At 39.3% G+C, this 112,008-nt stretch overlaps 5 protein-coding genes, 6 long non-coding RNA genes and 1 pseudogene across 20 annotated transcripts; 10 read left to right on the top strand and 2 right to left on the bottom strand.

Moving 5' to 3' along the window:
- Positions 1 to 4,103: 4,103 nt before the first annotated feature.
- LOC146502015 (uncharacterized) lies at positions 4,104 to 9,019 on the top strand. The gene is made up of 4 exons (XR_014869480.1): positions 4,104 to 4,300; positions 5,629 to 5,725; positions 6,844 to 6,888; positions 7,447 to 9,019. It is a non-coding gene; the product is annotated as an uncharacterized LOC146502015 (long non-coding RNA).
- A 2,062-nt stretch (positions 9,020 to 11,081) lies between these two features.
- Positions 11,082 to 19,734, top strand: LOC146502014 (uncharacterized). The gene is made up of 4 exons (XR_014869479.1): positions 11,082 to 13,170; positions 14,499 to 14,595; positions 15,714 to 15,758; positions 16,317 to 19,734. It is a non-coding gene; the product is annotated as an uncharacterized LOC146502014 (long non-coding RNA).
- A 2,463-nt stretch (positions 19,735 to 22,197) lies between these two features.
- On the top strand, positions 22,198 to 27,771 carry LOC146502013 (uncharacterized). The gene is made up of 2 exons (XR_014869602.1): positions 22,198 to 23,678; positions 25,247 to 27,771. It is a non-coding gene; the product is annotated as an uncharacterized LOC146502013 (long non-coding RNA).
- A 2,977-nt stretch (positions 27,772 to 30,748) lies between these two features.
- Positions 30,749 to 36,200, top strand: LOC146502012 (uncharacterized). Its single transcript, XR_014869402.1, has 4 exons — positions 30,749 to 30,891; positions 30,966 to 30,994; positions 31,152 to 31,196; positions 34,620 to 36,200. It is a non-coding gene; the product is annotated as an uncharacterized LOC146502012 (long non-coding RNA).
- Positions 36,201 to 36,207: 7 nt separating this feature from the next.
- Positions 36,208 to 40,495, top strand: LOC146502011 (uncharacterized). The gene is made up of 4 exons (XM_085133306.1): positions 36,208 to 39,193; positions 39,388 to 39,700; positions 39,898 to 40,151; positions 40,302 to 40,495. The coding sequence occupies exons 1-3, from the start codon at positions 39,133 to 39,135 to the stop codon at positions 40,043 to 40,045; spliced, it is 522 nt and encodes a 173-aa protein (XP_084989432.1). The 5' UTR covers positions 36,208 to 39,132; the 3' UTR covers positions 40,046 to 40,151; positions 40,302 to 40,495.
- Positions 40,496 to 42,394: 1,899 nt separating this feature from the next.
- LOC146502010 (uncharacterized) lies at positions 42,395 to 46,055 on the top strand. Of its 5 annotated transcripts, none has more exons than XM_085132033.1 (6): positions 42,405 to 43,358; positions 44,129 to 44,215; positions 45,101 to 45,125; positions 45,216 to 45,242; positions 45,334 to 45,500; positions 45,725 to 46,055. In XM_085132033.1, exons 1-5 carry the CDS (start codon positions 43,316 to 43,318, stop codon positions 45,458 to 45,460), a joined length of 309 nt encoding a protein of 102 aa, XP_084988159.1. In that variant the 5' UTR covers positions 42,405 to 43,315; the 3' UTR covers positions 45,461 to 45,500; positions 45,725 to 46,055. The 5 variants fall into 5 exon arrangements, with proteins under 5 accessions (XP_084988156.1, XP_084988157.1, XP_084988155.1 ...); XM_085132032.1 differs by having other exon boundaries at positions 44,129 to 44,224; XM_085132030.1 differs by lacking the exon at positions 45,725 to 46,055 and having other exon boundaries at positions 42,395 to 42,570; positions 43,304 to 43,358; positions 44,129 to 45,242; positions 45,334 to 45,431.
- Positions 46,056 to 48,618: 2,563 nt separating this feature from the next.
- LOC146502009 (uncharacterized) lies at positions 48,619 to 53,135 on the bottom strand. Its single transcript, XR_014869433.1, has 5 exons — positions 52,182 to 53,135; positions 50,432 to 50,513; positions 50,274 to 50,334; positions 49,949 to 50,136; positions 48,619 to 49,817 (listed from the first exon to the last, which is right to left on the bottom strand). It is a non-coding gene; the product is annotated as an uncharacterized LOC146502009 (long non-coding RNA).
- Positions 53,136 to 71,572: 18,437 nt separating this feature from the next.
- LOC146502008 (uncharacterized) lies at positions 71,573 to 76,319 on the top strand (annotated as a pseudogene). Its single transcript, XR_014869431.1, has 7 exons — positions 71,573 to 72,450; positions 72,646 to 72,984; positions 73,123 to 73,407; positions 73,558 to 73,650; positions 73,897 to 73,992; positions 74,062 to 74,090; positions 74,332 to 76,319. The product of XR_014869431.1 is annotated as an uncharacterized LOC146502008 (transcript).
- Positions 76,320 to 76,367: 48 nt separating this feature from the next.
- LOC146502007 (uncharacterized) lies at positions 76,368 to 79,926 on the top strand. Of its 5 annotated transcripts, none has more exons than XM_085133332.1 (6): positions 76,379 to 77,231; positions 78,000 to 78,086; positions 78,972 to 78,996; positions 79,087 to 79,113; positions 79,205 to 79,371; positions 79,596 to 79,926. In XM_085133332.1, exons 1-5 carry the CDS (start codon positions 77,189 to 77,191, stop codon positions 79,329 to 79,331), a joined length of 309 nt encoding a protein of 102 aa, XP_084989458.1. In that variant the 5' UTR covers positions 76,379 to 77,188; the 3' UTR covers positions 79,332 to 79,371; positions 79,596 to 79,926. The 5 variants fall into 5 exon arrangements, with proteins under 5 accessions (XP_084989456.1, XP_084989454.1, XP_084989458.1 ...); XM_085133331.1 differs by having other exon boundaries at positions 78,000 to 78,095; XM_085133330.1 differs by lacking the exon at positions 79,596 to 79,926 and having other exon boundaries at positions 76,368 to 77,231; positions 78,000 to 78,996; positions 79,205 to 79,277.
- Positions 79,927 to 83,969: 4,043 nt separating this feature from the next.
- On the bottom strand, positions 83,970 to 88,067 carry LOC146502006 (uncharacterized). The gene is made up of 5 exons (XR_014869432.1): positions 86,727 to 88,067; positions 84,972 to 85,053; positions 84,814 to 84,874; positions 84,489 to 84,676; positions 83,970 to 84,357 (listed from the first exon to the last, which is right to left on the bottom strand). It is a non-coding gene; the product is annotated as an uncharacterized LOC146502006 (long non-coding RNA).
- Positions 88,068 to 94,593: 6,526 nt separating this feature from the next.
- LOC146502005 (uncharacterized) lies at positions 94,594 to 100,457 on the top strand. Its single transcript, XM_085133327.1, has 9 exons — positions 94,594 to 94,890; positions 95,085 to 95,423; positions 95,562 to 95,834; positions 95,998 to 96,090; positions 96,308 to 96,394; positions 96,469 to 96,497; positions 96,667 to 96,723; positions 97,044 to 97,106; positions 98,561 to 100,457. The coding sequence occupies exons 1-9, from the start codon at positions 94,830 to 94,832 to the stop codon at positions 98,678 to 98,680; spliced, it is 1,122 nt and encodes a 373-aa protein (XP_084989453.1). The 5' UTR covers positions 94,594 to 94,829; the 3' UTR covers positions 98,681 to 100,457.
- Positions 100,458 to 102,665: 2,208 nt separating this feature from the next.
- LOC146502004 (uncharacterized) lies at positions 102,666 to 108,956 on the top strand. The gene is made up of 6 exons (XM_085133333.1): positions 102,666 to 104,973; positions 105,169 to 105,510; positions 105,670 to 105,954; positions 106,730 to 106,822; positions 106,899 to 106,927; positions 108,532 to 108,956. The coding sequence occupies exons 1-6, from the start codon at positions 104,913 to 104,915 to the stop codon at positions 108,610 to 108,612; spliced, it is 891 nt and encodes a 296-aa protein (XP_084989459.1). The 5' UTR covers positions 102,666 to 104,912; the 3' UTR covers positions 108,613 to 108,956.
- The last annotated feature ends 3,052 nt before the right edge of the window (positions 108,957 to 112,008 follow it).

Raw genomic sequence — 112,008 nt, 5'->3', positions numbered from 1 at the left:
CCCTCATTCATATCTGCCGTTTGGAAGTATATTGGTTTTCATGTGAAGTATGACCCTGATGGTAAGCGTGTCATGGACAAAAGTGAAACAGTATGTTGGATGTGCCACGCAATGCTCAATTGGTGGAAACTATTGCGTTAGCGCAGTTAGCTTGTTAACGTGTTGACGCCATCCAGCCCCACACACGGGGCGATCCGCAGTAACTTATTAACGGAGATTTGCCGCGTTATGACGTTTATGCCATTTTAACGAGATTAACGCAAAAACAACAAGTACGCATGCTACAAACTTTACCCGAGTCATTTAGACAGCCGTTAGCACATGATTCTCCTTATGGGGACCTGATATGTTTAATATGCTGCTGAGAATATAGCCCAGAAGAAGCGTATAGTATAACTTTTATTTTGGAAAGAGCCATTTCTCTGTAATAAACTCTCTTTTCCAAAGAGAGTTAAAAAAACCCAAATCAGATAGATTTGGGTTTTTTTTATTATTATTTTGTTGTTTCAGCAACATTAAATTTAAAAACTGTACTTTTGAGTTCAAATATATATTTATAATTTTAATAAATGACAAATTAAAAAGGCATGAACTTTTTTTTTGTATCGAAAAAATATCGAACCGTGACACCAAAGTATCGAACCGAACCGTGAATTTTGTGTATCGTTGCACACCTAGTTACTAGCTATAGTTTTCAACTGCAGGCACAATCTATGTAAGATTCTGGTTTCCTTATTTGGTAAGGAATGTTCACTTCCTGCCCTTTATGGGCTCACCATGTAGATGGTGGACTGTTAAAGGGGTTAAGCCATATACGAGGTTGAGGGGAGATGACCCTTTTATGACTAGAGATGCGGTTAAAACGTTTGTAACCAGGAAGTCACGTATACAGACACACATACACTCTCACACACACCCACACATTCACTCACATGCTTGCACTTGCGCACACACACACACACACACACATACACACACACACACACACAGTGCCTTAGCTTTTACCACACAACATATGGGGTTTACAATGAGCGGTTGTGTAACTGTTTTCATTCAATCAAAGGCTGCGAGTGGAGGCCAGAGTTGGAGTTGTCTGAGTTCGGGTGTAGAGCTTGCAACTCTGAGAATCCGACCAGGCTTCCCCTGCACAAGTAAAAACCAATCGAGCTCTGATTGTCTTACGGCCTGCGAGCGTAAACCTAACTGTGTGGTTAAGGTGTTTTAATGTATATAGAAGAGACTGAAGTTTATATGTTATGGAGTTATTTATAGGACTTGTTACAAATCTGAATATGTCTATGATGTGTTATATTGTAGTTGTTTTCTTATGGGGAGGGTTATGTTTTCCTTTGGTTTGCTGACCCCCAGACTTGGTCTATTCCAGATGCTCACCTGAATCAGGTAGAGTATAACAGGAAGCCATTTGCTTTTCAGAAGGGTTGGATTCTTCGCTGTATCGCCATGTGTTCTCATTAATAAAGTACATATTACTCCAGTCTCGTGCTATTTTAGTGGAAGTGACCCATGACCGCCGGCCAAAACTGACAATATGACTATTAAAGTCTGAGTAATACTGTAATTTTCTGCTGCTCATTCCTGTGCAATATCCCATCTGCCCTCCCATCATATTTCTTTTCAAGATTTTCTTATTTAATCACTAGTGTACATATATTTATATTTATAGATACATATATATTTAGTCATCTTTTCTCTTTTACCACATCTCTCTAATATTTTGCTCTTTACTATTTTTCTATTTTTTTATTTTTTTATTTTATTTTATTATATTTTCTTCTACTGTATCATGCTGCTGAGTGACTGCTGCTCGTCAAACACATTTCATTGCAATGTTGACCCTGTGCTAACTTGCATATGACAAATAAAACTGAAAACTGATAAAACTGAAAACAGTAAAGGCAAAGGGAACACATCAAGTAAGGATTTCACGCTCCCACTCACAACGGCACTTTCAAAGCATAAAGCCAAATATTTCAAAATTTCATTTTGAGGCATTTTAAAAATGAATGTGTTTGAGTTTCATTGCTGCAATGAAACTCAAACACATTGCAGCAATGAAAGACAGTGAGATTCTACTTTCTGAAGTCGTAACACTTATTATAGTTCTCAGAAATGGCTCACAGGTGTTGAGAATGGTCTTCCAGCATTGGCACATCCATCTGTTTTCCTATCCTACAGTCACACTCTGGCACAACAGTGGTTGGAGGCCACTGCATGATCACAACCCCCATCGTGCACATTGAACTTGTGATCTTATTGCCTGTGAAATGGCTGCTTTGAAGACGGGGACCAGGTCTGGCACCATTCAGATAATACAGTCTGATAATACGGCCTTTAACCGTGATACATGGGAGAAAATGTGTATTCTCTTACCGTCTACATACACAGACATTCAGATCAACTGCTGGGAAATTCAGAAATTCCTCCACAGGCAATTTTCATATAAGCATGATAACAACCAGTTTGCAACCATGTAAGTACAGTCCTCTATTGTAAACAGACGTGTTGGCAATCTGTCTGCGTTTATAAATTAGACAACAGTTATTTGCAGATCTTCCAGCTTAGTTATGTTGTCAGTGCAAGTCACTTCAATCTGTATAGCACCAAAGGAAACATTGGTGTTTTCAAGGTGCTTCACACTGTAAGGTAACAACTTACAGTACTGAAAAGAAAACCCAACAGACAAACCCCTCTGAGCAAGCACGAGGCGACAGTGGGAAGGAAAAACTCCCTTTTAAGAGGAAGACACCTTCGACAGAACCAGGCTCAGGGCGGGGTGGCCATCTGCCGCGACCATTCCTGGGGATTTCAAAAATGACTTGATCTGATCTAAATTTAAAACTAGCTAATTTAAAGTGTCCAGTGAGTTTTAGAAAATAGTTTGCTGTTGATATCACGATGTCACTATAAAGGGGAAACTTTGTTTCTTCCCTTACACCTCCCAAAAAATTCACACACCGATGATATGCACTTAGATATGCAACTTGGTTCTGTGAATATCTTTCTTTTGAAAGTTTTAGTAATATCTTGATCAAGTTCTCGGGAGTTTAATAACCAGAATGTCACAATAACCGCTGCACACTTCCATCTTTTACAGAGGGATTTGAAAACCCTCTCGATGAGTTTCTTGAACTTCTCTGGGGGGATTTTGTCGTATTCGGACCTGATTTCAGCCCAGATTTTCATGGTAAGTCGGTTGGAGATAGCTTCAGCATTTTCAATACTGAAGACTGTGCCTGAATTTTTTGCAACCTGGGAAATCAGTCCTTCCACAAAGCTTTCCACTGAAAGTCTGCATCTTTCTTTCTTTTCATGTGATTCCAGCCGATCGATAACTGTTACTGCCAACAGGTGTTCTTGGAATACTGAAGTAGTTATGATATTAAATATTGGTTGTTCCATTAGATTCATTGAATCCTCCTCCCCACTCCTCCCCACTTTCACTGATATTTGTGACAAATTACGTAATTTGTCACAAATATCAGTGAAAATGGCATTAGCAATGCAGTGAAAATATTTCTGCACTCTTCGGTCTAAATGCAAATCCATCCCCAGCACTGTGTTGGTCAGCATTTTGACAGCTTTCTTCTGTGTTAGCTATTTTATCAGAATTGTCCAAAAATTTCACAGATGGCAATAACGTTTTGCCAGTGGTGGCGTGAACAGAACGGTTTTCATGTACAGTGGAGTTCTGGGAAGACCTCAGTGGTGATACTGCTACTGACTGTTCACACAGGTCCATTACGTCCTCTACAAAACTTACAAGCCGCTTAGCGGTGAACCAATCGGGATAGCCTGTGACAAGGTATGCCCACTGCATGTTCGAAAAACTACTTAACAAGTTATTCAAGAGGGATACCAAAGCATGTACTGTAGAATTATCCCGATTGGTCAGAACTGTTTTATCATTTGTCATTGTGTTACAGTTTGAGCTTGCCATTTCACTTTTTTGTTTTTTAATGTTAAATTTATGTCTAAAATGTTGTTTTGTGTTAAATTACGTGTTTGAACGTTTAGAAGCGCTGCTAATGTCTCGCTGTATAAATGCGTTTCAACTGAACAGCCAGGTCTGTATATAAGGTCTATTTAACGTTTCTTTGCAACGTCACCAGTCCTTTGAAGATTGCCCCGCCCGTCATAACGAAAGGGGCGGGGCAAATCTGTTGCTTAGCAACTGAAAAAAGGCACACCGCGCTGAATGCTACATCTGTCCTGCGACGGTACACCGCCTCCGCACCACCGTTTAAACATGAAGTGTGGGTGTTAGAAGATCCCAAATATGGTGAGCTACTGGAAAATTAAACAGAGCGATAATAAGCGATATTTTATTGAGAAATTACAGTAGTCTGGCTGTTTCTCTTCACAGCTCTTTTCAAAACACGGTTACCTTTGGTGTGTTTGGCTCGCAGCTTAAAACGTAGTTTCAGTGTTTTTTCGCCTTCTGTGATTAATTCTGGTTTGCCTGCTTTATGGAGCTCAAACCAAGGCAAAATTGAAGTATCAGTATTTAAATGTAAATAGACTCAAACTAGGAGTGGATCAAAGGGGGTCCTTTCAGGTGCCAAATCTCCACTGCTAACATTTTGTGCATGTTTAGCTTAATTGTAGAAAAGGTGTGTCACAAAAAGAACCTTACAGGTGCTTGTAATAATGTTTGGGTGAATAGGTGAATGAGGCATGTTGTATAAAGCGCTTTTAGTGCAAGAGCAAAATACAAAAACCCTATATAAAAAGCAGTCAGTTTACCATTTATGTATTTGATCCATTGAACGCTTCTGTGAAAACCAGTTTGATATCTGTTCAAATAAAAAAATTGAATCCATTAGTTGTTTTCTCATACATTTATTAATCGACTATATGTAGAAAACTGTGACACTGTGGAACCCTTATTGCTTGTTGCCCTGAGGCAACAAACTAATGTCAACAGCATCAATAGAGGGTTAAAATAATTTTAGGAAAAATGAATTCAAATGATTTTCTGTAACTACAAAAATGACCTAAATAAGACAGAAGTACACATTCAACGTTTTTATCGTTTTGTCAACAACAGGGCGCATGAGGTTTGTTCAATATTTGTTGTGTCTACAAGGGTCAGGTGCTCTCATGAAGTGTCTTATTTGTATAGTTGAAAGCATTATAAAGGAACGCAAAACTAAATTACATATAATTATAATTCTTGGCACTTTCTGGTGTGTGTGAGTTAGTGTGTCTCTTTTATGATTTGTGGGTCCAGCATCAAATTCAGAATCCTTCCCATCACACATGAGGTCTTGAATATTCATCTTATTCTAAAGACCTCGTCGTTTGATAGTTTGCTCTCAGACTGTGGGCTTACTTGTGGTTTTTAGGATATTTAGAAGTAGAAGGGGATCATCCTTCTGTGGAACCAGCTCCCAGTTTGAATGCAGGAGACAGACACTATCTCCACTTTTAAGATTAAGTTTCAAAGTTTCCTTTTTGCTAACACATATAGCTAGGGCTGAATCAGGTGACCATGAATCCTCCCTTAGTTACCCTGGGACTACCCTGCTGGGGGATTCCCACCATGTGTTTATACACCTCTCTGCATTCAATAATTAGTTCTTGTTCATCTCTGGCTCTCGTCCACAGTGTCTTTTGTCCCGTCTTCCTCTCCTCATCCCCAACGGGTCGCAGAGGGCCGCCCCTCCCTGACCGTGGTTCTGCCAGAGGGTGCTTCCTGTTAAAAGTGAGTTGTTCCTTCCCACTGTATTGAGGTTTTTTCTTTTTAATTGTAGACTTTCTACCTTACAATCTATACCACCTCGAGGAGAATGTTGTTGTGATTCAGCTATAAATACAATTAAATCGAATTAAGTGGTTCAGCTGTTTTGTGAAATAAATGTGAGTGGTAAGTAATAGCCTGCATGTAACTCATGGTAAGAAGAGCAATATCGCCCCTCCTGGTTCAACTTTTTTTTTCTTTGCAGTAATCTTTCCAATAATAATACATATGCACTAACCTCATGCTTGCTGTTAACAATAGCCTAAAGACACAAAATCAAGTTTTGTTTTTTCCTTAAGTTTATGGGTTTTTTTATATGGTTGGCATTTATTTTGTTTCTTTTTAATAATTATATTGATTCTATTGATTGTTTGCCAAGCACTGAGGTCTCTGCTTAGACTGTGCTACTGGGATCACTGATTTAAAAATGAGGCAAAAGCACCAAAGTTGTGCTCAAAAATAGTACAGTGAGCTACAACCTGTTGCTGTAGTAATTCTAACACACTTATTGTTTTTAAATACATACATGTTTAGTTTTTTAAACCTAATTATATAATTTTTTTTTTTCGCAAAAGTGTCACCTTAACACCCAAATATACGTAATTCAAAACTTACTTACTTACATGGACCCAGTCTGATGGATAGTTACTGAATTGCTGCTGGAGTCTCAGCCATTGACTGTATGCAAGTTATATAGAGATACAGTCTTTTCTTTAAATGGTAAATGGACTGATTCTTCTATAGCGCTTTTCTACTCTCACGGAGTACTCAAAGCGCTCTATACAACATTTGTATTCACCCAATCACACCCATTATCTACACTTAGCACTTTCTAACGACATTCATACTCCGATGGATGCATCGGAATTTAAAAAGACATTACAAGGGTACTAGTTTCATTTTCATCTAAACATAATCAAATTTGACCTAAATTAGCTTACATATTACAGCTGAAGATGATTTTAATAAATGTACTGCTGCTTGACTTTGTTTTACTACTGCAGTAATAGTTATCATGTACAAAAGCTCCAAGTGTTGTTTCTCTGACTTAATGTTCTGATGACGTTTGTGTTACTTTGCAGGAAATAGTCAGGACCCAGATGAACCTGTGCTGGAATTCAATGTGGGTGAGTAATATGAGCATTTATGAAGGCTGTCCATGACCCGTAATTAAATTTAGTGTCATTAGTGCCACTCACTGCAAGTGACAGTGCACATGCTTTCAGCATGGAGTCTGTTCTTATGGTAGCAAAATAAATTCAGAAAATCTCCATAAAACAGCAGCTCAGCAGCAGCAATATATATGGTCAGCTGGTTGTGAGTTAATGAGCATGTGAAATCAGTGTGAACATTTTGAAACAACAACTCTCCAACCTCGTAATTGTAAGACTGCCTGTGCAGCCACAGGAGCCTTCAGAGAGTCTTCCTGCTTGTCTCTTGGGTTGATTTGCTCGTGTTTTCTCACCCAGTCAATGACTGTAAAAGGGCTGGACTAATTGGAGGCAGGTGTAATTGATTGCACTGATATGCTAGTCTACTTATAGCCCACATTACAAACACTGCTGTGTTATTTTGTCTCTCGGTGCAGGTATGTAATGTAACAAAACCTCTAATGATCTGATATGTTTGGGATGGATGGGCTGTGAATTATATAGTGAATTGTCTTATTTTGTCGCTCTGTGCAGGCTAGGGCCTATTATATGCTGCAGCCTAAAGGCAGCTGAGTTGCAGAGGATGGAGTGATCACTGGCTTCCTACTTACAGGGTGGTGGGTCTCAGAGGACAACTGCTACCCCTGTTGAAGTGAACAACGTGTGGAGTGCAACTGGCTTTGTGGCATAGCTGGCTCTGGCCTTGGACTGTGTGTTTTTACTTTGTACCTAAACGGGACACTGGACTTTTTTAACTATTATTCATTGTGTGAGTTGATTGCATCAGTCACCCGGTTTCCTACTTCTCAGCTAAGTTCAAGCCTCATCAACTCAACTATTCCACCATTGAGAAGGAAACCCTGGCCATGTTGCTTGCTCTGCAGCATTTCGACGTGTACGTGGGGTCAACCACCACCCCTGTTATGGTTTATACTGACCATAACCCTCTGGTATTCCTAAAACACATGTACAATCACAACCAAAGATTGATGAGATGGGCGTTGCTTGCTCAGGAGTACAACATAGACATCTGACATCAGAGAGGCATGGACAACGTGGTGGCTGATGCACTGTCCAGGACCCAGTATTAACTCCAGTAACGGACTTGGTGACAGTTGTTAAAAGTGTCTGTTTACTGTATGTGATATTTAATGTGGGGGGGTGTTACGGTCGCTGACGTCTAGTGGCTCTCCCTCTGTAGAAGAGGTTTTTTTTTTTTTCTCCTTTTCTTGTGTTGCAGGTCTGCCTCATGAGCCACAGCTGAGGTGTGTTCCAGCTCGTCAGCCACGGCATATAGTCTGCCATCCTAAACTGCCACACCCCTGCCACTTCCCCCATTTTTGCCAGAGCTGTAGTGTTTTGGGCAGCGGGCCTTAGTGTGTGTGTGTGTGTGTGTGTGTGTGTGTGTGAGAGAACTTAAACTCTGTGAAACTTTGGTTTTCTTTCTTTTATTGTAAGCAAAGGTGTGCCCTTACTGTGTGAATTAGTTCATCGTTGTGGAAGCAGGTAGGGGTTCTCTGCCATTTTTGTTTCAACTGTTTTCTCCTGTTTTTGGTTAGACAGGGAGCTCAGCCATTGTATTTTGTTTTGGTTAGAGAGTACTTTGTTGTTTTGGCTTTGGAGACCTTGAAGAAAAGAGCTTCCCTGTGATTCTTCGCTGTATCGCCATGTGTTCTCATTAATAAAGTACATATTACTCCAGTCTTGTGCTATTTTAGTGGAAGTGACCCATGACCGCCGGCCAAAACTGACAATATGACTATTAAAGTCTGAGTAATACTGTAATTTTCTGCTGCTCATTCCTGTGCAATATCCCATCTGCCCTCCTGTCATATTTCTTTTCAAGATTTTCTTATTTAATCACTAGTGTACATATATTTATATTTATAGATACATATATATTTAGTCATCTTTTCTCTTTTACCACATCTCTCTAATATTTTGCTCTTTACTATTTTTTTATTTTTTTATTTTATTATATTTTCTTCTACTGTATCATGCTGCTGAGTGACTGCTGCTCATCAAACACATTTCATTGCAATGTTGACCCTGTGCTAACTTGCATATGACAAATAAAACTGAAAACTGATAAAACTGAAAACGGCAAAGGGAACACATCAAGTAAGGATTTGTAAGGATTTCACGCTCCCACTCACAACGGCACTTTCAAAGCATAAAGCCAAATATTTCAAAATTTCATTTTGAGGCATTTTAAAAATGAATGTGTTTGAGTTTCATTGCTGCAATGAAACTCAAACACATTGCAGCAATGAAAGACAGTGAGATTCTACTTTCTGAAGTCGTAACACTTATTATAGTTCTCAGAAATGGCTCACAGGTGTCGAGAATGGTCTTCCAGCATTGGCACATCCATCTGTTTTCCTATCCTACAGTCACACTCTGGCACAACAGTGTTTGGAGGCCACTGCATGATCACAACCCCCATCGTGCACATTGAACTTGTGATCGTATTGCCTGTGAAATGGCTGCTTTGAAGACGGGGACCAGGTCTGGCACCATTCAGATAATACAGTCTGATAATACAGCCTTTAACCGTGATACATGGGAGAAAATGTGTATTCTCTTACCGTCTACATACACAGACATTCAGATCAACTGCTGGGAAATTCAGAAATTCCTCCACAGGCAATTTTCATATAAGCATGATAACAACCAGTTTCACAGCAAAGTCAAAAGTGTTAAATGTTTTGGTGTTAGTAGTCTTAGAGTTAATTTTACTCTAAGTAGAGTCACATTCTTTTAATGTAACTCTGAGGTGTAAAATGATAGTAGTTAAAATCGAGTGTTAAAAATGAGTGTTTCTATTTCAAATCTGGAGGTGTTACAATGGAAACATTAACTCTTGACCTCTTAACTCTGAACTCCTACAGGGGCTATGACACTAATAGAGTAAATTCACAGACTCCGCCCCCAGCACGGCTCCAATCGAAGCTGAAGTGAAGCCGTTTCAGAACATTTTGCTCTACATATTTGAGTTGTTTGCCATGCTTGGTAAGTCATTTTTTCAAAGATTGTTTCAATTATTATTATTATTAGCTTTTACTTCTGTGGCTCTTTGGAGTTGAGACAAAGCTGTGTGAAAGGCATTAGCCATGTTGCTCGCTGATAGCATAATATTCTGTTTTAGCTAGCTGAAAGGCATCGTTTGCGGGCAAATACCACAGCCTTGAAAAAAATCTTGCATGTGAATTTTCAGTCAAATTTTTTGGTTAAATACACCTAAAACAATGTCTAGAATGTGAAATGTTGGTATAATGGTGCTACTTGAAGCCTGAAAACGATCTCCCATAAAAAAAAACGAGCAAACAGCAGTAGCAGACGTCCTGACTGGGTTCTACGTTAGCATTTAGATCCCTCCAGAGTTTTGTGCACACGGTTTAGGTAAAAATGAAAAAGGTTGAGGTTTTACATTTAGTTCAGTATTACCTGTTGCCTGTGTCCTTGTCTTTTGGGAAAATACTTTACACAAGTAATGTCTCAAAAAGGATTCCTTTTTTTTCTGTGCTGCAATTGATTTGTGCCATTAATTAGTGTCAACTAATTTTTATTCAATCTCCACATAGGATATACTTGTGAAGATGGAATATGGGGGAGAGCAGAAGTGCGTTGAAGTTCCACAAAGTGATGAATGAAGGACATGCATATTGTATATTGTATTTATTGAAATAAGTGATGAGAATGCTGTTATTTGCATTTACCAGCTCACCTATGTCAGACCTTTTGATAAACGAAATTGAAAGTGAGAACATGTACACTGTTACATCTTTAGAAAATGTTTTGAAATTGTGGTGCACAGTTCAGAATAAATGTTTTTCAAAAACCATTGCATCTTTTTAGTAAATGTTTATTTCCAAAATAAATTTCTAGAAGTTCAGAACAGTAAAATTCCCGCTTTTTAGAATTAATTAGAAGATAACTCTTACGTAGTTAAACTAAAATACTCTTTGAGAGTTAATATATAAAATCTTAACACCAAGTGTTAAATTATCAACTCCAGACATATTTGGTGTTTAACACTAAATCAGAGTTAACGTACCAACTCTCCAAAAAGAGTTAAATTAACACTCTCTGGTGTGGACCCATATAGACACTTTAATAGTGTTGAAATCAAATCTGACAGTGTTAATTTGGATATGCTGGATTTGCTGTATACAGTCCTCTATTGTAAACAGACGTGTTGGCAATCTGTCTGCGTTTATAAATTAGACAACAGTTATTTGCAGATCTTCCAGCTTAGTTATGTTGTCAGTGCAAGTCACTTCAATCTGTATAGCACCAAAGGAAACATTGGTGTTTTCAAGGTGCTTCACACTGTAAGGTAACAACTTACAGTATTGAAAAGAAAACCCAACAGACAAACCCCTCTGAGCAAGCACGAAGCGACAGTGGGAAGGAAAAACTCCCTTTTAAGAGGAAGACACCTTCGACAGAACCAGGCTCAGGGCGGGGTGGCCATCTGCCGCGACCATTCCTGGGGATTTCAAAAATGACTTGATCTGATCTAAATTTAAAACTAGCTAATTTAAAGTGTCCAGTGAGTTTTAGAAAATAGTTTGCTGTTGATATCACGATGTCACTATAAAGGGGAAACTTTGTTTCTTCCCTTACACCTCCCAAAAAATTCACACACCGATGATATGCACTTAGATATGCAACTTGGTTCTGTGAATATCTTTTTTTTGAAAGTTTTAGTAATATCTTGATCAAGTTCTTGGGAGTTTAATAACCAGAATGTCACAATAACCGCTGCACACTTCCATCTTTTACAGAGGGATTTGAAAACCCTCTCGATGAGTTTCTTGAACTTCTCTGGGGGGATTTTGTCGTATTCGGACCTGATTTCAGCCCAGATTTTCATGGTAAGTCGGTTGGAGATAGCTTCAGCATTTTCAATACTGAAGACTGTGCCTGAATTTTTTGCAACCTGGGAAATCAGTCCTTCCACAAAGCTTTCCACTGAAAGTCTGCATCTTTCTTTCTTTTCATATGATTCCAGCCGATCGATAACTGTTACTGCCAACAGGTGTTCTTGGAATACTGAAGTAGTTATGATATTAAATATTGGTTGTTCCATTAAATTCATTGAATCCTCCTCCCCACTCCTCCCCACTTTCACTGATATTTGTGACAAATTACGTAATTTGTCACAAATATCAGTGAAAATGGCATTAGCAATGCAGTGAAAATATTTCTGCACTCTTCGGTCTAAATGCAAATCCATCCCCTTGAATTTGTCCAAGATTAGATCCAACAAAAGTTTTTGGTGAGAATGAGGGCACTTTAAACGTTTACCAAGCTTTGAAAGCACAGCCTGAATTAATGTCTCTAACCATCTTTCAAAGTCTGGGATTTTTTCAGGTGGCTCACAGTCTGAAGAAGATCTGTGATTCTGTATCTTTTTATATGACTCCGTTTGACTTATGTTTGTTAACGGTGGGATGCTGGCTTCATGTTCAACACAGGATTTCTGCTGCTGGGGATCTGGAATTGGATTGTTTTCTGCTTTTGCAGCACTGTGTTGGTCAGCATTTTGACAGCTTTCTTCTGTGTTAGCTATTTTATCAGAATTGTCCAAAAATTTCACAGATGGCAATAACGTTTTGCCAGTGGTGGCGTGAACAGAACGGTTTTCATGTACAGTGGAGTTCTGGGAAGACCTCAGTGGTGATACTGCTACTGACTGTTCACACAGGTCCATTACGTCCTCTACAAAACTTACAAGCCGCTTAGCGGTGAACCAATCGGGATAGCCTGTGACAAGGTATGCCCACTGCATGTTCGAAAAACTACTTAACAAGTTATTCAAGAGGGATACCAAAGCATGTACTGTAGAATTATCCCGATTGGTCAGAACTGTTTTATCATTTGTCATTGTGTTACAGTTTGAGCTTGCCATTTCACTTTTTTGTTTTTTAATGTTAAATTTATGTCTAAAATGTTGTTTTGTGTTAAATTACGTGTTTGAACGTTTAGAAGCGCTGCTAATGTCTCGCTGTATAAATGCGTTTCAACTGAACAGCCAGGTCTATATATAAGGTCTATTTAACGTTTCTTTGCAACGTCACCAGTCCTTTGAAGATTGCCCCCCCGTCATAACGAAAGGGGCGGGGCAAATCTGTTGCTTAGCAACTGAAAAAAGGCACACCGCGCTGAATGCTACATCCGTCCTGCGACGGTACACCGCCTCCGCACCACCGTTTAAACATGAAGTGTGGGTGTTAGAAGATCCCAAATATGGTGAGCTACTGGAAAATTAAACAGAGCGATAATAAGCGATATTTTATTGAGAAATTACAGTAGTCTGGCTGTTTCTCTTCACAGCTCTTTTCAAAACACGGTTACCTTTGGTGTGTTTGGCTCGCAGCTTAAAACGTAGTTTCAGTGTTTTTTCGCCTTCTGTGATTAATTCTGGTTTGCCTGCTTTATGGAGCTCAAACCAAGGCAAAATTGAAGTATCAGTATTTAAATGTAAATAGACTCAAACTAGGAGTGGATCAAAGGGGGTCCTTTCAGGTGCCAAATCTCCACTGCTAACATTTTGTGCATGTTTAGCTTAATTGTAGAAAAGGTGTGTCACAAAAAGAACCTTACAGGTGCTTGTAATAATGTTTGGGTGAATAGGTGAATGAGGCATGTTGTATAAAGCGCTTTTAGTGCAAGAGCAAAATACAAAAACCCTATATAAAAAGCAGTCAGTTTACCATTTATGTATTTGATCCATTGAACGCTTCTGTGAAAACCAGTTTGATATCTGTTCAAATAAAAAAATTGAATCCATTAGTTGTTTTCTCATACATTTATTAATCGACTATATGTAGAAAACTGTGACACTGTGGAACCCTTATTGCTTGTTGCCCTGAGGCAACAAACTAATGTCAACAGCATCAATAGAGGGTTAAAATAATTTTAGGAAAAATGAATTCAAATGATTTTCTGTAACTACAAAAATGACCTAAATAAGACAGAAGTACACATTCAACGTTTTTATCGTTTTGTCAACAACAGGGCGCATGAGGTTTGTTCAATATTTGTTGTGTCTACAAGGGTCAGGTGCCCTCATGAAGTGTCTTATTTGTATAGTTGAAAGCATTATAAAGGAACGCAAAACTAAATTACATATAATTATAATTCTTGGCACTTTCTGGTGTGTGTGAGTTAGTGTGTCTCTTTTATGATTTGTGGGTCCAGCATCAAATTCAGAATCCTTCCCATCACACATGAGGTCTTGAATATTCATCTTATTCTAAAGACCTCGTCGTTTGATAGTTTGCTCTCAGACTGTGGGCTTACTTGTGGTTTTTAGGATATTTAGAAGTAGAAGGGGATCATCCTTCTGTGGAACCAGCTCCCAGTTTGAATGCAGGAGACAGACACTATCTCCACTTTTAAGATTAAGTTTCAAAGTTTCCTTTTTGCTAACACATATAGCTAGGGCTGAATCAGGTGACCATGAATCCTCCCTTAGTTACCCTGGGACTACCCTGCTGGGGGATTCCCACCATGTGTTTATACACCTCTCTGCATTCAATAATTAGTTCTTGTTCATCTCTGGCTCTCGTCCACAGTGTCTTTTGTCCCGTCTTCCTCTCCTCATCCCCAACGGGTCGCAGAGGGCCGCCCCTCCCTGACCGTGGTTCTGCCAGAGGGTGCTTCCTGTTAAAAGTGAGTTGTTCCTTCCCACTGTATTGAGGTTTTTTCTTTTTAATTGTAGACTTTCTACCTTACAATCTATACCACCTCGAGGAGAATGTTGTTGTGATTCAGCTATAAATACAATTAAATCGAATTAAGTGGTTCAGCTGTTTTGTGAAATAAATGTGAGTGGTAAGTAATAGCCTGCATGTAACTCATGGTAAGAAGAGCAATATCGCCCCTCCTGGTTCAACTTTTTTTTTCTTTGCAGTAATCTTTCCAATAATAATACATATGCACTAACCTCATGCTTGCTGTTAACAATAGCCTAAAGACACAAAATCAAGTTTTGTTTTTTCCTTAAGTTTATGGGTTTTTTTATATGGTTGGCATTTATTTTGTTTCTTTTTAATAATTATATTGATTCTATTGATTGTTTGCCAAGCACTGAGGTCTCTGCTTAGACTGTGCTACTGGGATCACTGATTTAAAAATGAGGCAAAAGCACCAAAGTTGTGCTCAAAAATAGTACAGTGAGCTACAACCTGTTGCTGTAGTAATTCTAACACACTTATTGTTTTTAAATACATACATGTTTAGTTTTTTAAACCTAATTATATAATTTTTTTTTTTCGCAAAAGTGTCACCTTAACACCCAAATATACGTAATTCAAAACTTACTTACTTACATGGACCCAGTCTGATGGATAGTTACTGAATTGCTGCTGGAGTCTCAGCCATTGACTGTATGCAAGTTATATAGAGATACAGTCTTTTCTTTAAATGGTAAATGGACTGATTCTTCTATAGCGCTTTTCTACTCTCACGGAGTACTCAAAGCGCTCTATACAACATTTGTATTCACCCAATCACACCCATTATCTACACTTAGCACTTTCTAACGACATTCATACTCCGATGGATGCATCGGAATTTAAAAAGACATTACAAGGGTACTAGTTTCATTTTCATCTAAACATAATCAAATTTGACCTAAATTAGCTTACATATTACAGCTGAAGATGATTTTAATAAATGTACTGCTGCTTGACTTTGTTTTACTACTGCAGTAATAGTTATCATGTACAAAAGCTCCAAGTGTTGTTTCTCTGACTTAATGTTCTGATGACGTTTGTGTTACTTTGCAGGAAATAGTCAGGACCCAGATGAACCTGTGCTGGAATTCAATGTGGGTGAGTAATATGAGCATTTATGAAGGCTGTCCATGACCCGTAATTAAATTTAGTGTCATTAGTGCCACTCACTGCAAGTGACAGTGCACATGCTTTCAGCATGGAGTCTGTTCTTATGGTAGCAAAATAAATTCAGAAAATCTCCATAAAACAGCAGCTCAGCAGCAGCAATATATATGGTCAGCTGGTTGTGAGTTAATGAGCATGTGAAATCAGTGTGAACATTTTGAAACAACAACTCTCCAACCTCGTAATTGTAAGACTGCCTGTGCAGCCACAGGAGCCTTCAGAGAGTCTTCCTGCTTGTCTCTTGGGTTGATTTGCTCGTGTTTTCTCACCCAGTCAATGACTGTAAAAGGGCTGGACTAATTGGAGGCAGGTGTAATTGATTGCACTGATATGCTAGTCTACTTATAGCCCACATTACAAACACTGCTGTGTTATTTTGTCTCTCGGTGCAGGTATGTAATGTAACAAAACCTCTAATGATCTGATATGTTTGGGATGGATGGGCTGTGAATTATATAGTGAATTGTCTTATTTTGTCGCTCTGTGCAGGCTAGGGCCTATTATATGCTGCAGCCTAAAGGCAGCTGAGTTGCAGAGGATGGAGTGATCACTGGCTTCCTACTTACAGGGTGGTGGGTCTCAGAGGACAACTGCTACCCCTGTTGAAGTGAACAACGTGTGGAGTGCAACTGGCTTTGTGGCATAGCTGGCTCTGGCCTTGGACTGTGTGTTTTTACTTTGTACCTAAACGGGACACTGGACTTTTTTAACTATTATTCATTGTGTGAGTTGATTGCATCAGTCACCCGGTTTCCTACTTCTCAGCTAAGTTCAAGCCTCATCAACTCAACTATTCCACCATTGAGAAGGAAACCCTGGCCATGTTGCTTGCTCTGCAGCATTTCGACGTGTACGTGGGGTCAACCACCACCCCTGTTATGGTTTATACTGACCATAACCCTCTGGTATTCCTAAAACACATGTACAATCACAACCAAAGATTGATGAGATGGGCGTTGCTTGCTCAGGAGTACAACATAGACATCTGACATCAGAGAGGCATGGACAACGTGGTGGCTGATGCACTGTCCAGGACCCAGTATTAACTCCAGTAACGGACTTGGTGACAGTTGTTAAAAGTGTCTGTTTACTGTATGTGATATTTAATGTGGGGGGGTGTTACGGTCGCTGACGTCTAGTGGCTCTCCCTCTGTAGAAGAGGTTTTTTTTTTTTTTCTCCTTTTCTTGTGTTGCAGGTCTGCCTCATGAGCCACAGCTGAGGTGTGTTCCAGCTCGTCAGCCACGGCATATAGTCTGCCATCCTAAACTGCCACACCCCTGCCACTTCCCCCATTTTTGCCAGAGCTGTAGTGTTTTGGGCAGCGGGCCTTAGTGTGTGTGTGTGTGTGAGAGAGAACTTAAACTCTGTGAAACTTTGGTTTTCTTTCTTTTATTGTAAGCAAAGGTGTGCCCTTACTGTGTGAATTAGTTCATCGTTGTGGAAGCAGGTAGGGGTTCTCTGCCATTTTTGTTTCAACTGTTTTCTCCTGTTTTTGGTTAGACAGGGAGCTCAGCCATTGTATTTTGTTTTGGTTAGAGAGTACTTGGTTTGATTTTTAGCTAAAGGGGGTGTTTTGTTTGTTGTTTTGGCTTTGGAGACCTTGAAGAAAAGAGCTTCCCTGTGTTTATTTTTACTGCAGTAGTTTTGGGCAATAAATTATATTTAATGACATTTATTCTCCAGTAGTTTGTTTTCTCTTTCACTTTGTGTTACCCCTCACCCCAGTCAGCACTTCATTTTTAAGTGGGGCGTAACATTATAAATTTTTTTTGAATTTTATTGGCTGTCATCTTTTTGCCCACGGCGGAGACGATTGGTCAGACCTAGAATCTCTCTGTAGCAGGGTTTTGCATAAGAGTGTTAGCAGGTCAAAAGGTCAATTCATTTATTGTAGTTTTATTGCAGCACCCTCTAGTGGCCTTGAAGCAAACTGTCTCCCAACTAAGCCATGACATCTCCGGTCTCCTACTTTTGTGTGCTCTGCTGGAGGAGCTGACCCCAGCAGCCAAAGGGAGCTCGGGGGAGAGCTTCTTGGGGTCCAGTGATGTGTCCTGAAGAGACGACATGAGCTCTCCCTCCTGTAGGCCCACCCCAGCAGTAGGTGCTGTCTGTCTCGTTCAGAGTTAACTGCTACTCCTCTACATCTAAACGAGCCAGTTGAGGAGGTTCAGACATCTGACAAGGGTGCCTCTTGAGCGCCTCCTGGGTGAGATGTTCCAGGCATGTCCCACCAGGACAGACAGGACACACCCAGGACATGTTGGGGAGATCACAGCACTCAGCAGAGAATGCCGCAGTGTCCCCCAAATAATGGAGGAGCTGGCTCGGGAGAGTAAGGTCTGGGTCTTCTCTGCTTATGCTACTGCCACCGAAACTGGACACCAGATAAGCTCAGAAAAATGAACAACCTGTTTAAATAAAGGTTAAATTAAAAAAAAAAAAAAAAAGTTTGTCATTAGCTAGTCTGTGTACATGTACTTCTCCAGTGTTGAAAATGTTAAACTCACAACCTGCACATTTTCTGGTTGCATCATCAAATAAATACCCCCAAAAGTAGTCTGAGTACTTTTACACTGGTTTTATGCTGCGATATTTTCAAAGTCTTTCACTGAACACATTCAGTCATACATTGTTCATAATTTATTGGAAGTTTAATGTCCTGTCTAAATAACTTCAATCACCATTTGTATTCATTAATGAATAACTGTCTGACTTCTAATATTAAGAGAAATAGAAGCTGTTGTTCACGTAGAAGGGCCTGCTGCTGGATGTCCAGACTTTGTGCGTCAGCAGGATGGTCAGGGTACAGGGTTCGAACCTCCTCACGAGATGTCAAATCTGCTGGATAAAAGCAAGCTACATCACATCAGGGATTGTCCTAGAGCTGCCCTACAGTAACAATCAACTGACTAATATATGAAATACTTGCAGTAGCACAATAATAAACACAATGCAAAAAAGTGTTTAGTGAAGATAAAAAAACACATCAAAGTTTTAGTTTGGATAAAGGGAGACAGAGCACCAGTCTAAACCATCTGGCACCTCCACACACTACGCAGAAGCAAAGGAGAAAAATCCCAAGTTAAACAGAACAACTACTTCTAATAACAAACAGACGTCTCTCTAAAACCGTGGCAGCAGTTCACCATGTCAAATGCTTTCTTGTCGTGCACAGTGAGTATAACAATTAGCCCCACTGGCTGCACTGTCCTGCAGTGACATAAGTTAATTCAGCATTGCTATAAAACTGTCATGGTCTCCGTGCCTGCCCGGCCGGCCCCACAAGGCTACATGTGCTGTTTAGGTTCTCTCTCTCTCTCTCTCCATCTCTGCCTGGGTGGAGCTCACTGTGGGCTCCCGCCCTTGGCCCACACACCTGACAACAATCACCTGTCATCACCGGGAGCACTATTTGAGGCTGGAACACAGATCCTCTTGTCGCTGGATTATTGTACTACTGACGTTAGTGCTTCTGCTGCTCCTGTGAACTTGTGCTTAGTAATTTGAGATTCGTGATTTGTTTGTGACGTCCCTTGTCTTCTGCTTCAGACCTTCCTCCCCGGACCTGTGACCTCCCTGCCGTGTGAACGTGTGTGAGTGTGGGCAAGAAGACGTGAGCGAGTGTGAGAGAGCTACCCTGTGATTCCCTGGAGTTTTGGATTCTCTTCACTGTATATATTGTGCACTGGTGCTGTAAATAAACTGTTTTTGGAGACGTCTAACTGCTCTGCGCCTGAGTCCCTACAACCAGATTGTGACAAAAACAATGAGGCTATTACGTTTGACCTGTACTTGCAGAATACATTCCAAAGCTTTTGTTCCCTAAAGCATTCGTCCTTCTTTGTGAGCAGTTTGTGACAAAAGAAAAGCCCAGAAACGGGCACCAGTCCAAAGGCATTTCTCAGATGGTTTGTGTGGGGGATTAGAAATTATTTTACTGTTATTGTTAATCATCATCATCATTACCATTGCATTAATAATACAATCTGCAGTATTGATATTGTATTCAGATGTTTAAACATATTGGTACCCAATTAGCCTTTATTATAGGTGCAGTTATAACCACTTTAAACTGTTGAGTTGAATCTATGATCTTAAATGCTTTTGAATGCTTGTTATAATCTTAAATGTGTACATGCTGGCCTTCTGTCTGGTGGAAAAGGTTACAAGTTTCAGCTGGTGAGGCAAGAGGTGAAACTGAGTGCAGTTCATGATGACACACAAACACACAGTAGACTTTATCTCATTTATAGGTGAGAGGTTAATCATGTTTGCTTGTAATTCTAAAATTGTCTCTGTAAAAGAGGAATAGTTTCTAGCTGTCTCTGCAAAAAGAGGAACAGTTTGGTTTTCCAGACGGGAAGTGAAAGTCAGAAGGCTGACAGGAAGCATCTGCTGTGGAGATGGAGACAATGTTATTTTTAAACTGTCTTAAGTCATTGTGGTTTTGAAACCTATGTATGAACTGTATCTGAGTGACGTCAAGGGGCGTAGTAAATTTAAGCCCAGAAGGTATAAAACACCTGCTTATGCTCTGTAAGTTGGGGATCGGCGCTGTCTGCGTACAGCGGGCGGTCTTCCCACGCGTGTCATTAAAATCATCGTTTGACTCCACCCGGCCGGACCAGTGTTGTTATTATGGAAGTTGATTACCTCCTCTACCCCTCCTCAATATTGAACCTAACATTTTGGGAGGCTCGTCCGGTTATTGAGGAGGGAGAGTGAGTTGGAGGTGTAGATGGAGAAATCTGGGGTCCGAGGTGGTCAGACGGGCAGGCATGAATATCAGTGGTCAAAGTGAGTGGGCATAAGCCGGCTTATCCAAAGGTAAGGCACTACCTGTTGAATGATTTCCAAAGCGTGCCAAATTGGACATGGAAAAATTAAAGTCTACTCACTGAAATTACTGGTGGATGTCTGTTTTGATTTTGGTGAAGGTCTATAAGTAAAAGTACTGGGTTCAAGTCCCAAGGAAAAGGAAAACAGTGAAAGTGAGTTCGAGTCTCACTAGGATTTAAGGAATTTTGTGGGTTCAAGTCCCAAGGAAAAGGAAAATAGTGAAAGTGAGTTCGAGTCTCACTAGGATTTAAGGAATTTTGTGGGTTCAAGTCCCAAGGAAAAGGAAAATAGTGAAAGTGAGTTCGAGTCTCACGTAGGATTTAGAGAATTTGGTCATTTTATGGGTTCAAGTCCCAAATTGGTCAGACAGGTTGGACCTGTGTGAAAAGATTTTACCTTTATGTTTAGCTTTATTTGAATTGCACAGTAATGCCTGTACATAGCGTGTCAGCAAAAACAAAGTGTCTGCTCAAGTTTAGACAAACACCCACATGTATTGTTTTAACCCACTACAAGATCGTTAATCAACTTGTTCCTCTTCGTCTTGCAAGCTTGCATCCTGTGCAGCCTCGTATGCAAGCAGCAGATAAGAAGTTGTTTTTTCCTAACTTGTACTCCACCCATGAGTGTTACGTGAGAGGACAGTATATAATAAACTCTGAGTGAATGCCTGGCGCGCTTTGCCTACACATTTCTGTAGTCGACGGAATGTGTCAGGCAATCGTCCATGTACATGTATTAACTCTGAGTCTGTGATTCTTTGCTTCCAGAGGTTTTTCTCCTTCCAACCTGCTGCAGTCATACACTTGTTTTGGGTGTGGACTGTTGTTTAAAGTATTATAAATTTTTGAAGGACGGTGGTTCGAGTCCACTAGGAGGCGCAGTGCTCAGAGGTAACGCTTGCCAAGGCCAGGGACGCCTAGGCCTTGTCCTCTTAGAGGGATAGTCAGTTGGTCACTGTGGAGCTTGGGGCACTCCAGAATAACTAGTGGTTGCACCACTTTACCGTTTGGAACGGTATCTGCGCTTTTTTGGCCAGCAGAAGTTGGACTTCGGGCGTGTAACTTTAACTTAAAACTTCGGGGTAAGCCTTGGCTGTGAAATGCCAAAAATAGAGCTTCAGGCAAAGTTTGGGTTGGTTGACGCTTTTAAATTGAGTTAGGGATGTTAGAGATTAGGCCAGAAACAGTTCGAGTCTGAGACTGGAGAATTGATCGCAAAAAACTGATAGAGTTTATCCGCTGGGCGGTTAGGTTAAATTTCCCGAAATTGTGTAGGTGCTAAAAGGCCTAAAAAATCTGTGCAGTTGTAATATAAGACGTCTGTGTATTATAAATAAGAGATCTCTGTGTGAAAGGAGGCTGAGTCTGTGCTGGAGCTATTTTTAGACGGTGTGTGTGTGAATGCAAATGAGGAGCGGCGACGCGCATGGAGATTGTTGCTTTTGGTTTAGAGTGTTATTGAGCTTTATAACTATAGCTTGCAAATATTGCTAAATGCCTGTAACTAAGATGGTTTTTAATACTGGTTTTGCTCATTACGAGAGTATAAATAGAATTTGAATGGATTGCTGTGAATGTGTGATCTGTGACTAAGTTTTGATATATATTGAGTGCATTGTATATGCTTAAGACTAACATATTACTTTCAGTAGTAACCTTTCTCGAGCAATAAATGCTGGTGTGTTTTATTTTTTATTTTTTTTAATTTCTTGTGTGTGCTGTGAGAATTATTGGAGGTTTCAATTGTTTTTTTGGGTTTTTTTTTGACTTGCTCTTTCTGATTATGAAAGGCATGTCTAAAAGACTCTTAGGAAAGCGTATTTTGAGTTATATTCCTCAACTTCTGTCACAGTTTAAGTGTGTGAATGTTGTGAGAAGCAGGTTTTGAGTGATTGGGTGCGATTTGTACAAAAATAATAAGTAAGAAAAGCAAGTTGATAGTAGAGTGAGTGAAAAAGTGGAAGAGAGAGAGAAAAGGCGGTGTGTGTGAGACGATTCCTGATGTCTGAAAGAGCTCTGTTGAGCACGCTGAAGACTGATGTGAATGCTGACAAATGCAAAGAATTTAGTATAGTTAAAAGTGTGTGCGTGAAATAAGGGTGCATTGTTTTTAGATCAAGAATTAGTAAAACTAAAGAGTTTGATTAGGCTGTAAAATAGGAAAGAGGAACAGAAAATAGCAGCTGTGTGTGTAACAGGAACTCTACATGACCATAAAAGGAACTCACTGTGACAAGTAAGCACCCAGAGAGAGAAACAGACGAGTTAAAAACTCTAGGTAGATGAAGCAAATGGAGGTTTTAAGAAAAGAAATGAAAAGGATATTAATTGCATGCTTTAGCGTGTCAACAAACAGGTGGACTTCTCTCAACCTGGAATCTTGAGTACGGCGGCAAAACGATAGATTAACAGAATTGGGAGAAAAACAGGCCAGGTTTTGGCTTCAAATTTTACAGCTTGACCTCTCACTTTGTCCCGATCCTGAGAAGAAGCTCAAAGGATCGTTAATCGCCTGATGAAGACCGACAGAACATTGTGGACTTGAAGAATTAACAGCAGGCAAAAGACAGTGCGACTGAAACCACACTGACGACACCAGCAGCAGCATATTTGCCATGCTTGGAGCAATCTTGAAAGAGACGACTGAAAGTATCATCAGAGAAGCAGAAACCCCGTGATGAAAACATGCACGGTGAACTGCAGGCTGGTAAGAGCAGTGTGACATCACTGTCTGAAGGCACTAAATGTGATATTTTGCCAGGCTGGGTCTTGATCTAAAAGGAAAATACTGAAAAGATCAACGGAGAAGAAACAGAGAAGCAGCAAGCAGTTGACTTGGGACTAAAGCTGGAGATTTCAAGACAACAAAGGACACTGTGAAGAGAAGGACGGAGACCAGTGAGAGGTGAAGCCCAGACTGCGACTGCGAGAATACAGGATATAATTGGGTTGAAATTGAAGCCTGAACTCATGATGGTTTAGAGATGTCCCCCAGATCACAACAAAGAGGTAAACAGAAAATAGAAAACACACATACACAAATTGTTACATGTGAAATTATTTTTGGAAAGAATCAGAAGTGAGATAGTTCGAATGCAGAAATCAGTGAACAGATGCATGAATTAAACCTGACGATAACATACATATGCAATGAAGAAGCAGCTTACACTTCATTAACATGATCATATAACATGAAAGGCAATGAAGAAACAGCTTACACTCACTGAACATTAACATGAATACATAAAATGCAATGAAGAACATGCTTACATACATGACATAAGTTGGTATTTCTGACCGGAGAGAGAGAAACGGGTAGTTTAAGCACTCATGATAATAATGAAAATGTCTCAGTTGTGTTATTTTCAGGGGCAAAGCAGACCTGGATCAATTTTCCAGATGCAGCGGTCGGAAGAAAGTTCTAGGTTGACATCACTGGACATGTTAAGGCAAGTTTCTGGTTGAATTGTTCACGGCACCTGTGTCCCTGAACCTCACAAGCAAGCCCTGACTTATGGCTGAGGACCAGGAATGCTGTTATTTCAGGTGGGAAATCAAAATTTGGGTTAGCAAATTTGGGGAAGAGAAAACTGACTGCTTAAGTGGAGAATTGTGAAGGCGTCTGAAACACTGCAAAAAGCAACATATGCAAAATCACATACACAAGCAGAAAATGCATTAACCTAAAAGGACAAGCGCATGAAGATTAATGCATAGACATTGATTAAACCTGGCTAAGAACATAAACATATGCAATGAAAATCAGCTTGCTATGTGTATGAGTGTTAAAATGGTGTGAATGTTTAATAAAATACACTTAGAGCTTGAAGATGAGGAATAACTCAAAGAAGCTATATGACAGAGGGAGTGAGGTATGGAAAAAAGAAAAGAAAAGTGATTAAAGTAGTTTTTATAAGAGTGACTTGGGAGTACTCTTGTATTGATTGATCAAAGCAAGTGATTAGTATAGAAAGAAAATGAAAGTAATTCAATAAGGTGGTAATGTTTAAACATGTATTTCTCTTGTTACGGCAACTTCTTGAGATATGACTCAGTATGCAAATTAGCTGGAGTGAGTGGTGACAGAGAAGCTTCCTGTGTGTGTGTGTGTGTGTGTGTGTGACTGAGGAGGATTACTTGGTGAAATATAATGGTAAAGTAACAGGTTTTGTTGTAATGGGTTTCGTTGTATTGGGTTTATATCTTATGCTGAATCTAAGTATGTTACAGTGCATAAAGGGGGCGATTATTGTGTGCAAATTGTGTGGTTTTAAAGATTTTCGGCGTATTGAGGAGGTGAAATTTTGTCAGTTGACCAGGGAGTGTCAGGACTCTGGTGGCAAAACTTTTGTGTGTTTGAGATTGAGGTTGTTGTGGTGATGGGTTGATTCTGTTCGTTAGGTTTGGGTTGTTTTTGTTTTTATTTTTAATAGAGGGAGTTTTAGTAAACATGGACATGTCTAAGAGGGGCCCATTATTTTTGTAACAGTGCACTTAGAGAAAACCTGTCAGGTGATTTTGTTTTGTGTTTTGATGAGCTAATAATTAGCTCTCTTTTCTCATTTCGTTCTAAGCAGGCCTGCAACGGTGAATAACAGCGCTGACAAATTCTCGGGAGAACAAATATAAGGTGGGCTTTCCAGATTACAACTGGCTGAGGAGAAGGCTACCTGTGGGGACCTAATCAGGTCGTAAGTCCCTGTCTGAAAGGATTGTAGCGATTCAATCCAGTCCAAAAGCATAAAGAAATATTTTCTTAAAAACAAAATAAGACAAATGAATGAGCTCATTTTGCTGAGATTGGAGAATCTGATTACTTGCGCGGGAGTCTCCACTATCAGCAAATACCTGGTGTGAATGCGTGTGAGTGAATTTGTGTGACTGGATCAAAGTTGGGATGACTAACTTTTTTAATTTCCTAAGCTTGGGTGAAGCATTTTTAGTTTGACACATTATATGTGTCAAAAAAGGGGGAATTTAAGGTATAAAATAGGTTTTAGGATCATTTTATGACTTTTGAGTCATAAACTGAGGCAGAAATTGTTATTTTTTATGTTAAGGTTAGAGGATTAAAGTGAACTGAATCCTGTTTAGAAGATAAAATGCCGGTGTTTATAAAAGCTGTGTACAAAACTTAAAGGGAAACTGTGGGAATAAAAGATATGCTATGGGGAAACTAGTGAAGATTGTAGGAGTAGAAAATGTTTGATTTCTTTTTTGATTTCTAGAAGAAGTGGTTATAATGTAGGCTTACACAGGCAGATATTACATAGATTTATTTTTAGGATAGAGGAGAGAGCTTATACGTAGAAATGATTTTTACACATTGCATTTTGTGCTAATTAAAGAGTTGTGGCTCAGTCTATTGAAGGTCAAAAGCTTTGTTTGGCGCGAATGTCCAGGCAATTTATTGTGAAAAGAGGCTTAGAGCATAAAGGGCGCACATGCTTACAAACACATAGAATCCATAAACCTGAAATTCATTTAGCTTATAACTGAATCTGGCTGAAAGAGGAGAAACTTGTTGATATAATTCGTGCCATTAACAAAAGGGGGCCACTGTAGAAGTTAACTCTAGTTTATAGAGGAGCAAAATGAAATAAAGATGCTATATCAACAACAGGTTATGACACAGGTAATGTGAGTTTTAAAATGAGGTTAGTGTTAACATAGGAGTTGTTTCTAGGCAGTGTTTAGCTCTGATGAAATTTACGCATGAGTAATTGCTTATATGCTTAAACTTAATTGATTTAAAATGGTTGTTTTCTTTTTCATCTTTTAGTAGAATAGGCGCTTATAATGATTTTCTTGTGATTTTTTGTGAAATGTGACCTTTAGGGCAGAGTGGAGGCCCTTGCAGCAGCAACAGTTGTGTACAGGATGTTGATGATCAGATAAGGGAGAATAGAGCGAGCAACAGTAAACATATGCAGGGACGTGAAAGCAGCGCTTTAAGAGTGGTAAAATGATGAGTACGGAGATGAGTAACGTTGAAGAATATGTATAAATAATAGTTAATAAGTCAAACGATAATTAGGTTCATGCTTTTGATTAAAGAGTCCCGAACATGATAAGTTAGGGAGGCGTAGGAAAAGGTGTTTTGTTCCTTTGCAGGAGATCTCGGCTACCACAGGGGGTGAGGATCCTGGAGGCCCGAGACCTGAAGGACCACAAGAGAGGGACCCAGAAAAACCTAATCTCACGCATGGACTGTTCTTAAGGGGGAGCTGACGTTTATTACTGGACCACCTAAGATGACATGATGTTGTTGTCTGATTGGCTGAGCCAGAAGACTGCTAGAGAGGGTCAGAGCAATGACACAAACAAGTGTGGTGACCCTATTTTTTAAGGAAAAAGGGTCACCAAGAGAGGGAATGTGGGGGATTAGAAATTATTTTACTGTTATTGTTAATCATCATCATCATTACCATTGCATTAATAAAACAATCTGCAGTATTGATATTGTATTCAGATGTTTAAACATATTGGTACCCAATTAGCCTTTATTACAGGTGCAGTTATAACCACTTTAAACTGTTGAGTTGAATCTATGATCTTAAATGCTTTTGAATGCTTGTTATAATCTTAAATGTGTACATGCTGGCCTTCTGTCTGGTGGAAAAGGTTACAAGTTTCAGCTGGTGAGGCGAGAGGTGAAACTGAGTGCAGTTCATGATGACACACAAACACACAGTAGACTTTATCTCATTTATAGGTGAGAGGTTAATCATGTTTGCTTGTAATTCTAAAATTGTCTCTGTAAAAGAGGAATAGTTTCTAGCTGTCTCTGCAAAAAGAGGAACAGTTTGGTTTTCCAGACGGGAAGTGAAAGTCAGAAGGCTGACAGGAAGCATCTGCTGTGGAGATGGAGACAATGTTATTTTTAAACTGTCTTAAGTCATTGTGGTTTTGAAACCTATGTATGAACTGTATCTGAGTGACGTCAAGGGGCGTAGTAAATTTAAGCCCAGAAGGTATAAAACACCTGCTTATGCTCTGTAAGTTGGGGATCGGCGCTGTCTGCGTACAGCGGGCGGTCTTCCCACGCGTGTCATTAAAATCATCGTTTGACTCCACCCGGCCGGACCAGTGTTGTTATTATGGAAGTAGATTACCTCCTCTACCCCTCCTCAATATTTGAACCTTAACATTTGCTGTAAACTTGAATACAAGCACAGATTAATAAATGTCTTGTAAAACATTGTACTGAATACATTCTTCACTATGAATATCAAATTAAGATCACACATTAACAGCCCACAGTTAGTATCGTGTATTTGCCTCACCAAATCTGGGGGTTAACTGGGTTAAATTCAACAAAGCAGCGTCTCTAAATGACTGATTCTAAGCCTGGCACAAAAGACAGAAATCCCTGTTGTTCTGGGCATCTTATGCCTGCACACATTACCCTGCTGTTCAGTGGTGCCTGACTGCAATACCTGTTTACCAGATCGTAGTGGGTCTCGTGTGAATCTGTACAACCCATCTGAACCTCCAGTTGTCACCGCTCTTTCCTCAGACACCAACGTAAGGCTGACAGCACTCTGAACACTTCCTGTTGATCATCTGAAGCACGACAGGGGACTGAAGGCAGGGCAGGGATCAGGAAAATAAAGGTTTATAATTTCCACAAATCTTACCCTGCTGGCTGGGAATTTCATTGGGTGGTGGGTGGTTTGGTGCTGACACTGAGCAATTCTGTGAATGCATTTTTTTCATTTATAGACTTATCATACAGGGCAAAATGTGAAAAAAATTTGCAGTCTTTGCAATGAGTTACTCACAGTTCTAGATGAGCGCTGGCTAAAAACAGAGGAGGGCCTAGATGGCGCAAGATTTGCCAGCTTTTTCTGCAAGGTTGGGATGGGCGGAGAGGGCTGCCTCTGCAGGACGACAACTAGATTATTTCTTTGTCATTCTTTGACAACGACACAGCGAGCTGAAGTCTTTTCAGGCTTACTGTACCTTATAATTCAACCGTGAGTCTCTCTCCACCCTGGTGGTCTGAGGTACCTTTTTAGTCTCTTTTTCCTGCCTCACCACCTTTTCCTCCTTCTGCTTATGTGTTTCAGCTTCATGGATCCTGCCTTGGTTTTTCAGCTTATGCTGCAGAGAGTAGATAAAACTATCTCTCAAAACCCACTCCATTGTGACAGAACCCACTATTAACTACAAAGAAGGAGAAATGATGAAGGACACTTAGTGTTTGTGCACCAGTTGTTATGTGTGTAGATGCACAAACCTCTGCTTTTCCCCGCTGTAGCCATTCTGTTGCTGCGGTGCATTGTGCGGCCTGCTAGCTGCATCGAGGCGTCTGGAATTTCCTCTCGTAGCCATGTCTCGTGACAACAACGGTCACAGGCGAGCTCCTCACCTCAGTCCTCCTTTTCTCTTTCCTTTGCTCATCTTCATATTCCTCCAGTAAGCGTGCCCTCTGCATGGCCAGCCTCTTCTCTTCTTTCTCCTCCTCAATCCTAATTTGTTCTCTTTCCTCTTGCTGTTTTCACTTATTTTCCTCTGTTTGAAATGTACAGTTACAGTTAATTTACAACTTCTTTAAACAGCTGAGAATACAGGTTGTTGTAAGTCTAAAAGCATTTCATTTCTTCCTGCAGTTAATCTCTTATCATCCATCTACAGACTGAGGCTCGCGGCCCCAGGCCTACCTGCTGTTTCAGGGCTTCTTTGTAACTGTTTTGCTTTTGAGGTGTCTCATCCTTGAAAGCTGTAAAGGTGAAAAACTATTTAAAACAGAAAAGACAGAAAGCCATAAGCTATAGATCTACAAAGCATATAGAAATGCACAGGATTACTATATGATGCCTCATTGATCCTGTGCATCTGATTCAGGTCACTTAAAGGCAGCAAAACATTCCCAGTCACCTCATAATTCAACCGTGAGTCTTTCTCCACCCTGGTGGTCTGAGGTACCTTCTTAGTCTCTTTTTCTTGCCTCACCACATTTTCCTCCTTCTGCTGACGTCTTTCAGCTTCATGGATCCTGCCTTGGTTTTTCAGCTCATGCTGCAGAGTAGATAAAACTATCTCTCAAAGTCCACTCCATTGTGATACATATGTGTTTAACATTACTGTTTCTCATTTTCTAAAGCTTAAAACAACATTAATTTGCTTTAAGACCAAGAGTGCAGCAGGTCAACTATCACAGTAAATATAAGGACTTATTTTTATTTTGTTAATAGGTTGTTGCATTTTCTTTGTAATACTGACTTCACACAAACTGGACGGCAACACGTTTTTCAACTCGAGCAATCTAAACATCACCACAGTTGAATCAAACCAGTTGCCGTGTGTTGTGTTGTGTCAAGCTGGATTTTGATTTTGGGTGTCCTGTTTTTACTGTTCTTATTTTGTATTTAGCCAAAAGAAAAAAATCCACTGTGTAACTTAAATAATACCGACAGGTCTGTGACTGAAACACTGGTTATCACAAATAATGTGTTCATGATATATTTGTTGAATTTAATTTGCTGAACTCTAGGGTTATAAACACTAGAGCATATTGATGAGCATATTAATATATTATATATAACATATTAATGAGCATACTTATTTACCAATTTCACAGATTATTGTTAAATGCTACTGCTGATAACCCCTGAACCACAGCCTCTATTCTCACCACTTACCGTTTTCTGTCAGAAACCAAGAGTGTTGCTACGACCCCAAAACATTTGGGGGCTTTACCTTCCCTTAATTTTTTTAGATTTTCACTTGTAACAGCAGATTCTGAAAAAAACTGTAAAATGAGCATATTTATTGGTCATTTGATACACCTCAGCTGTGAATCGGTTAGAGGTCATTTAGGCAACTCGTCAGGGTGTTTTATTGCCATTTGGATGTTAAACCCTCAGAGCTCTGCTGCCTGTTGTTACCACATTGTAACAAACACACTTCCTCTCGACCTCATCAGGGGGAAATTACTTAAGATTAACGGTGAGGAACTGTTGGGTTTCACTCCAATAGCACTTACTTATCCTATAGGAAACATAAGATGTAACATTTGATATGATGGTGTTAGCATAAATATATATGAGTATCATGGCTGTTAAATGGTGTGAAAAGTTTTTCAAACATGCAAAAATGTTTTAAATTTGTTTTGTCTGCTTTATCGCAGCTATTTCGTGGTACATCAATGGAACTATTGCTTTGGTCGCACTGCTGATAACAGCTGTGTGTCTCATCATAAGGAAAAGAATGAAAGGTGAGAACATTTACAGATACAACATTTGTAAGTTGTTCTATGAATGTTAGAGTTGACTGTTTTTGTCTTTCCAGGAAACAAAATGCAGAAGAATGAAAATCCTGTGAGTTTTGAAACATATAATTAAATATTCCTATATCTGCCACTAAAAAGACAATTAAATAAACCGCTCATCTTTGAGGGAGTGTTAACAAGAACTAAACTGCCTTCATAGACATGGTTTTCCACCAGATGTAACCGCACTATTGTCTGTTTTTCAGGGACTGAGTTCAAACCCTGCAGAGACTCAAACCAATCAGAACTCGGTGAGATCACCCACTACACCCAGAGTTGAAAACACTTCTTCTTATTCTCTAAAAAATTGTAAATGCATGACACTAACTGAAAAAGCATCCAAAAGATAAGAAAGTTAGGCCAAAAAAATCAGTAGACCACACCATGAATCGTAAAACCTGAAGTAAGAGGTCAAAACACAAGTATAATATCTTGTTTCTGAGAAATTAAAGTGATGAATGAAGAGTTGTTTATGTTGCATTACAGTGAGACATATTTTCAAGGATAGCTGTTGGCAAGCAAAGTAGGATCCAAGTGCAGAACTCAAATCCATGTTAAACTCAAAAAGCAGCTTTATTGCTGACCTTAGCAGACCAAAATGCAAAACACAAAATAATTCAGGCAACACTAAAAACCTGGAACTCACAAACTACGCTCTAAAGAACATAGAACATAACAAAGAACAGAAGCAAACTGGGGCTTTAAATACACATGAGGAGATTAGGCCATAGTGGAGACTAGGAACTCAGTTGTACGGTGGCTCTGAGAGGCCACTGCAACTTAAGAAAACACCAGCAATAAGAAAAATGCTGCAAAAGCACACAAAACACAACGAAAAGAGGAAAAACAACAACGGAAATAGGAAAAAACAGATTTCCAAAAGCACAAAGTGTTTCTGGGGAGACAATAACCCGACGGACCAGTTGCAGGAACCAAAATATGCTAAGAATTGCGCTGGGAGACACTTAGAAGAAGTGGAGGATTTATCGGTTTTGTGAGGAAAGAAAAGACGAGGGCCCTTTCTCAATTCTCAAGTACGCGAGTACATACTCGCGTTCTCGTTGAGTACGTACTCGCCGAGAACGCACGGGAGTACGTACTCGCCGAGAACGCGAGCACGGACTCGCGATTTGTACAATTGGAACACCAACGCTTTTATTTTTATTTTAGTGGACACTCAATACATTAGACAGCTACTGGGGTTTGGGGTTTGTTTAACCTGAGTAGCGAAAAGACCGCGGGGGGGTTGAAAACGATGTGCCGGGAGTCCGCTGTTCTCGCCAGCTGTAATAATCCTCGACCTCGCTGTCTGCTATGGAGCTGGCGGGTCACAGACGTCTCCGAAAACATCGGAGCTCGTTTGGAAATATATGATAGCTTGGTAAATCGAGCAGATATTTGAAGTTTACACAGCTACATTCTCGCTTAAAAAGAACTTAAAAGTTTATTTTGTGACCCAGAAAGAGTAATATTTAAAAGTTTTTAGCCCCGCTCGTCTGCCATTGCCGCGTTTGAGTTTTGGACGAAATGCATTCTGGGATATTTAGCTGTACCGTCCGTACTCCCTTGCGTTCTCGGCGAGTACGTACTCGCCAAGTACGCGAGTACGTACTCGCCAAGAACGCGAGTACATACTCGGGTACTTGAGAATTGAGAAAGGGCCACTGTCACTACCCAATCCGTACCGGAAACCCGATCGGTACCCTGCATGCGCAAAAGGTGTCTACTTCCGGTCGTAGCGTTTTACGATAGTTATGGGTCAGAGTATCTGTTAAAATGTTTAGAATAATAAGTATATCTTAAAATGTTTGCAATAATGAAGCATTTCAGTACAATGTAGACAAAAACGAAAAAATTAAAAGATAGTGACAGATCGGGACTCCCGATCCTTACTGCGCATGTGCAAAGTCAGACCGTACAAATCGGGTCTACCCGATCCGTACCGCGCATGTGCAGATGTTTTCTTCTTCTTCTGTTCGTTTAATGGCAGTTTACTCCCCAGTGTACGAGGATACTGCCACCTGCTGACCGAGCAAATGAACCCTATTGTAAACTGAATTGGCGTCATTACAAACGTGTGTTAAATTTGATTTAGTGATAGTCGAGTGTGTTTATGCTTGTCTGTGTGGAGAGGATTGTTGGAATAGTGATGATGATGTCCGCTATCACTGTCAATTGCCAGTAAACACTTCATCTGGCTGCTGAATCTTCACGTGACACATTACAAAGTCTGTATTATTAACTCTGTAATTAGGCGCCACTCTTCATATTTTACGGCGCTGTTGTTCAATCGGGGAATGCTCTCTGTTGAGGAGAAAAGCAAAAATTTGTTGCGGATACGGATTATCCATAGTTTAAATGTCCCGGTAGTCGAAAAGGAGGCAGAGCTGTTGAGAAATGCTAGGAGCTAACTGGGCGCTAACCGTGTCATTCAAATATATTGAATGTCGCAATGTTGGCAAAGAGAGGAAGTGACGTAAGATTTGCGCATGCGGGGTACCGATCGGGTTTCCGGTACGGATCGGGTAGCGACAGTCACCACCGATGCATGCTCGATAAAACGGGCGGAGCGAGAACACATCCGGGACTTTTTCGCGTTCTCGGCTTGATGCGTACTTCGAATTGGAACAGTACTTGGTCTCCGACTGATGACGTATCACGAGTACACGAGAACGCAAGTACGCACAAGTACGCATATTGAGAAAGGCCCGAGAGGTATATGTGTTAGCCTAAAACATCCATCATCAGTATTATATGAATCATGATAATGATAATTTTGGGTTCCTGCAACTGGTCCGTCGGGTTATTGTCTCCCCAGAAACACTTCCCTTTGCTATTGGAAATCTGTTTTTTCCTATTTCTGTTTTCGTTTTTCCTATTTACATTTTGTTTTTTCCTATGTCTGTTGTCATTTTTCTTATTTCTATTTTGTTTTGTGTGCTTTTGCAGCGTTTTTCTTTTTTATTGGTAAATGGACTGATTCTTATATAGCAATTTTCTACTCTCTCAGAGTAGTCAAAGCACTGTAAACAACATGCCTCATTCACCCATTCATACAAGCACAAGTGCAAACTAACCAACATTCACACATTCACACTCCGATGAACGCATCGGAGGGCAACTTGGGGTTAGTATCTTGCCCAAGGATATTTGGCATGCAGACTGGGGAAGCCAAGCATCGAACCGCCAACCTTCCAATCAGAAGCTGACGTGCTCTACCACCTGAGCCACAGCCACCCCAACTTGCTGGTGTTTTCTTAAGTTGCAGTCCGTTTGGCCTCTCAGGGCCACCGCCTCACAGCAAGAAGGTCCTGAGTTCAATTCCACCAGGGTCTTTCTTGTGGAGTTTGCATGTTCTCCCCGTGTTTGCGTGGGTTCTCCCCGGCTACTCCGGCTTCCTCCCACAGTCCAAAGACATGCAGTTTGTGGGGATAGGTCAATTGAAAAATCTAAATTGCCCATAGGTGTGAATGCGGGAGTGAATGCGAGTGTGAATGGTTGTCTGTCTCTGTGTGTTAGCCCTGCGACAGACTGGCGACCTGTCCAGGGTGTACCCCGCCTCTCGCCTTATGACAGCTGGGATAGGCTCCAGCACCCCCCCACGACCCTGAAAAGGACAAGTGGATGGATGGATATTACTGAGGAGTCAGCATGTTTTTCTCTTCATTGTTTAGGTGGATCCTGAAGTTTCCTATGTCACCATCAGCAACACCTAGAAAACCAAGATAAGGTGTTTTGTTTAGTGATATCTGTATGTTTGTTTGTTTGTTTGTTATTATTTTATCTATATATCAGACAGCTTTTTTCAGGTTCGTGTTGATAATGAAATGATGCAGTGACCTCTGCTCTACTGTCAATTTTAAAATAACATAGTTCAAGCTGTTGAAAAAAAAAAAAAAGAATTTGCATTTAATGGAAAGACAATTTTTGAATATTGTCAATGGGTCCAACAGATTTAAAGAAACACCAGTTTTTGGGACAGTGCCCAGCTACATTATAATACACTTATTTTTCCTTTTTTTAAATGAAAATATAATTGGTACCAGAAGTTCTTTGCTAATGATATGAGCAGTTACTCTAAGAGAAGGCTGGATAGAAAACATACAACTAAAACTATTGCTATTGCTAGACTATTGAACATCCCACAGGATTCAGTGCCAAAGAAAATCCAAAGTATTGAAAGGACTCTATCAATATGCTCTTTATTTTGTTCTCATTTTTATGATGATGGGTAGGTTGACAGTTGAGGTCAGGCAGGAGTCTCTGGTCTATGATGTTTGTGGACAACATTAAGAAACAGGTGAAAGACAGCCTGTAGCGGTGGAGGAGTGTTCTGGAGAGAACTTGTGTGAATGAGAGGGAGACAGGTTTGCTGCAGGAAGTAGAGGTAATATATATAGGTGGAGAAATTCAAATACCTGAGGTCAATGAGCCAAAGCAACATTTATGATGTTATTATCATTGTGTAACCACATCATTTCTTTAGGGATTAATTAATTTTCTGATTCTGATTATTTTTTGTTTTTGTCGTCCAGCCACTGATCAGCAACATCAACTCAGCAGAGAAAACTGCTGTTATATTATCAATGTCATCTCATCTGGTTTTATAAGTAAATATAAACTAGATGAGAACTTTAAAGCAATGTTAACAGTTTTTGAGTTTCACGCTGTTGTTATTTTAATCCGATAGAACATGTGTATTCAAGTCTTAATCCTCTCTTATAATATGACTGTTGTTAAATGCCTTTAATGCCTTTATAGTTTGTGTAAGTGAAATATGTGCAGTGTCAAAAGTCCAGTATGAGTTTTATAACATGTCTTTCATGATGATTAAATAGAATCTGAATCAATATTTTGAATATTCTTTTTTATAGTAATGTAATCTGGAAAAAATGCATTTCTATTAATTTGGTGAAATTCTACTTTTGCAGAACAAATTTTAAACTCTCACAGTTTATGTCTGAGCACTTTTTTGTGTATTATTCCTTTTATCCGCCAGAGGTCCTCAGTTATCCAGTATTTGCACAGTCACCTGTTAGAGACTTAGACTTAGAGCTTTTTATTGTCATTGTGCAGTTTCTTGCACAGCGAAATTGGGTAGCTGAACTACAAAGGTGCTAAAGTAAGAAGAGAAACCAATATACAACGAAGGCGGAAAATAAATAAATAATTAAATAAATAGAATAAAATAAAAAACAGTGTATATGTATACATATGTGAGTGGAACTATATACATGGTGTATGTGTAGGAAACACTGAAAGACTCAGACTGGGACCAAAATAATTGCACATGAGCCAAAAATATTGCACAGAACATGGAAAGACTGAGATATTGCACATAGATGATCAACAGCAGTGTCAGGGTGGATGTGTTGGGGAAGTCTTTACACACTCTTAGTTTGCATTAAGAGTTCTGACAGCCCACGGGAAGAAGTTGTTCTTTAGTCTGTTGGTTTTGCACCTGATGGATCTGAACCTTTTTCCAGAGGGCAGGATGTTGAAGAGGTGGTGGTTAGGATGGAGGTGGTCCTTTATAATTGCCCTGGCTCTGGAGAGACATCTTGAGCTGGCAATTAAGTCCAGGGAGGTGAGTGGACAGCCGATCACCTTCTCTGCAGTTCTGATGGCCCTCTGTAGTCTCTTCTTGTCAGCTGTTGTGCAACCAGCGTACCACACAGGGATGGCGTGCACCAGCACACTCTCGATAGTGGTACAGTAGAAGGACACTAGGAGTTCAGTCTGCAGCCTGTTCCATCTCAGAACCCTCAAGAAATGGAGGCGCTGCTGGGCTTTCTTTACTAGGGCTGATGTGTTTGTGGACCAGGATAGGATAGGTCAGTTCTTGTTTTGCGGAAGTCCATGACCACTTCCTTGGTTTTCTTGGTGTTTAGGGTGAGGTTATTGTAGTTACACCATTCTGACAGTCGCTGGACCTCATCCCTGCAGGCGGTGTCATCATTGTTGGTGATGAGCCCCATCAGAGTGGTGTCATCTGCACATTTGATGATGATGTTGCAGGGGTGCGTAGGGGTGCAGTCACTGGTGTAGATGGTGTATAGGAGTGGACTCAGCACACATCCCTGTGGTGAGCCAGTGCTGAGTGACAGGGTGGATGATCGCTGGTTGCCAATCTTGACTGATTGTGAACAGTCTGTGAGAAAGTTTTTGATCCATGCACATGTGGCGGGGGGAAGTCCAAGTTTACCATCTTGTCTATAAGAATGTCTGGGATGATGGTAATGAAGGCCGAGCTGAAATCAATGAAGAGCATCCTTACTGATGTCCCAGGATTCTCCAGGTGATGCAGAGCGGAGTGGAGAGCAGTGGAAATTGCATCCTCTGTGGACCTATTTGCCTTGTAGGCAAACTGGTGGGGGTCGAAGCTGGGTGGGAGGCAGTCCTTTATCTGCTTTAGGACCAGCTTCTCAAAGCACTTTGCAACCACTGGAGTCAGTGCGATGGGTCTGTAGTCACTGAGGCTACTGATGGTGGTGGACTTGGGGACTGGGACTATTGTGGACGATTTCAGGCAGTAAGGGACAGTGGCATGTGTCGGAGAGAGGTTGAATAGTCTGGTGAACACAGGAGCCAGCTTGTCAGCACAGGCTTTGAGCACTCTACCAGGTATTCCGTCGGGGCCAGCAGCTTTAATGACACCAGTCCCAAGACTTGTCTCAATTTTCAATTTTGTGCTTCCTCATCTCCTGTGTCCTACTGCTCGTGAGCTGCAAATCCTTTTCAGTAAACCAAGTAAACCATGTTAAAGGATGTTTTAACTCAGAGGAAAGAGAGGAGAGGAGACTTGCAGCAGGAGTTACAATCAAGGATGCACAGATGTGTCCTTTGCAGAAACCTTTGCTTCACAACCCTGGTACACGTCTTCTGCTTGCTTGGTCACAATTTCTGTTTTAAATATATCAATAAAACACCAACAGATAGTTTGAGTCTGTCCTGCCTCCTTCCTGCTCTCCTCACACAACTGTGAAAGACTGAACACAAACTCTCTAAACCCTTAAACCGATTTCAAACAGTCAGCGTTCAACAATTGTGATTATAGTTTGTGTTTCTGATGTTTAACTGTCCATTATTATAAAGTCAAACCTCATGAGCTCTCACCAAAACACTTTCAGTTCTCAGAAACGTCTTCAGTTCAACAATGAGGAAGAGGAGCGTCTCAGACCTGCTTTATGTTCTGTAGCTGCAGCTGTGTAATCAAATGATCTATTAGACATCAAGAGTCAAACTGTGGTGGCTGAGGTGTTTGACCCTTCAACAGAACCTTGTTATGTGCTTTCTCTTTTCTTACATTTTAAAGAAAGAGAAGCTGCATTAATAGAAACATTTATCTTAAACTTCACACATTCAACTTCCTCAGTCGTCTGTTTATTTTCAGGGTGTGAAACACATGAAGCTTAAGTTCAGCCTTCACGAGTACAATGAGGAAGACTTATAATCACACTTATGTGTACTTCCTGGGTGTTTAGTGGCCAGAGCTATTCATCACTTCCACTTTCGAACACTGTCCAGCTCATTGCTGACATCACTGGTCAAGTCCAATCGTCTTTCTCCCGGCCTTCTTCAAGCCAATCAGCCTCCACTTCACGTACTTTAAATCTCACTGCTCATCTTTCATTCTCCCTTCCTGACTCCTTCACAAAACCCACCTCGTACCCATCTCTGCATCTCCCATGTTACTCAGCGCTCCATCCAATTCTCCATCTTCACCACCACCATGTCTGGACTGTGGGGGGTCCTGCCTAAATTCTTTCATCAGCGGGAATCCAATCGGCCGTGAAGGCCATCAGAGTCCAATCACCAAATAGCTTGACTGCATTCTGTTTATCAGTTAATCATCTTCAATTCATCGTAACAATCAGTATTTAAATCACTGTCAGTCTGTCATAAATGCACTGTGGGAATAGACACAAAGTGCACCTGCTGAATGTGATTTCTCATTACAATAAATTATGTTTATAGAAATCATGACTTTCAGAGACATGAAAAGCTGACATACTCAACCTATGAAACATTATCATCAGCAAAAATAACAACTGGATCCCTAAAGCTGTGATGAGGAAGTGACATCTCACTGATGACAGGAAGTACAAACAGTCTTAAAGAGTCATCAGTTCAGAGAGTGTGACAGTCGAGATCGAGAACAAGAAAGAAGTGAGACAGAGAAGCACGATGGATGAATTCAGATGGATTCAAATGTTTTCATGTCTGATGCTGATGATTCAAATTGCAGGTAAGAATACAGGAAACATTTAAATAGCAATCAAACTAAATATTGTTCATATTATCACAGTCAACAACCTTTACAGTAAATAAGACAGCTGATCGTGCTCTGTTTATGAACTTGTGTCTAAAATATCTTCACTCTGATTGTAAAAACTGCTGTATTCTAATTTATTTTACATTTCTCTTCAATCTTCTCAACAGTATCTGTAAATGAAGCCTCCATGTTTATGAAAGTTGGAGATGACGTCACTCTGCCTTGTCTAAATGTGATAGATGACCAAAATAACTGTGATGGTACTACGTGGACGTTTACTCCAAGAAACAAACCAACAACAGTAGAGCTGATCACACTTGGACAGATTGGTGAAGAAGCTAAAACTAAATCAGACAGACTGAGTGTTACAGTGAACTGTTCTCTGCTTATAAAGAATGTCACAGTCGAGGATGTTGGTCTTTATTATTGTCAACAATACGAAGTCGAGGAAACAACATCTAAACACACTCTGGTTCATTAGTCTTTCATTGATATCTCTGTTATTACCCGTGAGTATTTACATCAAAATATTTTCAGTTCAAATATTTTCAGAACATAAAATGTTCAATAATCATACTGAAACTGATTAAGATAACTTGAATAATTTCCGCTCTGTTTGTCTCACTTTGTTACATTATGTTCACCAGTGACTGAACATGAGGACACTGATACGGTGATTTAAGCTGCTCTGTGGTGACATATGAACAGTGTCATCACACAGTGAAGTGGCTGCTTGAAGGTCGAGATGTGAACAAAGAGAACAAAGAAATAGTGACTTCACAGACTGACTGCGCTGCCACTGTGTCTTTTCTGAAGTATAATTAATTTTACTCATCAAGTCATAAAATAATGAAATGTGAAGTGACTGACACTAACACAAGAAGAGTGCAGCTGTTTACTTTCGACCGTCAGCCATCAGGTGAGGAAACAGGTGGGATCAGGATCAGCTGTTAATATGAGTAAAATCACATCAAACATTTACTTAATATATTTCAACTGTGTAGGTAGAATATTTTTCGCATATTTACATCAGATGAGAAACATGAAAAACTTTTGTGCTTTTACTTTTTCATTTATTCAGGTGACACAAAAACAACAAAGAATCCAGCCAGAAAAACTGAAATAAGCACAAAATTAGAAACAACCCCAACAATGAAGAGTCCTTCAAAAGCAGGTGACACTATGAAGATTAATTAATTAATGCATAAATATCTGTTTATTTTAAATTAATATTGAGCTTTTGAAATGATATGCAAATGAAAACTCACTTTAACTTTGTATATAAATACTTTTAAATACAAATCATATCACAGAACTATGCATACAAATACAAATGTGTGTGACTCACTGTGAGAGCAGACGAGAGATAAGAAAGTTGGACAATGCAAAAATGTGTTTTAGTGCAACTGCAATTTTGTATTTACAGCTCACTTGTTTCAAAATTCCATTTTTTGAATAAATTGTTTGGATGATTGATGTTTGTTTTTTTTAAATAGCCTAATATTTAAATTTGTTTATTGATCGGAAACTTTCAAATGTGAAAAACATACAAAAAAATTAATAAGGAAGAAGCCAAAGACTTTTTCACTCCACTGTAAATCAAGTAGTTGTAATCTTGATGGAAGATTTCATGAATGCTGTTTCAGGGTGAAGAGAGTGTCCGTCATTATCACGAGTTTGAAGCTGGAAATCAAATGGATTATGTTGAAAGTTGTCAGTTTGTTGGCCCCGAAGGAAAAGACAATTTGTGGAGTAAGATGGATAAAGATGGAAATGTGCTAAACAGTGAAAAGAGTGTGTTGAGAAGATGGAACGAGTTGTCTGAGGACCTGATGAATGTAAAAAATGAGAGAAAGAGGAGGATGAATGGTCAGTTAAAAGTGTCCAATGTTGGGGAAGTCCTGACGTGAAGGGAGCTTAGGAGCAGTTACAGCAAAGGCAACATTAATCTGTTTATCAAACATTAGATTAGAGTCAAAAAAACACTCCTAGGTTCCTTGCAAAGGTTTTTTATTATTATTATTATGAATTCCTAAAGGGCCAAAGTCACAGCGGTCACAGGGACCAAACACAATCACCTCTGTTTTCTGTTCATTTAGGTTAAGGAAGTTTAAAGCCATCCATGCCATCCTTAACATCCTCCAAACAATCTAGCAAACCCTTCAGACGACTCACAGATTTACGTTTCAGTGGCAGGTAAATCTGTGAGTCGTCTGCATAGCAATGGAATGAGATCCCATGTTTTCAAAAAATTGAACCCATAGGGAGCATATAAATAGAAAAGAGAACTGGACCGAGATTGGACTCCTTGAGGACCCCACAAGAAAGTGAGGCTTTTGAGGACGATGTATCCCCCAATCTAACAGAAAAACTTTGGTTGGACAGGTAAGATTTAAACCACTCCAAAGCAGTCCCTTTGATTCTGACACAGTGCTCAAGCCGAGCGATAAGAATCCCATGATCTACGGTATCAAATGCAGCACTGAGGTCTAACAGTATTAAAATGGCAAAATCTCCCAAGTCAGTAAAAGTTAAAAGGTCATTAAAAACTTTTACAAGAGCAGTTTCAGTGTTGTGGTGCGTTTTAAAACCAAACTGAAATACTTCACTAATGTCATTTTTATCTAGAAAGGTCTGGAACTGAAGAAGGACAGCTTTCTTTAGGAATGTCTGGACTGACAACCAAACATACCAAGCTTCTGTGTTTGAGCCAGAGACTGCACTTGTGGGTGAACAATACAAACATTTTATATTTCTTATATCAGTAATGTAACTTGCAACAAAACGTTCTGGGAAGCTTAAACTTAGTTTCAGAATAATTAAATCTGAGACTTTGTTTTATTGAAAAAGTTAATAAAGTTTGAAATTGTATCACAAATAAAATAAATTATTAAATAACACCAGCTACAATATTGGTAACATATGTGTGTTGTTCAACAGAACTTTTGTCCAGGCTTTTGTTTATATGCTCAGTTGAAAACCACTTTAACATAATTTTCAGCATAATTACTATTTTTTTGTGACTATTCAGTACTTGAGTATAATTTATTGAATTATTTAGTAATGAATATGAAGTAAAAAGTTTTGATCACAAATGTGATTTTTCCAAAACTAATCTTGCTTAATAGTTCTGAACTGTTACTGTAAAGTTTATAATAAAGTCATAACAACCTGATATTTAGAATCTCCATATATAATTTCCTTTATGCTTATATGTTGTCAAACAATGGCAGTAAGAAACATAGTGTTAAAATAGCTCTATATAGCATTAAATAATCTTGAGAAGAGGTCAAAGGTCAGTTATCGTTATGGGGTCTTGCTATATGTTATGACACAAACATAGCACAGTTGTAAGTATCATAGTTTCTAGGCTCTAAGGCTTTTTGTCAGTTTAATAGTGAGCTTTACAAGATTGATTTTCGTGCCAAAGGCTGGCACAGAACTAAGTTCGCTTATGACCACTAGAGCTGGAAACAACCTCAAGTAATCCTAAGGCTAATCAGCACAGCTAGCATTTTAAAAACATTTGTTAAATGTTGTCATTGCTAACATATACCTGTTTAACAGCATGGCGAGTAGCGAGAACGCTAAGTTATTGTTAGCTTTGGAAAGAAAAATGTCAAAATGTAATATTAGCATGAGCTACATGCTAATGTTATTTACTCAAGCAAACATCTCAGTTATGATTCAGATTGATTTGATTTGCTGCTTTCTAATATCTGTGTTTATTTATGGATATACCTATACCTTCGTGGTTAGTATACATGCTACATAAAGGCTGACAGACGCAGTAAGTGTTAATGACCATAAATTAACTGTAAATTACGTCGTGTAAGCTCCATTTATATAGTTGCTCTGCACACGCATGTTGGCAACCGTAACCATGGCCTGCGGAGGGTATATAAATGCTGCACAATGTTCCATTCGTCCCTTTACACTTGCTATTGGACTTGTTTTGACCTGCTCCAACCTCAGCCTGTGGAAAGTTAAGTTTTCGGAAAATATTTTACTGAAAGCGGATTTTACTTGCTAGCGACAACAAGTACTTCATCTTTGGATCGTTTGTACTTGTTTTTCATACAGCAAAGCCTGAAGATGGCTCGTCGTGGACTCGACAGTCCTCTGGACTTCGCTGCAGGTACTTTTAACATTTCTTCAGTTATTTTAAGAGTCACTAAATGACTGTAATAATTTAATAAGTTCCAGTGTGAATATCAAGTTTTAATGTTATCAAAATATGCTTATTCCAAGATTTTTCCCCGTAAATTGTTTGTATGCTTTAAATTTTCCAGGAGAGGTGTAGAAATTATTAACGATTGGTGTATGAATTTGAAAAAAAAAAAGGTGTTACTTTGATTTGAAGGCTTCAAATTTGACACTTTTTAAATGATTTGGTTAAAAATAGCTTAATGGACTACAATTTGTAAAATGCCCCAAAATCAGTCTCTGTGGTAACAGCATCTTCAGCATGTCATGACGTCAGAACACACAGGTGTAAACACACCAAATCCCGGTCCCCTCCTAACATCCTGTTCTTCTTGGATCAAAGGCTTTATTGAAATAAACTATAACTTTTCCCCTGCTACAAAACATGATAATAAAAAATAACAAAAATAAATGAATATAAAAAAGAATATGAAAACAGTAATCATAGTACAGTAGTAATAATGGTATCCTTATGTTATGCTAATACTATATCTTATTATATAGCAGTTTATGATGTAAACTTAGTTGACTTAGCTGTTTTTTGCTTGCATGAACAAGTAGAAGTGTCATTCAGTCTGACATAAATGTAGCGTAAAATGCTTTTCTCTCATCATCTGCTCAAACTAACAGATGTAGCTCTGTTCCTTTAGCACTTGATGTTTATTACATTCTTAATGTTATTTTAAACTTGTTTCCTCACAGGTCGTCTCGACTACGTGGTTGAGCGTCCCGCAGAAGAAGGCCTTCCTGAGGTCATCAGGATCCTGGATGACTCTGATGTCAGTGAAGGTGAGTTTGGTGAGTATATCCTTCTCTCATCCTCACCCTCTTCTCATGAAGCACAGGATCCTGATGACAGTGAAGAGGAAGGTGAGTACCCTCCCTACATACCTGAGGACGTCGAAGAGGTGAGTGAAGACACTGACAATTCCTCTGACTGGAACAACTCAGAAGAGTGGGCCGATTGGCCTAGTGACGACTCGGGGTATGACACCATGGATGAGAGAGATGATTCCCCTCTCATCCAGGAGCTCCCTCCAGAGCCGTTTTGGCACGATTGGCGACATCCTATTGCTCCAGGTGCTGCCCCGTTCGCCATGCCGCCTTTCGGCCAGGCCAATGCCCCACTCTTCCCAGTTGGTGATCGTTTAGCTTCTCCTCCTTCCTCTGCTCCTCCCTCAGCTGCTTCCTCTCCTGCTCCCTTAGCTGCTTCCTGTCTTGCTCCCTCAGCTCCTTCCTCTCCTGCTCCCTTAGCTGCTTCCTCTCCTGCTCCCTCAGCTCCTTCCTCTCCTGCTCCCTCAGCTGCTTCCTCTCCTGCTCCCTCAGCTCCTTCCTCTGCTGCTCCTTCTTCCGCTACTCTCTCAGCTTCTCCTTCAATCTCAGCTCTCACCTCCTCAGCAAAGAGAGGCAGAGATGACATCTGCACTGAAGAGGTAAGTGCAAAGAGGTGCAAGGTAAGTGATGGCACGTTCTGTGGCCCTTCAACATCATCAGGTTCTTTTGGTGTCAGACGCTTCTGGGAAAGGCCTTTTAACCTTTCACTTGATGACAGCGACTCTGACTAGATTATGTTAGAACTTGTTTTTAAACTTTAAATGTTTAAGTTGGCCTTTGCGTCTTGCAGTGTTTGTAAGACACTAACTATTTAAATGACTAACATATTTTTTTCTCAAGCTCTAGCTCACCATGCAGGACAAAGGTAAGTCCGTACTTAATGTCAACACAAATAAGTAGAAAAGGTTTAAAAATGATGTCGTGAACTGACTGTAGTCTCTTGTTTTTACATAAGGTATAGCCTGTGGCTAAGGGATCAGAGGTGAGGTGAAAACACATAACAGAAGAAAAGTACATTGAACAACTCGGTGATCTGTGAATTCATGCTTTTCTCTTTGTCTTTTTGTCTTCAGGTGCTTTACACTTGTCCTCTCCCAGCATTCAGCACTTCAGACACTCAACGTCCAAGACGGAGCTAACACAGAGAGATACTCCACCCAGAAGACAGCCTTACCCCAACCCGATGAGAAGGATGGATGACCAAATGACAAACTGGAGAGTGGTGCTGTGTCCCAGCTATGTAAGTTATCACCTCACATTGGCTACAAACTGTCTTGAAGACTAAATCCTTCCAAAAGCTGGTGTAAATCATCGTCCTACAGTACTGTAGGTTTAAGTTTATTTATAGTTATTGTGTGTATATGTTGAGTTTAAAATTGCATTTTAACAACATGCTGCAGCTACCAACAATGGAAATGCTGTTTTGTGTTAAAATGATGTCTTTCCCGTGTTATTGCTTTGCAGGGCAGCTGAGAGTGGACAGAGCTACACAGAGGACCAAAGATCCACTCTCAGCACTTCATACCTGACTGGCCACAGCACCACCCCTCTTCACCCAGGGTGAGGAGGGCCCTGACCCCACCTGCACAGAGGGAGTTGTGAACATGCACTTCTGTGTCGGTGGGTTTAGGAGCCTCCTCACACTCACACGGATGAAGACTGTCACTGGAAGATGTCTCCATTGCATCAGCAGGACGTAAGCATTTGTATAATATTACAGTTTGTGATGTTTTATACATGTTTTTATTGCTTCACTTCAAACTAGGAGATATAAAATAAACCAGTTTTCATAATATTTTCTGTGTATTTAGTTGTTTTCTTAATAAGTTATTTGGAACATCATTGCAACCTGTCAGCTTTTTATTGGGGATTTATAAAGTGGCTCAAGTGTGTACAGTGGGGTGTTGTTTTTGTCACATGGTAAAAGTGACCTCATAGGGAGCAAAAAGAACAACTGAACAATTTGGGGATTCACAGACTTTGGTAATCATTAAAAGATGAAGAAAAATAGTTTTGTGTGATCAGTTTTAAGTACTGTAGAAAGTGAGCAGCAGTTTAATCAAATGCTGGGATGAAATGGGACAAAAGGGTAATGTGACAGCCATTAGTTCCCTTCCCTCGTTTAACAATGTGTAAGCAGACTGCTTTAACCTGCAATTTACTGCATGTTATTAGGCTGCATGGTACAACCACAGTCTGCTAACCACCCATGGTGATCGAAGGTTTTGAGGCATTGTTCGAACTACTGATGAAGCTTTATCAATGCTTGTTAAGTTTCCCAACCACATTTCATCCCGATGGTCCAAGGCTTACATCTTTATGCTCACAAACGTGCTTCTGTAATTAATCAGTAACCAATTTATTACTTTAAGTTACAGTGTGAGGGGCATTAATGAACATAAATCACATAAAACACTGTTTCCTCACACAGTGTTTCCTAGTGTTTCATCAACAAAGGAGAATTTATTCCTCAGACTGTGCAAAATTGCATTCATGGTTATCCTGCTGCGAGGGCGAGCTCTGAGATGGGCCCAAGCCATGCTTGCTCCTCAGCAGTCGTTATTTAACCTGGTATGTGGAAGACTGCTCCGACTCTGGAGAAGGACTTATGCTTTCTGTTTTTTTAAATGAGCAGTAATGATACTTGTAATAAATGTAGCCTTTCGGCAGCTCTGGAGGCCTGGATCACTGAACTGAACTCTCGGCATCCCACCCTTGAAAAACCCGTAGCTGGTCAGGCCCCTGTAGCTGGAGCAGTGGAAGGTGGCGTAGGCCCTGCTAACTGTCTCCCAGCAGGTTGTCCTGAGCAGACGGGAAAACATGATGGCTGGGTGACGGTGAGGAGGAATCATAGTCTTAAACAGAAGCCCTGGTACACCACAACCCTGTTCCTGTGTCTAACTGTTTTTCCCCACTCTGTGACACACCCGCCGGGGAAGAAACTCTGCTAATTAGTGATTCTGCTCTGAGACATATGAAGACACCCAGTTACGTCAATCAGAGGTCACTAAAATCAATATTGAATCAGTGTGTAACTTTGCAAACACAATGTCAGACTCTGTAGTCCCCTCCCCAATCAGACCAGGAATGTCATGTTTAGCCGCATATTCTCCTTAAATTGCTGGCTGTCTGAGTGGTGTCCAATAAACGATGTGGGCTTTATAGATAATTGGGAAACTTTCTGGAGGAAACCTGGTCTGGTTAGGAGACATGGCATCCATCCCACTTTGGATGAAGCAGCTCTTATTTCTAGAAATCTGGCAAATTTATGAAATCCCCTGAAACATGACTATCCAGTGTTGGGACCAGGGAGTTGCAGTCTCACACACCTCCTCAGCTTCTCTCCTCCTGTTATCCCCCTAAAACCGAATCTCCATAGAGACTGTCAGCTCCCAAACAGACAAAAAACAAAGTAAAAACCAGCAAAAAATTACTTAAATGTAAAAAAATTAAAAGAAAGAAAGAAAGAACAATACAGTATCCTCAACAGCACCAAAGAGTTATTACATGACTTAGTAATTGATCAACAAATCGATTTACTCTGCCTTACTGAAACCTGGTTACAGCAGGATGAGTATGTAAGTTTAAATGAATTAACACCCCTGAGTCACACTAACTATCAGAGCCTTTGAAGCACAGGCCGAGGAGGCAGTGTGGCAGCAATCTTCCACACCAGCTTATTAATTAAACAAAGATAAACATAGAGTTTAATTTATTTGAAAGCCTGATGTTTAGCCTTGTCCATCCCAGCTGGAAACTTAGATAAACATTTAAAAAGAGCCCTGTAAAGCTAGAACATCTTACTATTCATCACCGATTGAAGAAAATAAGATCAACCCTAAGTTCCTCTTCAGCACTGTAGCCAGACTGACAAAAAGTCAGAGCACTGTTGAGCCAACGATTCCTTTAACGTTAACTAGTAATGACTTCATGAACTTCTTCACAAATAAAAGTTTAACCATTAGGGAAGAAATTACTCATAATCATCTCACAGATGTAACATTATCTGCAGCTACTTTCAGTACCATTGATATTGAGTCTTTTTCTCCAATTGATCTTTCTGAGTTATGGCTTATTGGCTTGAGAAACACAAAGGAAGAAGAAAAATAAAAAATGGTGGAAAAAAGTTTTAGAGCCTAAATTCTAAAGCTGCAGCTTTGCATACTGGCAGCTCCAAGATCTCACTGACATGTAGTCATAGACTGTATCATAGGCCAGTGTGATGTCATTGATTTGTAGACTTTAATTTTGAACAAAGGGCAACCTCTGGGTACACTTCATCATACTATTTATTCATCTCTGGCTCTCACAGCAGGTCTTTTGTTCTGTCTTCCTTCTCTCAAATGGTCCCAGCAGATGGCCCCGCCCCTCCCTGAGCCTGGTTCTGCTGGAGGTTTCTTTCTGTTAAAAGGGAGTTTTCCCTTCCCACTGTCGCCAAAGTGTTTGCTCATAAGGGGTCATATGACTGTTGGGTTTTTCTCTGTACGTATTGTGTAGGGTCTACTTTACAATATAAAGCACCTTGAGGCGATTGTTGTTGTGATTTGGCGCTGTATAAATAAAACTGAATTGAATTGTTTCAAGTCCATGTTTTTGTTCAGTTATTTCCTGTTTTATTCTGGTAGCCTGTGTCTCCTGTGTCTAGTGTTTAATTGCACCTCAGCATTTTTTGTTATCAGATTTAGTTCAGCTGTGTGTTTTTCCTCAGCTGTCTCCACTCTGCCTACATGTATTTAACCCCTCATTGCTGTTTTGTCCCTGTTCTCCTGGAGTCCTGCTTCAGTCTGTTTTGTTTCTGTCCTGCGCTGATGTTGTTTTGTTTACTGATGGCCAAATAAAGCTTTCTGAAGCTTGTACCGAAAAGTTTCATTACTTGAAACGTTTCACCACAGTTGTCTTTGGTGACATCTGGTGGCCTGAAATATGAAGAGCAGGTTGAATCACAACTTAAACGGCTTCATTATGATCGCTCACTCTACAGAGCCCTGTTGCCAGTTTCTGTTTAATATCCTGTGACGGTGCTGTGTGATATCGTTCTACCACTGTGGTGCTTTGAACATGTCTATTTGATTAATAAGTAGCTTTGATGAATAAACATTCCTTGTTTAAACGTGTGTCATGGTGTGGTCTCTGATTTAGATGAGTGAAATCATTGAACAAAGTGAGGAAGGTGATCCACTTTGACATGTCTGTTGTGAAAAGACTTTATTGGATTCCTACACCCAGGTGGGTCTGGATAGCTGCTTGTCCCTTAAAATATTATTCTTCTGCATTTTGTATACACTCAGATCTTGGTCTAGTATTAAAAGAGATATTTAACAACGACAAATATACAAAAAAAGAGGAAAATACTTTACACAACAGTAACATTTTTCTACTAAACATAACCATATAAGAAATCTTCACTTATTTTATAAACCATTTGGCTACAATTGAGCTTAATGTTTTTTTAAGTCTACATAAATATCACATCATCATTGACCCGTCCCTTCATCTGGTTTTATTGACTGTGGAGAACAGTGCACATGGAGACGCTCCTGTTTCCTGACTTATGTCTCTGAAAACAGAGAAGAACATTTCATGATTTGGAGGATATAGCATCAACTGAAATCATTTCCATTAATGGTGAAAAAGAACAGTAAAAGCAGTGAGTTTGTTTCTTAGACATGAGAGGACAGTCTCTCTCACCTCTTGGCTGCACTGCTTCTGTTAAATCTAACAACAGTGTACTCAGTAACTTCCTGTTCCTGCATGTGTCTGTGAGGCTGAGCTGCTCTGATGTTGGAGTAGAGAGGATCTGCCTGCTTTTTGGAGAAGTGGATGCTAGTATACTGAAGATCATCCTGCTCCTCTGGCTGTCTCTGATCAGGTAAACACTGTATAGGAAAAAAGATCTCAGCTACAAATGTGATCAAATGTATTTGAGTTAAAGAACAACAGCAAAGAAGGATCTGTGAGTCCAACAGGAAGTTTAAAACCACAATGTTGGTTGTTTGTACAACACTGTTTTCACCTGTTCTCTGTTGTTGGCTCTGTCTTCAGATTTAACAGGTTCCTTGGACATACTATTTTTTCTGGTTTGGGCAATTAATGATGAACAAAATAATGACATTCATAAACTGTTAAAATCAAACTTTATCTTGTAAACAATAACGTAACAGATCTGCTCACTGAATCCACAGGAAGACAGAGAAGAATATGACAGGCAGGAGATCAGCAGCAGTTACTCCAGCAGCTTCTAATGTTCCTGCTCCTGTGGAAACACAGATCAAAATAAAACACTGACAGTTAAGTTAGCATTACAACAACTGAGCACAGAGTTGATTCAAGCACGCGATCAAGTCAAGTTAAGCCACAACATTGTAGAATAAATGTTACTATGCCTGGAATTTTAGATAATTGTACTCTTTGTAAAACTGCACATGAGCTTGTTCATGCATGAATAGTCAGTAAAATAAGCTACTGTGAGACTTGAGTTCACTGAAACTCATGTAACGCTTTCCTTATTTTATGGCCTCAATTATCTGATTGTAACATAAAGTAGAGTTACTGCAGGTTAGAACAGTTAAAGCGGTTCTCTGATGTACTGGCATATAGTCAGAGTTAGACAACTTCAGCACAATGAGTTAACTGGTAGAAAGCAGGGAGAGTTCAAGGAGGGAAGATGTGCAGCAAGCAGCACAGGTAGGATTCGAACCAGCACCAACTGGTCTCAAGGCAGCTGCTCATCTCACTGAAACAAACTTGTTCTCAGGTGACTGAAAAGATATGAAACTGAAAAGTGTCCTGAAAAGAGGTGAAGATGCTGCAAATTCTGTTGAAAGGAGCAGAAGAGCCTGAGATTTGTGCTGATAAGAGGTGAAAAAGCTAAAAAAAATTCTGCTGAAAAGAGATGAACTTTTTGAACTTTCTGCTGAAAAGAGTTGAAAAAGCTGAAAATTGTGCAGAAAAGAGGTAAAGAAACTGAAAACTCTGTTGAAAAGAGCAGAAGAGCCTGAGATTTGTGATGAAAACGGGTGAAAGAGCTGAACTTTATGCTGAAAAGAGTTGAAAAAACTGAAAATTACGCTGAAAAGACGTGAATTAGCAGAATTTCTGCTGAAAAGAGGTAAAGAAGCTGAAGTTTGCAGTGAAAACAGCTAAAGTAGCTGGAATTTGTGCTGAAAAGTATTGAAAAATGGAAAATTCTGCTGAAAAGAGGTGAAAAAGCTGAAATTTGTGTTGAAAAGAGTTTAAAAAGTTGAACTGTTTACTGAATTTTTTTTTGTCATAAGTGGGATTTGCCAAAAAAATGGCATGAAAAGCTTACAGTTTTTGCCCATTGCTTGAACACATTTTGCAAAACTTCACTCATTGTGCCCAAACTCTAAACACAAGTAAACATGACACAACACTGGGAAATATACCATTCACATCTGTGCCAAATGAAACTCTACTCTCAAAACCTAAACTCTGCTGTCAAAACCTAACATTCCTTTGTCAAAATGTAACTCTGTTGACAAAATGACACATACTTGCATTGTATGCAAACACTTACAGATCAGGGGGAACACACTATACTTTATATAAAACACTGCAGTCTTTGATTTTCATTGTTTATTCAGGCATATTTTCAGGAGACACATTTTCAAACAACCAAAAAAGCAAATAGGCCTACTCAATATTGTACATTGCAGTACCATGAATTCAGATAAAGCAAAAAAACAAAACAAAACCATAATACAGTAATAGCATGCTGTACAACACTGTACTTCAATATAAGTAATCATGGTATGTTTAACAGAAACTACCACTTTGGCTGCAAAAGGAGCATTAGCACCCTGCAATACCCTGTACACTTGATATGGTAATGTGATATACTGTAGAACAGTGCTATAAAAACCATCTGAGTAGAGCAGAAGGTAGAGAGGTGAAGACACACCTGTTTTCTAGTCGGAATGTTCTTATTACAGATGCCACTGTGAAGCGGCTTAGATGTGGGTGGACTCTCTGCCCAGCTTCCCTCATAGTCAGGCCATGGTTGATGACATGGTCCACCAAAGTTGCTCTTATATCATCAGAAATATGGATCTGTGCATGGCCTCTTCGACCTCCTCCTCCTCCTCCTCCTCTTCCTCTTGCTCTCCCTCCATCCATGCTTGTAAAGTTCTTGAATTGGCTAAACTGAGGGCTTTTTGTAGTTGGCTAATTGGTGTTCAGTTTTGCAAGTAAGTACCTTCAGGTGTGTATTTGAGTGGTTGCAATTACCCGATGTGTTTTGTATTTTGGATACATGTGTTTTCCAAATGGCACCCTGAAATTTCATTTTCTGAACAAAGTGTCTTATGTATGAAATAGAGTGTAGTATGCATGTGTTGCATAAAGGAGTAAGTGTGTTGCATAATTGCAACTAGGGTGCAAAGCAGCGCTTTTGTTTAAGGTATGGGTACATGTGTTTGAGGTATGGTAACAAAAGCTTCAAGTTGTGTTACTTTAGTCTAAAATGGTAAATGGCCTGTATATATATATATATAGCGCTTTTACTAGTCCCCCCTAGGACCCCAAAGCGCTTTACACACCCACTTATCCACTCTCACATTCACACACTGGTGGAGGCAAGCTACAGCTGTAACTACAGCTGCCCTGGGGCAGACTGACAGAAGCGAGGCTGCCATATCGCGCCATCGGCCCTTCTGGCCAACACCAGTAGGCGGTAGGTGAAGTGTCTTGCCCAAGGACACAATGACCGAGACTGTCCAAGCCGGGGCTCGAACCGGCAACCTTCCAATTACAAGGCAAACTACCAACTCTTGAGCCACGATCCAAGCATGGGTTTATAGTGTTCAAGCAACAGGTAAAAACTGTAATATCTCAAAAAGTATGAAAGGTATGACCACCAAAAGATATAGCTGGCATTAGCACAGGGAGCAGAACAGATTAAAGTCTAAATGGTGGAAATCAGCTGAAAACGGAGGGAGTAGTTTACCAGCAATGGTCGGAGCAACTAGAATAAGGTAGAATAAAGTTTAAAGAGAAACAGGATCTCAATAGTGTGGATTCACACAATAAACAGAGGAGACAGTTTTCTGGTTGTATGAGTCTCAAACATACTGGTGCCAGTCCGAGTACATATACTGGGTAAGTGACCTGGAAACTTACTGGAAGGTGACTCTAACGCATGATAGGTGGAGCAACATGTGAAACCACAGCCCCTAAATGTTTGTTTACACTGTCTTCTTGAAATATCTACTTGTGTAATTGTGTCTTAAAAATTTTTCTTCATTCAATGTATTCATGCGTTGAGCAGCAATGCCAAACAGCTTATTCTGCTATTGACTCTTGTTTTTAGCTTCAGGTACCCCAGGTGCTTACAATCCAGTGCCTTATTGGTGCCTACTTAGTATCTCCTGTGAGCATGGACCCTGGTGCAGCGATCATATGCTCCAAGCATGCTGCATTTAACTGATGTGGATAGAGCCCGTGCCATAGGGCAACTTCAAACTTGGCATCACAAGAAGACCGTTTCCGCTCACTGTCTGCATTTAGAAACCAGTCTGCTACAGATTTGCAGTCAAGGTTTGCAGGATGATTTTGCCAATGGTGCTCTGTCCAGACAGTCCATCAGGCCCATAGGCACCGACGTCAGCGACATGTGCACTAAGCATGAGCATGAAGAGAAATTTTAGTAATGAATACAGATTCTGCCTTTAGCAGCTGTGTCAAAGTGTGGAGAAGACACAGAAAAGCTCTGAGCACAGATCCATCGAGGCTGGGGTCTATCACACCAGGCAAGACCCCAGGTGCAGACTGTGTAAAGATGCCCCTGAGAAAATCCAGCACGTAAAGGTTGGGTGAAAGATGCTAGCAGGCATAATATACAAGAACGTCTGTGCTGAGTATGGCCTGGAAGTCGTAGGGTGGTGGATAATGACCGAGCAAAGGTCCTGTGAGACTTCCAGATACAGATGGACAAAACGGTGGTGGCTAGCCAACCGGACATAGTGGGGGTAGAGAAGCAGAAAAAGACTTCCGTAGTGATACCAAATGACAGCAACATGGTAAATGGACTGGTTCTTATATAGCGCTTTTCTACTCTTCTGAGCACTCAAAGCGCTTTACACAACTTGTGCATTCACCCATTCACACCCATTCGCACAAGCACATTGATCTAAGTGCATTCTAAGTAACATTCACACACATTCATACTCCGATGGATGCATCGGAGAGCAATTTGGGGTTAATATCTTGCCCAAGGATATTTGGCATGCAGACTAGGGGAAGCCAGGAATCGAACCACCAACCTTCCGATCAGTAGATGACCTGCTCTACCACCTGAGCTACAGCCACCCCAACATCAGGAAGAAGGAACACCAGAAGCTTGAGAAGTAGCAAGGGCTCAGAGAAGAGCTCAAGAAGATGTGGAGGGTGAAGGTAACAGTGGTCCCAGTGGTAATCGGAGCACTAGGTGCAGTGACTCCCAAGCTAGGAGAGTGGCTCCAGGAAATCCTGGGACAACATCAACTCAGTTTATAGTGCCATTTACTGCTTATATCATTAAGGGCAATAAAGAGTACTGAGTGATATTATGGTGGGGATTTATTTCTTTCTGTTTTTTTAATGTAATTAAAAACATAAATACCACCCTCATGGGTATACAGTAAGCTCAAAGATCAGACAAGCTAAGTCTAAAGTCAACTCTTTTAGTTTGACACAGTACTTCTTTCTTATCTTTTGCTTAGTTTGTCATTCAAATGATAAAGTGTTCCTGATCTATATGGTAAATGTTAAGAGATATATTCTAAAACACTTCTTCAGTAGAGAATCAGAGAGGAGAAACACACAGATTTTCTTGCTAGCAAGGGCAGCCTAGAGTGAGACTCAGAGACTCGCGCTGAGGACTTGCCCTGGTCCTTTATTTATACACTTCAGTGGGTGCTTGTGTGGTGTGTGTGTGGTGTGTGTGTGTGAGGGGGGGTCAGAGTGTGACCCCATAAAGACTTCCCTAAAACTGCTGGTCTGGAAAGTCCAGCAGTTCATCAAACCAAAACCACTTAGACTGGAAACAGATATAACTACGTTAATCCTACCGTAAAACAATAAAACAAGGTACGAACTTTCCCATGCTCCTAGGATGTGGGGGTGAAAGCCAGAACACCCTGGAATGTTACAGACTTCCTAGGATGAGACATCCTTTCAATAAACACAAATGGTTACATGCAGTATTCTACCATATACAAACTTATATCATTAAAAGATTATACTGACTACTAAGTACAATTTTCCATTGACATTCCCTCCTGTTGTCAGTATAAATTTAAATGAGATATCAGTATGTAACATCTTGTTGTACATTTTCTGTCACATCGTCATTGGTCACACAAAGTCTTCATGTTCCAACAGGTCGGAGTCATTATCATCACTTGTCATGGCTATGTATGCAGCAACAGTGGAAAATATTATGCGGTTAATCAAAAGTTTTAAACACGGCAGTATACATGTTACTATGACACAAAATAAAAGTAGAAATATCCCAACTCCGATGAGTAGTCCTTTTAGCACCTGTAACCAGGAGCCAGTGTAAAGCCAAGAAAACCAGTCACTTGTATCACTTACATAGTCCTGATTTTGGGCCTGCTGGATTTGTCTCAAAGGCGTGCTGGGCATATGGGAACAGACATAATAGTCTGTATTTGCCGATTCTGTCTTTGTCCTGTAAAGGTGAGCGTCATAGTCAAGGTAACCAGGAGGGTCCACCTTCCCATAGCTACGTACAGGTCCGTCACACCCTACTACTTGGTTACTCTAGAGTTGGCCAATGGCTGGAGGTTGAAGTGCGAGCAATTCCCTACGGGCGCCCAATCAGCACTTCCCCCTCGCCACTGAAGCAACCAAGTGAGGGTGAAACTTTCCTCTACTAGTTGATTTCTGTGAAGGAAGTGGAATCCTCTGGGACCTCAACCTTTTTGCAGTGGCTCTGATGTATCCAGGAGGGTCTCTCCGCTATTTTGCAGGCAGTTCGAGTGGTCAGAAGCACTTGAAATGGCCTCTATCAACCCCCATCACCTCACTTTAGGCCTTCGTCCTGCGATAGGAATATTTATGACTCTTCTACTGTCCATCCTCTGCAGAAAAACCCCTCTGTGGAAAGGGTGCTGGGTCCAGTTATCTTACTGCTGTTATGATCCCAGCAGTCTTGAGAGTGTCATCGTATGCACAGTACAGTGACACAGCATTAGGTGATGTTCATAGGAAACTGCTGTCATCACCACCATAGCTTCTGGTTCCTGTGCTTTTCACAGAATCATGATGTCATCCTCGGACTCCCCCTGCGCTGTCGATGGAGAATGGCACGCCCCCCTCATCCTTCAGGTGCCCGTCTGTTGTCCACAATCTCCTCTGTTGGCCTCTGGAAATCCCCCTTGGCACAGCTCTCATTCCAACGCAGTTTTGTGGTCCTTGCTGTGGCTCCAAAGTCTGATCTCATGATGGGCCCCAACCAGCTTGACCTTTGACCTCAACCACTGCCTGGGCTGTCAGCTATGCCTGGAATGGTTCTCGCTTCTCACTGGACCTCTGAAGATTTCTCAGGAGATGACTGCTGCACCTGTATTTCCTTGCTACACTGTAAAACCTAATAAGTTCACAGAACTCAAAAATTGTTGTGTAACAGATTACACAACAATTTGTAACAGACAACAATTTTTGAGTGATGTTTTTAAAAGTTTTAAGTTTAACTAAAATAAAAATTATATTTGCAGTTGCCTTAAATTACCTCAATGTTAACTCATAAATGTTGATATTCCTCAACTTATAATTAGGGAGTAATAAACTCAAAATGTTCAATATTATTCAACTTAATTAAGGTGTGAAATACACTCAAAATATTTTACATATTGCAACTCATACGATGTGGGAAATAAACTCAAACTTTTTCATATTTTCTAACTTATAATATGGGAAATAACACTTAAAATCTTCAATATTTTTAAAATACTGTGGGAAATACACTTACAAATAATTCTAAACTGTTTGCCCAGTAAATTATAATCAGCTAAAAGTGTTAGAAAACATGAAAGTAACAACACTAACAATTTAACAACTTTTTATTAAACACAATGTGCTTTTAAAAACGCACAAACAACAGAGCTCACTCATAAAAAAGTGCTTCATAAATAAAACAAGAGAAAAAGACTTCAAGGGTCTCCATCTCAATTCTAAAATTCAATAACATTTTCAGTATTAACAGCAATTGCAGCTATTAGAACATTGAGGCATTTAACACTTACTGTACCTTGACAGCTGCAGCTCACTTTCTTTTTTAAAAATACATAAAAAACAGTACTGGTTTCCACTGCTGTACTTATAGGGAACAAACATCAAGGCAGTGCACTTATGTATTAGGCAACAGAACATTAAACATGAATAGTGCATGAACTGAACAGTCATTCATCTTAAATGTGAGGTAGAAAAGCCAAATGATTAGGAAAAAAACAAACAAAAAAAGCTTCCTCAATACTCAGCTCAACAAGTAGTCCATTCTGAGTGATTCACTCATTGAACAAATCATTCTTCAGCGTCAGTAGACGCCCTTTCAGTGGTTTGTTGTCCTCAAGGCACATCATAACCTTCTGGATAAATGTGAATGTAAGCTCAAGTTTCTTTGGGTATTGTAGGTCTAGTGCATAGATGTACCCAAAGAGCAGGAGAAATGACTCAGCCAGATTTGTGGGACCATTCACAAGTATTTCATCCTCAACGACAATGCAGATGCTTTCGGTACTGAAGAGGGACGAATCAGTAGTGTCATCCGTGACAATTGTCAGCAGAGCCACAGGAGTGTCAGTGAAGTCTGGACCATCTGCTGACTGCAAAACAAAAATAATACAAGAATGAGTTCAGCCCCACAAGGACACAAATCATGCTATTGATTAGAGGTGTGAATCTTCATAAGTCGCACGTTTCTTTTAGGATTATAATGTCAACGATTTAATTTGATATGGCGATACATCATGATGCATTACAATAATCTTATTTTGGGTTTGGTTTCAAAACATATGTTTAAATAAATGTTTTCAATAATAAATATATGCCAAGATATTTGTTTTTGTTATTTACCATGTGTGTTGGCTGTGTGAAGTTACACAAAGGACATATAAAACAACCACATGCTCCTTCAGTTGCATCAACTCTATGTGAATCATTATGTGATCTTGACAGATGAGCTTTCATTGCCTCGAATGATGGAAAAGTACAAATGCAACTGTCATAGAGACATGGCAGGGGGGACACTCGTGAATATTGGGTATGCAATACAGTGTAGTGCCAAAATAATTGTCCCCGAGTATTTGAAGTTGCAGAACACAACTTGCATTTCCACTCCATTGGGCCAACTTCACCCCTGCAATTAAAATATTTGCAATTAAAGTCAAAACCATTTCAGCCCTGTTTGCACTTTTGGCTTTTCAAAATGCACTGTTTACACGCATTGTACTTAAAATGCGTGTAAATTTTTAAATTAGGTGGAACATAATTATGCCAACAAGTTCACACAGTAATTTAATTTTGTCTGTTCTGTTGCAAAAAAAAATCTAAAAATTTTGAATAATTCAGGGCAAAATTCTCTAGTTTCTTTGTATTTATTTTTTATTTAAATTAGGACACAAATTATAAAACTCACCCACTGACAACTGGTGAAATGTTGACTCTCTGTAGCGCTCTTTGCAGTCTGATATCTGTAAACAATATGTGCACAAAGACGACTTATTAATGTTCAAAAACATTTTTTGCACAGCACACACACGTAGTCAGCTGATCTCATCTGATGCAGATTTTTGGCACCAGTGACGTCGAATCAGCACCGCAGCTGGATGGCCCGATTTACATACCCAGCACAGCTGATACTCACCACAATAATTTACTAAGATTATATGCACTCCTGTTATTAAGTCCAGTTCAGTCTGTTAATGTTAAACGTTTCAAACTAATGTTAATAGGTGTGTTGCTAAGCTTAATAACTTAAATAACAAACTTGAAATTTACCCGTCCTATTTTCCCCTTTGTTTTTCTCTGTGCTTTGTGTTTGCGCGTGCGCAGTGTGAGAAACTGCGGTGACACCCTCACGACGGTCGCGAGGATTTCAAACAGGTTTGAAATCCTCATTACAGGTTAGGGAGTATTTGTGATCCGCACAGTCTGCATCAATGATTCTTTCTTAGCCTGGGAGCAGAACGCGGCTCTTTATTTTCATTTAAATTTATCTAGCAAAGATCGATAGGGTCTGGCTTAAAGGTGTCAAGGAGGCGCCTCAGTCTGGCTGGTTGAGCCTTGTCGAATTAGCGCGAACAATTTAGCTGAACTTCGTTCATAGCACCGAGTTCGACCAGTGTGTAATGTTAGGCTGAATCAGGCGATGCATTTTTCTGCAAGCATTGACTTGTAGAGCTCGCTTAGTGGAATACCCCTCTAAACTGTTAAAAGGATTTCGAGATTATCTCACAACCACACATTTGAGACTACGAAAAAATACAAACATGTGCCTAATTACCATCATGCTAACACACTCATGTTGTTTATTATTGTTCGCTTCATGCTAGCACACACACATAGCTCAACAGCATAAACTACTGACTGTGTAACAGGGACACTTATTGAAATAAGTATACTCACAATACGCACGTGCATTACCGGCGAATATGACAACCGGTAGAAACGGACAGTAGAAAGTTTTAGTAGAAAGTTCAAACGCATGGAGCTAGAACTGCCACCGTCAACTTCCCGGGCAAGAATACAATGCATTATGGGAAATGTTGCCCCCCACGGAAAACCGCCAAAACGTTACACCGTACTAATTTGAAATAACATTACGTATTTGTCACATTCGAAAACTTCTAAAATTACAATTACTTGGATTCGAATTTATTTATAACAAACATTCACTGTGCACAAAGTACGACTATATTTCCAGTAAAAAATAAAAAAGAATGTTTATCGAAATTAAATTTAAACAAAACAAAAACACGTTAGACTTACCAAATTTAGGGCAGTTGATGAAAAAAAAATAAGGTGGTGGTCGTGGTGGGTTGAAGTTGCGGACTCTTAATCCACACGGGCTGGCCAAATCTTCCCCGCATCAAGGTAAATTCAAGATGGCTGACTCAGCTTTCCTGAGGGAGCGACAAGACTCCACCCACCAGAACGTCACTAATATATGCTTCTTAAACTTTTTGAGCGTTCCAAACAAATTAGCTAAAAAATATTGAGCCCTATTCAATTAAAGTTGCATAAAAGCCAACAGAGCTCAATACTTTATAGTTTGCTCAACTACAAAACGATATTTGAGTGTTATGAGCTTATTAGTTATGAGCTAGAACAACTGTTAGGGATTACAGTGTAGGAGGAAAAACTTCTATTTGGAGAGCATGTCAACAATCATCAAACCACATTCTTTAGTTCAGTGAACTTCACTTATAGGCCATCAAAGCCTCATCTGAGCATGGATGCACCACTTGTATAGGTTTAATACCCGTTGAATGAACTGTTAATCACACAAATCGCTGCAAAAATCATATAAAACATAGTTTAATGTTAATTCATTGTTTCATGTTAATCCTGGACCCCTCCTCTTGACGCATGGACACTCCCATGAGTCAACTCATCAAAACCAGATTCCTGTCTTAAAGAAAAAGGTTAACTAGATCATGTCCCAGGCAACATCAGGGCGTCTCCTCCTCTGGAGCAGCACCACCCCGGACCTATAATCCTGCAATAAAAGATGTTAGTGTGTTTTGCATATTAAGTTTGCTTAAAAACTGGCTCTGCCAGGAGCCTGCATACACACCATCATGGACTGGAAAACAAGATCTGGAAGTGAAATCAAACTTCACACTTATAAACAATTATATCATAAGAGTAATAAAGCCTTCAACATCAGCAATACACATTGACCATCCCTGTGGTCAGACGCAGGTCGACAGTTTCCAGAGGTGCCATAAAAAGACCATAAAGTTAGCCATCCATAGCTGTGGAAAGAAGTGACACTAGTTTTCAACACAGGAAACACAGTGTAACAGCATCACCAACTCATAACCTATAAACACAGTTTCTTCACACTTAAACCCAGAAATCTTGTAGTAGAAAAACATTAACTAGTTGTCCTGGTATAAATCACATGATCAAGTCACATGAAGAACTGTAATGCTGTAGAAAAGAAATGTAAATGTTAGCGCTGCGCGGGTGTATACACTCTTTCTCACAGTAATCTCTGTGAGCAACACAAACCCATGAATAACACACCCCTGGTAGATTCACAGACACAGAAAGTGGCATTTAAAAGTTAAATCGGTATGCAACCTCGGATGTTGCTGTCATCTTTCTGCTCCTGTAAAAAGAAACACATAAATTCATCCACCCTTTTGGCCTGTCTAGGTGGAGGTTAACTTTGAGTCGTGGTCAAGTCTTGACAGGTTTTACCAGTCAGTCAGTTTGTTTTCATTTCCATTTCACTCATTCATTCATTCATTCACCCATTCTTTCTTTCTTTGCTGATAGTGGAAACTATCGCCGCATTTGATTTCCACCCTCAGCAAAATGACGTCATTTCAAAAGAAAAAGAACTTTAAATTGGATTACCTCGCTGAATCCTTTTTAGGCAGGGACTCTCATTTTCTAATTGTCCCAGATAAGTGGCTTTCTCCTGAGCCCATTTCAATGTGGAGAAACTCACTTGTAACAATTTTTTGACGACGTATCGTATAGCGCTTCTGTTCTAATCGTGCAGATCTGCTCAAACAGAGATTATCAAACAAAACTTTCAGTGCACTGTGAAAGTATCAAAATAAAAAGGCCTTGTTACGTCATGACACAAGCTCCTCATCTCAGGAGGGTAAATCATACCATTAGCATGGTTTATCATACCATCATACTGATTGGCAGGCTCAACTTCGCAACAAAAGAAAAATCATCAGCTAGATTCACTCATTTGGGCCACAGATCCATATTATCCAGTGTTTCTTTTTTTCCCGTCATCATAAAACGTGAGACATGTCATCAGCTATTTCACAAAAGACGTTTGTTCTGACGTATTCAGAGTTGTGTATCTAGGTACAGGATTCACTCGCACATCAAAACAGGAAACTCAGTGTTTTAGAGTCTCCACTCAACGCACAACAAACTCCAACACATCTCATTCACTCGTGCTAAAATTCAGTCACCTTTCCTCAATCTAAGAACGATCAACTAATTTGCATATCAGCTATTAACCCACTAAGATGACAGGACAACAGAAATGCATGTTCAAAATGTTATCACAAAAATAGAATTTCCCTCATACAGTAAATTACTTGTGCTGCATCAATCAAGCAGGAAGCATCTCCCAATTTACTGTATTAACAACTAAATTTATTGTCTGATCAGTGGTTGGTCAAACCAGAATCTGTTTTTTCCCCACAAAAGTTAAACTGTTGTCCTGCAACCTAGAGAGTTAATTGTCAGCATTGGATAAATTCAGTATTTGATAACAAGTGTCTGTTAAATTAACACTATTTTAACACTGATGAAAGATAACAAGCTGACTTTCATTGCATGTGTGTTTGTGTTATTAGGCAGGTTTAATCAATGTCTGTGGAGCTGCATATCCAGCAGAGCATGTTCTTAAAGCTGCCTTTCCTACACATTTCTCTGCTATTATTTCATCATTTTGTAACTAATGTGCTATGAGTCCACTGGTCTTTGCATCACTTCTCGTCACACTAAGTGACTTGGACAAGATGGTAAACAGACTCACATGCTTAAGATGTTGTCTAATCTTCTTGAGCTCTCTTGTATTTGGAAGTGTTAGTAGGGTTAATGCATGTTCTGCTTGTGTGTGTGTGATTTTGTATGTTTCTTTTTGCAGTGTTTCAGACTCCTTCACAATTTTCCCACTTAAGCACTCAGTTTTGTTTTTCCCAGGTTTGCTAACCCAAATTTTGATTTCCCTCTTTAAACACCAGCATTCTCACTTACTCTCACTGTTGTCCTCTCCCACTTCAACAGTCCAATAGCAGGCAGTTCTCCTTCAGCTTTGTCCTGTGTTCCACTGTCTCTTCTTGCCATTTTCTCCAAAGGTGGCAAATGTCAAACTCCAACAGTCTCCTCAGTTCTCCTCAAACGTTCTTTTCACATGCACAGTGAATTTGCAGCTTGTTGGGAACACAGTGCCATTCATTCAATCAGGCAGGATGATGGGTTTGCTCTTCTTCTCTGATGCTGTTTGTCCACACTGCTGCTGCTTGCTGGGACTCTTTGCTCAGGACTTTGCTGCTGTCTCTTTATCTGCCATGTTATTGCTCTTTGGAACTGAATTCCTTGTCTTCAGGGAGGAGTGAGCGCTCGCTTGTGAGTTTGAGAGACACATGGTGCTGTAAATAAGTTAGCCAGAAACCTGGCCTGAATGTTTCTAATGATGTTAAACTATAACTTTCTTCCGACCGCTGCATGTGGAAAATTGATTCAGGTCTGCTTGTCACCTGAAAGTGACAAACTTAGACATTTTCATTATTATTATCACTGCTTAATCAACACACATCTCTCTCTCTGTTTTTGTGAACAGTCCTTTCTTAAAAGCAGAAAATGAGATTGTAGTTGTTCTTGGCTGATCAACACAAAACCTTTTTCCTATGGTTATTTTTCATTTACAATGTAAATTTTGTCTCTTCTTCACTCTTTTTTTTTTTCTTTAAAATAGCTGGTGACCTGCAGAATCACCGCTCTCACAATCAGAGGCAATTACTTTTACACAGCGCACAAAAACACTATGACATCAGACACATTCACACTCACTTTTTCATCTGCATAAATAAATCATTTGGCCAATGGCATGTGCCATTGTGATCCATAAATATGATCACAAATTTATTTAATTCTTTTCAACCCAACAAAACAAATAAACAAAAACATGATGCTGATGCTATGAACACTCTACACACATGAGTCAAGATGCAGGAAAACTGCTCATGGAAACGCTGCACACTCCAGTTATCATAGTTATCATAGTTCTGTTTCCCTCTCTTTGAAGAGTTCTCAGCCAGCTCCTGATCTGATAATGTGTAGCTTGCTCATCAGCTCAGAAAAGACCACAACGCAACCTCACATAGTGGTTGCGTGCTTTGCCCCACAGTGGCAAAGACTTGCACTTTCATATTCAATTCAGCTTCTCCATCATGTAGTTTTCAGCTGCTTCATACAGGGTTCAGCATATTAGTTGTTTTCATAGGTGTGCTCTATATCTCAACAATGGCTCATATTAGGATGACAGTTTTTCAAACAGGTCAAGTGTCTCTATACACGTAATTAGTTAAAATATTTACCTATTTTACTTCATATGTCATTGTACTGAATTTGAGCAACTCTAAGCTTAATGCAGATTGCTTTCAACAATTATCCACCTCACATCATAACTGACTGAGGTGCCTCTTCATATTAATATTATTTCATCATTAATACCAGTTTACAGGTTGTTATCCTTGCTATTATTAGTATGAATACATTAAAGATAAGTTGTAATTTAGCCTTTTGTTTATTTTACTTTATTTCTCTTGTATTTATATCTATTCAGTTGGGTCTGTTTCCAACCCTTTTTAAACTACTTTAAACTACTTTGATCTCTAATTTTCACTTGGTGAGGGATTATTACATTCTTCCTAGTCTGAACTGCTCTCTTCACTTGAGCTGCTGTTACTGTCTTCTTTGTTTCTTACAGTCACGTACAAAATGTCCCTCTTTTCCACACCTCCAGCATGCAGTGCTAAAGCCACTGTTTGGTGTGTGTGTAGCTCTGCCTCTACCTCTTGCTCTTCCACTATGCATTCCTCTCCCTTTCTTTTGGATTAGTCCTGCTCCGGCTTGTTGTTTTTCTAAACATTTCTCATCAGGTGTTAATTTTGCTTGTTTATTCTCCATTTTCAAAAATTTTGCTGGGCCGTCGCTGGCACGCTTGACTTCAGAGTGGTTTACTGATACGGCCTTCGACTTCACCCTAACGGTGAAGCGGTATCAGTTTTATGAGATGAAACTCAACCGTTCTCCTTTGTCACCAGTACTTGGGCCTCAGCAAAGAAAACAAAAATGGAAGTAGTTCAGCAGCATATTGTGCTGTAAGATCAACTTACTTCCAGACACACACACATATAGACATTTGCGCGCTAATTTGTCACGAAGTAATTTCGGCTACCTCTAAAACCTAAGTCTAATTCAGCTCCTTTCGGCGAACCCAACCTATTTTAATTTCTTTGTCTCAACGTGTTTTCATTTGCCTAAACGTATTTTAATTTGTCACGAAGTAATTTCAGCTACCTCTAAAACTTAAGTCTAATTCAGCTCCTTTCGGCGAACCCAACCTAATTTATCACGTTACTTTAAACCTTTGCGGCCGTTTTATATACCAAAATAGTGTTTCTCACCCTCCGACGTCTCACTGGTGGTTCGGATCATCAGACTGAATCCCACCGCCGTGGACCAGACTACTGGCCCAGACCCGAATTCACGTCCTGGGGCTCTCTCCTCGTCTAAGAGGGCTGTTGACAGGCTTCGGTGCTGGCTTCCCACGGCGTCAGGAATCAGTGCTGGATCTTGGAACAGAGTCACAGATAACAGTTCTGATATTTTCTGCTCCGGCTACGAAGGACCAAATAATGTTAAGAGATATATTCTAAAACACTTCTTCAGTAGAGAATCAGAGAGGAGAAACACACAGATTTTCTTGCTAGCAAGGGCAGCCTAGAGTGAGACTCAGAGACTCGCGCTGAGGACTTGCCCTGGTCCTTTATTTATACACTTCAGTGGGTGCTTGTGTGGTGTGTGTGTGGTGTGTGTGTGTGAGGTGGGGTCAGAGTGTGACCCCATAAAGACTTCCCTAAAACTGCTGGTCTGGAAAGTCCAGCAGTTCATCAAACCAAAACCACTTAGACTGGAAACAGATATAACTACGTTAATCCTACCGTAAAACAATAAAACAAGGTACGAACTTTCCCATGCTCCTAGGATGTGGGGGTGAAAGCCAGAACACCCTGGAATGTTACAGACTTCCTAGGATGAGACATCCTTTCAATAAACACAAATGGTTACATGCAGTATTCTACCATATTCAAACTTATATCATTAAAAGATTATACTGACTACTAAGTACAATTTTCCATTGACAGTAAACATAATAAACATCAAATAAAAGTCAAATATTTAAAGTCTATCATCAACTGTTTACGTGCTACAGTTCATCCTGACTATTGTATAATATTATTTATTCACTTTTTAAAACATATATGAACCTGAAGTTTTGCCTTTAGCTCTAGCTCATGTGAGAAAGAAACTTTTCACAGAACTCTGTGCTGTCCTATGAAAAACTAAGTACAACACCTGACTCGATACTTAGTCGAACAAAACAAACCACAACATTCACATTGATGTAATTAACAAAGACAAGCATCAGTAACAAGATAAAAGAAACACTGACTAATGGTCAAATTTGCTAATGAAATAATGCCGACAACCTACTGACCACCTTTCATGTTACTTTCAGTTATTTCCTAAAAGTAGGAAAAGTTGATTTCAATCAATAAGAGACCCTCTGACTGAACTCTGCTTTATTTTAGGTCCCCTTCAGATATGCGTTCAAAAAGGATAACATGCTAAATGAAATATAACTCTCCAAATGATGCTATAATTGACTCTCACACACAGGATGTGGGGAAGAAAAGTATTTAAACTTCATTTTCACGTGGTTATTGCTTCAAGAATGTAAAATATGATTTTGTGAGTTTTGTGTGAAAACACATAACATTGTGTGCTAAAATCCTTCAATTCAGAGCCTGGAGACATGCTTACAGCTGAGTTTTACTAAAGACATTGCCCATATTAGGAAAGAGACATGTGTTTGGCTTCACTGATTATGTAATTTTCTGGCCCTCTTTCAATGTGACAAATCAAAAACAGTCCACTCCGGAGCTGCAGACATTTCACAACTCAGAAACCACGATCAAAAAAAATCTGCTTCATTTATTTATGCACTTTGTATAAAACATGATCGACTTTGTCTGACTTTCATTATCTGTAGTATGTTATTATATGTAAACAAGGAGAGCCTTCCCCTCATAGACATAGAAGTACTCCTGATCATTTTATCACAGCTGTGGTAATGTAAGCCACAGCTGTGGGCCAAACAACATGCTAACATGTGAAAAGGAGAATCCACGTCTTCATATATAGAGTGCACGATGGTTCTAGTGTTCACAAACACAACATTTGTTGAGCTCTGTTCATGGCTGAGACAGTTTATCAAGTAAATATCTGCTTATGCTTCTGTATTTAATGAAGCAGGAAGTGCAGAGGATTGGTGAGAAGGAAGTGAGGGCTGCTATGAAGAGGATGAAGAGTGGAAAGGAGGCTGGTCCTCTGCACATCAACGATGATGTGCAGAGCACATCAACGATGATGTGCAGAGCTGTAGTAAGAAAAAGAGAACTGTGTCTTTGTGGATGCAGAAAAAGCAGATGATAGAGTACCAGGAACAGGACTATGGTGCATGAAGAAGTCAGGAGTGGCAGAGATGTATGTGAGAGTGGTACAGGAGGAGATGTGTGAGGAGGTGTGCGCTGGGAGAGACAGATGGGTTAAAGTGTGGATCTGCTCTGAGCCCATTCTTGTAAACAGGTGAATTAGAGCCTGTAGAGGTGGAGGTGTGTTCTAGAGAGAACTTGTGTGAAGGAGAAGGAGACCAGTGTAACAGAGATGCTGTAAGGAGGAGACGTAATGAAGGTGGACAAATTCAAATACCTGAGGTCAACCAGCCAAAGCAACATTAATGATGTTATTATCATCATGTAACCACATCATTTCTTTAGGGATTAATAAAGTTTTCTGATTCTGATTATATTTTGTTGTTGTTGTCCACAGGTCAATTATGACAAAGATGAAGATGATGTTTCAATAAACCATGAAAGCGTTGGAGACTCTGCTGTTTCTTTCAGACACCACTGATCAGCAACATCAACTCAGTAGAGAAAACTGTTGTTATATTATCAATATCATCTCATCTGGTTTTATAGGTAAATATAAACTAGATGAGAACTTCAAGAAACAGAGAAACAGTAGAGCTGATCACATTTGGACAGATTGGTGAACAAGCTAAAACTAAATCAGACAGACTGAGAGTTACAGCGAACTGTTCTCTGTTTACAGTGAAGCTCACAGTTGAGGATGTTGGTCTTTATTACTGTCGACAATTCATCAGTCTTTGTTTGATCTCTCTGTGAGTATTTACATTAAAATCTTTTCAGAAGATAAAATGTAATATAATCATACTGAAACTCATTAAGATCACGAGAACTTTAAAGCAAAGTTAACAGTTTTTGTGTTTCAAGCTTTTTTTTATTGTAATCTGACAGAAGATTTAAGTCTTAATCTTCTGTTGTCAAATATGAGTGTTGTTAAATGCCTTTAATGATCCATTTAAGTCACAGTCACTATAGTGACACAACAAACTTCAGCTATTAAAAGTTTCTAAAAGTGTTTCTGAATTATGTATCAATGCATTTTAAGCTAACATCAAAATAATAAACTCTCTAAATGAAATATGTGCAGTGTCTAAAGTCCAGTGTGAGCTTTATAACATGTCTTTCATGATGATTAAATAGAATCTGAATCAATATCTTGAATATTGTTTTTTATAATAATCTGGAAAAAGTGAATTTCTATTAATTTGGTTCTATTTTTGCAGAACAAATTTTAAACACTTGCAGCTTAGGTTTGAGCACTTTTTTGTGTATTATTCCTTTTATCCGCCAGAGGTCCTCAGTTTTCCAGTATTTGCACAGTCACCTGTTACAGTTTTTTCTGAATACTTAAACCCTAACTGTGATTCTTATAGCACATTTTCTAAAACTATTAATACTTATAGCAAAACCACTCACTGAGTTTGCAAAACTAAAAGCACGAACACTGCTTTGCCTCAGTTTGCCATTTTGTAACACACACTTTGCAAACCTGTAGCTACAATCCACTGCACAGCACTCTTTTTGCAGAACTGTAAACACAACTCACTGCTTTACACTCAATTTCCAAATGATCAACACACTCCTAACAAAACTATACACATTTAAGGCCATTATTTACACTATTTTGCCAGCTGTCTGGCACACTGTCACATGTGAAAACTTTTTTAGATAATTAGTTCACTTTGCAATCAGCCCAAGTACTATAACACAGGTAAGCTCTGTGTGTGGAGTACAATGGAGGGAGCAGGAAGAGTGAGAAGTAGAGGAGGCCAAGGAAGAGGACGTGGAGGTGAAGAAGTAGGATGAAGTGGACGACAAGGACAAGGAGGAGCAAGAGGAGGACGAGGAGGGGGGAGAGGAAGGGTAAGAAGAGTAGGAAATAGAATTGCTGATGACATCAGAGCTACAATAGTGGACCAACCATGGATAATCAACCATGGAATGACCCTGAGGGAAGCTGGCCAACGGGTCCAGCCTAACTCGAGCCGCTACACTGTAGCAAGTATCATAAGGACATTTTGAAATGAGAATCGGTTAGTACAGTCACTTTGCACTAAGATTTGTAGCACTGCCATATGCCAATGAGAAAGACAACAATACCATAGATGTAAAATACTGAAATTGTTACTTTACAGAATTGCTAGACAACCAGATGCTGGGGCAGAGGAAGCATGTTCACTGCAGATCAAGAAACCCATATAATCAATATGGCGATTGCAAATAATCCTATACTTGGTAATAAACACTTGTGTTTGTTTTGATGTGTGTGAATAAACACCAGTACTTGAAGTTTGGATCCCTCTATGCTTACGGATGTAGGACAAAAGTATGAGCTCAAACTGACATAGCCTACCTTGTGCACAGAGAAAGCAAAAGCCAGATGTGTTTTTTATTCATACCATCACTGTGTAGTTGGTGCATTGTGTGCTTATTAATATGATGGCTTGTGTTAACTGTTGGATACAAAAATACCATTTTTACAAAGGTGTGGAGAGTTACAGTTTTTTACAGACGCTAGGACACATTTCTCAATACTTAGGTCACTTTTGCAAAACTCCTCACACAGTGAGCACAACAGAAGTCTATGTGGGCTAAACTGAGGATCAGTTATCATTGTTTTGGCACAAAATGCATTCAATGACTACATCTCTCAAATTCCATGAATTTTTTTCTCACTCAGACACAACAACTGCCAAAAATCTTTGTACGTACAGGACATTTTGCATGTACTTACATACTGTTTTCAAAACTGTTAAACTTATGGTCAAAACAATAACATAATGCAAAACTAAATAAGACAGCAAAATTCAACAGCAATATTTCATTGAAACATATTTTAAATCTAAAAATGCAGTTTAACCAGCCACAGCTGATTCTCATTGTAGATGAACATCTACACAGGTGTTACTCCTTCAATTTCATTACAAAAAGAGACAACTGCTGAATAGGTGTGTTTTGTGATGTAAACATTGACCCAGCCAGAAATGGAGAAGTGGCTGAAAGAGGAAGAAGAGTGGCTGGGAGGGGGCGAGCCCTAGATGACATAAGATGTGATGTGGATGAGAACCTGTGGCCAAATGGAGAAGACCGAGTAGATTAGCATTACTATTGTATGTGTATCAGTGGATGGTGTGTATACAAATTCTTGTATTTTGGGATTACTTAGTGCAAAAATATAAAAATACATAAACAAATATTAACGAATTCTGCATGATGTCTGATTCATTCCAGTAACATATATTGAAATTATAAACAGAGATGTGTCCTTGTTTTACACAAGAGAACACTGTGTAATGCTACATGTTGTTAGTGTTTTTTAGGTCATTGTTTTGTGGGTGACAAAGTGTGTTTGTCGGCTGTCAACCTTTGCTAGTGTTCTGGAAGAATGAGTTTATTTGAGACCTGAATAAAGTGTTTTGGTAGTTGTAGTGCATTTTGAATGTGAAATGAACTGCTTTGCCAAGCTGAAGGTCAGTTAGGAGAATTGTGTGAAGACTTTTGCAAAAGTGACCTAAGTATGGAGAAATGTGTCCTAGCGGCTGTAAAAAACTGTAAGCAAGAGTTATTTGCTTTTACAAGAAAACTACAATGTTTTGCTGATTGGGTGAAGAGTTTTCTTATTTGTGTGTAGAGTTTTGCAAAAACAGCCAATAGTTACAAGAAATGTGCTCAAGCCATCAGAAAAAACTGTAATCACACCACTCCCAAGACTTGTCTCAATTTTCAATTTTGTGCCTCCTCCTCGTTCAACAATTGTGATTATAGTTTTGTTTCTGATGATTAACTGTCCGTTATTATAAAGTAAAACCTCATGAGCTCTGCTGCTGTTGTAACCACACTCTCACCAAGAAACTTTCAGTTCTCAGAAACGTCTTCAGTTCAACAATGAGGAAGAGGAGCGTCTCAGACCTGCTTCCTGGGTGTTTGGTGGCCAGAGCTTTTCATCACTTCCACTTTCGAACACTGTCCAGCTGATTGCTGACATCACTGGTCAAGTCCAATCGTCTTTCTCCCGGCCTTCTTCAAACCAATCAGCTTCCACTTCATGTACTTTAAATCTCACTGCTCATCTTTCATTCTCCCTTCCAGACTCCTTCACAAAACCCACCTCGCCACGATCTCTGCATCACCCATGTTACTCAGCGCTCCATCCAATCCTCCATCTTCACCACCACCATGTCTGGACTGTGGGGGGTCCTGCCTAAATTCTTTCATCAGCGGGAATCCAATCAGCCGTGAAGGCCATCAGAGTCCAATCACCAAATAGCTTGACTGGATTCTGTTTATCAGTTAATCATCTTCAATTCATCCTAACAATCAGTATTTAAATCACTGTCAGTCTGTCACAAATGCACTGTGGGATTAGACACAAAGTGCACCTGCTGAATGTGATTTCTCATTACAATAAATTATGTTTATAAAAATCATGAATTTCAGACACATGAAAAGCTAACATACTCAACCTATGAAACATTATCATCAGCAAAAATAACAACTGGATCCCTAAAGCTGTGATGAGGAAGTGACATCTCACTGATGACAGGAAGTACAAACAGTCTTAAAGAGTCATCAGTTCAGAGAGTGTGACAGTCGAGATCGAGAACAAGAAAGAAGTGAGACAGAGAAGCACGATGGATGAATTCAGATGGATCCAAATGTTTTCATGTCTGATGATTCAGATTGCAGGTAAGAATACAGGAAACATTTAAATAGCAGTCAAACTAAATATTGTTCATATTATCACAGTCAACAACCTTTACAGTAAATAAGACAGCTGATCGTGCTCTGTTTATGAACTTGTGTCAGAAATGATCTTCAATCTGATTGTAAAAACTGCTGTATTTTAATTTATTTTACATTTCTCTTCAATCTTCTCAACAGTATCTGTAACTGAAGCCTCCATGTTTATGAAAGTTGGAGATGACGTCACTCTGCCTTGTCTAAATGTGATAGATGAGCAGAAAAACTGTGATGGTACTGCGTGGGTATTTACTTCAACAAACAGAGAAACAGTAGAGCTGATCACACTTTGACAGATTGGTGAAGTAGCTAAAACTAAATCCGACAGACTGAGTGTTACAGTGAACTGTTCTCTGCTTATAAAGAAGCTCACAGTCGAGGATGTTGGTCTTTATTATTGTCAACAATACGAAGTCGAGGAAACAACATCTAAACACACTCTGGTTCATCAGTCTTTCATTGATCTCTCTGTTATTACCTGTGAGTATTTACATCAAAATATTTTCAGTTCAAATCTTTTCAGAACATAAAATGTTCAATAATCATACTGAAACTGATTAAGATAACTTGAATAATTTCCGCTCTGTTTGTCTCACTTTGTTACATTATGTTCACCAGTGACTGAACATGAGGACACTGATACGGTGATGTTAAGCTGCTCTGTGGTGACATATGAACAGTGTCATCACACAGTGAAGTGGCTGCTTGAAGGTCGAGATGTGAACAAAGAGAACAAAGAAATAGTGACTTCACAGACTGACTGCGCTGCCACTGTGTCTTTTCTGAAGTATAATTATTTTTACTCATCAAGTCATAATATAATGAAATGTGAAGTGACTGACACTAACACAAGAAGAGTGCAGCTGTTTACTTTCGACCGTCAGCCATCAGGTGAGGAAACAGGTGAGATCAGGATCAGCTGTTAATATGAGTAAAATCACATCAAACATTTACTTAATATATTTCAAGTATGAAAGTAGAATATTGTTTCTCATATTTACATCAGATGAGAAACATGAAAAACTTTTGTGCTTTAATTCTTCATTTATTCAGGTGACACAAAAACAACAAAGAATCCAGCCAGAAAAACTGAAATAAGCACAAAATCAGAAACAACCCCAACAATGAAGAGTCCTTCAAAAGCAGGTGACACTATGAAGATTAAGCTGATGCATAAATATCTGTTTGTTTTAATTTAATATTGAGCTTTTGAAATGATATGCAAATGAAAACTCACTTTAACTTTGTATATAAATACTTTTAAATACAAATCGTATCACAGAAATGTGCATGTTTAAAATGCTGTTACATTTTTAAAAGATAAAGGAATTTACACGGAACAGAAAACTGCAACCAAATAATTTTAATAATCACATTTTTTGTGTTTGACAGATTTTTTTGTTTCTTTGAGGTTCATTGTTGTCTCTGTGGGATTAGCAGCGCTTTTAATAACTGCTGCAACAGTTAATATAAGGACAAGACATAAAGGTACATTTAAGATTGAATGATTTTGAATTTTAAAACAAAAATGAAATTGACTTCCTTCTCTCATTTTAGGGAACGAAACCCAGATGGGTGAAACCACAGTAAGTACAAATCTCAATAATCCAATATTAAATGAAAACCCTGAGGTTGTTTTTCTGATCTTGTTATTTGATATTGTCATTGACCCATAACTGTGGATGATGATGTAGAAGTGTCTTTGGATAATGGGATTAAATAAACATGAACCAGCTGTCCCTCTCTGAGGGAGTGTTAACAAAAACAAAACTGCCTTCACAGAGACAGTTTTCATCCAGATATAACTGGACTGTGTCTGTTTTCCAGGGACTGAGTTTAAACCCTGCAGGGACTCAGTCTGCTCCTCAAACCAGCTGGGACTCGGTGTGATCACAAACTACACCCAGAGTTTAAACTACTTGTCAAAGTGTGCTCTGTAAATACAAATGTGTGTGACTCACTGTGAGAGCAGACGAGAGATAAGAAAGTTGGACAATGCAAAAATGTGTTTTAGTGCAACTGCAATTTTGTATTTACAGCTCACTTGTTTCAAAATTCCATTTTTTGAATAAATTGTTTGGATGATTGATGTTTGTTTTTTTTAAATAGCCTAGTATTTAAATTTGTTTATTGATCGGAAACTTTCACATGTGAAAAACATACAAAAAAAAGGAAATAAGGAAGAAGCCAAATACTTTTTCACTCCACTGTAAATCAAGTAGTTGTAATCTTGACGGAAGATTTTATGAATGCTGTTTCAGGGTGAAGAGAGTGTCCGTCATTATCATGAGTTTGAAGCTGGAAATCAAATGGATTATGTTGAAAGTTGTCAGTTTGTCGGCCCCGAAGGAAAAGACAATTTGTGGAGTAAGATGGATAAAGATGGAAATGTGCTAAACAGTGAAAAGAGTGTGTTGAGAAGATGGAACGAGTAGTCTGAGGACCTGATGAATGTAAAAAATGAGAGAAAGAGGAGGATGAATGGTCAGTTAAAAGTGTCCAATGTTGGGGAAGTCCTGACGTGAAGGGAGCTTAGGAGCAGTTACAGCAAAGGCAGCATTAATCTGTTTATCAAACATTAGATTAGAGTCAAAAAAACACTCCTAGGTTCCTTGCAAAGGTTTTTTATTATTATTATTATGAATTCCTAAAGGGCCAAAGTCACAGCGGTCACAGGGACCAAACACAATCACCTCTGTTTTCTGTTCATTTAGGTTAAGGAAGTTTAAAGCCATCCATGCCATCCTTAACATCCTCCAAACAATCTAGCAAACCCTTCAGACGACTCACAGATTTACGTTTCAGTGGCAAGTAAATCTGTGAGTCGTCTGCATAGCAATGGAATGAGATCCCATGTTTTTAAAAAATTGAACCCATAGGGAGCATATAAATAGAAAAGAGAACTGGACCGAGATTGGACTCCTTGAGGACCCCACAAGAAAGTGAGGCTTTTGAGGACGATGTATCCCCCAATCTAACAGAAAAACTTTGGTTGGACAGGTAAGATTTAAACCACTCCAAAGCAGTCCCTTTGATTCTGACACAGTGCTCAAGCCGAGCGATAAGAATCCCATGATCTACGGTATCAAATGCAGCACTGAGGTCTAACAGTATTAAAATGGCAAAATCTCCCAAGTCAGTAAAAGTTAAAAGGTCATTAAAAACTTTTACAAGAGCAGTTTCAGTGTTGTGGTGCGTTTTAAAACCAGACTGAAATACTTCACTAATGCCATTTTTATCTAGAAAGGTCTGGAGCTGAAGAAGGACAGCTTTCTTTAGGAATGTCTGGACTGACAACCAAACATACCAAGCTTCTGTGTTTGAGCCAGAGACTGCACTTGTGGGTGAACAATACAAACATTTTATATTTCTTATATCAGTAATGTAACTTGCAACAAAACGTTCTGGGAAGCTTAAACTTAGTTTCAGAATAATTAAATCTGAGACTTTGTTTTATTGAAAAAGTTAATAAAGTTTGAAATTGTATCACAAATAAAATAAATTATTAAATAACACCAGCTACAATATTGGTAACATATGTGTGTTGTTCAACAGAACTTTTGTCCAGGCTTTTGTTTATATGCTCAGTTGAAAACCACTTTAACATAATTTTCAGCATAATTACTATTTTTTTGTGACTATTCAGTACTTGAGTATAATTTATTGAATTATTTAGTAATAAATATGAAGTAAAAAGTTTTGATCACAAATGTGATTTTTCCAAAACTAATCTTGCTTAATAGTTCTGAACTGTTACTGTAAAGTTTATAATAAAGTCATAACAACCTGATATTTAGAATCTCCATATATAATTTCCTTTATGCTTATATGTTGTCAAACAATGGCTCTATATAGCATTAAATAATCTTGAGAAGAGGTCAAAGGTCAGTTATCGTTATGGGGTCTTGCTATATGTTATGACACAAACATAGCACAGTTGTAAGTATCATAGTTTCTAGGCTCTAAGGCTTTTTGTCAGTTTAATAGTGAGCTTTACAAGATTGATTTTCGTGCCAAAGGCTGGCACAGAACTAAGTTCGCTTATGACCACTAGAGCTGGAAACAACCTCAAGTAATCCTAAGGCTAATCAGCACAGCTAGCATTTTAAAAACATTTGTTAAATGTTGTCATTGCTAACATATACCTGTTTAACAGCATGGCGAGTAGCGAGAACGCTAAGTTATTGTTAGCTTTGGAAAGAAAAATGTCAAAATGTAATATTAGCATGAGCTACATGCTAATGTTATTCACTCAAGCAAACATGTCAGTTATGATTCAGATTGATTTGATTTGCTGCTTTCTAATATCTGTGTTTATTTATGGATATACCTATACCTTCGTGGTTAGTATACATGCTACATAAAGGCTGACAGACGCAGTAAGTGTTAATGACCATAAATTAACTGTAAATTACATTGTGTAAGCTCCATTTATATAGTTGCTCTGCACACGCATGTTGGCAACCGTAACCATGGCCTGCGGAGGGTATATAAATGCTGCACAATGTTCCATTCGTCCCTTTACACTTGCTATTGGACTTGTTTTGACCTGCTCCAACCTCAGCCTGTGGAAAGTTAAGTTTTCGGAAAATATTTTACTGAAAGCGGATTTTACTTGCTAGCGACAACAAGTACTTCATCTTTGGATCGTTTGTACTTGTTTTTCATACAGCAAAGCCTGAAGATGGCTCGTCGTGGACTCGACAGTCCTCTGGACTTCGCTGCAGGTACTTTTAACATTTCTTCAGTTATTTTAAGAGTCACTAAATGACTGTAATAATTTAATAAGTTCCAGTGTGAATATCAAGTTTTAATGTTATCAAAATATGCTTATTCCAAGATTTTTCCCCGTAAATTGTTTGTATGCTTTAAATTTTCCAGGAGAGGTGTAGAAATTATTAACGATTGGTGTATGAATTTGAAAAAAAAAGGTGTTACTTTGATTTGAAGGCTTCAAATTTGACACTTTTTAAATGATTTGGTTAAAAATAGCTTAATGGACTACAATTTGTAAAATGCCCCAAAATCAGTCTCTGTGGTAACAGCATCTTCAGCATGTCATGACGTCAGAACACACAGGTGTAAACACACCAGATCCCGGTCCCCTCCTAACATCCTGTTCTTCTTGGATCAAAGGCTTTATTGAAATAAACTATAACTTTTCCCCTGCTACAAAACATGATAATAAAAAATAACAAAAATGAATGAATATAAAAAAGAATATGAAAACAGTAATCATAGTACAGTAGTAATAATGGTATCCTTATGTTATGCTAATACTATATCTTATTATATAGCAGTTTATGATGTAAACTTAGTTGACTTAGCTGTTTTTTGCTTGCATGAACAAGTAGAAGTGTCATTCAGTCTGACATAAATGTAGCCTAAAATGCTTTTCTCTCATCATCTGCTCAAACTAACAGATGTAGCTCTGTTCCTTTAGCACTTGATGTTTATTACATTCTTAATGTTATTTTAAACTTGTTTCCTCACAGGTCGTCTCGACTACGTGGTTGAGCGTCCCGCAGAAGAAGGCCTTCCTGAGGTCATCAGGATCCTGGATGACTCTGATGTCAGTGAAGGTGAGTTTGGTGAGTATATCCTTCTCTCATCCTCACCCTCTTCTCATGAAGCACAGGATCCTGATGACAGTGAAGAGGAAGGTGAGTACCCTCCCTACATACCTGAGGACGTCGAAGAGGTGAGTGAAGACACTGACAATTCCTCTGACTGGAACAACTCAGAAGAGTGGGCCGATTGGCCTAGTGACGACTCGGGGTATGACACCATGGATGAGAGAGATGATTCCCCTCTCATCCAGGAGCTCCCTCCAGAGCCGTTTTGGCACGATTGGCGACATCCTATTGCTCCAGGTGCTGCCCCGTTCGCCATGCCGCCTTTCGGCCAGGCCAATGCCCCACTCTTCCCAGTTGGTGATTGTTTAGCTTCTCCTCCTTCCTCTGCTCCTCCCTCAGCTGCTTCCTCTCCTGCTCCCTTAGCTGCTTCCTGTCTTGCTCTCTCAGTTCCTTCCTCTCCTGCTCCCTTAGCTCCTTCCTCTCCTGCTCCCTCAGCTCCTTCCTCTCCTGCTCCCTCAGCTGCTTCCTCTCCTGCTCCCTCAGCTCCTTCCTCTGCTGCTCCTTCTTCCGCTACTCTCTCAGCTTCTCCTTCAATCTCAGCTCTCACCTCCTCAGCAAAGAGAGGCAGAGATGACATCTGCACTGAAGAGGTAAGTGCAAAGAGGTGCAAGGTAAGTGATGACACGTTCTGTGGCCCTTCAACATCATCGGGTTCTTTTGGTGTCAGACGCTTCTGGGAAAGGCCTTTTAACCTTTCACTTGATGACAGCGACTCTGACTAGATTATGTTAGAACTTGTTTTTAAACTTTAAATGTTTAAGTTGGCCTTTGCGTCTTGCAGCGTTTGTAAGACACTAACTATTTAAATGACTAACATATTTTTTTCTCAAGCTCTAGCTCACCATGCAGGACAAAGGTAAGTCCGTACTTAATGTCAACACAAATAAGTAGAAAAGGTTTAAAAATGATGTCGTGAACTGACTGTAGTCTCTTGTTTTTACATAAGGTATAGCCTGTGGCTAAGGGATCAGAGGTGAGGTGAAAACACATAACAGAAGAAAAGTACATTGAACAACTCGGTGATCTGTGAATTCATGCTTTTCTCTTTGTCTTTTTGTCTTCAGGTGCTTTACACTTGTCCTCTCCCAGCATTCAGCACTTCAGACACTCAACGTCCAAGACGGAGCTAACACAGAGAGATACTCCACCCAGAAGACAGCCTTACCCCAACCCGATGAGAAGGATGGATGACCAAATGACAAACTGGAGAGTGGTGCTGTGTCCCAGCTATGTAAGTTATCACCTCACATTGGCTACAAACTGTCTTGAAGACTAAATCCTTCCAAAAGCTGGTGTAAATCATCGTCCTACAGTACTGTAGGTTTAAGTTTATTTATAGTTATTGTGTGTATATGTTGAGTTTAAAATGGCATTTTAACAACATGCTGCAGCTACCAACAATGGAAATGCTGTTTTGTGTTAAAATGACGTCTTTCCCGTGTTATTGCTTTGCAGGGCAGCTGAGAGTGGACAGAGCTGCACAGAGGACCAAAGATCCACTCTCAGCACTTCATACCTGACTGGCCACAGCACCACCCCTCTTCACCCAGGGTGAGGAGGGCCCTGACCCCACCTGCACAGAGGGAGTTGTGAACATGCACTTCTGTGTCGGTGGGTTTAGGAGCCTCCTCACACTCACACGGATGAAGACTGTCACTGGAAGATGTCTCCATTGCATCAGCAGGACGTAAGCATTTGTATAATATTACAGTTTGTGATGTTTTATACATGTTTTTATTGCTTCACTTCAAACTAGGAGATATAAAATAAACCAGCTTTCATAATATTTTCTGTGTATTTTGTTGTTTTCTTAATAAGTTATTTGGAACATCATTGCAACCTGTCAGCTTTTTATTGGGGATTTATAAAGTGGCTCAAGTGTGTACAGTGGGGTGTTGTTTTTGTCACATGGTAAAAGTGACCTCAAAGGGAGCAAAAAGAACAACTGAACAATTTGGGGATTCACAGACTTTGGTAATCATTAAAAGATGAAGAAAAATAGTTTTGTGTGATCAGTTTTAAGTACTGTAGAAAGTGAGCAGCAGTTTAATCAAATGCTGGGATGAAATGGGACAAAAGGGTAATGTGACAGCCATTAGTTCCCTTCCCTCGTTTAACAATGTGTAAGCAGACTGCTTTAACCTGCAATTTACTGCATGTTATTAGGCTGCATGGTACAACCACAGTCTGCTAACCACCCATGGTGATCGAAGGTTTTGAGGCATTGTTCGAACTACTGATGAAGCTTTATCAATGCTTGTTAAGTTTCCCAACCACATTTCATCCCGATGGTCCAAGGCTTACATCTTTATGCTCACAAACGTGCTTCTGTAATTAATCAGTAACCAATTTATTACTTTAAGTTACAGTGTGAGGGGCATTAATGAACATAAATCACATAAAACACTGTTTCCTCACACAGTGTTTCCTAGTGTTTCATCAACAAAGGAGAATTTATTCCTCAGACTGTGCAAAATTGCATTCATGGTTATCCTGCTGCGAGGGCGAGCTCTGAGATGGGCCCAAGCCATGCTTGCTCCTCAGCAGTCGTTATTTAACCTGGTATGTGGAAGACTGCTCCGACTCTGGAGAAGGACTTATGCTTTCTGTTTTTTTAAATGAGCAGTAATGATACTTGTAATAAATGTAGCCTTTCGGCAGCTCTGGAGGCCTGGATCACTGAACTGAACTCTCGGCATCCCACCCTTGAAAAACCCGTAGCTGGTCAGGCCCCTGTAGCTGGAGCAGTGGAAGGTGGCGTAGGCCCTGCTAACTGTCTCCCAGCAGGTTGTCCTGAGCAGACGGGAAAACATGATGGCTGGGTGACGGTGAGGAGGAATCATAGTCTTAAACAGAAGCCCTGGTACACCACAACCCTGTTCCTGTGTCTAACTGTTTTTCCCCACTCTGTGACACACCCGCCGGGGAAGAAACTCTGCTAATTAGTGATTCTGCTCTGAGACATGTGAAGACACCCAGTTACGTCAATCAGAGGTCACTAAAATCAATATTGAATCAGTGTGTAACTTTGCAAACACAATGTCAGACTCTGTAGTCCCCTCCCCAATCAGACCAGTAATGTCATGTTTAGCCGCATATTCTCCTTAAATTGCTGGCTGTCTGAGTGGTGTCCAATAAACGATGTGGGCTTTATAGATAATTGGGAAACTTTCTGGAGGAAACCTGGTCTGGTTAGGAGACATGGCATCCATCCCACTTTGGATGAAGCAGCTCTTATTTCTAGAAATCTGGCAAATTTATGAAATCCCCTGAAACATGACTATCCAGTGTTGGGACCAGGGAGTTGCAGTCTCACACACCTCCTCAGCTTCTCTCCTCCTGTTATCCCCCTAAAACCGAATCTCCATAGAGACTGTCAGCTCCCAAACAGACAAAAAACAAAGTAAAAACCAGCAAAAAATTACTTAAATGTAAAAAAAAGTAAAAGAAAGAAAGAAAGAACAATACAGTATCCTCAACTGCACCAAAGAGTTATTACATGACTTAGTAATTGATCAACAAATCGATTTACTCTGCCTTACTGAAACCTGGTTACAGCAGGATGAGTATGTAAGTTTAAATGAATTAACACCCCTGAGTCATACTAACTATCAGAGCCTTTGAAGCACAGGCCGAGGAGGCAGTGTGGCAGCAATCTTCCACACCAGCTTATTAATTACAGTTTTTTCTGATTGCTTAAGCACATTTTTTGTAACTATTGGCTATTTTTGCAAAACTCTACACACAAATAAGAAAACCTGTCACCCAATTATCAAAACATTGTAGTTCTCTTGCAAAAGCGAACACAGCTAGATTAACTCTTCACACCTTCGTAAAAATGGTGTTTTCGTATCAAACAGTACACACAAGCCATCATCTACTAAGCACACAATGCGCCAACTGCACACTGATGGTATGAATACAAAACACATCTGGCTTTTGCTTTCTCTGTGTACAGATGTCAATTGAACATTCTGCCTCTGCCCCCAACATCTGGACGTCTAGCAATTCTGTAAAGTAACAATTTCAGTATTTTTGCATGTATGGTACTGTTGTGTTTCTCATTAGAGTATGGCAGTGCTACAAAGTACTTACCGATTCTCATTTCGAAATGTCCTAATGATGCTTGCCACAGTGTAGCGGCTCAGTTTAGGCTGAACCCGTTGGCCAGCTTCCCTCAGGGTCATCCCATGGTTGATGACATGGTCCACTATTGTAGCCCTGATGTCATCAGTTATTCTGTTTCTTACTCTTCTTACCCTTCCTCTTTCCCCTCCTCGTCCTCTTCTTGCTCCTCTTTGTCCTCTTCCTCTAACTTCCTCTAACCCTCTTGCTTCTTCACCTCCACGTCCTCTTCCTCCAACTTCTTCACCTCCACGTCCTCTCCCTCGGCCTCCTCTGATTCTCACTCTTCTCACTCTTACTGCTCCTTCCATTGTACTCCACATAGACAGCTTACCTGTGGCCTGTTTATAGTGCTTAGGCTGATTGCAAAGTGGACTAATTATCTAAAACAGTTTTCACATCTGAAAGTGTGCCAGACAGTTGGCAAAATAGTGTTAATGATAGCCATACATGTGTATAATTTTGCTAGGAGTGTGTTGGAAATTTGGTAATTGAGTGTAAGCAGTGAGTTGTGCCTACAGTTTTGCAAAGTGTGTGTTACAAAATTGCAAACTGAGTGCAAAGCAGTGTTTGTGCTTTTAGTTTTGCAAACTCAGTGAGTGGTTTTGCTATAAGTGTTAATAGTTTTAGGAATTGTGCTATAAGAATCACAGTTAGGGTTTAAGCATTCAGAAAAAACTGTAATACAGGTAAGCTCTGTGTGTGGAGTACAATGGAGGGAGCAGGAAGAGTGAGAAGTAGAGGAGGCCGAGGAAGAGGACGTGGAGGTGAAGAAGTAGGATGAAGAGGACGACAAGGACAAGGAGGAACAAGAGGAGGACGAGGAGGGGGCAGAGGAAGGGTAAGAAGAGTAAGAAATAGAATTGCTGATGACATCAGAGCTACAATAGTGGACCATGTAATCAACCGTGGAATGACCCTGAGGGAAGCTGGCCGACGGGTTCAGCCTAACTCGAGCCGCTACACTGTAGCAAGCATCATAAGGACATTTTGAAATGAGAATCGGTTAGTACAGTCACTTTGCACTAAGATTTGTAGCACTGCCATATGCTAATGAGAAACACAGCAATACCATAGATGTAAAAATACTGAAATTGTTACTTTACAGAATTGCTAGATGACCAGATGCTGGGGCAGAGGAAGCCTGTTCACTGCAGACCAAGAAACCCATATAGTCAATATGGCGATTGCAAATAATCCTATACTTGGAAATAAACACTTGTGTTTGTTTTGATGTGTGTAAATAAACACCAGTACTTGAAGTTTGGATCCCTCCATGTTTACAGACCTATGACAAAAGTATGAGCTCAAACTGACATGGCCTAGCTTGTGCACAGAGAAAGCAAAAGCCAGATGTGTTTTTTATTCATACCATCAGTGTGCAGTTGGCGCATTGTGTGCTTAGTAGATGATGGCTTGTGTGTACTGTTTGATACGAAAACACCATTTTTACGAAGGTGTGAAGAGTTAATCTAGCTGTGTTCGCTTTTGCAAGAGAACTACAATGTTTTGATAATTGATTGACAGGTTTTCTTATTTGTGTGTAGAGTTTTGCAAAAATAGCCAATAGTTACAAAAAATGTGCTTAAGCAATCAGAAAAAACTGTAATAAGTAGCTTTGATGAATAAACATTCCTTGTTTAAACGTGTCATGGTGTGGTCTCTGATTTAGATGAGTGAAATCATTGAACAAAGTGAGGAAGGTGATCCACTTTGACATGTCTGTTGTGAAAAGACTTTATTGGATTCCTACACTCAGGTAGGTCTGGATAGCTGCTTGTCCCTTAAAATATTATTCTTCTGCATTTTGTATACACTCAGATCTTGGTCTAGTATTAAAAGAGATATTTAACAACGACAAATATACAAAAAAAAAGAGGAAAATACTTTAAACAACAGTAACATTTTTCTACTAAACATAACCATATAAGAAATCTTCACTTATTTTATAAACCATTTGGCTACAATTGAGCTTAATGTTTTTTTAAGTCTACATAAATATCACATCATCATTGACCCGTCCCTTCATCTGGTTTTATTGACTGTGGAGAACAGTGCACATGGAGACTCTCCTGTTTCCTGACTTATGTCTCTGAAAACAGAGAAGAACATTTCATGATTTGGAGGATATAGCATCAACTGAAATCATTTCCATTAATGGTGAAAAAGAACAGTAAAAGCAGTGAGTTTGTTTCTTAGACATGAGAGGACAGTCTCTCTCACCTCTTGGCTGCACTGCTTCTGTTAAATCTAACAACAGTGTACTCAGTAACTTCCTGTTCCTGCATGTGTCTGTGAGGCTGAGCTGCTCTGATGTTGGAGTAGAGAGGATCTGCCTGCTTTTTGGAGAAGTGGATGCTAGTATACTGAAGATCATCCTGCTCCTCTGGCTGTCTCTGATCAGGTAAACACTGTATAGGAAAAAAGATCTCAGCTACAAATGTGATCAAATGTATTTGAGTTAAAGAACAACAGCAAAGAAGGATCTGTGAGTCCAACAGGAAGTTTAAAATCACAATGTTGGTTATTTGTACAACACTGTTTTCACCTGTTCTCTGTTGTTGACTCTGTCTTCAGATTTAACAGGTTCCTGGGACATACTATTTTTTCTGGTTGGGACAATTAATGATGAACAAAATAATGACATTCATAAACTGTTAAAATCAAACTTTATCTTGTAAACAATAACGTAACAGATCTGCTCACTGAATCCACAGGAAGACAGAGAAGAATATGACAGGCAGGAGAACAGCAGCAGTTACTCCAGCAGCTTCTAATGTTCCTGCTCCTGTGGAAACACAGATCAAAATAAAACACTGACAGTTAAGTTAGCATTACAACAACTGAGCACAGAGTTGATTCAAGCACGCGATCAAGTCAAGTTAAGCCACAACATTGTAGAATAAATGTTACTGTGCCTGGAATTTTAGATAATTGTACTCTTTGTAAAACTGCACATGAGCTTGTTCATGCATGAATAGTCAGTAAAATAAGCTACTGTGAGACTTGAGTTCACTGAAACTCATGTAACGCTTTCCTTATTTTATGGCCTCAATTATCTGATTGTAACATAAAGTAGAGTTACTGCAGGTTAGAACAGTTAAAGCGGTTCTCTGATGTACTGGCATATAGTCAGAGTTAGACAACTTCAGCACAATGAGTTAACTGGTAGAAAGCAGGGAGAGTTCAAGGAGGGAAGATGTGCAGCAAGCAGCACAGGTAGGATTCGAACCAGCACCAACTGGTCTCAAGGCAGCTGCTCATCTCACTGAAACAAACTTGTTCTCAGGTGACTGAAAAGATATGAAACTGAAAAGTGCCCTGAAAAGAGGTGAAGATGCTGCAAATTCTGTTGAAAGGAGCAGAAGAGCCTGAGATTTGTGCTGATAAGAGGTGAAAAAGCTAAAAAAATTCTGCTGAAAAGAGATGACCTTTTTGAACTTTCTGCTGAAAAGAGTTGAAAAAGCTGAAAATTGTGCAGAAAAGAGGTAAAGAAACTGAAAACTCTGTTGAAAAGAGCAGAAGAGCCTGAGATTTGTGATGAAAACGGGTGAAAAAGCTGAACTTTATGCTGAAAAGAGTTGAAAAAACTGAAAATTATGCTGAAAAGACGTGAATTAGCAGAATTTCTGCTGAAAAGAGGTAAAGAAGCTGAAGTTTGCAGTGAAAACAGCTAAAGTAGCTGGAATTTGTGCTGAAAAGTATTGAAAAATGGAAAATTCTGCTGAAAAGAGGTGAAAAAGCTGAAATTTGTGTTGAAAAGAGTTTAAAAAGTTGAACTGTTTACTGAATTTTTTTTTGTCATAAGTGGGATTTGCCAAAAAAATGGCATGAAAAGCTTACAGTTTTTGCCCATTGCTTGAACACATTTTGCAAAACTTCACTCATTGTGCCCAAACTCTAAACACAAGTAAACATGACACAACACTGGAAAATATACCATTCACATCTGTGCCAAATGAAACTCTACTCTCAAAACCTAAACTCTGCTGTCAAAACCTAACATTCCTTTGTCAAAATGTAACTCTGTTGACAAAATGACACATACTTGCATTGTATGCAAACACTTACAGATCAGGGGGAACACACTATACTTTATATAAAACACTGCAGTCTTTGATTTTCATTGTTTATTCAGAAGGCATATTTTCAGGAGACACATTTTCAAACAACCAAAAAAGCAAATAGGCCTACTCAATATTGTACATTGCAGTACCATGAATTCAGATAAAGCAAAAAAAAACAAAAACAAAACCATAATACAGTAATAGCATGCTGTACAACACTGTACTTCAATATGAGTAATCATGGTATGTTTAACAGAAACTACCACTTTGGCTGCAAAAGGAGCATTAGCACCCTGCAATACCCTGTACACTTGATATGGTAATGTGATATACTGTAGAACAGTGCTATAAAAACCATCTGAGTAGAGCAGAAGGTAGAGAGGTGAAGACACACCTGTTTTCTAGTCGGAATGTTCTTATTACAGATGCCACTGTGAAGCGGCTTAGATGTGGGTGGACTCTCTGCCCAGCTTCCCTCATAGTCAGGCCATGGTTGATGACATGGTCCACCAAAGTTGCTCTTATATCATCAGAAATATGGGTCTGTGCATGGCCTCTTCGACCTCCTCCTCCTCCTCCTCCTCCTCTTCCTCTTGCTCTCCCTCCATCCATGCTTGCAAAGTTCTTGAATTGGCTAAACTGAGGGCTTTTTGTAGTTGGCTAATTGGTGTTCAGTTTTGCAAGTAAGTACCTTCAGGTGTGTATTTGAGTGGTTGCAATTACCCGATGTGTTTTGTATTTTGGATACATGTGTTTTCCAAATGGCACCCTGAAATTTCATTTTGTGAACAAAGTGTCTTATGTATGAAATAGAGTGTAGTATGCAGGACCATGTGTGTTGCATAAAGGAGTAAGTGTGTTGCATAATTGCAACTACGGTGCAAAGCAGTGCTTTTGTTTAAGGTATGGGTACATGTGTTTGAGGTATGGTAACAAAAGCTTCAAGTTGTGTTACTTTAGTCTAAAATGGTAAATGGCCTGTATATATATATATATGTATAGCGCTTTTACTAGTCCCCCCTAGGACCCCAAAGCGCTTTACACACCCACTCATCCACTCTCACATTCACACACTGGTGGAGGCAAGCTACAGTTGTAACCACAGCTGCCCTGGGGCAGACTGACAGAAGTGAGGCTGCCATATCGCACCATCGGCCCTTCTGGCCAACACCAGTAGGCGGTAGGTGAAGTGTCTTGCCCAAGGACACAACGACCGAGACTGTCCAAGCCGGGGCTCGAACCGGCAACCTTCCAATTACAAGGCAAACTACCAACTCTTGAGCCACGATCCAAGCATGGGTTTATAGTGTTCAAGCAACAGGTAAAAACTGTAATATCTCAAAAAGTATGAAAGGTATGACCACCAAAAGATATAGCTGGCATTAGCACAGGGAGCAGAACAGATTAAAGTCTAAATGGTGGAAATCGGCTGAAAACGGAGGGAGTAGTTAACCAGCAATGGTCGGAGCAACTAGAATAAGGTAGAATAAAGTTTAAAGAGAAACAGGATCTCAATAGTGTGGATTCACACAATAAACAGAGGAGACAGTTTTCTGGTTGTATGAGTCTCAAACATACTGGTGCCAGTCCGAGTACATATACTGGGTAAGTGACCTGGAAACTTACTGGAAGGTGACTCTAACGCATGATAGGTGGAGCAACATGTGAAACCACAGCCCCTAAATGTTTGTTTACACTGTCTTCTTGAAATATCTACTTGTGTAATTGTGTCTTAAATAATTTTCTTGATTCAATGTATTCATGCGTTGAGCAGCAATGCCAAACAGCTTATTCTGCTATTGACTCTTGTTTTTAGCTTCAGGTACCCCAGGTGCTTACAATCCAGTGCCTTATTGGTGCCTACTTAGTATCTCCTGTGAGCATGGACCCTGGTGCAGCGATCATATGCTCCAAGCATGCTGCATTTAACTGATGTGGATAGAGCCCATGCCATAGGGCAACTTCAAACTTGGCATCACAAGAAGACCGTTTCCGCTCACTGTCTGCATTTAGAAACCATAAGCAGTCTGCTACAGATTTGCAGTCAAGGTTTGCAGGATGATTTTGCCAATGGTGCTCTGTCCAGACAGTCCATCAGGCCCATAGGCACCGACGTCAGCGACATGTGCACTAAGCATGAGCATGAAGAGAAATTTTAGTAATGAATACAGATTCTGCCTTTAGCAGCTGTGTCAAAGTGTGGAGAAGACACAGAAAAGCTCTGAGCACAGATCCATCGAGGCTGGGGTCTTTCACACCAGGCAAGACCCCAGGTGCAGACTGTGTAAAGATGCCCCTGAGAAAATCCAGCACGTAAAGGTTGGGTGAAAGATGCTAGCAGGCATAATATACAAGAACGTCTGTGCTGAGTATGGCCTGGAAGTCGTAGGGTGGTGGATAATGACCGAGCAAAGGTCCTGTGAGACTTCCAGATACAGATGGACAAAACGGTGGTGGCTAGCCAACCGGACATAGTGGGGGTAGAGAAGCAGAAAAAGACTTCCGTAGCGATACCAAATGACAGCAACATCAGGAAGAAGGAACACCAGAAGCTTGAGAAGTAGCAAGGGCTCAGAGAAGAGCTCAAGAAGATGTGGAGGGTGAAGGTAACAGTGGTCCCAGTGGTAATCGGAGCACTAGGTGCAGTGACTCCCAAGCTAGGAGAGTGGCTCCAGGAAATCCTGGGACAACATCAACTCAGTTTATAGTGCCATTTACTGCTTATATCATTAAGGGCAATAAAGAGTACTGAGTGATATTATGGTGGTGATTTATTTATTTCTGTTTTTTTAATGTAATTAAAAACATAAATACCACCCTCATGGGTATACAGTAAGCTCAAAGATCAGACAAGCTAAGTCTAAAGTCAACTCTTTTAGTTTGACACAGTACTTCTTTCTTATCTTTTGCTTAGTTTGTCATTCAAATGATAAAGTGTTCCTGATCTATATGGTAAACATAATAAACATCAAATAAAAGTCAAATATTTAAAGTCTATCATCAACTGTTTACGTGCTACAGTTCATCCTGACTATTGTATAATATTATTTATTCACTTTTTAAAACATATATGAACCTGAAGTTTTGCCTTTAGCTCTAGCTCATGTGAGAAAGAAACTTTTCACAGAACTCTGTGCTGTCCTATGAAAAACTAAGTACAACACCTGACTCGATACTTTGTCGAACAAAACAAACCACAAAATTCACATTGATGTAATTAACAAAGACAAGCATCAGTAACAAGATAAAAGAAACACTGACTAATGGTCAAATTTGCTAATGAAATAATGCCGACAACCTACTGACCACCTTTCATGTTACTTTCAGTTATTTCCTAAAAGTAGGAAAAGTTGATTTCAATCAATAAGAGACCCTCTGACTGAACTCTGCTTTATTTTAGGTCCCCTTCAGATATGCGTTCAAAAAGGATAACATGCTAAATGAAATATAACTCTCCAAATGATGCTATAATTGACTCTCGCACACAGGATGTGGGGAAGAAAAGTATTTAAACTTCATTTTCACGTGGTTATTGCTTCAAGAATGTGGGCCAGCTGTGGGCCAAACAACATGCTAACATGTGAAAAGGAGAATCCACGTCTTCATATATAGAGTGCACGATGGTTCTAGTGTTCACAAACACAACATTTGTTGAGCTCTGTTCATGGCTGAGACAGTTTATCAAGTAAATATCTGCTTATGCTTCTGTATTTAATGAAGCAGGAAGTGCAGAGGATTGGTGAGAAGGAAGTGAGGGCTGCTATGAAGAGGATGAAGAGTGGAAAGGAGGCTGGTCCTCTGCACATCAACGATGATGTGCAGAGCTGTAGTAAGAAAAAGAGAACTGTGTCTTTGTGGATGCAGAAAAAGCAGATGATAGAGTACCAGGAACAGGACTATGGTGCATGAAGAAGTCAGGAGTGGCAGAGATGTATGTGAGAGTGGTACAGGAGGAGATGTGTGAGGAGGTGTGCGCTGGGAGAGACAGATGGGTTAAAGTGTGGATCTGCTCTGAGCCCATTCTTGTAAACAGGTGAATTAGAGCCTGTAGAGGTGGAGGTGTGTTCTAGAGAGAACTTGTGTGAATGAGAAGGAGACCAGTGTAACAGAGATGCTGTAAGGAGGAGACGTAATGAAGGTGGACAAATTCAAATACCTGAGGTCAACCAGCCAAAGCAACATTAATGATGTTATTATCATCATGTAACCACATCATTTCTTTAGGGATTAATAAAGTTTTCTGATTCTGATTATATTTTGTTGTTGTTGTCCACAGGTCAATTATGACAAAGATGAAGATGATGTTTCAATAAACCATGAAAGCGTTGGAGACTCTGCTGTTTCTTTCAGACACCACTGATCAGCAACATCAACTCAGTAGAGAAAACTGTTGTTATATTATCAATATCATCTCATCTGGTTTTATAGGTAAATATAAACTAGATGAGAACTTCAAGAAACAGAGAAACAGTAGAGCTGATCACATTTGGACAGATTGGTGAACAAGCTAAAACTAAATCAGACAGACTGAGAGTTACAGCGAACTGTTCTCTGTTTACAGTGAAGCTCACAGTTGAGGATGTTGGTCTTTATTACTGTCGACAATTCATCAGTCTTTGTTTGATCTCTCTGTGAGTATTTACATTAAAATCTTTTCAGAAGATAAAATGTAATATAATCATACTGAAACTCATTAAGATCACGAGAACTTTACAGCAAAGTTAACAGTTTTTGTGTTTCAAGCTTTTTTTTTTATTGTAATCTGACAGAAGATTTAAGTCTTAATCTTCTGTTGTCAAATATGACTGTTGTTAAATGCCTTTAATGATCCATTTAAGTCACAGTCACTATAGTGACACAACAAACTTCAGCTATTAAAAGTTTCTAAAAGTGTTTCTGAATTATGTATCAATGCATTTTAAGCTAACATCAAAATAATAAACTCTCTAAATGAAATATGTGCAGTGTCTAAAGTCCAGTGTGAGCTTTATAACATGTCTTTCATGATGATTAAATAGAATCTGAATCAATATCTTGAATATTGTTTTTATAATAATCTGGAAAAAGTGAATTTCTATTAATTTGGTTCTATTTTTGCAGAACAAATTTTAAACACTTGCAGCTTAGGTTTGAGCACTTTTTTGTGTATTATTCCTTTTATCCGCCAGAGGTCCTCAGTTTTCCAGTATTTGCACAGTCACCTGTTACAGATTTTTCTGAATACTTACAGTTTTTTCTGAATGCTTAAACCCTAACTGTGATTCTTATAGCACAATTCCTAAAACTATTAACACTTATAGCAAAACCACTCACTGAGTTTGCAAAACTAAAAGCACAAACACTGCTTTGCACTCAGTTTGCAATTTTGTAACACACACTTTGCAAAACTGTAGGCACAACTCACTGCTTACACTCAATTACCAAATTTCCAACACACTCCTAGCAAAATTATACACATGTATGGCTATCATTAACACTATTTTGCCAACTGTCTGGCACACTTTCAGATGTGAAAACTGTTTTAGATAATTAGTCCACTTTGCAATCAGCCTAAGCACTATAAACAGGCCACAGGTAAGCTGTCTATGTGGAGTACAATGGAAGGAGCAGTAAGAGTGAGAAGAGTGAGAATCAGAGGAGGCCGAGGGAGAGGACGTGGAGGTGAAGAAGTTGGAGGAAGAGGACGTGGAGGTGAAGAAGCAAGAGGGTTAGAGGAAGTTAGAGGAAGAGGACAAAGAGGAGCAAGAAGAGGACGAGGAGGGGAAAGAGGAAGGGTAAGAAGAGTAAGAAACAGAATAACTGATGACATCAGGGCTACAATAGTGGACCATGTCATCAACCATGGGATGACCCTTGGGGAAGCTGGCCAACGGGTTCAGCCTAAACTGAGCCGCTACACTGTGGCAAGCATCATTAGGACATTTCGAAATGAGAATCGGTAAGTACTTTGTAGCACTGCCATACTCTAATGAGAAACACAACAGTACCATACATGCAAAAATACTGAAATTGTTACTTTACAGAATTGCTAGATGTCCAGATGTTGGGGGCAGAGGCAGAATGTTCAATTGACATCTGTACACAGAGAAAGCAAAAGCCAGATGTGTTTTGTATTCATACCATCAGTGTGCAGTTGGCGCATTGTGTGCTTAGTAGATGATGGCTTGTGTGTACTGTTTGATACGAAAACACCATTTTTACGAAGGTGTGAAGAGTTAATCTAGCTGTGTTCGCTTTTGCAAGAGAACTACAATGTTTTGATAATTGGGTGACAGGTTTTCTTATTTGTGTGTAGAGTTTTGCAAAAATAGCCAATAGTTACAAAAAATGTGCTTAAGCAATCAGAAAAAACTGTAAACCCTAACTGTGATTCTTATAGCACATTTTCTAAAACTATTAACACTTATAGCAAAACCACTCACTGAGTTTGCAAAACTAAAAGCACGAACACTGCTTTGCACTCAGTTTGCCATTTTGTAACACACACTTTGCAAACCTGTAGCTACAATCCACTGCACAGCACTCTTTTTGCAGAACTGTAAACACAACTCACTGCTTTACACTGTCACATGTGAAAACTTTTTTAGATAATTAGTTCACTTTGCAATCAGCCCAAGCACTATAACACAGGTAAGCTCTGTGTGTGGAGTACAATGGAGGGAGCAGGAAGAGTGAGAAGTAGAGGAGGCCAAGGAAGAGGACGTGGAGGTGAAGAAGTAGGATGAAGAGGACGACAAGGACAAGGAGGAGCAAGAGGAGGACGAGGAGGATGAGGAGGGGGGAGAGGAAGGGTAAGAAGAGTAGGAAATAGAATAACTGATGACATCAGGGCTACAATAGTGGACCATGTAATCAACCATGGGATGACCCTGAGGGAAGCTGGCCAACGGGTCCAGCCTAACTCGAGCCGCTACACTGTAGCAAGTATCATAAGGACATTTTGAAATGAGAATCGGTTAGTACAGTCACTTTGCACTAAGATTTGTAGCACTGCCATATGCCAATGAGAAAGACAACAATACCATAGATGTAAAATACTGAAATTGTTACTTTACAGAATTGCTAGACGACCAGATGCTGGGGCAGAGGAAGCATGTTCACTGCAGACCAAGAAACCCATATAATTAATATGGCGATTGCAAATAATCCTATACTTGGTAATAAACACTTGTGTTTGTTTTGATGTGTGTGAATAAACACCAGTACTTGAAGTTTGGATCCCTCTATGCTTACGGATCTATGACAAAAGTATGAGCTCAAACTGACATAGCCTACCTTGTGCACAGAGAAAGCAAAAGCCAGATGTGTTTTTTATTCATACCATCACTGTGTAGTTGGTGCATTGTGTGCTTATTAATATGATGGCTTGTGTTAACTGTTGGATACAAAAATACCATTTTTACAAAGGTGTGGAGAGTTAAGCAAGAGTTATTTGCTTTTACAAGAAAAATACAATGTTTTGCTGATTGGGTGAAGAGTTTTCTTATTTGTGTGTAGAGTTTTGCAAAAACAGCCAATAGTTACAAGAAATGTGCTCAAGCCATCAGAAAAAACTGTAATCACACCACTCCCAAGACTTGTCTCAATTTTCAATTTTGTGCCTCCTCCTCGTTCAACAATTGTGATTATAGTTTTGTTTCTGATGTTTAACTGTCCATTATTATAAAGTCAAACCTCATGAGCTCTGCTGCTGTTGTAACCACACTCTCACCAAAAAACTTTCAGTTCTCAAAAACGTCTTCAGCTCAACAATGAGGAAGAGGAGCGTCTCAGACCTGCTTCCTGGGTGTTTGGTGGCCAGAGCTTTTCATCACTTCCACTTTCGAACACTGTCCAGCTCATTGCTGACATCACTGGTCAAGTCCAATCGTCTTTCTCCCGGCCTTCTTCAAGCCAATCAGCTTCCACTTCATGTACTTTAAATCCCAGTGTTAATCTTTCATTCTCCCTTCCAGACTCCTTCACAAAACCCACCTCGCCACAATCTCTGCATCTCCCATGTTACTCAGCGCTCCATCCAATTCTTCATCATCATCACCACCATGTCTGGACTGTGGGGGGTCCTGCCTAAATTCTATTATCAGCGGGAATCCAATCAGCCGTGAAGGCCATCAGAGTCCAATCACCAAATAGCTTGACTGGATTCTGTTTATCAGTTAATCATCTTTAATTCATCCTAACAATCAGTATTTAAATCACTGTCAGTCTGTCACAAATGCACTGTGGGATTAGACACAAAGTGCACCTGCTGAATGTGATTTCTCATTACAATAAATTATGTTTATAAAAATCATGACTTTCAGAGACATGAAAAGCTGACATACTCAACCTATGAAACATTATCATCAGCAAAAATAAAAACTGGATCCCTAAAGCTGTGATGAGGAAGTGACATCTCACTGATGACAGGAAGTACAAACAGTCTTAAAGAGTCATCAGTTCAGAGAGTGTGACAGTCGAGATCGAGAACAAGAAAGAAGTGAGACAGAGAAGCACGATGGATGAATTCAGATGGATTCAAATGTTTTCATGTCTGATGCTGATGATTCAAATTGCAGGTAAGAATACAGGAAACATTTAAATAGCAGTCAAACTAAATATTGTTCATATTATCACAGTCAACAACCTTTACAGTAAATAAGACAGCTGAGCATGCTCTGTTTATGAACTTGTGTCTAAAATATCTTCACTCTGACTGTAAAAAGTGCTGTATTCTAATTTATTTTACATTTCTCTTCAATCTTCTCAACAGTATCTGTAACTGAAGCCTCCATGTTTATGAAAGTTGGAGATGACGTCACTCTGCCTTGTGTGAATGTGATTGATGACCAAAATAACTGTGATGGTACTACGTGGACGTTTACTTCAAGAAACAGAGAAACAGTAGAGCTGATCAAACTTGGACAGATTGGTGAAGAAGCCAAAACTAAATCCGACAGACTGAGTGTTACAGTGAACTGTTCTCTGCTTATAAAGAAGCTCACAGTCGAGGATGTTGGTCTTTATTATTGTCAACAATACAAAGTCGAGGAAACAACATCTAAACACACTCTGGTTCATCAGTCTTTCATTGATCTCTCTGTTATTACCTGTGAGTATTTACATCAAAATATTTTCAGTTCAAATCTTTTCAGAACATAAAATGTTCAATAATCATACTGAAACTGATTAAGATAACTTGACTAATTTCCGCTCTGTTTTTCTCACTTTGTTACATTATGTTCACCAGTGACTGAACATAAGGACACTGATATGGTGAAGTTAAGCTGCTCTGTGGTGACATATGAACGGTGTCATCACACAGTGAAGTGGCTGCTTGAAGGTCGAGATGTGAAGAAAAGGAATAAAGAAATAGTGACTTCACAGACTGACTGCGCTGCCACTGCGTCTTTTCTTGAGTCTCACTATATTTACCCATCAAGGTATAATATAATGAAATGTGAAGTGACTGACACTAACACAAGAAGAGTGCAGCTGTTTACTTTCGGCCCTCAGCTATCAGGTGAGGAAACAGCTGAGATCAGGATCAGCTGGTAATGTGAGTAAAATCACATCAAACATTTACTTAATATTTTTCAAGTATGAAAGTAGAATATTGTTTCTCATATTTAGATCAGATGAGAAACATGAAAAACTTTTGTGCTTAAATTTTTTCATTTATTCAGGTGACACAAAAACAACAGAGAATCCAGCCAGAAAAACTGAAATAAGCACAAAATTAGAAACAAACCCAACAATGAAGAGTCCTTCAAAAGCAGGTGACACTATGAAGATTAAGCTGACTACAGTCAAGTAAAACTTTGTGTTTATTTGAAATGTAAATAGGGCTTTTAAAATCATGTTATCTTTTACAGTTTGTGAAAAAAACTGTCTTGAATTGGAACTGGAGTGCACTGATTTTGGTTCACATAAATTTACTAAAATAAGGTCTTTTTGCTCATGTGCTTTGAAGTTTCTTTTCCCCCCTTTTGTCAGCTATCCAGTGGTTCATCATTCCAGCTGCTGGTTTAGTCTCCCTCTTGGTAATAGTTGTGGTTTACATTAGATGGAAGAGAACTAGAGGTGAGAACATTTACAGATAAAACTTGTATGAGTTTTAAAGTCAATGTTAGAGTTGACTGTTTGTGTCTTTACAGGAAATAAAACACAGATGGATGAAGATGCTGTGAGTTTTACATAATAATTATTTTACATTTTAAATAATCAAATGTTTCTTCAACTGACATTAAATAAACAACAAATCCGATCATCTCTGAGGGGTGTTAACAAGAACTAAACTGCCTTCATAGACACAGTTTACCACCTGATGTAACCAGATTATGTCTGTTTTTCAGGGACTGAATTTGAACCCTGCAGAGACTCAGTCTGCTCCTCAAACCAGTCAGGACTCGGTGAGATCACACACGACACCCAGAGTTAAAATCACTTCTTCTTCTCTAAAGTTAGAAATGCATGAGACTCACTGAGAAAGCGTACAAGATAAGGAAGTTAGACAAGCTGTAGAACTGTGCAACAGACCATGAATTCAGAAATGAATGTTAGGTCAGAGAAAGAAAAGACAACATTTTGGGACATCATTCACGAGATATACCATGACGCTGATACGAATTAAAGACATCAAAGTGTATCATGTGTGAAGAGTTGCTGGTGTCACATGACACAGTGTCACATATTACTGAGGAGTCAGCATGTTCTCGTCTTGACTGTTTAGGCTGATCCTACAGTTTCGTATGCCACCGTCAGCTACACCAAAAACACCAACGGTAACACCAGGGTAAGGTGTTTTTCTTCTTCTTCTTCTTCTTCTTTTGGATATGTTCTGTAGTGTCATAGTTATGAAGTTAAACTTGTATGTAGAAGTGAAGAGGCTTGTTTGTTTTAATGTTGTTTTTGGTTTTGGTTTTTTTGCTTTGGTTCCCTCTACTGACATGTTCTACATCCAGCTGTTCACTGGAAAACGAATGTTGTAGTGCAACCCCAATATCAAAAAATGATGCTGCAATAAATAAATAAACAAACAAATACAGAATAAAAATGGAATAAACTCATGTTTTATTGTCAATGGAACATTAAAAAAATCTAATGTTTAAACTGAGAGATTTTACTATTTTATTAAAAAAAAGTTTATGTTGAATTTGAAAGTTGGGGGCAAAGAAAACAGGAACGGTAAATGGAAGTGAAATTAAAGACCAGATGGTTGATTCTCCTCATCTGGACGTAGCATCTGTGGTGATTCTGGAGCTCTGTATCAAGCCTTAAATATTGATCCATATGTGTTGTTTCTCCAACTGAAAACACTATGAACAGAATCAACTTTCTGGGATTTCCTTGCAAACCCAGATTGAGCATGCATCAAGAAAGCAGGACAAACTTTTTGGAACTAACACGGTTAATCTGCAACAGGCCAGTAAGATGGTAGTGTGGAAAAAGAAATATCTCACCATCTACAATATATAATATCATCAAAAGATTGTGAAGAATCTGAAGAAATCTCTGTGCAGAAAGGACAATATTGGATGTCCATGATCTTTAGGCAGCACTGCATTAAACACAAGCATGACTGAATCATGGAAACAACAGCATGTTTCAGAAATAGTTCCAGAAATCACCGTCTGTGAACACAGTTTACTGAGCCATCCACAGCTGTCTCTTTCAGGGAAGACCTTCCATATTTTAGCAACAACACTAAGCCGCATACTGCATTACAACAGCGTGGCACTGTAGCAGAAGCTGAAAACGTTTGGCACGTGATAAAAACAGAAAATAGGACTATTGAGCAGCTTTCCTATATCTGACAGGAATGGGACAATATTTGTCTCCCAAAAGTCCAACAACTGGTCACTTCAGTTCCCAGATGGTTATAAAATCTTGTTAAATGAAGGGGGGATGCTACACAGTAATGGCCCTGTCCCAATTTCTTTGAGCTGTTGCTGAAATCAACAAATAAATCATTGCATTCTTTGATTTACATTTTACACAGCTTATCAATGTTTTCAGAAATATGTACTTTTCTGTACTTTCCTCTAATATGTATTATCTTTATTTGTAGACCACACTAAGCCAGAGTTTGAATAAAGACTTCAAACAGACCTCCAGTTGTTTTGCTATGGATGTCAATGGCTGCTGTGTGTTTACTTAGTTCGTTTGTCTGTCAGTGAGATTATTCCAAAGAGCATGAGCAGAGGAAGATATCATTATGTGTCACACAGGTTTCCTTTTGTTTCCCAGATTCGGGGTGATGATGACAATGATGTGACCTACTGCACCGTGAAGGCTCCTTCGTCTTCTGCTGCAACCACTGCTGGTCCCGACAACCTCTACTCTACTGTCAACTTCCCAATCACATAGCACAAGCAGCTCACAAAAGGACTTGTATTTAATGGAAAATCCTTTTTTTTTCAATTTCACATGGAGCAGCGTGGTAGCATTATATTAATGAAAGTATAATTGGTGCCTGGACTACTTTACGTAAGTTATGAGCTGTAGCAAATACTCCAAAAGAAGGCTGGCTAGATAGAAAATATACAATTACATCAAACACTGGTATTTCCTGGCAGCTGGACGGCTACATGACCCACAGCGTTCAATGTCATTTAGCGTTAGTGTCTATTTTGAGTATTTCTTCTTGTGTTTCTAGTTCCCTCGTGTTCCCTCTGTCTCATCTATGTGTTTGTATCCTCTGTAATCATGCTTAGGGTCAGTCTTGTCTTTTCTTTATTTCCTGTTTTAGTTTTCTTTGATGCTTTGCTGTTATTTTACTTCCTTCCTTGGAAGGAGTTATATACAGTTGTATCTCATTGATTTCCTGTTTCGCATTACCCACTTAGCAGTGTCTTATCTGCCTTTTGGCTTTGCTTTAGTCACATTATCTTTTGTGCTTCATTGGTTAAGTTTTACAGTGTTTTGCTTATTTTTGACACTGACATTTTGCTGTTGTTTGTTTGTTTGTTCGTTTGTTCGTCCTTTAGTCGTTCTATTTAGCCAAATAAAATAACTCTGTTTGCTCTGTTCTTCCTGCATTTGTGTCATGTACACATCTACTCTATTTACTTGTCAGTCTTCTTGTCATTAAATTTAAAATGTAATATAAATGTATATGTCTTGTAGCCCATTTGTTTAACATCTTTCTTTATTGAAGAGAGATATTTTGTATTGCATGAAGTCACAAAACTGATCAACCAAAACAATAAAAGCACCTGTTTATTTTATTATTATTTTATTATTTCATTTCGGTCTCCTCTGTGCCTGAGTGTCTTATGGGTCCAGAATGACCACTTGAGCTGTGTCGACTGTAGGCCATGTGATGGTGCCTGTGGACTGAACTTTTGTAGTGCGTTGTGCAGATTGTTGGTCAGACTGGGATCTGGGGATGATATTTTATAAAAGTCCAAACAAGCAGGAGAAATATATACAAACTAGAGCAATATACACAAAACAAGACAAAGGCACATATTAGAGAACAAAGTGCTTGAAAGTAGTACAAAGGACAGACTATAGCAGATCCTTTTGCATTAGTAATGTCCATTGTTTCATTGCTAGCCTTTAGGATTGTTAAAAATCAATTTTGACTTTAGGTCAGGATATGAGATGGATGAGGGAAATTTTGTACAAAGGGTCACAGAAATCCTCAACAAGGAATTAGGAAGGAGTTTCAATCCCCTGTAGATGCCAAGGGCTGTGACATCCAATAGAAATGTCGGATTCAAATACAGACACGATAGACATATCATTGCTCTTAAATAAATAAATAACGACTTTATTTGACACGAGAGACTTGTCTAACAAGTGAGTTTCTGATGGAGTGGAGGAGTGAGAAGCCAAGATGTCTGATTTTGTCCTTTCCAGAGTCCAGAGTATTCGTAGAACAGGTAATCAGACAGGTGAGTGTCTCATGCGAACCATGAAGCAGAGTAGGGCACCACTGAGAGATCAAGTGGCTAAAACAGGTGAGTTGCTAATACTGAGCCCAGGATACGGATAACTGATCACAGAGAATTCCTGTTAACAGGAGAAGACACAAAAAATGTCCCTTTAAAGCTGAAGCTCTGGGGCATAAGTAGTAAAAAACAAAAAAACACTGCTTCAGAAGCACTGTGTCGAGACTTGGTTGATCTGCCCAGAGTCAGGTAATAGTGATGTCTGAAGTTTCATTCACTATGTCATTGCTTCATAACCTGAATTAGTGGTTTATAAGGAAGAGAATCATTGGCTGGATTTGTGCTGTGTTTTGGTTTGAGAAATAGCGAACCAGTGAGTGACAATGAGAGATATGGAGCCAGCGAGAAGTGAGGAAGTTCTGCCTATTCCTGAATAACGATCAAGCAGAACAGCCTTATGCGTTATTTTTACCCATAAGCAATTCTACCCCCAGGTCAAAAACATACAAAAGAATTAAACAATACATATAAGCTATAGCATATAAATTAATCCATTCACTGGCCAATTACATAACTATGTTGATGCAGGGACCTCACAGCACAAGCATTACTCACAACCAGGGGCGATTTTAGCCCATTTTTGGGGGTGCTTCAGCAAGCAATGAATCAAAGCACCCCCAAAGATTTCTTACTTTTTTGACAATATTTGCTGTTTGTGTGACACACTACTAAAAATATAAAAAGCATACAGTACTTGGTTGAGACGTAACACTTTAGCAACAAAAGTATAGATAACCCCCCCCCCCTCCCCCTCCCAAAATGGTTTGTTCCAGCTTGCCTCTCCCCTACTCTGGCTCTAGCGCCCTTTCTGCCAGAGCGATGGTGGCTGAGACGCAGCGGAGCGGAGGTGGAAGTGCCTGGCTTAAAACAGGACATGTTGGCTGCATTTAACCTTCAGTTACTCTTTATATAGTTAGGTAGGAGTCAGACCATGTTTCTTTTTAGCTGAAAAACATTACACCCAGGTAACCTGCAGTGTTGAAAACATGTTTTCCAACGATGTTTGCTACCCTACAATCCGTCCTGCTCTGTAGTAAAATCAGCTACATTTGACCGTCCTGTTGCTCCCATTGAAATGTATACAGCCTATTTAAAATCTAAAACTTATAATTGTCCGTAGCCTGCTGTTGTTACTACTGTCCTGCTTGAAATGGATACTAACTAGCTAACTGACTGAATGCCCATTAACCTTATAACTCCCGGTGTGTGTGTGTGTGTGTGTGTGTGTGTGTGTGTGTGTGTGTGTGTGTGTGTTGTACAGAGAGGCAGCCAGGTTCATAATGGATATAAGGAAGTTTTTTCAAAAAAAGGAGCCACATTCAGGTAAAAGTGTAAAATCAAATGATCCGTCAATCAAGAATAATGTTGGATCAGTGTTTCAATGTTTATATATTTTATTAGATGTTCATGTGGTTTGGTTATTTGCCTTTTGGTTGAAAGTAGACTGAGAGAGAACTTTTTGTTAATGATCTTAATAGTATTTTTTTATATTAATTAAATTTTTCATCTAATTGAATACAATCTATTTGTGTATGATTGTCAGTCGACGAAGGAGAGAGGAAAGAGGGGAACGTGAGGAGAAAGTACAAGGTCAGGAAGAACCAGGTAAGAAAACAGACAGGGAACAGTGACAGGCACAACAGAAACTGTTAAACTGACAAAGAGAAAAAAACTGATTTTACTCATACTCATATAATATTATAATGGATTGGGGAGATTAAAATTAATAATATATTTTTATGTGGTTCAGCCACAACTCTACTAAAACCTCAGCCAGTAATAGGTAGGCCAACTTTTGGACTGTCCACTTGTCTGTATGACTGCCACAGTACGTACATCACATTTGCACACTATCAGAAAGTGCCAAACAGCCCCGGTGGAGTGAGGAGCTGTAAAGAGAAGCAGAGTGCTCTGTTTATATTCTAAAAATGTTTTAAGTTTGTTTCAAAGATTCTGTACAGGAGCTTTAAATGTTTTCCAAAAGCACACATACACTTATCAGTTTTTCTCAAACTTTTTACAGTGTGTACCACCTGATAAAAAATGTCAAGCTCTCCTAAGTACCACTATGAAAGCATGAAACTCATAAATCTTACAACACAAAATTAGTATCTGAAGTAAAGATTTTTTCATGCATTGTATACATTCTACCACAGGCAAAGTTGCCTCCATTTTTATATTCTTTTTTATATTACGATATTTATTTAACAATAACAATGTATTGAATAATGACTTTAAAGATTGTCAAAAAATAATATAAAATAGTGTGCAAATACTGATAACAGTGCAAATGTTTGCAATTTAAAAAATAAATGAAAAATGTAAACATCTATGTTTAGTGAACTTTGCAGTGTTGCTCTGTGGTTCAGCTACGACACTGTAGCAAAGTTTTGATCCACGTCTGACTCCGCGAACCCATAATGTTTCCACACCACTGTAGTTTTTTTTTACCTCTCTTTTCAACCAACGGCAGTCACTTTTCTCTCCAAATAACTTCTGCTTAGCTTTCCGAGCTTCCCTCGGGTCCTCTAATCAGCGGTCCCCAACCCCCGGGCCTCGGACCGGTAGCGGTCCGTGAGTCGTTTGGTACCGGGCTGCGAGAGTTGAGGCTCAGGTGTGAAATGTATGGTTTTCAGGGTTTTTATCGGTTTTCAGCGTTATTTTGTTATCGTTTTTATCGTTTACTCGGTTTTCTTGGGTCTTTTCACGTGTGTTATGAATAAATTTTCTTTTTTTTTGGTACCGGTACTAGTTTTATTTTGTTGTATTTATCCGCGACACCTTAAAGGCCGGTCCATGAAAATATTGTCGGGCATAAACCGGTCCGTGGCGCAAAAAAGGTTGGGGACCGCTGCTCTTAATTGTTGTGACACGTGTTCGAAATGCAGAGAGGTGCGCTCGATTTGCCACACGGAGCAGCGCGAGAGTAAAGCACGAGGGAGGGGCTAATAATCGGCTCAGTCATTTTTAATGATCGTTGAAAGCCCAGATCGTAATCGTGATTAAAATTTGATTAATTGAGCAGCACTAATTATACATACACATTAAAAGTGAATCTCTGTCCAAAAAATGCACTCAGTTTACTTCTTACTCACTGTGAGCATCATTCATTATTCTCCCGCAGTAATTAAGGTTAAGATATGTATTTTTTTTTTTCAATCCATTCTTCTTTAGCAGCATTTAAATAACCTTTATCAGATTTGATGGTTTTGTTACAGACTTTTCAAAAAAGTGTTTTGCTTTTCTTTCACAAATGTGGGATTAAATTGTTAAAATGTACAAAACAGTGATGTCATGTTTTGTGATGAGGACCCAGGCAGAGAGAGACTTGATGAATTTAAGAATCTTATGATTTAATAAAGAAATTTGCAGACTTGCACAGAAATGGTAAAATTATGATGACTGATAACAGAGATGAAGACAACAGACGATGAGGACAGGGAGGATGCAGGTACCGAAAGAGACAGGGAAGAAGTCTCATTGTGATGAGTAAAGTGTATCTTGGCTGGCTGGGCAGCTCTCTGGGTGCTCAGCACCCCCAAAGCTCTGATCCTAGAATTGCCCCTGCATTGAACACTTGTTGAATCCACTTCTCCCTGCTTGTGTCTCTTTCTCACTTCCTCCACTCACATTTCCATTTTTAGTTGGAGGAAGTGAGAAATGATCAGTTTTCCAGCTCTCCTCAATCTATCTGATCTCAAGTTCCACTCTTCTACATATTTTTGGTTTGTTTCACATTTCTTCACGATGTCTTTGAGCCATTTCTTCCAGCTTTGAACACAGTTTCTTTTTTTTACATCCACCAAGAAACCACATAAAGACTGTTTCTGTGCATTCTCTCTGCTCTCTGATATACATGTAGCAATAAATACTTCATGTTTCTGTACATTTAAACTTTAAAACAAAGTTTAAACTTAAGAAATAAACTGACACTCGAGGTGAGAGAACAGGTAGTTGGGTGGAGAAAGAGGCTCAGAGGCTTTTAACCATTTGTGTTTCTGATGTTTATCTGGTCATCATTACAGAGTCAAATGTCTGGAGCTCAGCTGCTGCTGCAGTTCCCTCACTCTTACAGAAACACTTCCTCTTCAGCTCTCAGAAAGAAATGACTTCATGTTAACAATGAGGAAGAGGAGGATCTCAGTCCACTAAAATATCTCATCTGCTGTATTTTCTATAGCTGCAGTTGGATATCTTTAGACATCAGTCAACATGTAGGAGTTTGATGCGTCGACTGTTTGTTCTTATGTGCTGTCTGTTTTCTAACAAGCTCTGTTAAAAGAAAGAGGATGGAAACATTTATCTTTACTAACAATCTTCACACATTCATCGTCGTCAGTCATCTTTTTATTTTCATAGTGACAAACAAATCATTGTCACAAATGGACACAATGTGCATCTGCTGAGTTTTCTTATCATTTATAATTTTTATTCATGAAATACTGAGAGATTGAAGCTGATGGACTCAGATTTTGAAGTATGAACATCAACAAAACAGGACAGAACTGATAATTACTAAAGTTGTGGTGAGGATGTGACGTCTGACAAATAACAGGAAGTACAAACAGTCTTAAAGAGTCAACAGTTCAGAGGGTGTGACAGTCGAGATCGAGAACAAGAAAGAAGTGAGACAGAGAAGCACGATGGATGAATTCAGATGGATTCAAATATTTTTAAGCCTGATGCTGATGATTCAGATCGCAGGTAAGAATACAGGAAATTTTAAAAGTAGTAAAACTAAACATTACCAGTATCATTCGAATCACAAACCTTTACAGTAAATAAGACAGCTGATCGTGCTCTGTTTATAAACTTGTGTCTGAAATGATCTTCACTCTGACTGTAAAAACTGCTGTATTCTAATTTATTTTTCACATTTCTCTTTAATCTTCTCAACAGTATCTGTAAATGAAGCCTCCGTGTTTATGAGAGTTGGAGATGACGTCACTCTGCCTTGTCTAAATGTGATAGATGAGCAGAATAACTGTGATGGGACTGAGTGGATATTTGTTTCAAGAAACAAAGCAACAGCAATAGAGCTGATCACACTTGGACAGATTGTTGAAGAAGCTAAAACTAAATCAGACAGACTGAATGTTACAGCGAACTGTTCTCTGCTTATAAAGAAGCTCACAGTTGAGGATGTTGGTCTTTATTACTGTCAACAATACAAAGTCGAGGAAACACCATCTACATACACTCTGGTTCATCAGTCTTTGGCTCGTCTCTCTGTTATTACCTGTGAGTATTTACATCAAAATAGTTTTAGCTCAAACTCTTCTTGGAACAAAAACATTAATCATAATTATGATAATTAAATAATAATCACTCAAAGTGATTAATATATATATCTGTCCTAATTGCTTTTTGTGTCTCACATTATTACATTATGTTCACCAGTGACTGAACATAAGGACACTGAGAAGATGATGTTAAGCTGCTCTGTGGTGACATATGAACAGTGTCATCACACAGTGAAGTGGCTGCTTGGAGGTCAAGCTGTGAACAAAGAGAACAGACAAATAGTGACTTCACAGACTGACTGCTCCACCACTGTATCTATTCTGAAGTATAATTATTTGTACTCATCAACTCGTAAAATACTGAAGTGTGAAGTGACTGACACTAAAACAAGAAAAGTGCAGCTGTTTACCTTCAGCCATCAGACCTCAGGTGAGGAAACAGGTGAGATCATGATCAACTATTTATCAGCTAAAGCTTGAATTTACAACAGATGAAAAACATGGAAAAGTTTTATGTTGTGTTATTTCATTTATTCAGGTGACACAAAAACAACAAAGAAACCAGCCAGAAAATGTTATTAAAATTAAGCTAACCAATAATTTTTTTTTTTTTTTTAGTTTAATGTGGCCTTTTAAAACAATTTAGCCTTTAAAACACGTGAAAAAAAGATTATTATTTTTAATTTTTATTCCACATGACACAACAACAAAAACGGCAACTGTGGAAAATAAAAGCACAACAGCAAACAACAGATCATCAGGAGATTCACAATATGGTAACTCAACCATGTGTCTGTAAATGAAAAGTAAAATATACTGTAATGTATATTTTACTTTTTATGTTTCTATTTTGGTTTTTTGTATTTTATAGTATGTCTTTTTCTCTTCATATGACATTATACCCACTTTAGTTATATTTTGCATATTTTACACTAGAAAATGCTTTTGAATGTGTTTGAGTCCATCCAGAGTCCCTCAAATTTCAGGTGTTTCACTTTATTGTGTACTTTACATTTGAAGACAAACTTGTTAATATCACAGTAATGTACAAATTTATTCCATATTTATTAACAACTATTTAAACAGTAAACTGTAGCAGCCAAGTATTTTTGAAACATTTTCAAAATAAAATAATAAAGAAGTATAATAGTTTAAACAGAAAACTGTAAAGAAGTAATGTAAATAATTAGAAGTCTTAATTCATATGTGTTTTTCAGGTTTTATGTCTTTGAGGTTCATAATTGTCTTTGTGGGATTGGCAGCACTTTTAATAACAGCTGTGACAGTCGACATGTGGACAAAAACTAAAGGTAAATTTAATCATGAGATGTTTGGATTATTTAGAATTTTCACTTTAATATTAAATTGACTTTCTTCTCATTTTAGGGAACAAAACACAGATGGATAAAAACACAGTAAGTACAAAACTCAGTAATCCAACTAAAAATTCAAAAAATTAATCGAAACTTCTCACAGTGCAGCTACTGATCACAACCACATTCAACCTTTTACAATGATAATAAAACAGGATACTTGTAAAAATAAACCATATGTAATTCAAATGCTCTTTTACAATTATTAAACACATTGTACTCCTTTTAAAAGTAATTCAATTTTTTTCTAAATACTTTAACAATTATTATTTTACATTTTAACATGCATTTCAATTTTTTTAATATTTTAAGACATTTTAATAAATGACAGTTTTAACCTGGTTACAGACAAATAAGTTGATTAGTTGAAATCAATTAACTGGTTAAAAAACAGGAAAATGAAACAAAACAAAAACAGCCCACATGCACTGAATAAATAAATACGCTAATACATAATAAATCATGTTTGTTTATAAATAATCTGTATTCACAAAGCATCAATTGCTGGGTGTAGCTTGTCTCAGACTCAGACTAGATTGTCCCTTTTTTGTGCGTCTGTTCTTAGGCGTGAAAATGACTGTGGTTGGGATGTAGTCCCATGACTTGGATCTATATATATTTGCAGTAGGAGCAACAGGTGGGGGAAATAGGTGCTGCCCAAGGCACTGTGCTGCTCTGGGGTGTTGTCACTGCGAACTCAGGTTAGCAGTTCATCGCACACTGTTGCGGGCTGTGGTGTATGGGGCTGCTTACTCAGCCAATTGTTAGCTGGCTTTCTCCTAGTAGGGGTAGTCTTCCACCTCCCACTCTTATGTTTCCATGATGGTGTTTGTGTGTGTCTCCAGTCACTGAGTGTTCAGGAGTTTGACAGCTTGAGGGAAGAAACTGTTTTGCAATCTGGCAGTGAGGGCCCGAATGCTCTGGTACCTCTTGCCAGAAGGCAACAGAGTGAAGAGTGTTAGGAGGGGGCATGGGCTGCACAGGTCATTTTTAATTACACTATAGTCATTGCAGCTAATTACACATCACCATGCACCATATAAAGGTCTTTGGGGGCAGGTGTGTCATCACATCATCAGAATTTGTAGTGCTCATGTTGGAGAAGCAAAATGTGTTTGGCACAACATCACATTCAGATCATAATTCTGAATCTCAGCTCTCAGACAAGACAGGATTTTTAAAAAAAGAAAATGTATTTGTCTAAATCCAATCTGATATATTTTTTCTTGTTTTTGTTTATGTGACAGGAACATTATGATAGCAGCCACTATCGTTCCCACAATATCATACAATTGATTGTCCCAAAAATAAGAACAGAATTAGTACAAAAGCCTTTTAAATTTGCTGCCCCTGTTTCCTGGAATCTGCAGAAGGAACTGAAATTGCCAGAAACGGTTACGTTGTAAGTCCATCTTAAAGAAAGGAGAGAATAACTCTTTTAGTCAGTGTGATTGTTTTTAATGTCGCTCTTAATGATCTAGTTGATGTATATTTCTCACATGTATATAGGAATATTGTAGCTTTTAATTGTTTTGTAGTTATGTGATGCATGTACTTTTGACTTTTGCTGCCATGATGCCAGGTCTATCTTGGAAATGAGATTTTTACCTGGATAAATAAAGGACTAATAATAATTTATTTGACAGGTACATTATGATAGAGATGAAGATATTTCAGTCAACTATGAAAATGTGGGAGACTCAGCTGTTTCTATCAGACTGAACTGATCAACAACTTGCTGATAAAATCACTGCTGTTGTATTATCAGTATCATCTCATCTGGTTTTACACATTAAATGTCTTAGATATGATAGATATTATACGTCAATTTGAACGTGTGTGTGTGTGTGTTTCATGGTATTTTTGTTTTTTAAGATGTTTTTAATGTCATAATTATCTTGTATTTTGTCCAGTTTACATTTATAACGTCTTTAATCATCTTTGAATAGAATCTGTATAAATATTCTGTTTATTATTGTTTATGATCATTTGATCTAAGTATTAAAACAAATTTCAATCCAGTTTCAGTGTTTGTTGCAAGTGAAATTGTATTCGTGTAAAATAAATAACTATTTTCACAGTTTATCTGGAGCCGTTTTTCATGTAGCACCCTTTTTTGTCGACCAGACAGTAGCGGTTTTTGATACGGGCAACACGGGCGGTTGCCCGGGGCGGCATCGTGGTGGGGGTGGCATCAAGGGCATCGGCAAAAAAAATTAAAAAATTACTCGTTTTCATGCTGCCCCGTTCTCATGCGCATATTGCGAATGTCATAGGCACCGATTGGTTTTCTAGCGCCCATTTGCTGGGAGTAAGGGCGCCCTCCGTTTGCGAGGTGCGCCTGCTGCTTGCGGCGCAGAGAGGAGAACGTGGGGCGGCGGGGGATTCTCTGACCGGCTGGAGCAGCATCTAATAACCAACTCGCAAAATAAACAAAATTAAAACAGACCAACAAACACGAAAACACCAGACGTCATGATACAGACTTATAATTTGCACTGATGTTTTTTCGAAATTCTATACCAGAAAAGTGAGCGCGAGAGCCCTCGGTGCGCCTGCTCGCTGCTGAAGTCAAAGTCAACTTTATTGTCATCTCCGCTACATACAGTCCAGTATATAGAGAGACGAGACGACGAGGCTCCAGTTACAGCAGTGCAAGTAAAAAAACAATAAATTTTACTTGAGGCGCTTGAGGCCTTGAGGCGCTTCATACGAAGCGCCTCAAGGCGCTTCGTATGAAGCGCCTTGAGGCGACATTTGTTGTGATTTGGCGCTATATAAATAAAATTGAATTGAATTGAATTGAATTGAATTGAATTGAATTGAATTAAATATAAGAAGAGTAAGAAAATAAATATACACTTTAGGACCAGGGGTGAACAGTGGTGTGTCCAGCGGGGTGGCCTGGGGGGGCACAGGCCACTCCCCCAACCAGACTGGCCACCCCAGGTGCCACCCCGAAGCTAAAACTACGGTGGCCCTGAGAGGCCAAATGGACTGCAACTTCAGAAAACACTTGCAAAAAGAAAAATGCTGCAAAAAGAAAAACACTTGCAAAAAGAAAAATGCTGCAAAAAGAAAAACACTTGCAAAAAGAAAAATGCTGCAAAAAGAAAAATGCTGCAAAAAGAAAAACACTTGCAAAAAGAAAAATGCTGCAAAAAGAAAAATGCTGCAAAAAGAAAAACACTTGCAAAAAGAAAAATGCTGCAAAAAGAAAAACACTTGCAAAAAGAAAAACACTTGCAAAAAGAAAAATGCTGCAAAAAGAAAAATATTGCAAAAAGAAAAACACTTGCAAAAAGAAAAATGCTGCAAAAAGAAAAACGCTGCAAAAAGAAAAATGCTGCAAAAAGAAAAGCGCTGCAAAAGAAAAGCGCTGCAAAAGCACACACAACACAACGGAAATAGGAAAAAACACAACGGAAATGTTTCTGGGGAGACAATAACCGGACGGACCAGTTGACCAAAACATGCTAACAAGTGCACCGGGACTGGGAGACACTTCAACGAAGTGGAAGCAGAGCGGCCAAAGAGTAAACTTTCAAAAGTAAGTTCTGAATATTATGTCACTTATTTATGTGCAAATGTTTAATAACGAGGAACATTAAAACATTACTGCTGGCCACATGCCGGCAAAGTTATGTGACATTAGCGATGTTTGTACTTTCAGTGTTTACTTTGTTTTAAAGACTTTACTTTATACGCCGTTCGATAGTCGACCTTAATCTTACAGAGAATGTGATGATTTTGTGGATAATTAAAGTCAGTCATATATCCACAAACACAACAGGCTGAAAGTCAGTGATGCTGCTCGGTTTGCAGTCCTGAATATCACGGCACAAGCAGGATTCACTGCACTGTTAATGTTAGCTAAGTTATATTGCTGCCTCTGTTCGGTGGTGTTGAGCCAAACGGACTTTAACGTGTGTTTGAACGAGCTGACGGTTCACTCATTGTAGCGACTTCCACAGTCGCTAGAGGCCGGGGATGGAGCCCGCCTATTTGCCTGACGCGCTGTCAACATTAGCAATAATGCGAGAGGTGGAATTGTTTGCTTGTTTATTAAAGTGTTTACAGAGTAATGTCATCTCGAGATTTGGACTCTTACAACGTCACAGGCTCTAATGTAACAAGACGAAACATGTTGTGCAGCGGTCAACAAAAACTACGGCTACCCAGCCCTCCTCTCTGTCAAAATCAAAACCAGTGAATGACAGACTGACAACGCCCTCTTAATGTCACCGCTAGCACCCACGTGACTCCCATTACACATCACCATAGCAACCAAACAAATGAAAACCCAGTGATAATCAAAAAATTCAATACATTTAATTATGACTCCTACACTCATTAAGCTGAAATAAAGATGCTTTAATCACAGCAGTCTCACATGTGTCCACTGTACCAGCTGGGAACTCTTCTTGTTTAGCACTGGTAATAACACTAAATCCTTCTGTTTGTAGCAGTGTATACAGCTGAGACTGTCACCTGTGTGTCTGTCCTGCACTCTCTCTCTGTTTCTTTCTCTCTGATTGTGCAATAAAAGTATGAACATGTATTTATAAGTTACACTTGTGTTTGAATCCTGCAGCTTATCACACATTTGATTTCCATGTGTGACGACTGCAAGTGTCCAGAGTGAGGACAGACTGAGGGACCCAGTGCTGCACATCATCTGTGAGGCTTTGCACCCCCAATGATCCACCAGGACAAACTCAGCAGTGTGTGAGGAAGAGGAGGAGGAAGAGCCAGCAGCAGCTGACAGATGGAGAGAATAGACAGACTGTTCCCTGTTTGTGAAGGACTGCTAGGAAAGTTTAACATAACTAACTGTCTGTCCTGAATCAGTCTTATTAGGTAATGTTCAAATAATGTTATCATCCAGTGTTTTCAGTGTGGGAGAAAGTACTCAGGGCCTTCAAGTTACACACTATGAAAGGCAGCAACAAGTTTAATATTCAGAAACCTAAAGTATGTATCAGCAGCAGAATGGAGCTAAAAATAAATGTTTGTTTCAGTTCTATGAAGCTTTGAGTATTTTGGATTAGTAGCACTGCTGTGTTTGTTGCATCATATTGCTGTAATTCTTTATATGCTTTATATATTCTGAGGTAAGTTGA

This window comes from Neolamprologus multifasciatus, chromosome 15 (genome assembly GCF_963576455.1).
Source record: "Neolamprologus multifasciatus chromosome 15, fNeoMul1.2, whole genome shotgun sequence".
NCBI classification, from domain to species: Eukaryota; Metazoa; Chordata; class Actinopteri; order Cichliformes; family Cichlidae; genus Neolamprologus; species Neolamprologus multifasciatus.
Note: the sequence above shows the minus strand (reverse complement) of the source record. Positions and strands in the feature narration are given on the sequence as shown.

Excerpts from the sequence above, each read along its gene's own strand:
- LOC146502011 (XM_085133306.1), top strand. The coding sequence starts at position 39,133 with ATGGATGAATTCAGATGGATTCAAATGTTTTCATGTCTGATGCTGATG. Across the intron at positions 39,194-39,387 it reads GCTGATGATTCAAATTGCAG|TATCTGTAAATGAAGCCTCC; the intron begins GTAAGAATACAG and ends TCTTCTCAACAG. Across the intron at positions 39,701-39,897 it reads AAACACACTCTGGTTCATTA|TTTAAGCTGCTCTGTGGTGA; the intron begins GTCTTTCATTGA and ends CTGATACGGTGA.
- LOC146502010 (XM_085132030.1), top strand. The coding sequence starts at position 43,316 with ATGGCTCGTCGTGGACTCGACAGTCCTCTGGACTTCGCTGCAG. Across the intron at positions 43,359-44,128 it reads TCCTCTGGACTTCGCTGCAG|GTCGTCTCGACTACGTGGTT; the intron begins GTACTTTTAACA and ends GTTTCCTCACAG.
- LOC146502007 (XM_085133328.1), top strand. The coding sequence starts at position 77,189 with ATGGCTCGTCGTGGACTCGACAGTCCTCTGGACTTCGCTGCAG. Across the intron at positions 77,232-77,999 it reads TCCTCTGGACTTCGCTGCAG|GTCGTCTCGACTACGTGGTT; the intron begins GTACTTTTAACA and ends GTTTCCTCACAG.
- LOC146502005 (XM_085133327.1), top strand. The coding sequence starts at position 94,830 with ATGGATGAATTCAGATGGATTCAAATGTTTTCATGTCTGATGCTGATG. Across the intron at positions 96,498-96,666 it reads CACAGATGGATGAAGATGCT|GGACTGAATTTGAACCCTGC; the intron begins GTGAGTTTTACA and ends TCTGTTTTTCAG. Across the intron at positions 97,107-98,560 it reads ACACCAACGGTAACACCAGG|ATTCGGGGTGATGATGACAA; the intron begins GTAAGGTGTTTT and ends TTTGTTTCCCAG.
- LOC146502004 (XM_085133333.1), top strand. The coding sequence starts at position 104,913 with ATGGATGAATTCAGATGGATTCAAATATTTTTAAGCCTGATGCTGATG. Across the intron at positions 104,974-105,168 it reads GCTGATGATTCAGATCGCAG|TATCTGTAAATGAAGCCTCC; the intron begins GTAAGAATACAG and ends TCTTCTCAACAG. Across the intron at positions 105,511-105,669 it reads TCGTCTCTCTGTTATTACCT|TGACTGAACATAAGGACACT; the intron begins GTGAGTATTTAC and ends TATGTTCACCAG.